This window comes from Bacillus rossius, chromosome 14 (genome assembly GCF_032445375.1).
Source record: "Bacillus rossius redtenbacheri isolate Brsri chromosome 14, Brsri_v3, whole genome shotgun sequence".
NCBI classification, from domain to species: domain Eukaryota; kingdom Metazoa; phylum Arthropoda; class Insecta; order Phasmatodea; family Bacillidae; genus Bacillus; species Bacillus rossius.
Window position 1 is genome coordinate 30,023,283 of NC_086341.1, and position 135,571 is coordinate 30,158,853.

The window sequence follows — 135,571 nt, forward strand, 5'->3', positions numbered from 1 at the left end:
CGGCACTGTACAGCATTCCTTCCCCTCCTTTCCCCTCACTCTCCAACTTCCCCTTCCTACCCCTTCTCTCCAACTTCCCCTTCCTACCCCTTCTCTTGCTCTCCTCCCCGCCGCCTCACCAGCGCTCTCTGTCGGAGTGTTCACCGGGCCTATATATAGTCTGGCCCCTAGCGTATTCCTTGCAGTCGTTCGGTCTCTGGACTCAAAGGTTGTCACTGCGGCGGTGGCTCTGCGTTCCGGTATGTACTCGGCTGTGAAACTTAACGTCTGTATTTAGGTATTCTTCTTGCTTGCGCGTTGTAGCCGCGCCTTCATTTTTTCTTGCTGCCCTGTTAAATGTAATCACCACCATTGTTTGGACCTTTCAGGTCATTTGATTTGGGTTTGTTTTGTTCACGCCGAGTACTGCCCGTAACATGTTGTAACAACTCTGCGGCTGTATATGGGCATGCCACGATGGCATTGGACACTTCTTGTCAAGCCGCATTATAAGTTCTCTCTTGATTTTGCCTTCAGTTTTTTCGCCTAGCGGCCCATATTACTTGTTCTGCTATTTTACAGCGCTTTGCCACCATGTCCGCTTTACTCTTGCTTACCTTGTTGTATTTGTGTGAATGATTGTATTTATTTCACGTTCCGCGGGAGCGCATAAGGATTTGCCCCAATGAGAATTATAAACTGTTTTATAAACTGTAATTTTTTATGTCATGTTCCATTTTCGCTCTAGAGGCATTTTATACTGAATAAAATTGTAATGGTATTTTCTACAGCTTTATATTTTTGCTTTGCACCAGCTTCCCACTGTCGTTGGGTTTTAATGTAAAAAAACCCCCTTGCTTTTGTCTATGTTAGTTGTAGTTGACTGGACTTGTCTCCAATCGGCTTCACACTAAAAAAAGTCCAGTTTCGTCTGCATTGAAGATATTGCGGGGTTCGTACTCACTGACAAGAGATGGTATCTTCTCTTTTCAGTGTTCCACAGTGTCAGGATCAACATTTATACTCTCCCCACATACAGTGTTGTAAACGATGTGTCATTTTTTTAAAACGATCGATCCAGCCGTTTGAAGCAGTGAAATTCTGGATACCTAGGCGGAAAGCTACATGCAATGCTTTTTCTCACAGTAGTTTACCATCCGCAGGAAGACCTGCCGCATGTACGTTGATAAACCATTATTTCATCAAATCGTCGAGTTCTTCAAATGACGATATTTTGATGGCCATAATTTTTTTTTGGTATTGGCCCAGTTCTTTGTGCAACGTCTTCTCATTTTCGCGATCGCGTTAATCGTCGACACCGGCATCCCAAGTTTATTTGCCAACGACACACGCGTACTGACATGGGCAGCCAACTCTTTTAAGATGTCCATCTTTTGCTCAGTTGTAAGCAGTTTTCGTTTCCTGCTACTAGACTCCATTGCTGTTAAAGCATTTTTAACAAACAACTTTATGCAACAGAACAATTTTCCATAAAATTTTAACTTTAGATTGGTAGAATACAAAACAATCCAATTGTAAGAAAACAATAACAAATGGGTATATGTATTCAGTTCAAAGATTAATGAATGCACAAAGTATGAGATCCGTGCCTTGGTAAAGAGCATGCACCGTTTTCATAATCATTGCTAGTTTGTGCCACTAGTTTCACTTCGGTGCTGGCCATAGATGCTACTAGTGAAGTGCACAGTCTTCCTGATACTATCCATATCTATGGCGCGATAAAGTTATTTTCTTACGTTTGTAAAGGTAAACAATAGACATTTTTCAAAATAAAAGCATTAAAACATAGTTTGTAAGGAGGAATAAAAAAAAACATTTGTGAATTTTGGGACTTTTCAGCTTCGTAAAAATGTTGAAACATGAAATTAATGATTTTATTAGTCTATGTTCTGGGAAAGTAAACCATTGTAAATATAGTACTTTCGGCACTACCAAAATTAATCGGCGTATGGCACGGGAAAATGTATGAAACGGGAACGTATCATCGAGGTTCTACTGTTTTAAGTGAATCAGTCAAATTAATGCACCTTGTAAACTAATTTTTTAAATTATTTTACTGTTTTTAAATAAGAGCACATTTATTAAACAGATTATAAAAATAAATATGCCCAGTATTACACACATGTACCCGTGACCTATAGTAAGGAACCATTCCAGCATTATTAAACAAAAATTCATTGTGGATTTCATGAAGATGTTGATAGATGCCAACATACCACTAGAAAAGGGAGATGATGACTTTAAAAATTTGTCTAACTCCAAACTGCAACATAAAACTTATTTCTTTATAATTAGAGGTGCTGCAGATATTCCAACTGCTATGGTATTGCGAGATGTATATCTACTCAGAATTTGTGAGACCAGTTCTTATATGGTGAACAAAGCAGTGGAAAACCAGAAAGTTGCACTTATAATTAATGAAATGTTTTTTTCCTTCATTATTTTAATTTGTGTTATTGTTACTGACAGTGACCAAAAGTTGTATGTGGGTAGTGTAAACGAACTCTACTACATTTAGATTCAATGAAAACTGTTATGTTTTCTCAAATCACACACACATGACTTCACAATTCAGAATTTCTTGCAAATTTTCATTTTCAAAAGGAAAAGATTTACATCCTACATTTGAGAACTATTGTTAATAATCCAGACTTTATTGAAGCTATATAAACTATATATAAATTTAAGTACAACTAAATAAAATGTTGAGTTCACGATAGTCATTGAAGTAATAAATAAAATATTCTAGAACAGCTTTCATACAAAATATTTATTCCAAAAAACTGCAAATTTATTGGTTTAGCAATAAATTACTTAAAACAATCCAGCTGCCAGAGCAGATAATTTGTTTGCCCTGTGCACGAATTTCATAGGACTACAAAACATTTCTTTGTTGCACTGCACTCAGGTGAATAAGTCATCAAGCCACTTGCGCGAGCCACTTCTCGACGCTTTCAATGTCGGCGTCATCTTCGCTGCTCGACTTGCGGGCGTACGACTCGGCGAACTCTATCTTCAATGACAGGTGGGCAAACTCAAAGTCTTTACCTTCCTTGCCCAAGAAAGAGTTGTTGCTCGCGGAGTCGTCCGTGCTCTCCAACTGGCTTGTCTTGGTCATGCGCACCATGTTCCTGGAAATGAGTTGATAATCTGCGAGGGTTCAAGTAACTAATTGGTGAAAACCACACACATTAGTGAACATTCAGCCAAGAACAAGAGAAATATGTCCGTAGATATAACCGTATTTACCCGAATATAATGCGATGATTTTTATCAAAATATCTAAAACTGAAAGTGGGGATCGCAGTATAACAACCGCAAACCTACATCTTTGCCGCTCGAAGAATGTTTTGAAATGACGCGGCGCGGCGAGACAACTGTGTCAAGGTCAGAGCCGGCGCCAGCAATGCGGGAAAAACGTGAAGTATGTGTTTTAAGGGATGATAGTCGCACATTTTATAATCAAACCGTGCATCAAAACAGAAAAATGGAACTCAGGACGAAAGACGGAATTAATGCATAATTATCTTCGTAGTAAATACTAACGAAAAATAGGTAGTTTACTCAGTACTTGATAGAGCGCGCGCGGTGCATTCAATCATCGTCGATTTATCGATAGCCCACTACGTGCGCACACTCTATACGGGAATCAACGTAACCAAACGTGAATGATTCTAAGATTCAACGACATAATTCAACACGTTTGAAAATATCTTTAAAAAAATTTCCACATTAAATCAGTAAGTGGTAGTATTCAAACTAATAATAAATTTCAACTTGTAAAATACATAAAACGTTTGATATGGGAAAATAACTTTATCGACATACTGGAGAAAAATAGCGCATATCTTAATGAGAAAAATGGCAGGACCAAAACCTTTTCCCGTGTTTGCGATATGATCTGTGGTGACTGTTAATTGTCGCAATTTGGGGTTATGTTACAAGGGGAAAAAATGTAAATAGCGGAATTGATTATTACATATTTTACCTGACGTTTATATTAACTAGCATCGGATGCCCATATTTCATCAAGTAAGTTCTTTGTATTTGTTTTATGCCTTTTTAATCGAATAATCTCAGTGTTTTTGGTTCATTTGTACTAGAAAACAATTTGAATGAAAAAATTTTTTTTAATAATTTTTTAATAATTTTTTTCCCCATAGATTTGGATTCGATATTCGACAAATCCTTAAAGGATTTGACTAAGTCTTCGGATTTGGCCAAAAATAGGATTCGACCCATCCCTAATTATGACAAATTTATGGTTTTTTGTTTGTTCTAGATTTTATTTTTATGAATGCTAAACATGTGCCACTGATACTGAGTATCAATTAAAAAAATTACTCAAAATGTGGCACGTATCACATTTTACGTATCAAACCATGAAATCATGTTAATTGAACCATTAAACCGACAACTCTCCATTAGCAATATTAAAAAAATTAATTGCGGGGTTAAATCACTTCTTTCTGATGCTGACACAAGTTCAATTTGAACTCAACATTTTGTCACTGTCTTACTACTATGTTACTATTATCATAAATAAACAATCTTGGTATCTTTATGGGATGACTTAAGTCATATCGGTACAGTATCAGACACTGGAAGCTTTTAACTGCTTAGCTAAGAATTATGTTTTCCCCCCAACTTTTTTTGAAATTTCTTTACTTTTCCAGTATAATTTAAAAAAAAATCTAGAAATTAAATTTTAAAAATACATACATTTTTACAATTATTAATAGTTATTGAGTTTTAAATTCTAAAAGAATAAACTACGGTGAATTTCAGTGAAATTTATATTTAGCCAGCTTTTGGTGTTGTTTCTGTTTTAATGCTCTTCACCATTTAATCTTGCTTCTATGGAAGATAGAATAACTGCAGCAACAAAAAAGTTACCATAATAAGATCTGTGATACATAGTCAATTTTTTCAACAAAAGCAGTTGACAATCTTCTAGCAAGGAATGTGGAAAAAAATTACACACAGATAAATAAAAATCATAGAAGGACCAATGTAATCTGATGAAAGATGAAAACAGAAAATGTTATTAAAATTTATTAGGAAGAAAAATAAATAAATGATAAATGATAACTAGAACCGATGATTGCCAAGACACCCAGGTAGCCATCATCAACGTGACTGCAAGGGTCATGGAATCGAGTCCTCCAACTATTAGTTCCAATTAGCAGGAGTTAAGAATGCACAGGTAAGTGTGAATGTACGCCACTAAGTCGCTAGTTACACGACTGTGCCATTGCACAGTTGTTGTGTGGTACATACTCAACTTGCTTTTTTTTTTTTTTTTTGTTGGCAAACTGGACATTACGTATGGCTTATTTTTGTAACTTCCTTAGGTTCATATTCAGGGCTAGATTTTAAGGAACATTTTAACCTGCCCAACGGACAGGTGTAATCGAAAATTTGCCTGTCCGCCATCCAATTTGCCTGTCCGCTGTTTTACCCAAATAAAAAAAATTTCAAAGTCGCTGAAAAAGTGAGAAAAAAGGATTTTTGCTATATTTTGCACCTATTTTTATCACACACTTAACATCCTTATTTAATCATCATTTTCAGACGAGTCACTACACGAATTACTTGGCTGATTCTGTCTTGAACATCTTCGATAAGGAGGCTGAAAAGGTCTATGTTTTCTCTGAACATTATGATACCAGAGATTTATTGCTGGTGCTGGATCAAACTCACTTTCAGAAGGTGACTGTATTTGAACACTCATGAGGGCAGACAGTGTATCATCATTTAGACAGTTTCGCCAGTCTGTCTTTATAGACTTCATGAGCAAGAACCCTCGCTCACAATCTGCAGTGTGAGCTGGCAGGGATAGCACAAGATCAATGAGAGAGAGTACATTTTCATACTCAGTGTGGTATTTGAGATTGATATCACTCCAATTTGCTTTATTACTGGATTATACAGCTGGTAAACTGTGGTCTTTAGACTTGTCCATTCCAACTCAATCATTTCACACTTACTCCATTATTCACAAGGGAGGGAGAAAAAAAGTGTATCAACCTAATGATGCAATTGTCACCAAACTCTGGCTGAATGCTTGTAGGCCACATTTTAAAACTACACAAATTTGTAGCAGTCAGTAATTCACAGAGTCCAGTTTTCTTATCTCCAAGGCGAGATTCTAAATTTTCAACAATTGCATTTATAACAGCTGTTTTCTTGGGTGTCTGCAAAGGAGCTCCTTTCAACTGCTTAGCTTCATCTTCAATTAATTTGTTGCATGCACGGAGATGAAAGCCATCTTTGTCACAGAGCTTCTGCAACATGGTGATAGTATCACACAGTGACTTTTGTGTTTCTGCTACAGTCAAACAAGGATGTTGCAAAAGTTGTGAAAAGTAACTCAAAATGGAGGTTACATCGCAAAAGAAGTGAATATAGTGAAAAAATTCCAAATCGTTCAGTGCATCTTCAATAAATTTGCATGAACAAGCAGTTGATGCATTACACGTAGATTCCTGGCGTAAATTTTCTGCAGTGAGGATAAGTGCAGGAACAATCTTGAGCACATTTGTCAAGGCTCGTTTGGTGTGAGAAACCCAACGAGTGCCTCCAACTCTGGTAGGTACGCAGAACTTGATTCTCAGAGTTTCACAATATTTTTTCAAGATCGCTCGGTGCACTGGACTGTGGTGGAAGAATGCATATAATTTCTTCAAGAAATTTTCCACTTTGAGATTCAATGGTGTTTCAGAAAGTGAAGCCTTCAATGCGAGTTCAAGACGGTGTGCTAGACAATGTATAGCAACCAAATTGGGCTGAATTGATTGCTTCAATTTGGTACTAACTCCATTATGCAATCCTCGCATCACTGCTGCACTATCACTTGCAAAGCCTACCAAATGCAGCTTTAAATCTGAAATGGTGAACCCACAATACTAATTTAAAACACACAATATGCAGTCATATATCAGGGCTGCATTAGGCCTTTCTACAAGTTTAACACCTACAAACTTACAATGTATTACCCCTTTAACAGCAAACCTTACATAAACAATGACCTGTTCTTGTACAGCACTATCTGTAGACTCATCAATATCACACATTACTGAAATATATGGTGCACTTCTTAAGTTATTTTCCAATTCCTGGCGTTCTATTTCTGCAACGGAACCCAGAAATTCTTTGCACTTCTTGACAGTGCGGTAAGTATTACCAACATCCAGGCCTTTCTTTGTGTCAAGTATACACTGCCAAACAAAGTCTGTGAAAGGTAACTCATGTTTAGCCACGGCATGAGACGTACGAAACAGTATTTCCAGTTTAGTGAAAACATCCTTTTGAATACTTTGTAAGGTCATATCTGCTTTGGATTTTCCAGGTTTTGTCAGTATTGCATCTTCCATATCTTGAGACTTGTGGGCACTGCTTGTAGCATGCGACGTTAGGTTTTCCTTGCGAAAACTTGAGCAGCCCGTAACAAAAACTGATCCAGATGATTTTGAATGCGTTTCGCAGACTTTGCAAAACATTTGTTTTGTTTGTGTCGTAACGCAGCCAAATAAACTCGGAACACCAAGACGTTAAAAAGGTACGGGACCGGGCGATTTTGTCATATTTAACATTATATTCTGACTTGTCCTCATCCGTTTTTCTTTTCTTTTCTGGTAGTTTTGAAGCACCAGTAATGAATTTCCACATTGTGTAACGCAGTTAATTATATACTGAAACAATCGCCGTGACAAGATAAACTGTAAAAGATTACCGTGTCCTCTGTAAATAAGTAATGTTATTTTTGGATGCAACAGTTGACAGGCAAATTTTCAAGCAGTCGCAGTCACTGCGGCCATTGTCAGCTGCATCTGGAGTACGCAGTGAAATGTTAACCACGCGAAAACGCTTTTCTGTTAACAAACTATGTTAAAGTAGAGAAAGGAATTAGTAAAGTCGCGATTTATAAAGACAATAAATTTAAAAAAATTATATTTTGAAAGTATACAACGGTAAATTACGTAATTGTTGGCTGCACTGCAACGAAATTAATATTAAAACATGGCAACAAAAACAAACATCATCGGTGTGAGACGTTTTGCATCTCTAGCATACGAATACGACTCTGTTACGTGAATTATGACGTGAACGTAAGATTTTAAGAATTATGATTCAGAAGATTTCAGCACGGTTTGTACATAACCTACTTTTTTTCCCCGCGGTATACAATAGCCAGAGTTGTCCGTCACAAAAGAGCAGCCATTATTGTTTATTTATAGATATTGTCAAAGACGTTTTATTTGCGGTCGCGGTCGCATAAATGTTATTAATCACCTCTGCTGCATTAGTGCGTGCGAATAACCTCCGAGTCACCTGTCCACCGGACAGTTGCCTTTTTTATTTTGCCTGCCCGGACGAGATTTTGCCTGTCCCGGGCAGGCAGACAGGCGCTAAAATCGAGCCCTGTTCATATTTATATTTAAGGTAAGGTGCATTAATTTTTTTGTTTATATTGTTATGTAATAACTTCGTAATGTGAATCTTTTGTGTGTGTTCTAAATAAGACAATTATGTTTAATATATAAAACTGTTGTGAAAAGCCTCGACTGAACTATAATAAAAAACTATAAACAAAATTTTGAAACAAATGCATAAAAACTTCAAATAATAAATAATGAATAATAAGGTATTATGCAATCTTGGTTTAGGAAGAGAGTCTAAAAGTGCAAAGGATTTGTTACCAGTTTTTAACATCTTGTGATGATATCTCTGATCATCTTGGTTGTTGTGAGGTGACTTACACCTTCTTCTTTTTTGGTCAGCCATAATGTGAAAACATAATTTTGACTTTAGTTTTTTAATTCGCTGGATTTATGCAATATTAAGTATAGGGGAAAGTCCTCTAGCCCCGGACAGTTAACATTTTTCGTTTATAGTAATTCAATTAACAGGTGTTTAAATGAAGTATTATATGCCAGATATCTTCGAACAAATATTTAATAATATTACTCATTCAATAAACAAAAACTCTAATGCAATTAGTGAAAACACTGAGTTAAAATTATTGAGTTATTTTCTTATTTCTCGAGATTGGCGGGTAGTATTGGACAGTTAAAAAACTTGTCAAAAATTTGTGTACATAATTTAAGTACTTTATATATACAGGATCATAATACATAGAATGTGTTTCGAAATCTCGGGGACACATATAAATATTATGCTAGAGCTTTTTAAGCAGTATAAAGTTATAAAAACTTAGCTGTTTTAATGTAAAAACATTTTCAAAACTGCACGACGTCATTCAAATTTAGAATAAGAGTGTATAAATAGAAGAAAATGGTGTAATAAGTCAATAAAATATTTCTTGATTTCACAGAATATCCAGCATAAAAATATACCCCTAAAAGAAAATTAGACAATGTTCTTAAGTTTATCACATCTGTCACATTTATAAAATAATGGTGCTCCTTCAACACTTGCACAGTTTTCATGGGCCCATTCTTTACACACACAGCATTGGATCCAATCTTCTTCAAAAATTTCCCCACATAATATGCAGATGGTTTCCTGTACACTTGAATGTGATGATGTTGTAAAGGCATCGAATTTGAATGATTTCTTGTACTTCAGACGCTTTCTTGTTTCCTTCTCAACTGTCTCATCGTGCTTAGCCTGCAGGGCTTCTTTAAATGGAGTTGATGTAAGAATTTCACTTCGCTGCATCTTCCTTTTCCTACTTTGAATCCTGTGTTTGCTGGCATCTGGGAGAGGTGAGAGTTTTTCTAAAATAGTCAAAGGATTGACTAATCCACTTGAACCTGGAGTTGGTTCCACGTTGGATGGTGCTGAACTGGACTGTGTGGCATACATTCCATTTTATTTGCTGGTCGACGGATTTTTCACTTCTGTCATTTTGGAAGGTAGGAAATCCAAATCTGAAAATACACCCGAGTTGAATGGATGGATGCCTGTACACGAGAATCCTTTCAGAGCGATCCCCAGACGATAGACCTTGGTGTAGGCAGAACTTGCCAACTCTGCAATGTCGTACTTTCTCATCCATGCGGAACATGCTTCTGCGTACACCCCTTTAAAAGGTTTCATGAATGACCTGTCAAGAGGTTGCAGCCTATGAGTGGTGTGGGGAGGTGTTGATAGCATGTGGATATGCTGCGATATAGCATACACAATGACGTCCAGTTCCTTATGACTGCAGTGGCAGTCGAGGACGAGAAGTGTGGGACTTTGCTCCGTTGGATGTGCGTGCTTAGCAAAGTGTTTTAACCATGCTAAAAAATGTTCTGCATTCATCTAGCCATTTGGCTGAGCGACTCCGAAGCTCTCACCAAGAACACCAATCATAAGCCTTTGTTCATTTTTTGTCGAGGAAAGGTAAACATAGGTGGAATGAAGTGCCCTGTAGCACTCGTGCAGAACACTAATGTTACGTTTCTACCTCTCTCCCCAGAAGTTAGTTTCCCAACTTGTCTTTTTCCTTTCACTGATCTCACTTTGCTGTTTTCATGGTCAGAATATGTTCCCGTCTCATCCGCATTATAAATACGGGAAGGCGGGAAAGAATATTTATCGAACAATTGACCCAGTTTGTCATAAAATATAGTAACTTGAGGCTTATTAAAACCCACTGCTTGCATTATGCTGGTAGATTCTGCAGTTCTCAATGACAATTCTGAATGCCTCTTCATGAAATTGTAGTAGAAGTTTTTCCTTGCAAGTTTTTTCTCTCTATTGAACTTATGGGGCAGATTCAAAGCAGCAGCCAAATCATACGCTAGCTTCAGGAACTCTTTTCTGGTGGTAAGCATATCATCTAACTGTTTGATGTGAGAGATTAATTGTTCCTCGTAACTATCTGAAAATGTCTTCTCAAACCGGCCTAAGTTTGGTGAGATCTGAATTTCCCCTCCAATTTTAATTCACATTAATCTGTCCTGTAAAGTGCTCTTTGGAACACTAAAAGTTATTGCAGCTTCTTGTACACTTAAACTATTAGCCAACACATTGTTTACAGCCAGCTTCATATCATCTTCGGAACACTTGCCTCTTCTTTTCGCATCATTTTTGTCTTTCGACATGCTTGAAATTTATATAATCTGCAAACAGAAAACCTATTTCATGTCTGAACAAATTAAAGGCCCGTGTAAAATTAGTAGTGGTTTCTCTTACTAGCTACAGTAAAAATAAATGCTATAATTTCAAATTATTAGTAACGTCTTCAACACGCATGTTAAATTATAATACATTCATAATTAGATTGTACCACTCTTTTAAGTAACAATTATAAACTCAATAACAAAAATATGTAACGAAAACTACTTTTAAAAACAATCAGAGACACTCTCGTAACCAACATTTGTAAATCATGCAAATTGTTGCTAATGCATACGAAACACAAATCATTATTGAAAAAATAATCAGGAATTTAAAAAGGAGCCTTAAACCAGTTACATATGTGTCTGAAAACAGAACACTTATATTTATGTGTCTTAATACAGAAAATAGAGTACCTATGTATGTGTCCAGTACTACAGGACAAAGGGCCTGTTGGTTGTCCGATACTAGAGGACATTAAGTGTCCGGTGCTACCGGATCCGCATGCGACCAAATTAATTCTCGCCATTAGATAAACACTGTTAGATTTCCACTAAAAATCAATGAATATGTTAGTAAGACTATAATAATTACCTGAAAACAGTTTAAACACAATCCATTCAACTAATTCCGGGTGGTTTCACTTTCGAATCTTAACTTGGGTAGAAACATAAACAATGATTTTCACAAAAATGCTCACAGTGTGGTCACAGCTCGAGGAACTAACACACTCTGCCGGAACATTTGTGTACTGGAAGGAACCTTTAAGATGCACCCTGCATTATGCTGATACCTAGCGGGATTTTCGTGAACTCTCATGTGTCCGATGCTAGAGGCCGTCCTGTTCTAGAGGACTTTTCCCTATCAGTATCGCCAACTGGGTAATTTTTTTGCTTTATGTACCTGGGAAAAAATTGGGTTATTTATTTTTGGCCGATGTATTATTTTTTTATATACCTATATCCTTTTCTTTCAGTGGTCTTAGTGTTGGTAAGAGACATCCCCGCCATGTGTCCTTAAAATGCATTTTTTGAACGGGAGTCTTTCATCTGCTCGAACGGCTTCGGGATGCCACCAATAAGTATTTCCAGGAAAGTTCTTCAATAATTTTTTTTCTTTGCATGCAACATGTGGTGCATGAATTTACCTCTTTGGAACTCCAACTGGCCATGTCATCAATGAAATTCAAATGAAAACAATAAACGTAAAATGTAATCAAGCTTAAGATATAAATGAACCAACAAAACTTTAAATAGTAACTTATGTGACTACTGTGTAACAACCACCACAGCAATGTAAATTTTTTATTTTAAGCAATTTAATTGTCTATTTTAATTTGTTTTGTGGGGCTCCCAAAAAAGTATATGAATTATGTTAAAGTTATAGTGCAACAAATAATATTCAATGTGAATACTCTTTTATGTGCGATATCTTGTTCAAAAAAATAAACAAAAGGTTGACCTCCGAATTTTTGTGTAAATTTGACCTAAAGTTTCTTTTTAAGTATTTCACCTATTTTATTAAGTGTTTTTATTTTATTTTTTGCACCTTTTGTATAGGCAATGTGGCGAGCCAGTTGGTGCATTTCCCATTCACTGATAGTTTCTCTGCACTTCAAGTTTGGGGTGCCATAGAGCCTAAGGTTCATGGAGCTTTCAATGTTAGACTGTTCCTTCCTGGCAAACCTAACATAGACTACGAGGGGATCCCGGCGAGATGTCCACACAAATAATGAGCAACAAGGCAGCGATGCCCACATCATGTCACCACACCCTGAGCTACAACCCGTAGAGGTGGACGAGAGACGGGAGAGTCAGAGAGGCATGGTGTCTATTCTTGGGAGCTCGGTACATGATCGCCAAAGTTTGTAAGGACTTTGAATAGAAGGCGAGTACGATATTCCGCATTTTGTTGCAGCTTTTGGTGGTAGTTTTAGGAACACGTTTAGCCATTTTTAATTTCAACTAAGATATTGAACAAAAGTGGAAATTTTTTAAGACAAGAAATTTTGAAAACATGGCTAAACAAAAGATAACTATTATTTAGAATTGTTTGATTTTTCAATTCACAGCTAGATGTATACCTATCATAGCAAGTGTCATATTTTCAATTAAGTGTCTATGAAACCTGTGCAAATAGTAATAATTTTAACTCTATTCATATTAACTTTAATTTAAAGCCTGTAATGAGGGGATAATGCCATACAGAATAAGACATTGATGTTTCTTTATTTTTGTGAAAAGTGTTAGTTTTTCTTGTAATAAAATTATAATATGGATCTTAAGTATCTGTCATTGGCCCGCCTGCATTTCCCATATCCCGTTGTGTTTACATAAATAACACAACTGCGGAAATACCATAGGGTAAAAAATCTGTGGAAGTAGACAAACACTAGAATACTTGAAGCTGATTGACAAATAATACAAATAAGAGTCAATTATGGAGATATGAAGAATGATGATGCATAGGGACCCCAGAAAATGGTAAATAAAACTGGCTCATTTCGGTTTAAAAAAATGACAAAAGCGGTGCAAAAAATCGGTGTAAAAATAAGCAATCGGTAGAGACCCCAAAAAATTGTGAAAAATTATGCCATTGGCGGTGTAAAAAAACCTCATTGCGGTGCATATAAATGAGGAAAGCAGTGTTTACGAATATGTTATATTGTACATAAAAATACAATTATAAATAGCTGTTAAATTTTGTAAGTGAAAATCTTCTTTACATAAACAGGAAAAATGTAAAAATTTTGTTAAATGATTCATTCAATTAAACATTGTTATACTTTTTAATTACAATACTTCACAATGATACCTAGGTACTACTCATCTCAAGAAAATACTTATTTTCACATGGTACTTTGGTAGTTTTAAAACCTGTTTTGTAAGTCAGTATTTTTTATACAGTATCAAAGTGATGTCTCATTTTGAAAAATAATAATAATAATAATAATTTGTTGTAAACTAAAGAACACTGGCTTTACAAAGTCCAAACACGTCTTAACAAAGTAAAAACATTCGAGATATTCCATTAAAAATCCTAAGTTACAATACACAGTATTTCAATATCCAAATTCAATTATAGTGTCTCACTGTACATACTAGAAATTCTCCTCTGCAGGCAAGTTTGGTTGGTACACAAATGTGTAACACAACAGTTACCATAGTATCTTTCATAGGCACTACAAAATAGCAGACTCTGCCTTACATCCCACTTTGTCTGTCGTTTCATCACACAAGAATACAATCGGTTTGTCTTCTACAGCATGCCTTACTGTTTCCTTATTTGCCTGGCCAATTTTTGGGACATAAGTTTCTCTAAGAGTGTTGGCTGATGGCAAATCCCCTGCACCTAAAATGTATACATAACTTACAATATACTTATAAATAGGTAGCATTTATCAGGTTATCGCTGAAAATATTAATGGGCTGATTTACTCAAAACAATTCTTAGCCAAACCTAACCTAACCTTTTCAAGATTACTGCTGGATTACAGAGTCAAAATATCAATCAATCAGTGAAAAATATCTTGTGGTGTGCTCACCATTTCACAATGCAATCTATCCTATTTGTGTGTTTGTTAATCTGAGGTACTTGCATATTTATTTGAAGTAAAGGTTAAGATGGGCCTAAAGGTAAGTTAATCGATAATATTGTAGGCCTACATATGCTTATGAACTTTTATTAGAGGGGGAAACATTTCTAAATAAATAAGGCTAACCTTCAACATGGGTGTTAAACCATTCCCTCATAGCTGGATGATCAGCTTTTTCCAAAGGAATGTTAACTTACAGCATCATATTAACAAAATCAGAAACAAATTCTTGTTTTCTGCACTTTCAAGCTTGTTTGCTTTATTCACGCTGTCACCTACTGAGATTTGTTTAGAAACGGTAGAATTTGCTTGACAAAATAATTGTCTTTTTTGTTTTGTTTTGTGTGTGTCATTTGCCACAACATGCTTTTTGCACGTATCTTTGTGTGTCCAATCAACCCGCACGTTGCAGAACTTGCACATCATAATTTTGTCCCGCTGATCAAATATATAAAATCCATCCAATTTCATTTCTCTTTCAAACATTGTCGAAGTTTTCAGCATCTTAGCCATAAATTCAATTGTATCACAAAACTTACAAAATGTGGACGGTATTTGTAAACACTCATAGATATGTGCACGTAAAAATGACTGTGATTTTAGCTTCATGCGATTAAATTAGGTTAAAAAAATAGACACCAGTGTGCCTTGCGGCAGAAACGACCATTATTCAAAACACGAAAACTGTGGAGTCAATTTTGTTATGTTGGTAGTGCGCACATATCAATTGTTGAAATTTTTACATTTTTTATATTTTGTTTTCATTTGCGATGGCAATATTTACTGCTTGTAAACAAGTAATAAAAATACGTGGATTTCAGTAACGTTTCAAAACGAAGTTAATATCACGGTACTAGTCTTTCAGTATATGTTTATTTCACGCATATGTTTATGATGGCGTAAATAAATAGAACTTGCGACATAAGGACATTATTTTGTGCGGAAAAGCGTGAATTTCGCGCGAAAATTCGTAAATTTCGCGACTATGTTGAAATCAAAGGAAAGTCGCACAATTCGTTAAAAGTATCAAATTTTCGCTTTAATTCGTGAATTTCGCTCTTCACCATTTTTCGGGGTCTCTAATTGATGCAGTATTAAAAAAAAAAAAGCCAGGACTAAAGGTTTAGAGAATGAAGTGGTCTGAAGAAAATGAGAAGAATTTTAATATTCATTTAAAGTTCTCATCGTCTGGTTAAAGCAAGCATACTGCACAGATTGCAAGAAAGCAAAAGCTATGTTTGATTTGAGGCTTTCATTTACCATTTTTCTGGTCTCTCGGATAATGTGTCTTTACAGGACACCATTTTCAATGCTTTGTGAGATGTCACTTATCAGCCAAATTATAAATGATACAAGAAGAAAAATAAAACTTGAGGTTCCCACAATCATGCTTCAGTTAACGTGTTTTATTGCATAATAGTCGCACATTTTATACTAAAATCAAGTTTAAAAAGTAGGGGTGCGACATAAATGCGGGAAAAAAAAATTGTTAGGTAAAGTTATTAATAAAAACAAAACCCATTCATTGAAAGTATGTTTGTTTAAAAAGTAGAGTATACAAAAGCAGGCCAAACAATTAAATTAATAAGTCATGCAACAAAAACCTTTCTTTTCAACTTTAAATAAAAAAACAAAATCTGTGACCCGAATGAAAGCCTGAACTAACTGTAAGGAGGTTAGGCACTGACCTACCCTAACATTGATTCTTTAGCGTGGGGTTTTGAGAAGATAAAACATATTTATTCTTGGGTTATGTTTCGTATGTTTCGTGTTGAAATATTTGTCTCTGCATTCCTTAAATATTTTTCTATAACTCTTTTGTTTCTGTTGGTGATTTCTGGCAGAGATGATTTATAAATTTATGTTTAAGCCGGGTGTTGGGAAGAAGGAGTAAGGAAGGGCCATCCAGCTGGCGCCAAGAGGTGTTTGAAAGTGTTGTGGTGTGACCTAGTTAGCTGTGATTGGCCAAGTGACGTTTCACTTTATTTGAGAGAAAATCGCTGTAGGCTGCCGCCATATTGTGCCGGAACTATTTCTTTATAGGTTGCCAGAAGTTATTGTAAGCTGTTAAATAATGGTAAAGTAAATGAATTTGTGGTTTAAAATCTTGTATGTATCTTTTTTTGTTAAACTTATGTTACTTTGAAGTGTATATTTGGTTGAAGTAAGTGCAAATATTTACCGCGGAAGGATACGTAACTTTGTCTTTGGAGGGAGGGAGAGGCTTGTAACGGTGAATTGGAAGGAGCTGTGAAAAGGTGGTGAAAATAAAGTTTTTCTTTTGTAGTTGGGCGTTATTAAATTTATTACTGGAGAGTGACCCACTACATAACGCATAACTATCGTCGTAGTACACACCACGAAAGAGTGTCTAATATAGTTAACTCGGCACCCGACAGAGAGCGCGCGTTGCATGCAATCAGCAAGATATCAATATCGATATTTGACTACGTTTGCGCGCTCTATACAGGAAGCAACATAACCAAACATGAATGATGCCAATTAGCGCTGGCTACATTTTTATAAGCGGTACACCATGACGACACAAACAACACATCAGGCAACTTCGTATTTCCTATAATTAAATAAGTAAGTGGTAATGTCCGAATAAATGTTAGATTTCTACTTTAAAATACATTGTTTTATACGGAAAAAATACCTACACAAAGAGCTCAGAATCTAATAGCGGGACAAAAAAAAACATCATGTGACGTTTATGAGAGAGGATTCTTGATTAAAATTTTGACATCCTAAAATATAGGTGCGACGATTATGCAATAAAACAGGGTAATTTCCCAGATTTTTATACACATTATACTCAAAACATACAGAAAATGCATAGTTGAATATAAACTGTTTTCCTGCATAGTAAACAGTTTGCATTGTTATTGATTCCATCAACATTACCAACGCAACCCAACCTGTCTGAAAAAGATATAGTAGTTTAATTATTGAACTTTGGAACGCTACATTACTGATTGTGCTTCAAAATAATAAAGAGTTGTTTGTATATATTACATTTAATCAGTGATATTAAAAATTGGACCTAGATTATTAATGGCACAGAAATCAAGAATTAAAATTATGGATCGGCACGTCAATTCTTTGGTGCTTGGATTTCACAGATTCTACCTGGAATTGGAACCGTCAATTCACAAGCTGTAAGGAATCGTATCATATTTAGAATGGTAGGTCGTAAGAACTGTCAATAATTAAGATGTAAACTAGATTCAAATAAATGAAGTGATTCTTGCCACAATTGCCATATTTTCTAGCCAGTAAGCTGACAATGTTTGCGCAACTAGCCAGCACTAATATACAAAAGACGTGGTAGATAATTTAAAGGTTATTATATCACAACCGCAAAAACCAAAATGCAACAACAAAGCATGAAATTAATCAGCAAATTACAGCTATGTAATCTTTTAATATATTAAATTTGATGAATGTAAATGATTTAGTATGGAGTTATTACCAAAATGTATATTAGATGTATTGGAATTTTTTTATAATGCAACTGTTATTAGTAACTAAGTTTTACATTATGACATTTGAACATTTTTAACAAACGATGTATATTTGCTGATACACCAATCCCTCACTAAGCACATCTTCAGATTGCGCGAATTCATTTAGCAGATGTTAATTTAACTGCCCCAGTCTTGGATAGCACGTCTGTACAATTCATTTAGCGCAAAATCTCCGCAGCATAAAGAAAAAAGAAAAAAAATTGGGCACATGACGCCACAAAGTCTGTTTCAACTTCTGTAAACAACAGATGTGCTGTGGCATGCAGTTAGCCATACAAGGAGGGAAGAGATGCGTACGTAGGTCTGACTACACTATCAGCTGTTGTACAAATATCAGCTATGGCAAGTTGCAGCTATGGAGTGCAGAGGACCAAATGTTTTTACATCCGCACGTATGCTGCCGTACCGTACTGTCACCTGGCAACAGACCGGGCCGTGAACTCGGTCTAGCCAGCAGCAGGGAATTCACACAAACAAAAGCAACGTCTGCCGATACATCTGCCGGTAAATGTACGTGCGTAATCACCTGCAGTTGGAATCATGGCTTCCAAGTGAGAGCATCGTGTTCAAGTATTTGAGACAAAAGTATAAGTATTATGGTGTGCATATTATCATGAAGGCCACACTTATGATGGTCACACTTTAGTTTTAAGCAAGTCAACTGTGCGCACAATCGTACGAAATAAGGACTCTTATCAAACATCTGATGCTGTTGGTTGTACTAGCTGGAACATAATTGACATTAGTTACTGGAACAGAAATGAACAGATGATTCACATGGAAAAGATTGATAAATGAATGTTGCAATGAAAAAAATAATCATTGGCTTGACAGGATTGGTGTGAACCAGGTAGTGACCCGCGAATATACACTTTAATTTTTGAAAAATTAATATGTAATTATCCAGACAGTAATATCGGTTTCACTGTCAGTAAAGGATGGTTTGGAAAGGTACGTGACGTGAGTTGAAGGTCACGCCCGGGCGGGCAAGTCAGCCAGCCGACTGATCATAAAGTATATAACCATGTATCTCCCGTTACGCGGTGTTGTATTTGTCATACAAAGTTTGATGGGAGGCATATAAAAATAAATGGAGCGAGATATTTATCGTTGAGTGTTCTACGCATTTCAAATCTAACATAATTAGAGTTAATTTCTTGTTATAATTTTGATACTTTTACATAAAATTTTTTTTCTTAATAGAAGTTAGTTTATAATTGGTTTTATATGTATATAAAGTCATTAAATTAAATGCCTAAGATTTATTGTTTGTGCATAACATGTTGCAGCCCGTGTGTGAACAAATCTTTGTACAAATTATGTTCATGTTGATGTGGTTCACTTGCCATGACCCTGATAGCTTGCAGTATTAAATCTACTGTAAATTTGAATTACAATGAACAGAAAATATATCCTGATCAGTTAGTGTTTTAATGTTAAGTAATCATTCACAGACAAAAACCAGTGAAACATAATAAACAGGACTTTTAAAGGAGCATGGCAGGAGAGAGGAATTGCACAAGAACACAAAATCATGGAGTCATAAAATTGGGAATTAGAATTGTAACTGAACCTGGAATCGAAGGAAATTGTGGAAATCAGAAACAAAGAAATGTGGAAACGACCTATCCCTAACTAAAATACATTAAGATATTTCATTTTATTATTGAAATTTTGCTGATGCTAGCGATAGTGTATTTTCCATAAGTTTTCTAGTTTTTAAAGACACTTTACCTGATTTCAGTATTTCTGTAGATGAAGAGAATCTGGAAACCAGGAAAAAAAATACATTGAATTGAAAAAGTAACGAACAGCAATACCTACATTTCTTTTTCTAGCAGACTCTTTACAACTCCACTGCCTTTGGCCATTGTTACATCTTGCTTATTGCACAAGATTAAAACTGAGGGACGTGCCGACGAAATCGCAGGATCAGCCAGAATTATGTACAAGAACCTGAAACAGACAGATTAAAAAAAAAAAAAATCAATTAACCGAAACATACAGATGTCAAAATAATCAATCAATGTACATGTATGTAGAACTGAATACTTATCAAAATTATAAGTTTTTATTAGGATTTATATGACATTCACAATCAAGCATATTAAACAATATTGGTCCCGCAATGTCACAGCCATTTGTAGTCAAGTTTATTTCCACTATCTGCCATTATGTTAATAAGAGTACCTACATTGAGTAAAATAACGTACTAAAACAATTTCTGTAGTTTGGTGCACCAAGAATAAGATAACAATTTTTATTTTACCCTTCTGAAGCCAAGAATTATTTGACTCACCAGTTGCTAAAATTAAACGAGTATAGTTACTGATTTGAATAATTTTCTAATTTTTATGTTCAATTCACTGTATTTTCCCTGGACAATCACAATTAAAAAAGGAAATGTTAAGAAAAATGAATAGAGTTGACTATAACTTGTCTAAAACAAGGAATTAAGTAATAAAGTTACTAATAAGTTTCTTAGTACATAAAATTTTGAAATCTCAATACAATGCTACAAGTTATCAATTACTCAACTATTCTCAGTTTTGAGCATACAAGAGGTATCCTCCATAGTTTACTGCTAAAACTGATTTCATTCTTCAAAATCATACTTAATATATAAATTTTGGTTTCAGATCATTAACTACTGCATATTGATATTATTTAAAATCCTTCTAGAGCACGATACATAATAAGTCCATATGTATGTATAGACAATGGCAAATACATGATTTTTTTTTGAGGGAGAAAGGAAAATCCAAAACAAGTATAAAAATTTTAAAATTTCTACACTTTTATTTAAAAAACTTTACATTACTAATCACTATTGACACTAACATACTGACATATGGGTCCACAGAAGTAAGAGTAGGCGACATAGACTTCTCACATACTAACATACTTACAGTCTTCACTGATATTTTGCAAATATTTTTAGAACTTAGGGGAAGGAGGGGGAGGGGATATATCTTTCCTCACTGTGTATACGTGTAAAGTAAATAAATAACAACCTACAAAATAATTGTGTGCTGAAATTTTGGATAGGCCCAAACATATCATGAATAATTAAATTTTTTATTTAAATTTTTCACACAAAAATGAAGCCAAAATCAACCATGTCATAACTTAAAAACATAGTAGCACATAAACTTCATTGGAAGGAACTAGTCAGAAAAATATTTCAACACAGTTGGATAAAGTTGGAAATGACGAGACAGTTGCAACAAGAACAGTAAATACCGGTAAGACAAAAAAAAAAACTGACAACACAGCAACAAACGGCATGGTCTGGTTTTAGCTTGTTTTCTGTGTGTTTACATATTCACCTTTTTTGCTCATTATTGAGGTTTCTTATGACATACATTGTCATTAGGAAAGACATCAAAAAAAAACATTCCCAATTGCAAGAAATATTCAAACACGTGTGGCGAACCTTAGACAGATTAAAAGTTTTAAAGACTGTTTGGAAAATAGCACATGGCTAAATTATATTTACAGTGACAGCATAAAACTACAATTAAGATACAGTGAAAAACAATGGACAAAATAGCATCATTAAAATATGCACCAGGAATATGTGTAAATATAGAGATCAATGAATAAATATGTGTATGTTATTATTAACACATAGTATGTATTATTAAACTCATTATGTATATACAAACATTGCTTGAAAAAAATTGCATTATTCAGAGGTTTTCAAACTTTTTTCCATACCTAGATGACTTAATGTTTCTCTTTTCCAAGAACACAATTACCATAAATATTACCATGACATTTGGCAAGGTAATGATGGTGAGGAATGATCTACAGTGAAAATGTCTTTATGTATTAAACTATCAATCCAACAAATGTATGGTAACACGTAACAATACAAGTTGTTTCTATATGGCTGTATCATTCTGGTTCTGAGTACAGGTTAATACTGGGTGATAGAAAGAATAGGTTCCTAGGCCCGTCTAGATAATGGAGCTAGTAAGAAATCAAAGTTCTAGAGAAGACTAAACAGATATGAGTTGGCTGCAGAGTGCATGGGTTGGATGGACATGCTAATGCTACCTAGAGGACAAATGAGTCAATGTAAGATTGTAATCAAGTGTGTTTAATGAAGTTATAAATGCTAATTAGGTACAGAGAAACATCAAAATTCCAGACCTGCATCGGAAAGGCTCAAGTTCTTATCGTGGTCCAAATATCCAAATTTTGGTTTTTCTTGATTTTCTCTAAATCACTTAAGGTAGATCCTGGGAGGGTTCCTGATACTAGAATATGGCCAATTTCTTCCCTGATTTCCCTTGTATAGTGCATATCCATCTTCAAGGCCCTCGTCAACAATACACTTAAGTAAAAGCAGAAAAAATATTGTGGACAGATGCAAGGTAATTCAAAATCATTTTAATAAGAAAGTTAGAAAACTGAAATTCTGTATTCACAGAAGGACAATATATGAATTATGCCATTGTTTCAAATTGATAGAGTGATATTATCAAATCCATACAAAAATAGTCTAAATTTATTTATTTATAAATGAAATAACTTTCTTAAATTTTTAGTTTTAGGGAGAGTTAAAAACGTCATCACTCAACGGTAAAATATCATTAGCCAACTAAGGCCTGTTCTACAGCTGCAAGGAGACGGATCTTCCGGAACATTTCACTCGTGTGTCTGCTGCTTCCACAATGCATGGCAACATAACAAATGGTAACCAATGATAATTGGTTGCATAAATAATAGGCTTTGATATTATAAAGCAGGTAAAATTTACATATATAATAAAAACAAACCACAAAGTAATAACATAACACTTGATATTCTTGTCCTTGAAACAATTTTTAATTTATTTTGAAAAACAATAAACATGGCTATCATTGCAGCCAAGTACTCTGCTTCTATTGGTCACACAGAGCAACGTAAACAGAAGAGCTCAGCATTGCCGAGCTAATCCGTACGAGCCCGTCACCATGCGAGTGCCATTGTAGAAACTCTGTTTCGTGAGATTTGTATCTGTTCCCGCGTCATTGCAGACTGGGCCTAAACAGTTTGGAATGATACACCTACATCAGAGGAACCAACGTCTCGACCTATGACTGTAACTCACTCTGCCACGTCTCGCACTTCCTTCTGGATGGTGACCGAGTCCACGACAAATACTAGCGCCTTGGCCATGCTCTTGTACTGGTCGAAGAACTTCCCTCGCAAACGCTCGTGGCCCGGGATGTCAACCACTTTCACCAATCGCTGCAGGGCAGAGTAAACCGTGACACGACATTCAAGTTACATGGCATTTGAGACTAGCCATTTATAATACAACTTGATAAAAATCTGCAACACTTTTCTCTCTATCAAAGATAAATTATATTATAAATAAGAGTTAATAACTAAATATACCGGGATTAAATAGTGATGACCAGCACTCTTTTGGATTGTGGCCATAATGAAGCTAATTTTTTTTACATAGCTTGTTCTTTATATTTTTCTAAGAATGTTTGTACATGAACAAAATCATACACTAAGTAGTTGTTGGCAAATGCAATGAATGAAATTTGTTACAGGAAAAATTATATATAAAGCTTTCAAATTGTAGTTGTGCTACTTTAGCTATTTCAAGTTTCATTAAATATACAAACAGGAAATACTATTCATTTGCTCACTTATTTGACACCAATGGACAAATGATAATTACTTTATTCAAGTAACATAGGAGATAGTTAGTACTATCCTACTGCCTGCAGGGCAGTACATAATTAAACTGTAACAAAACAAGTGTTTTCAAATACCAATCTCACTCTGTTTCCAAATAACTCCTTAAAGGACTCTTAAGCTTATAAGGAACTCCAAAGAATAACAGATGCAGCCTTTCATCAAATGACAAGGCAGGCAACTGCTATTTACGCCTCCTGTATATTTTGTAACCTTTCCCTAAGCAGCGCGTACTGAACTCAAAACAATTTACTGACCTCAAGGAGTATCAATTTTGGTTAAGATATTTTGTGATAGCAAAAATATTTTTTAATGTAGTAGGTTGGTAGGCTATTACAATAATTTTTATGGTAAAAAACAACTGGAGTATTTTTTAAGTAACTTTTATAATCTTTAAGTTTTGAAAGCAGTTTTAAGTTTGGTTTAATTATATTTATTAAGTAATATTTAATGTTGTTAAAAGCTATGTAAAAACTGGGCAGCCACAAAGAGCAAGTAGTGCAGTGAGGTTAATATTTGGCATAATGGCATTAAGTGCGTATATGAATGTGTTCTTCGAGGAACTGCTGCTACACTTCGGTGATGATTGTGTGCCAAGAAATTTGGTGTGGCTGCAAGAGCAAATGTTTGAAGTGCGTTTGTGTAGAAACCACAATTTAGCTAACTAGAATGCATTAAAATTGCAATTTGCCCTATGAGTGAGTGAGAACATTTTTTTAAAATGCACTGCTCAAGAAGAATTTCTCTGTTAAAACACCAGGTTTTGTTAGCACAAAAATAATTTTAATATCTTTCCATGGCTAGTTTCTCGCTGAATGAAGACTTTGAAATTAAATGAAACTTTCAGTTAAGGTTGCTTCAGGAAATGACACATTAGGGAACATTACTATTAGGAAACAGCACGAGTGTCAGACATTTCCTCTGCGTGTATAACATACAGCAAGTGTGATTACTTTAAATCACTAGTTTAGACATACACCATTGCTAGTGATGGCGTATATCCCAAATAACCATTTAACCCTTTCCTGCCTAGAAATGTAAAAAAATTGAATTTTGTAATTTTTATTTCATTTTTATATTTAAGTAGGCATAAAAGGAGGCCATAATTTTTTCCAATTTTTTTTATTTATATTTAATATATTTTTTAATGATGGGACTTTTAAGTCCTGACAGGCATTTATCATATGTCCAGCTCAACAAACAAAAAAAAGGGCGCTCCAGACTGGTGCAGTGCTGCCGTTTTAGTGCTGCAACCTCTTGGCTGTCAATCGAACTTCTTCGACAACTGGCAGAGCGGAGCTATACAGGGACCCAGAGGTCCCGACAGGCAGCATGTGGTTTCAAACATGCACACACTATTTCTATGGGGCTTCAAACATTGTGGGACTCACAAGTACCGCCAGGCAGGAAAGGGTTAAATCAATCTTTCTCATTGCAAGAATAATTAAAAGAAAGTAGTCAAGACCTGGCATTTTCAATTTATTGAGTAACACCACAGCCTTTGCTGCCGATTACTATGATGGTCTAAAGACAATAAATGAACGCTCATACAGTGTTAGTAAAATCATGGTGCACTTTCGATCGACCGGTCACAGGAAAGCATTTCTATCTACATTTTTCGTTGCTTTCCTGTAACCGGTCAAAAGTGCACCATGACTTTACAGACACATTCTATTTTTATGAGGTGGGACACAAACCATTAGAAAAGTTACAGTTGTAGACATAGGTACATGAAATTCCATTCAGTACTGGTTTATAATTGCATCAATACAAGAATTTTTCAAACATTATTTGTTATTTACATTTTGATAAAAGTGTTGAGGAGAATTATAGAGGTGGATTGATATGAACCTATCAAAAATAAAGGATTTTCAATGGATGAGAGAGGTTGCTCATAAAAGTAAAATGTTAGGCTATGAACTAAAATAAATTAAGAGATTATTTTTGAACAGGTAAATGTATGCTAAATTATAGCACATTATGAAATTAAAATACTTGGAAATACAGTTGAACTAACTATTGTAGATATTGAAACATCAGTTTTAGCTGTTAGTGTTTTTTATTAGGTATCATTCTCATTACTAAAACTCCAAGGAGACCGGCAGTAAAATTGGCACTAAGCTATTGGATAGTGTCTAAGGCAAGACTTTCATAAAAATAAAACTTTATACAACACGGCCATTCCATGCCAAAAGGACCAAATTGTGTACAACTAAAACATAACATAAAATGTTTTTATAAGACTATAACTACCCAACATATCCTTAATTAACCAGAAATGTATACATTTTTCTGATTATTTTTAATTTTTCATACATAACTTTTCATTTTAAAATGGGTACCTAATAATTACCATGTATTATGATATAAACAAGTCAAGTTAGCACTCCTTTAACATTGGCTATAGATGTTTTTCTTTAACACCTGTGTTTTGGAGGGAAAAGACCAGTTCATTTGGCTTCCATCTGTATAGTTTTTGTGGTTTAAAGTCATTTTTCAGAGGATTCAGCTAGTGTTTTTTGAAGACCTATTTGATGGTGTCCCGTCCGTAACAAAAAGTAAGAAAGTTTATTATACACATAAAATATTAATCAAGTCATTGTTTATCATACACGACTAGATACTACAACTAGATGTTATCAGAAACTCAATGTTGATTATTAATTTTCTGGACTAATAAATCACTTTGTAAAGATTTGTCCTGTCCGTAACATTTTTAAGATTTATTATAATATATAATAATTTTGTTGTTTTTTTGTAAATTATTGCGAATTTACCTAAACATGTGCAAATAACCAACATTCACATGAGAATTTCTATAATAATATTAACAAATTTAGAAGCATGTAATGTGCAAAAATCTTTACTTTGAGAGTTGAAGCCAAGGAACAGAATTCCATATCACCGTAAAGTGTACACTGATTCTGAGACAGATGAAGAGTGTGTTGTGCAGAAGCTTACCAAGAACAATGTTCAAGGAGGGCAGTCCCTACTCATTGAGCAAGTAGGGCAGAGTAAACATAAATATGTAGTGGTGAGCCAGGGAGGAGTAGATGATGGCAGCATTGAGATTTTCTACATGGAGCAGGTTGTACGCGATGGATGCCAGGACATTCTTTTTAAAACTGATACGAGGAAGAAATATGTTGTGAACTTTTCAGAAGTGATAGGTTTATTTCCAGAACCTGAGTTAAAACAGCTTGGAGATAGGATTTTTTACAAATTTGAAAAGATAATTCCTGCGATTATGTAGAATCTGCTTTTCTGAACTTAAAAAATATTTACGATACTGAAATGACTGATAATGTTAGAATTTTTGCTGTTGTGTTCATTAAGGAGTAACTTTTAAACCAAATTGTTATGTTCAGTAAGGTGGTATTGTAAATTATATTTTGTCCCAGGTCATGTCCCGTCCGTAACATGTGACTCATATTTTAACTGTTGCTTAAAACTTAATATTTTAAGTCAGTATATAGTATACTTTTAACATCTCGTTATCTAGGTACTAAATACATGGTGGCCACTCACAGTCACCAAAAACATTCCCTGATTTTTCCCTGATTTCCCTGATTAAAAATTCAAAATTTCCCTGATATTTACAATTACAAAAAAAAAAATACTTTTGATGAAATATAATATTATAGAAAGAGATTACTCACATTTTAGCACCCTGCTGTATTTTCTTCATTATATACATACGGAAGTTCGTTAAATAACATAATACATTTTAAATGTCACTTTACATTTTAGCATCCCTTTCAATGACCTGCAGTCTGTTTTGTTCTATGGCTCTTCACAAATAACAAATAAAAATTAATTAATTACACACTAGCATATCTTGTTACAAATTGCAGCAATTTCAAATGCACACTACAGTTTTCATTTATGATAATGATAAATGATAATGATGATAATGATAAAGCAAACAAGCAAATTGTCAATAAACCAAAATGTTTTCTCCGCAATACATGTATCACAGGAGCATCCTGTTGGAGAAATAAATTTACTTGGTTGAAAACAGGAAGTGAACTGCTAAGAAAATAACAGTAAAGTTTCGTAAGTGGATCCTGCATTAGAGATTTTACATTTTCATACTGTGAAGTTGAAGACTTTTCAGGATCACTACAAAAAAATAATAGCTTTAGTGCCTCCCATTGTTCCAGCACTCTGTCATCTGAATCTAGGAGAGAGAGCCAACGTGTGCTAACATATTTCAAGATTTTGTGTGACTTTGCCTCACATACCTCTTGATACACTTTCAGATGATTCTGGCATTTTGAACTTTTTTCCAAGTAATAGAAAATATTAACCAAAAATGTCTCAATGCTAATTGTTAGCTGTGCACTGGCTTTTTTAGCAGCTAGATAAATGAGGTGACATGAGCAGCCTTGCACAACAATAGTGGGATGTTTTTCTTTAACAAATGCCACCACATCTTTGTTTGTGCCAATCATAGTATTGGCATTGTCACATGCAAACGCTACACAATTTTTCCAAGAAATTCCAAAACGTTCAAATACCTTATCCAGCACAGAGAAAATACCATATCATGTGTTGTCTGTACTCTCAACAAGTGATAACAGTACAGTGCAAATTTTACCTTGTGTTTGATTTAAAAATGAAACAACTAATTGATAAATCTTCACTTCATTACAATCAGTACTCCCATCGATAGCTAAAGCAAATGGTCCACTTACTAAAGATTCAACAATTTCACTTTTAGTTTCACCAGCCATATACTCCACTAAGGCAGATGTTTTTGTTCTCGCAGAGCTGTATTTCTGTGCAATTTTTCAGTCCGGAAACATAAATCTATACAAATTACCGGAATGATCGGCTACTGCTATCGGTAAATTGTGTTCTACCAGAAAACTTGTAAACAATAACTCTGCGTTTGTTACTTTCGTTTCTTCAGATGTAGCGAAAAACGACGATATAGATTTATTGCTCGTCACGGCTTTAAAATGTTCTGCATGTTTCTTTGATTCAATATGCCGTCTACAGTCATCCCTTCCACCATGTGCAATCGAAAAGTCACACGTGCATACATTACAAAACGCGTGGCGTTCCGAAACATTTTAAAATGACAAGCATGGCCATTCTTTTGAATAGTTTGGTCAAAAGTTCTGAAGAATAACGTTCTCTTTTTTTGCCCCAGATACACATTGTTCTGTCACACGCTTCATTTCTACAACCGGTACTGAAGAACACAACACTATCGAACAACATAAAAAGGTTTCACGTCTGTAGACACGACAAAAACACATTGATGAAAAAAAATGGCTTTCAAGAAAGTAAATAAAACAACACAGGTTAGCCAAAGTACCGTACAAAAATTATCGTGATAAAAGTAGCTAACAAACGATAAGTCCGAGAATATGTACTAGTTGTATCGTACAAAGGACGTAATACCATACAATTTATATTACAAAACACAAGAATTAATCTACTTATTTCGACAGTACATGCGCACATTTATTAGTTCCGTTATCTGCGCAATCACGTGATGTATTCGAACTACGTTCACGAAACACGCACATCAGAAACGGAATTTTTTTTCCGTTACCATGCAGCACAAAGCCTCGTTTCCGTAATAATCCAGCGATGTTCCGTAATTCCGTGTTGAATCCGTAATAATTACGGAAAATCCGTAATGGTTGGCAGCTCTGCGGAAATATACATGACACAAAAAATTCCCGGTTTTAAAAAAAATTCCCTGACATTTCCCTGATAGTTCCCGATCAACGTGATTTCCCTGATAAATCCCGGTTTTCCCGGTTTTCCCGGTGAGTGGCCACCCTGAAATAGTAAATTAATTGGATAAAAAACACTTAATGATTTTCAAAAAATATTAAGTATTCCTAGTTGATTCAGAGGCCAAAAATAACTTTAAAATAGACAATTAATAGCATCATATATGCTGATATTATTAAATGTAATTATGTTCTGTTCATCAAGAAAATTATTTAAGCCAAATACTAAATTAAGAGTGTTATTGTCATTCAGACTTTTGTCCCATCTGTAACGTCCCGTGCGTAACGTGTCACTTTCTCAAAAACATTTTATTGATGGTTATTAAAACTAAGTTCTGATTTCAGGAGGTTATGCATGTTTGAACTAACTACTATACCATGTATTGTAATAACTGGATGTAAATCACTTCATAATTCACAGAAAATATTAAGTGAAAAACTCACCCTTTCCGTTCTGTCCAAACTGTGTCCCGTCCGTAACAATACCAAAAAGATGTATAATTCAAGGATCAAAATTAATAATTATCTCGTACATAAACAATTGGAAGTTGTATAATACGTATTAAGGGTGACTAACTGCAGATATTGATAAAATAGTTAAATAATATATTTGAGACAGTGTACAACATTATTTTTAAGGTCTAACTGTCCCGTCCGCAACAATGGAATGACCCAACACAGAGTTGGTAAACCAATTTTGGAACTTTTACAGACCTTAAAATAAAATTTTCTAATATCGAGTTGTAAAGCTAATACCTTTGCAGAGATATGGACAGTCTATAACTATTTAGTAGGTATATTTAATGTGGGACAAATAACTGAAGTAAGGATCTTCAAATAACAAAATGCTGCTGGAAATTAAAGTTCCATGATTTCTAGCACCGTAACCATTTATTTAGGGACTTTTTAGAGACTTTTGTGACCTGTAGACACCCTGAGTCAACAAGAAGTTGATAAGTAACCTTCAATTATAGTAGCTACATACATTGTTCCAAGTAGCTTCACCAGAGTTCTCTCTCACGGAGGTGTACGTGGCAACGAATTTATCGTGAAGCAACCGTGCAAACAACAAAGTCTTCCCACTGTCGCACAAGCCAAGCAGAAGTACTCCATTCCTGGTCGGCCTATGTTTCTTCCACAGCCAGAGAATGACTAAAACACACCATGAACATTAGTCACACACTACACTCTGGCACTGTATGGTTATACCTATCCATATATTAAAAAAAATTAAAGTTATAAAAATTTTATACCTAAGACATTTAAACAAAATATACTACAGAGCATGTAACCAAAATTTTAATATTATAATGTCTTTAAATTAATTAAGAACCATGCCAAGTCAGAAGTGTATTTGTGTAAGTGGGGAAGGATGAAAAGTGCAATGCTAGCTGGTGCAAGGTGCAAGGCTACTGGTGTGCAGTCTTCTCTTCATGCATATGGCTTCTACGAAATTTGAGTGGCAACCATAATATTACATGGTGTAAAAATTAAGATAAATGTGTAATGAAAGTCCCTTGAGTGGTATCAAGACTTTGTACTGGAACTTTTATGTACAAACATAACTCTGAAAACTGGTGTTTTATACATTTTCTCTCTCCGAAAAATACAGTTTGATAAAAAAGATACAGAAACAGAACTACTCCTCCACTCAGTATATTCTTAAATGCTTTTCGTTAACAGACACCAGCAGTTTTAGAATCACGTAGTTTTTTCTGAAGCTTTGCACATTGTATGTGTGCCCTTAAAGTTGTCTACTTTTGACATCACATAACCAGGCGTATAAACGGAACTGTCATTGCATGTATCAAACTTAATAATTCCTTTTATAAGACAGGTTACATGCTATTGCACGTAACAAGTCGGCGCTTTGCGCCTCCATACTGCTAAAACAAATCCCTGTTAAGGGTTGACGCTTAGGTTTCAATTCACAACAGGGAAACACACAATTTTTTTTAAAAGTTATTCTTTGAGTTACATTATGATACAATATCAAAATATAATATATACACGTTCGTATATATGAAAACCAAAGGATCGGCAACACAATTTAAGCACAACATGGCGATGGCCGCTTCACTACATAGGGTATATAATGTAACCTACAAATGGTCAATTTCTCAGAAACAATTAGGAATTATGAAACTCTGTTTACAGGGTAAATAAAGGAACGTCCTAAGTGTTTGAAAAATGTATTTTACAAATTTAATTTATTAACGGAAAAACTGTGAAACAAGAATTTTACCGGTAAATGTATTGAAATACTAATAATTAATAAAAATAACTTAATTTAGTACGGAAGTACTAGCAGTGGTGATTCAACTATGGAAGCTTAAGTTAATAGTAAAACACACAATTTTTACAAATATTTTTAGTAATTCTGAAGGCTCACAAATTCTTCTTAAAATTTGTATAAAAAAATATTTGATTATACTCTAATTGTTCCTTAGTGCATATTCAATTTAAATATATCAACTTTTATAAATCATATTTTCAAAATCACACATATTTTGGTTATGGTATAAGTTTGTATCACAACCACATTTAACTGCTTACTTAATTTTAAGGTAAATATGTAGTGTACGGATTATCGTCAAAATTTTTTTTTAAAAATCTGAAGGGCCATTCCATGCACACGGGTGTGACATTTGAATGATATTTTTCAAGCAAAAACAATATTTGTATGTATTATATATAACTAAATGTGTTCCAGGCATATATGAAAAAACACTGCATTTTCATTTGTTAAAAAAAATTTATACAATTTTTTTTACAAGCATCTGTATTTATGTTATGGGTGTGACATATTTTGGACACCACAGTACAAAATTACATGTTTATGTTGAATTCTCTGTGAAATCTGAAAGGACTTTTGCCAAATGTAACCATATGTGGCCAATAAAAGGAACGTAGATAATTATTCCTGTGCCAATTTGTATGAAGATGTTCCTTTCTTTTTACAATAAATTATATTGTGTCGTTATGGGTGTGACATGATATGTTACGGGTGTGACATCATCTGTTACGGGTGTGAGACTGTACATCAACATGGCTGTCACTTTTGTAGACGGATTTGAATTACACTAAATCACTTATGTCATACCAACTTCTTATATTAAGCATTGTACATAATACTATGTAAAAAATTTACAACAATTTTTAATGCAAAACACTTCTAGCCTATTTTAGTATGGTGTAAAATGTGTACAAGAAAAAGTCAAACTCTAACTTTATACAGGATTTTAAGAAACTACATTATCTCACACTAGTATAGGCTAAGTCTTAAACAATTTTTTTAAATTTCACTCTAGATTTGCATCTTTACAAACATGTTACGGTTCAATGACGTCAATATCCTTTTGAAATTCATAGTAACTTACACTCTGTTACCGACTACCTTCATTACTGGTTCTGGAAGATACTTCAAAATTTGTTTGATAAAAACAAAACACTTGTCTTTTTCATTAATTTTGAATATTCTTTTATTGTCTTTATCATGAAGTTTTAAAAACAGTACCTCAACTTCCTCACCATCAGGCTTACTTTGGCACATCCCTACAAATTTGTATGTTCTCTTCTTTCCCTTATATTCTACTAAAACACATTGTCCTGGTTTGAGATGATTTGTTGAAACTGAAAGGATGGGTTCATCGTCACTGAAATCACTTGATTCCGTTTCTGTTATGTCATTGTACGATACTTTTTCCTTCGTCGTGCTGCATTTCTCTAACGTGGAGAAAGATGTGCGGCTCACTAAGAGACAGAACTTGTTGTTCAATGGTTTAAAACAATGTTTTGACTGAAGTCCAGGTACAGCCTGTGCATTGTTCCACCGGTCCATTAGCATCCTTTTGAATTTGTGAATTTCTTCCATGTTTACAAAAATGCATTTTATTCCTGAAATGATTTCCGAAGCACAATCGAAAAACTCTTTCGCATTAATAAACCATCCTACAGCGGGACTTCACCTCATTCCACACTTTATATTAGACCATTCTTCCTACACCATCCACTGCCCCTTTGCCATGAGGAGTGGCAAAAAAAATGCCACTCCCCAATGAGCCCAAAATCATCTAAGAAGAAACATTAATTAAATAAATTGTATCTTTTTTCTTTTTCAACTCCTTCCTGTGCTTACTCTGGCGTTCAGAATCCTTCAAACGTTTTAATTTCAATTGTCTTTTGTTATTAGGCCTACACAAGATATCCATATTTTTCTTTCGTCTTATCTCGCTCTTGTTCTTTACTTAGGTGCTCCTTCCATTTATCTGGATTAGCTTTCAATCTCTCTCTCCACTTACATACATGTTCTTCGTTGTCCTGTACCTTCATCTGTAAAAAGTAATAATAAATATACATGCAAACTTAAAATTCACAGTTACTATACATTACTAATAAAACAAAACTAATTGTTACCTGTAGTCCTGACACATTCCAAAATGATTTACTCTTAAAAGCATGCTTTAATACGTTAAATGAAAATAAAATTTTATATTTGTGTTACGGGTGTGACACTTTTTAATATTAATCTTTACTTAGTTAATAAAAATATAGCCAGTTAAGGGATGGTCACATTAAACATTGTCATATATAACCTTTTATTCACATAATGAAAACATGTTCAGTTCTTTATTTAACCAAGCATTTCAACTTTTATCAATTTTTTGTTACGGGTGTGACAGATATGTATACAGTTACTAAATAACCAAATTCATGACAGATTAACTTACCTACAAAATGGATATGTTGATGTTTCTTTACTGCAAAGTTAGCACTGTAAAAACTACCTAGTGAATGTTACAAACAACCTTTTTGGAGGGAAGATTTAAGCATGCCAACTTAACATATCTCTACAAAAATTTTCTCTGTGTACATGGTTTCCTTTAGGCCTAACGTTTTAATATAATAACCTAAAAACAAACAATTGTTACTTCTGTACCAAAAATGTTAAATACAATACTTAAGTATCCTAAACAAAAAAAAAAGTGCTATACAATAATTTTTAATTTTTTGAAGATTTGTCCAGTTTCGCATGGAATGGCCCTGAAATAACTTTCATTATATGCTCTTTTACGTCCTATTTTCATTACAGCCTGTGGAGATAAGAAATTCCAAATACTTTAGGAGATATCAAATTTTTTAATTTTCATATTTAGGCGATATTTGCTAATAAAAAATTTAAAATTCCGAAAATACTTTTTTCTGTGCTCTTTAACTTCCTCTTTTCATTACGCGGAGATAAGGATTACCAAATACTTTAGGAGATATTGAATTTTTTCATTTTCATCCTGTGCACTCATGCGGCATTAAACATTGTTGCTTGTTTACGAGTATGATTTTTTTTTCCCCGAGACGTAGGTGAACGACTACATCATTTTCTACTAATGGCAAAGGAATTGTACCCGTCTCTAACTTAGGTGAGTTTTTAACGTTTCAAATTTTAATGTTTTATTTGTTGCGCAAGTAATAAGTAAAAAGAAAATAATGAGTTCCTATTGTTTATCCTTTGTCCTGGTTTGTTAGGTCAGGTCAGCTATATTATAAATACTTTAAAACTAAACAACCATTAAAATTAATTTTATTATTATTAATGTCCGTTCAGTTTCAAAGTATTTATAATGTAGCTGACCTGACCTAATCTACCTTTGTCCCGTTTTGTTAGGTCAGGTCAGTTACATTATAAATACTTAAAACTATACAACAATATTAAAATTAGTTGATATAATTTTTATTTTCCATTTATTTTGAAGTATTTATAATGTAACTAACCTTACCTAATTGAAAATTTCTGTTATTTAAGCATTCACGCACACACGGCAAAATATAAAATGTCTTCGGTCGAATGATTACATAGGTCTTGTATTGCAAAATAAGAACGGCGATATCTCCGAAAGTAATTGGAATTTCTTATCTCCGCAGGCTGTAATGAAAAGAGGATGTAAAAGAGCATATAATGAAAGTTATTTCAGATTTTTAAAAAATTTTTTGACGATAATCCGTACACAACATATTTACCAATTTTAATATTTTATGTTAAAATACAATTGGATATATTAAATAGAAGAATTGCTCCTAATAAGTTACAGCTTTGGACCACAAACACAATTAATTATTAATTTTATTTTAAAATGCATCTGGACTTGCAATTAGATTAAATAGCATGAAATTATGAGAATTGTTTAAGTAACTTAAGAAAAACTCTATAACAGCATGAATGGTTGGTTCGGTTATGTTAGACACATTCAAAATTTTAATTCATGTGAACGGTTGGTTAAGCTAAATTATCTATTTACTTTTAACTGATGTGAACTGTTGGTTAACTACATTATAAAACTATAAAATAGTAAGGCTCGTAAGTAAAGTTGAATTTGCAACATTAAATATTGGTAATTTTTGACTATTCACAAAATCTATAAATTATTATAAGATGTAAATAAGTATTAACAAAACATATGGTTATATTCAGTAAATTAATATGGTCCACATTTCTACCCTAATATTATGAACATATTTAAGATTCGTTATACTTACGCACTGTTAGAAATACTACAGAAAAAGAAACAGCAACACCAACATAAATATTCCATTTCTCGTCCTTCGAATCATCATTAATTGGCGTTTCTCTAACCTTATCCATTTTAAAATTTTAAACAAGTAAAGATTCAGTCATAGATACATGTAGTTTTAGGCACGTTCATTATTGTTTTCACGTATTTACATTATTTGTCTTGGAAAGTTATACAGCCATAAGAATACAAGATTCAGCAAATTATTTAGAACATAAACAATCATGGCCCGATCAAATTTTAATAATTTTAGAATATGTAAAATAATGAACGCTACAGTTAATGTATTAATCCAATAACATTTGTCAAATTAAATTTAGATTTTGTAATATTCGATTAAAATTACGGGAAAATATTCTATGTCATATTATGTAAACGATTGTTTGCTTTTCATGATAATTTCATAATATATATTTTAGTTATTGGCACCACAAGGCATAAAAAAATATTTGTCTGATTAGATTTTTGTTGGTACTAAGCAACAAGCTCCTGCCTAAAATTTCCAAAAGCAAATATCACTGTTTAAAAATATCTCTTGGAATTCCGTCAAGTGTGGGGTCCCTGCTTCCATTTCTTCATATGCACGGCACACATGTATAGCCACTGACAAATGTGTTACATCTTCGGGTTCATCAAGCAGGGGGGGGGGGGATATTAGTTGCTTAATTTTCCAAAGAAACGTTTATATTTAGTCAATTCTACAAGAACACTAGTTAGAAAAACTGTTTAAGTGGTATAAATAGGCACTATTTTTTTTACAGTTGCCAGGATATACTGCTGAGTAGCTGTTTTGCTTCAATTATTTCTTTCTCTCCATCTGCTGTCTTGGCTTCTCTGGGGTTCGAACTTCTTTACATTGGAAGAAGATGGTTATTCAGCAGGGACGAAAGTTTCTTTCGATTTTCGCGGTCATATGATTGTTTTTCAACAGTGTGAACTTCGTCATCTACTTCAAATCAAGCCAGAATTTTTCTGAAATGTTCCAAAAGTATGTTCTTTGTTTTTTTCTTATATATATTACCATCACCTGCAGTCTCGAGCACGAAACCTGATGGAGCCTAGTGGGGACTGGTTGCTTGAGGGTTCCTGGAGGGCACCAGGCTAGCTCATCGTTGTGGGTCGTGGGTGCTTCACCCCTTCGTGTCCCACTGACGTCGAACCAAGGGTCTCCCCTGCTCATAAAGACCGTTATGCTGTGCCAACCCCCGATCCACCTCTGCCCTGTGCAGTGTAATAAGTGATAGTGTGTAATTGTGAATTAAAAACATTACTGGGAAACAAGAAAGTATCTATAAGAAATATGTGTCTCTGTAATTATTTCACGTAATATTTTATAGTGTTATATGTTTTTCAGAAATATGTCAAATATTTAAACAACTTTGTTCACTGGGCGACGAAGCCAAGACCAACACCCAGAATCACTCTGAGCGCTGCACGTGTCGTGGAGTGGGGGGAAGGACGGGCGGAGAGGGGCGACGCGCGGCAGGGGAGGCAGTTGGCATCTGGCGACCAGACGAGGCAGACGTGCGCGGAGTCCAGGGACGGCGAGGTGCGACTGTAAGACCAAATGCGAGAAGTGGGGAGTCTAGGACTACGTTCGACACACCACGAAAAGTAATTGTACATATTTCTAATTATAAATAATGGTTTTTGTGACTAGACATAGCATATCGCAGCGGACGTGTCATTACCGTAGCGGGATGGACTTCATATCTCAGTCGCCGACATTTTAACATAATTTCTTCTCCGTCATCATCGCGATGGGGACAGAGTTAGTTTTTCACACGAACATACCACGAGACCACGGGGGAAACTCGCACTAGGCGCCTGCCCACAGAAACACGCACAGCCGAGCTTCACTCCGCAGAGGGACGAGTGTTGTGCCTCAGGTAGCCCCATGTACAGGGACTGTGTAAGGGAGTAATTAAATAGCTGTATCCAAATCGGCAAACAATTATTGTAGTGCAGATAGTAATATTTTCCCCCCGCCACAAGGCCTGAACCCCGACCCTAGTGCCGAACCCGAACCAGTATCACAGGAGGGTGATATCTGCGACTACGACAAGTGGTGCCCACCTTGTGTGGCCAGTTCATAATAAATTCATGCTGAACATTTTGTCGACGTTAGGGCCGTTCCCGTGGTTCGGAGTCACTGCCCAGCTGCTCCGGCAGTGAAGGTTCGTGCCACGTGGCAAGGGAACTAGCCTAACTCAGGTGAAATAAAAGAGTTTATGATGTTACATTGTGTTTACTGCACATGTCACACAGGGGCTATCACGGCTCCCATTTGTGACAGTCCATCAGGGTGAGACCCAGCTTCATACACTTTGAGCGCAACAAGATACTAGCAGTGACCTGACTGGTGGTGACATGACAGTGATGCGACTGACAGTGGTGTGAATGACAGTGGCATGACTGGGGCACGACTGGCAGTGATGTGAATGACGAATGACGGTGAGTGACTGATGGTGACGTGACCAACGAAGATGCGAATGATGGGGATGTGACAACAGTGACACGACTGACAGTGTCCATTCGACTCTCACTCACAACTTCGCGACCGCACTATCTCATCCCACTCAGGCGACTACTCGACCAATGCTCCGCGACGTCTCAGCGGCTTCCCCCCTTGCCGCGCGCACATGAATCCCCCCTCTTCCCTTCGTGTGCGAGTGCGTGAAGCCCACATGGACACAGGCGGGGAGACGCGACTCAGTCACCTGGGAAATACATCTACAGGTACACAACACAAATAGATATTTACACACTCACATAATAATATAAACAAAACCCTTATGAAAAGATACATCACTGTTATGGAGGTGCCTCTGCAGGGCGTTCCCCTCTCAGCTAAGGCCGTTTGTTACACTTGTGCGCACGGGCGCCGGCGCACACGCAATCCTGAAGCAGAAATGAGCAATAATGGCCTCAGCGAGCCGGAGGAGCACTTGGGACGACGTCAAATGCCCCCCCCCTCCCTGATGCCATTTTGCCCGCTGATGCTATGATCACTCGCACTTCACCATTAACACTCGGGCCCTCGGGCATTCATATTGGCGTCCCATGGGCGGAAGTAGGAGTAACCTGCTGGGTGGGTACCCATGGCCAATAGTCTAGCAGGTAGGAGGGAGGCATGCGGTGACAAGTAGAACAGCGGACTATTTCCGGAACCTGGAAATTCGGGGCGTTGTCTGGGTAAATTGGTGGGGATCTGTCCCCTTCCTTCACCTCATCAAGGAGTTCAATGATGACCCCTTCCTCGGGGCCACAGGGCCCTTCAGGTGGATAACCTATGTGGTGGTGGCACCCATCCTCGTTTAACCCTTACATTACTTCCTCGGGGAATACAATTTTAGGGATGGTGTCAATGGTTGGTAACCCAGGGTCCTCTCCATCAGGGATTGGGGTAAGGGATGTGTTAACGATGGAGTTTTGGGCATCCCTGGTGGAGGTGGGTTGCAGAGTATCAATCTGCTACTTTGTAACTGATAAACACCTGTTTCAAGTACTGCAAACGAGTACACTATTCAAGTATCAAATACTTTAGTATCAGTTTAGAATTCACCTGGAACAACACCATGGCCAATGTGCGCAGAACCCGATCGCAGATGATGGTCGCTTGGGCGGATCTTGTGAAAGGGAAGGGTGCGGCACGACGAATAAGGGATAAAGAAGGGAAAGAATGTAGGGGTGGGGGGAGCCTAAGATGTACATCAAGTTCTGTCCCTGCCCGAACACGCCCGAATATTCACCTTCGGCCAACCTCGGGTTTATTTATATATATTTATATTTCTATGTTTATTTTAATGTAGCTATACTAACCTAACTAACCGTCCATAGTGTTCTAAAGTGTTTTAATGCAGCTAACCTAACGGACCACTTAATATTTGAATTCATTTTTCCTGCGCAAAAATAAAACAAATCCCGAGGTTGGCCGAAGGTGAATATTCGGGCGGGTTTTCGGGCAGGGACAGAGCTTGATGTACAAATTAGGCTTCTCATAAAAGTACGCTCAGTGCGCAGTGCGTGCTCCTTGCAAAGATTGAAGACTCCGATTACAAAAGGTGTGGAAAGAGAACACCGATACCTTTTTTCGACTACGAAAAATGAAGAATGAGAAAACTGATACCTTTTTACGACTATGAAGAATGTAGAATGAGGAAAATGATACCTTTTTACGAAGAACGTGGAAAGAGAAAACTGATACCATTTTACACTGGTGATGACCGGAACGGAGGATGTGTAACCTGTAACGAGAATGATGATACCTTGTTGCTTCCTTGGACCACTACTACTTAGCTTGATGTCGTACCGACCATGGCCTTTAAGCCCGTGCTCCGCACCGCCAGTACCGTATCCCGTTTTCGGAGCGCGCCCCTTGCCCAGCCGGATTGAGTCAGGCGAGCGCCTCGGGCGTGAACCCAATAGACAACAAACCTCATTACCAGTCACCGCGGCCACTGGCCTTAATTAAAATGCCCGTGACTATGATCAAGTCAGAATAGGAGAAATCCCTCTAAAACAATTCACAGTGGGACAATATGTTAGCAAATTTACAGTCGCCAACTTGATGTCACAATTTAAATAATTAAATACATTAAAACCATTGTTAAGCCATAAGCACCCAATTACCAGGTGCTACATTTTAATTGGGCACCTGGAACATGTTTTAACTGGTCATAGAGTAAATTCAATTAATATAAGTTTTTTGACGCCGACTCACAAAGAAGAGAAAGTTTCTCTTCCTTGCGAGGCGGCCATGTACGGGAGTCTCCAACCACTCCGCGCCGGGAACAGACGTGTGTCCGTGGGCAGCATCCAAGTTTTCTTTCTTTGATTATTTTATTCTACACTAAATCTTTAAATTTAAAACCTCTTATTAATTCATCGCTGCCCACGTCGACTGGGCGCATATTTTACGGAACCGGGCCTATCCCGACCGTCTTCATCGTGATACCGCGACGTATCGTATCACAAAACGTACGGTACTGGCCGACTCCAGCGAAAGTGTTTATACTTAAGGACGCCGTGCATATGCCTGCCGGCTGCACACACGTAAGTGTTTCGCCGAATTTAGGAGCCCGCTCATAGAGCCCCCCTGCACCCGTTAACTTTCGGCGCTGGCCGTCTCCAGCGAGCATCGACCCGTCTCCAGCGAGCATCGACCCACGTCCCGCGAGACTGCCGAGGTAACCATTGTCACGTAGTGTTGTGTTTAGTATTGGTGAGAATTTTTGTAGCGGGACTGAACCGCGGAGCGGACTTGTAGAGTGTACCGTGTACCCACATGGACCCCCGGTGAAACTCACAAATTAAATGTATTCTCGCCAACTCGTATATCATTTTCCGTAATTCCCCGCCCTCCACACGGCAGAGCAGCCTTCACAATCTAGCGTAGAACCATTCAGGTTACATTCAAGCCGTGTACCTGGCGGGGCGCGCGGGGGCAGAGTACCCATGACCCCACACCAACGGCCTAGCAGCCCGCTAGCCTGGCGCCCCTCCGGACAACAAGAGCATCGCGACATCCGTAGCTCCCGTCAGGTACCCCCCGGGCCTTTCACAGAGGTCGGGTGACGGCAAGCTGATACAGAAGTATAAGCTACTTGTAACCAGTACATTACTGTATCAGTAACTGGTTGGAACAGATACCGAAAATTGCTGTAACAACCCACCTTTAACCCCTGGAGTCCAGCTTGTCAGCAAGCTCATCCAGGTGGTCCATGGTGAAACCATTGGGTTCGTACCCATATGCTTGTTGGATGGGCGTAGCTTCTCAGGAAAATAATGGAGCTTTGGGATTTAAAGAAACCTCGCAACCCACTGGGTTGGTTTTGCCAGTGACCATTTCGTCGTCGAAGTTTGTCGGCACCGGAGGTGAGTCCGATCTCCTTCCTTTCCTAATGCAGTGGTTTCTTCCAGGGTCGTTGTCTAAGGGCATCAGGTCAGAATTGGCACAACGGCCTCCCCGCGGGGTCTCTGGTTGGTCACTGGGGCTGTCCTGGTCTGTAAAACCATCCGCGACTCCTGCGGTTGACGGCTGCTGCGGCTTTGGGACAGTGGCTAGCCGCAAGGCATCACGGTGTATTTTGGCCGTTCGGCCATTCGGCTGCCGCACCAGGTAAGTGGTCGTCCCCAAGCGAGCCACCACCTCCCTGGGCTCGGACCACTTGGGCGCGAGGCCTGCGCAAAACCCACGGCCCCTGGCCGACAGATGCTGGAGCCTTATGTGCACAAACTGGCCTGAAATGATCTGCAGGGTTGGATTTAAGGACTGCGGCGTTCGATGATCCAGAACCTAGGCCTGATGCCTGCGTGCCCCAGCCCGTAGGTCCTCTACCGGGAAAGGTTCTTCTGTGTGAATGATGCCCAGTTCGGCTGGCAATGCCAATTTTGACCGTGGAGCAGCTCAGCTGGAGAATATCCTGTGACCTCGTTCGTGCGCCGGCCGAGGCAGTACAAGAGGGTGGGGAGGTGAATGTCCCACTTAAGGTGGTCCTCATCAAGGCGGATACGGAGCTGGGTCTTAATGTCTTGGTTGCGGCGTTCAGTGGGTTTTGATCTGGGATGATAGGTAGGGGTGGTGTGATGATGGACCCCCCACCACCCACATGCCTTCCACCAGCTGTGACCCGTAAATTGGACTCCATTATCTGTGAGCAGCACTCGCGGATACCCATACCGTGGGAACAACTCTCGGTCCATTAGGGCGATGATTATTCCCAACTTGACATTGGCGACAGAAAATGCCTCGGTCCATCGCGTGAACATATCAGTGACTACAACAATGAACTGCTTTCCCCGGGAGGTGCGTGGGTAGGGCCCATAATGTCAAGGGCCACCTCGTGGAATGGGTGGTCAGGGCGTCGGGGAATCTGCTGCTCCACGCCATCAGGTCGATGCACATTACACTGTTGGCAGCGTTGGCACTCACGCACGAACCGCTTGACGTCGGCCATGACCTCCGGCTATTGGAACGTCCTGCGGATTTCTAGCAGGGTCTGTTCAGCCCCAGGGTGCCCCGCCAGCTCATACCTGTGAAAGAACAGTAGGATGGATGACCGTGCAGCAGGGGGTGCATGAATGCTCCAGCAGCTTCCTCTGCGACCACCACAGGTCTGAAGCATGCCATCGAGACTACACTTATGGGGAAATGCTTGGTTGCAACACTCGGCCAGTCGGAATCGCATTTTTGGGTCGTCCTGCTGGGCGTGACGCATGTGAGCCACCAGCTCTGCCATGGTGGCGAATGGGGTGGCGGGCTCCGGTGTGCTGGGCCCAGGCAGCATGTACAGTAGGGCCTCTTCGTGGGCCGGGTCCTAATAGTGGGAAATCGAAACCAGGTTGTCCCACCCCTGGTCATGGTAGACTATGGTTCTGGGGTCTGGGTTCTGGGAAAGCTCATCAGCGAGCTCATTTTCCCGGCCTGGAACATGTTCCACCGTGAAGTGGAAGCTCTGGAGGAGAAGGGCCCACCGGGTGAACTTGGGCTTGCCCTCCTGCACGGAATCCAGCCATTTGTGGAACTGGCTGTCTGTGCAGAGAATGAAGGGGCGCCCATCGAGGTAGTGTCGGTATCTTTTTAGTGCCCACACCACAGCGAGGCACTCTTGCTCATTGACATGGTATCGTCTTTCCGCTGGGCCAAACTTGGCACTCGCGTACTCGACGATACGTCTCTCGCCTTGGCCGTCCAGCTGTACAGCACCACCCCCATGCCTTACTGGCTGGCATCGGTCTGCACGAACAGTGGTTCATCCGGCACCAGCCGCACCAGGGTGTGGCAGTTGCGGAGCTGTTGTTTTACTTGGCCCAGGGCCTTGTCGGCGGCCTGGGTCCACCGGAATTTGTGCTTTGGTGAAAGCAGGTCAGTCATGGGTGCGGTTATCGAGGCGAAATGGGGAACAGATGACCTCAACCAATTCAACAGCCCCATGAGTTTCTGGAGTTGCTTCCATGTCTTGGGTGCCTGCTTGCCCTTAATAATGAACAGCTGTTTGGGTAGCAGGCGGCAACCCTCCGCGTCCACAATATGGCCCAGAAACTCGATATCCTCCGCCCCAATGTGGCACTTCCTCGGGGAGCACGTCAGCCCGTGCCTGGCGAGCTGCTCAAACACCAAGGCCAGATGGTGTGTGTGTTCCTCCCACGAACATGACCAGATGATCACATCGTCCAGGTAGGCTTGGGCAAACTTGCCGATGTAGCCATCCAGGGCACGGACCATCATGGTCTGGAAGGTCGCAGGAGCATCCATCAGGCCGAACAGCATCGCGCAGAACTGGAAGAGCCTGCCGTCTGGGGCAGTAAAGGCTGTTTTGGGGTGGTCGGCGGGGCATACTGGCACTTGCCAGTACCCCGACTTGAGGTCAAGCTTTGAAAATATGGTGGCATTTCCCAAGCTAGCGAGGGCATCCGTGATGTTGATTAATGGTGGTGGTGCCGGAAAGGTTAGGTGATTTATTGCTTTGAAATTTATGCAAAATCTCAGTGTTCTATCTCTCTTGGTGGCCATTACGATACAACTATTATAAGGTGAATTACTAGGTTCTATGATGCTACTCGCCAGCATCTCCTCGATTTGCGACTGTATGGCATCCTGTTCACTGGGTCCGAACCCGAACGCTTTCTGGAACCGAGGGGTATGGGGCACCTGGGGTATGCAATGCTCTGTAATTGTAGTTCTTCATAACTGGTCCGCAGCTGCAAACACTTGCGAATGAGCCCTTATCACCTCGTTGATGTCGACGTGGTGCTCGCCTGGAACTCCGTGGTACAGCTCATCCAAACCTACAACTGTGCTAGGTGGGGATGGAATAAGCCGGTGGATACCGTAGACAGTCCAGCGGCAGCGGGTACCAAGGTGCAAGCACCCGGCATGGACTTCGATTGTAGCATCGACCTGTGCCAGCCAGGGGGCTCCCAGGATCAGCTTCTCTCATAGCTCATGCAGCACTATGGTGTCCCTTTGGCTAACATGGTCCCTTATGTGGATTTATATCCTGGGCGCGCCCAGACATGGGCGCGCAAGCTCCCCTGGTAGCCAGCAGGACTGTCCCTGCCTCAGCCATCACGTCAGCACCAGCGATGAGGTGGGCGGCAATATAGCTGTGGCTGACATCTGTGTCCACCAGCGCCTCCAGTTACCAGTCATCCACCCGGACTGGTATGCACAGTAGACTGCCTTCCTTGGGACCCATGCGCCCGAGCCAAAGACTGGGGCACGGCCCATCGGGCCGGCGCGAACCACCCCCGCCGACGTTAGGTAGGTGCGGCGGTAGCTCACTAGCTTCTGCATCTGCTGGTGGGGACGCCGACGACATGGGGCGAGAGGCAGAGCTCGAAGAAGACTCAGGGCATGGCCCGTTGGGCCAGAGCGGACCGCCCCCACAGACTTCAAGTGGGTGGGGCGGTAGATCACTGGCGCTCGCAGCTGCTGGCAGGGACGCCGACGACGTGGGGCGAGCGGCAGAGCTCGCCGAAGAGTCGGGACATGGCCCGTCGGGCTGGCGTGGACCGCCCCCGCCGACGTCAGGTGGGCAGGGCGGAAGATCACTGGCGCCCGCAACTGCTGTGGGGGATGCCGTCGATGTGGGGCGAGCGGAAGAGCTCACCAAAGAGTCGGGGCATTGCCCGTCGGGCCGGCGTGGACCGCCCCCGCCAATGTCAGGTGCTCGGGACGGTAGCTCACTGGCACCCGCAGCTACTGGCGGGGATGTGGGGCAAGCAGTAGAGCTTTTCGAAGACTCGGGGCATGGCCCGTCGGGCAGGCATGGACTGCCATGCCGATGTCAGGTGGGCGGGGCAGTAGCTTACTGGCTGCCGCAGCTGCTGACGGGGACGCTGACGACATGGGGCGAGCAGCAGAGCTCGCCGGAGACTTGGTGCACGGCCCGTTGGGCCAGCGTGGACCGCTCCCGCCGACGTTAGGTAGGCGGTGCAGCATGGCTGGTTGGAGTTTCGAAGAGCGGGGCCGAGCTGTTTCATCGCCCTCACCTAGTCGTTTCCTGATGATGTTGTTTCACCTCCATTTCCCCTTTCTCCGGTGGCCCGGGCGGCCTTGATGAGGCATTCGCAGTGACAGTGGTACATTTCTGTTGGACAGTACCTGCAGCTGGGTAGCCGCTCATCGCTGGCTGTCGGGCCTCCGCGCCACTCCCCTCGGTGGGCATGCCGCCAGGTCAGCCGCGACTGACGCTGTGGCTCTAGGTTGCGTCCCCGCGACCCCGGCGACTGGGAGGATCTGTCCTGCAGTGCTGGCGGGCCAGTGTACCGCACCACCGCTCCAGCATCTTCTGATGACAGCACCACCGGGGTGGGGTTGGGCCTTCACTGCATCGTGGTCTCCGTTGCACTCTGTATGGCCTGGATGTCTCTCTGTTTCCCTCGCCACAGCTAGGAAATCGTCCACGCTTCTCCCCCCGGCGTTACGCATTAAAGGTCGTAATTCTGGTGACAGTAGCTCCACAATCATTGGCAGTATCTCGGCGATGGAGCCGCTTTTTTTTTCAGAGGTCAGTGGAGGCGTAGATTTTGATAAATAAAGCCTTCCACGCTTTCCCCGGCCCGCTGTGTTTGACAGTACAGCTGATACCGACAGATGGCACGGAAACGCGCGTCATCAAAACGGGATTCGAACCGTGTAACAAATACAGTACATTACATCCGGTATTCGCCTGCCATCGCCCACCAGGCTTGGGCACTGTCCCGGAGCTGTCCACTAACTCTGTCCGTGAACTCGTCCTCAGGCACCGCGTGTCTTGATAGTCTGTCCCAGCATGCTTGCAGAAATGCATGCGGATCATCATGTGCTCGCCCCGTGAATACAGGCAGTGACACCGCCACGCTTGCATTTCGCTGTACCGGTTCCGGTTGTGCCTCCTTATAGCACAGCACACCATTGTTACAGGCTGCGCATAGAAATAGTCCGTCCCTGAAATTACCGAATTCGCGTGCAGTCGTGCAAATCTGGTGTCTGACAGTGCCACACACATAACACCGCGCCGTCTCGCCTGGTCGCCCGGGACAGCCTACCATCGCGCACGTCACGTACTCACTTATCACGGCCCGCTCTGTATCATGGTGATATATTTCCTTTTTTTACAGTCTTTTCCTTAGGGGTACATCAGCACCATAGCGTAGTGCCCTCCCCTCGCAAGCTGCCCGCCCCATGTGGCTTATGACACACCTGGCAGACCCCGTCCATATTCACGCGCACAGGTGTGTAATATTCCGCATCCTGCGCGGCTGACCGGCCCGAGCGGCGGACCGGGACGTCTTGTGGCGGGGAACAGACAGGCAGGGGGGCCTGCCTCCCCCCCTACACGGCCAGAGGTCCCGTTTCCGCACGCTCTTCTTCCCTGTAAGTTGACCCGGCGGCACAGTGATCTGGAATGGTCCGACTCTGCTGTACTCGTCGTTGCTCGGCTGGACTCGGCTTCCGCTCGACCTGAAGGGCCCAATTCGCCTGCGCTCAACCGGCGCGATCCTTTGAAGGGGAAAAGGGGGAAGAGCGAACTCACTCGCACGGCTAAATGAAACCCAATACCTGTGTGACGCTCTCTTATTGCTTGACGGCGCAATCTCAAACCATTTTAGTGCGTTGGCCTCCGCTCCCGCGCCGCTCTTGTCCCCGCTCGACTCCCTGCAGCATCCTCGCGGCTCCCGAAAGTTTTGAAAATCAGCACTTTTCATGTCTGTTTCTATGTAATAGCTCATGGTGAGCCACACTAGCTGGGCGCCATTTTGTCGATGTTAGCGCCATTCCCGTGGTTCGGAGTCGCTGCCCAACTGCTCCGGCAGAGAAGGTTCATGCCACTTGGCAAGGTAACTAGCCTAACTCGGGTGAAATAAAATAGTTTATGACGTTACATTTTGTTTACTGCACACATCACACACTGTACATGGGCTGTCACGGCACCCATCTGTGACAGTCCATCAGGGCGAGGCCCGGCTCCACACACTTTGAGCGCGACACGATACTAGCAGTGATCTGACTGGCAGTGACACGACAGTGATGCGACTGACAGTGGCATGAATGACGGTGGTATGACTGGCAGTGACTTGAATGACGTTGACACGAAAGACTGTGATGTAACTGCCGATGCGATCGACAGTGACGTGACTGAGGTGATGTGACTGAGGTGACGTGACTGATGGTGACGTGACTGATGGTGACGTAACTGATGGTGACATGACTGACGGTGATGTTACTGATGGTGATGTGATTGACAACGCGAATGATGGTGATATGACCGACGAAGTTGCGAATGACGGGGACATGAGAACAGTGACATGATTGACAGTGTCCGTTTGACACTCACTCACAACTTCGCGACCGCACTATCTCATCCCACTCAGGCAACAACTCGACCCACGCTCCGCGATGTCTCAGCAGCCTCCTCTCTTTCCGCGCGCACATGAATTCCCCCTCTTCCCTTCGTGTGCGAGTGCGTGGAGCCCACATGGACACAGGCGGGGAGACGTGAATCAGTCACCCGGGAAACACATCTACAGGTACTTAACACAAATAGATATTTATGCTCTCACATAATTACATAAACAAAACCCTTATTAAAAGACACATGACTGTTATGGTGGTGCCTCTACAGGCCGTTCCCCTCTCGGCCAAGGCCGTATGTTATACTTTTGTGCACGGGCGCCAGCGCACATGCAAGCCTGGAGCAGCAATGGGCAATTTTTATGAAACATTTATTAAATTTCTGAGCGTGCTGGGCAAAGATGCGGCGCGGCAGGGCCGAGCGTGGGAGACACAGCTGTGAGCGGAATCTGCCGCGACAGGGCGGCACGACATGATAGTAGCGGATCTAGTTTCGATGTGTCCCACGGCGCTGGCGCATAACAGAAGCTGGGCGGCTACACCGGAAAGATAGCGACGGGAAGATAGAGAATGTCGACAGAACTGATAATGTCGGAAAAGTGCGTGTGGTGTGACCTATCGCGTCCGGACGATAACACCACGAGCAAGGAGACAGAGGGTTCGTGTGTGTGTGTAGACACAGGAGGCAAAGCCGAGTACAGAAACATGTGATGAGAGCAGTAAACATGAACTATTGTAGGAACGAAGTGAGGTTAGCAGGAAAATGGACGCACAAACAATGACCAGTGCGGGTGTGAAGGAAGATGAGGGGGAAGTCACGGACTGTGCAGTAGGGGTAGCGGTGATGTCGGCCGGATGTAACGAGTTTCCAGTGGTGTTGCAAGTAGCGGAAATGTCGACCTCGCTGCCAGAGTTCGTTGGTCAAATACACGAAAATCCACGAGCCTTTATTCAGACGTGCCGGGATAAACTGAGGGATGTTCCGCGGAACACCTGGGTAACTATAGTGAGCGGACAACTGCGAGGGCAGGCCTTACTGTGGTGGACCGAAACTGGCGATTACCTAGCAGACTGGGACGAATTCAAACGGACATTCGAGCACCATTTCGACGGACATCTCACGTGGGCACATTGCCAACAGGCACTACAGTGCAAAGTGCAAGGCCGGGATGAAAGTGTTCGAAGCTTTCATACACAAGAAAGCATGATTCCATTGCCAACTGGATCCGAATGTACCCTTGAAACAAATCATCCCCGTCATCGGTGAATTAGTGCTACCAGAACTGAGACCGTTTTTGAGGGGAGTGGCAGATCGGGATTTTATAGACTTTGTGGAAATAGCCCAGGAAGTGGAGCAAGATCTTTGTAAATTTAGATGTGCGCACGAGTTGCAGGAGCAGGGCAGAGGGACACAGATACAGGAACAGTTGCAGACCGAGGTGGCATTGGCAGTGGTGCCAAATGTATCTGCGCCGACACCAACCAACCTGCGGCTACAAATAAGACCAGCACCGACCATCCCGAGGAGACAGGAGTCGAGGCACCCGGACAGAGGGTGAGACGGCGGGCTACCACCACGTTGCCTATACTGCCGCAATGTGGAGTATCACTGGCACGTCGAATGTTCGACCAAGTCCAGGTTTTGGGAGAAAATGGTAAGGGAAGGACGCCAGCCAGGAAACGGACAGTAGGGGACAGTGGCTAAGTCAGACACTGCCCCCTAGAGACCGGACCTTCTGACGTAAGCAGAACATCATCACTGGAAGAGGACGTCGTGGCAAAACTACCACACAGCACTGCCGCAGGAGCAAGGACGAGCAAGGCAAAACTCACACCGTGGGAATCACAGCCGACTCGGAGCCATGACGTACATCGGACGCGGACACCGGCGCTGCCACCTACCCGGGGCATGAGGTGAGCCCGTGGCAACTTTGAATCCGAGAGGACCACCAGCTACAACCCACATCCATGTCGTGGTGGCTGCCCCAGCAGTCACACAACCAGGTGCTGCGGGAGGTGCAGCCGCCGATGTGGAACCAGACACCAAAATTGTCCGGCTGGGACAGCTGGGGGACAGCAAGGCGCAGCTGCTGCGGGTCCCTGTCTGCCTGGATGGGTGGCCCATCCACGCCCTGGTGGACACGGTGGCGAGCCACACATTTGTCGCTGCCCACTTGGTGCCATAAGCCCGGCTGCTGCTCGGGGAGGAGTCATCCAGCTGGCCTCGGAGTAAGTAAATGCGCTAACATCTGGGCGCATACAGGTAACCATCGCCATACAAGACAAGCTCAGCAAGACCACCGGATTGGCGATTCCAGGCTTGCGAGGACCTGATCCTGGGGCTACCCTGGCTGATCCAAGAGGACGCAGAATTGACATCGGCGATGGTAAGCTGCACATGGGCTGTCAAAGGCGACCTACTCTGTACGGCGTCGGACCACCACGACCGCCCCCCGACGCTCCCATCCATAGGACTGGCAGGGATTCGCAATGAGGTGCCACCCGAGTACGCTCCCCTGTTTGAGGAGGTGTTGGAGCAGCAGCCGTAGGTGTTTGCGAAGGCGGACCTTGTGCGGCGCACGTTGTATGCCGATCACCATATCCCGTCTCGTTCACATGCCCCTATTTTTTTGAAACCATATAAGTTAGGTTCAGGTGAGCGGCAGATCATACAGGAACAAATTAAAGACATGTTATGTAATAGCATCATAGAACCTAGTGAGTTACTGTACAAAGCACCATAGTTATGGCAAAGAGAAAAAAAACACACTAAGATTTTGCATGAACTTTAAACCTATTAACTCTGTGACTGTTCCTGCCCCGCCGCCACTGTACAACATAGCTGATGCCCTGGCTGGCTTGGGAAGGCAAAATTTTCGCGTCACTTGACTTAAAGTCCGGGTACTGACAGGTGCCAGTCCGCCTGGAGGACAACCCCAAGACGGCGTTCACCGCTTCCGACGGCCGCAGGTTTCAGTTCTGCATCATGCCGTTCGGGATAATGGACACTCCTGCGACTTTTCAGGCCATGATGGTCCGCGTCCTGGACGGGTTTGTAGGCGATTTCGTCACAGCCTACCTAGACGATGTGATTATCTGGTCTGACATGTGGGAGGAGCACGTGCAACATTTGTCCCTGGTCTTGGAGCGGCTGGCCAGACATGGATTAACCTGCAATCCACGTAAGTGCCATGTCGGAGTGTCAGAGCTGCAGTTTCTGGAGCACCTTGTCAGTGCGGACGGGTGCCGGCTGCTACCCGAGCACCTGGACTTGATAGCGGCCAAGCCCGTACCCAGGACACACAAACAATTGCAGAACATCATGGGGCTGCTGAATTGGCTTAGGTTATTCATCCCAGACTTCGCCAAAGTGACAGCACCAATGACTGACCTACTATCGCCTAAGACAAAGTAACAGTGGATGGAGGCAGCAGACCACACACTGACCACAGTCAAGGGTTTGTTCTGTGACTGTTGTACCTTGGCGAGAATGGTCCCGGATGAGCCCCTGTACCTGCAGACTGATGCGATCCAAGTGGGTATGGGGGCCATGCTGTATCAATTCGGGCCCGACAACGAGCGGCACATGATTGAGTACGCCAGCGCGAAGTTCGGCCCGGCTGCGCAGAAGTACGATGTCAATGAGCAGGAATGCTTGGCCGTGGTGTGGGTGGTTAGCCGCTATCGGCACCATCTGGAAGGGTGTAAATTCACTCGGTGCACCGGCAACCAGTGTCTGAAGTGGCTCAATACTATGCAGGGGCGAAAGTCCAAGTTTGTTGGTTAGGCCATAACACTGCAGAATTACGACTTCCAGGTGGAGGATGTCCCGGGAAAAGCTAAACAGTTGGCCGACGAGCTCTCCCGACACTCGGACATGACAGTGGAATACGAGGACATAGGCAGTTGGGACGACCTTGTACCACCAAGTGCAGGGAATATGCCTCCTGGACGTCAAAACGTCCTCAGTACTGTACACTACTGCCCAGCCTGTGCTGAAGGCAAACCGAGGGCTGGTGGAAACCCTACATGACCTGGTGCAGGTCGTAAACCGGACCCAGGTGGGGGACGCAGACACCCTGACAATGAGGGATTCATGTGAGAGAGAGTTCTCGCCGTTCCAGCACTGTGTGGATGGAGTCGTGCAGACCCGGAGTCCAGGGGCCATGGGGACCTAGTGTACATACATGCCAAAGAGGGCACGAGCTGCTGTGCTTAAGTTTTCCACGATCACAGCTTAGCAGTACACCTGGGGCTGACCAGATGATAGAGGGTGTGCACAGGATGTTCCACTGGCGGGGTGTGACGCGCTACATCCAGGAATATATCCACTAGTGTCAGACGTGTCAATAACGCAAAGCATGGAAGTCAGACGGGGAGGACCAACAGCGACCCCGCCGACCACAGCAGCCGTTCCAGACAGTAGTACTTGACATCATGGGACCATATTCCCGGTGAGTCAAGGGGAAACTGTTCCTGGTTGTCGTGACCAATCTGTTCACGTGCTGGGTAGAGGCGTACCTGGTGAGATCGGGTACACTGGTGGGGCTGTTGAAGGGGGAGGTGTTCCCCCGGTTTGGCTATCCTGCTGTGCTGTTGAGTGACAACGGGGTACAGTTCAGAGGTGCCCGTTGGCGGGCGGTATGCAGGACGTGGGGGGTCGAGCACCACACGACTCCCACCAATCACCCCTGCGCCAACCCAACCGAGAGATGGAACCAGGAGGTCAAGGCTCAACTCCATCTCCGGTTGGGTAATTATCACATGAAGTGGGATGTGCACATACCAAACCTGCTATACAGCCTGAGACGTTGGACCATCGCCGCCACTTGGTACTCGCCCGCGGAGATGGTCCAGGGCCATAACCTGGCCCTGCCGGGCGAGTGCGGGGTGGCCGCCGTGGGGATGGAGGGGAAGCTGGGGGAGTGTCTCAGAACAAAGCTTCAGTTATGCGGGAACAGGCACGTCAGCGTCAGGAGGCGATCGTCCAGAAGACGATGCCAGTGACAGGACGTTCTCCCCCACCACTGGAACCCGGCAACATGGTGCATGTGCGGCAGCACCACCTGTCATCCAAGGCAAAGAATTTCAACGCCCGGCTTGCTCCGAATTGGTCCGAGCCAAGGCAGGTCATCTGCAAGTTCGGACTCACTACGTACCTGGTACGGATGCCGAGCGGACGACCTGTGAAGATACGTAGGGACGACCTTAGGCGGGCAGGAGGGGACCAGCCAGAATCCGGGACGACAGGGCCACGGGATGGGTCACATGAGAGTAAGGGGCAGGTGCAGTCCGGGACCGGGAGGAGACGCCACGTAGGGGTGAGTGGGAGAGTGGTGGCAGGAGACGACGCGAGGTGCAGAGGGCCGCGGACGTCGAGTCACACGAGAGCCAGGTGTGAGCTTTCGCCATGCAGACAGGGGACATGAGCCCCGGAAAGGAACAGGAAAGGGGCCCGCAGGCTAGTGGGGAAGGTGTAGCGTGTAAAAAGGGGCGGGGCCAAAGTCAGGCCCCATCGAATCACGGGAAAATGGAGCAGGTGTCGTTTCCGAAAGATCAGGAGGGGGAAAGCAGGGGCTGGAAGAGGAATACGACATAGAGAGGTCGGTGGAATTGACGAGTGAGAGAGATAGGGAGATGGAGGTACTGGAATCGGTAGTTAGGTTCATGATAGCGTGGCCGTCATGCCACGAGCTGGCTGGGGAAGAGCGAGAGGGAATAGTCATGGAGCCATAATCAGACAACGAAGACATTGAGTCTTTAGGGGACTGGTATAGTCCTGTCTGGCCTGTGGACATTAGCCTGACTACCTCTAGTTTTACGGTTTCGGTTACTGAACAGGACTCAGAGGATGAGGAGTTAGACGAGAGTGGGTTGGTCCAGGGGAGAAGAAACCCGCCACGTCGACAACCGGCGCCCGTACAGACATGTTGTCCGGTGAGTCTGGATAGAGGGGGTCACGACCGCACAGAGGTACCATTGGGAAACTTGATAGACACATTGTGCGATGCAGCGGACGAATGTGTCCAGGGGCTTACGCCATCAGGGGAAAGGCTGGAACATGCACTACAGGGGAATGAGACCGGGAGGCCTTCCCGGGTACGGAGGGCACTGGCCTACCTAAAGGACTACGAGTACCACACCTTACAGGCTCAGACAACCACCTGTGGGGAGGCGGTACACATAAGCGTAATAAACCTGCTGCCCTGGTTCGCACAGACGAATGACACTGACAGAACACCCCTAGGGCGGCCAGCTGGCATGCAGCCCATACTCTAGTCCTAGTGGGACCTATAGTAAATATGTTCATTGTAGAAGGGAATTGGCGCACATAGCGGTCTCGTTTAGGGGGTGGGGTCATTTTATGTCAACCCAAGTATCTCCCCTTCTCATAAAGACAGTTATGCTGCGCCAACCCCCGATCCAACCCTGCCCCGTGCAGTGTTATAAGTGATAGTGCGCGTAATTGTGAATTAAAAACATTACTGGGAAACAAGAAAGTATCTATAAGAAATATGTATTTGTGTAATGTTTTTCACGTAATATTTTATAGTGTTAATACTTATATGTTTTTTCAGAAATATGTCAGATATTTAAATAACTTTGTTCACCGGGCGAAGAAGCTAAGACCAACACCCGGAATTTCTCTGAGCGCTTGGCATGTCGCGGATTGGGGGGTAGGACGGGCGAAGAGGGGCGAGGCAGTTGGCATCTGGCGACCAGACGAGGCAGATGTGCGCGGAGGCCAGGGACGGAGAGGTGCGACTGGTGAGACCAAACGCGAGAAGTAAGGAGTCTAGGACTACGATCGACACACCACGAAACATAATTTTAAATATTTCTAATTATAGATATGGGGTTTTGTGACTAGACATTGCACATCGCAGCGGATGTGTCATTACCGTAGCCAGACTTACTTCATATCTCAGTCACTGACATTTTAACATAATTTCTTCACCGTCATCATCGCGAGGGGGACAGAGTTAGTTTTTTCGCACGAACGTACCACGAGACCACGGGAGCAGCTCGCACTAGGCGCCTGCCCACAGAAACACGCTTAGCCGAGCTTCACTCCACAGAGGGACGGGTGTTGTGCCTCAGGTAGCCCCATGTACAGGGACTGTGTAAGGGACTAATTAAATAGCTGTATCCAAACTGGCAAACTTATATTGTAGTGCGGATAGTAGTATTTCCCCCCCGTCAAAAGGCCTGAACCCCGACCCTAGTGCAGAACCCGAACCAGTATCACAGGGGGGGTGATATCTGCAACTACGACACCACTAGGGTCGTCGGTGGTGGTACGGACTAGAAATATATGTTAATGGGCGGTCTTCTTTATGTTGGCAGAAATCACTAATCACTGGTTCACTGGAGTTACTGTTCAGTACTTGCCCGTTCACTACTCGTACGCTCACTCCGTCCCATCTGTGGCTGCGTGTAGGGCTAACGACGGTGTGGCCGGAGCTCCCGTGAAGTGCGGGCTGACGCGGTGAAGGGCAGAGGAGAACTGATTCCCAGGCCTTCTTTACATCTCCGTGCGTGGGGTGGGCTAGGGGTGCGTTCTGCTAGCAGGGTTCAGTATTTTATGGCCTTCGGCGAGACGACGACAATATAAAATCAGTATTCGTGCTTTGGTTGCCACTAAGTTCTTTTACAATCAGCTCTTGTTCTTCAAAACTAAGTTCCTTGCTAATTATCAAGCTGGTTTAAAACCTATTTACATGTGTACAAGGTTCAGATAATCTCCGGCGTTGTCAGTGCCGTAATATTGGCGGTAATTTCAACAACCCTTGCGACTCCGTGCGATTTCCGCCACAACTAGTACTGCTTTTGAGCAGTTTCTATCTGACGGTGGCGACATCTTGCGAAGTATGCACGAACTAAGTCTTGCTATTGATTCTTGGTGCCATCTAGTAACAAAAAAATTAATTTAATTTGGGGTGAATGGAAACATTTATTATTCCACAGCGAATTGGTTTGTATTTTGCAATACGGTTTATTTAATCAAAACTAGATTTGAAATAATAAACCTTGAGACAAATTGATTGCTTGATAAATTTGGCCAAGAATGGTGATTCTCCTGACAGCGTTTTGCCTAACGGCGAGTTGCCTAACGGCGTTTTGCCTAATGGCGTTTTGCCTAACAGTGAATTGCCTAACGGCGGTTTGCCTATCGGCGGTTTGCCTAACGGCGATTTGCCTAACCGCGATATGCCTAACGGCATTTTGCCTAACGGCGAATTGCCTAACGGCGTTTTGCCTAACGGCGAATTGCCTAATGGCGTTTTGCCTAAAAGAGGAAAAAGCGTTTTTCCCAACGGCGAATTGCCTAATGGAGTTTTGCCTAACGGCGAATTGCCTAATGGCGTTTTGCCTAACGGCATTTTGCCTAACGGCGTTTTGCCTAAACGGCATTTTGCCTAAAATTAGGCAATACACCTTTAGGCAAAATGACACATGCCCAATACCAAGGTAGAGTCTGGGGGCTAAAATGATTTCCTTTGGACTCAGGGTTAGAGTTTGTAGGCACTTTTCTCTCTCTCCATTACACTCATATTGTCTTATACTTAAGTGAAATATATTCATGTGGTTGTAACCTTCCCGAGCCGAGTTCATAGATACTACCAATTTGTGTTCATTTAGTGCCTAAAGTAACATGGCATCGTCATTGTAGCAATGTACCAGGCTAAAATGCTAGACATGTGAATTCACCTCCCCCTGTAATTCCCACAGCTGGGCTCTTGGGTCGTCATACTTGCTTGGGGTCAGCACACAGAGTCCCAGAACTGACAACTACATGGGCCACTGCACAACACTGTCTTCTTGTGGGTCGCTTGAGTTGCTCTTGGTGTTGAGGTCATAGCTTCTCCCATAGGACCACCATTGGAGTCTTTGGAATGATTCACTTTCTGCCTCCATGGTCGAAGGTGATGAGGTTTCTGGCAAGCTTATGTGCATTGAGGCTGGTAGGGATTTCGGTGCCAGTTGTATCTCTAGTTCTGCAATGGAAAACCTTGACTCTGTCGTAATCTGTCGCACATGCGAGTCAACCTTAACCTTCGGTGTTTTCCAATTATCTTGCTGCTTGAGTTGGTGTAGGTGAGTGAGGTTCGGGTAAAATTTTCTGTTGTTCCTGGCTCTCCTCGGTTTCTTGGATGGGGTAGTCAGAATTGAATCTTTTCGGAGGATTCGAGTTGACTTCTTCTTTGGTAGTCCTGCTGAAATTTCAGGAGAGTTTGGTCTGAAGTGAATTGTTTTCCTTTTGACGTGAAGAACTTTGTGAGTAAATCTTTGCCCATTATATCTTCTTGAGCTCTACTGCAACTTTTCAGTGAATTTGTAACCCTTAGTCTATGATGCTGCATTGCAATATTACTTTTTCTTGTAATTCAAGAGTGTTCCCTGCAGGACACGGACTGTTTGGGGTTGGGACTTCATAGGGGTGCCTGTAGCAAGATTTACATTCTTACTTACAAAGCTGGCAGTGGTGACTGAGTCGATAAGTGCATGATGGTGTAGCACCTGGACTTGTGAGAGTTACTGGAGTGGGTTGTGCTTTGATCACATAATACCAAGGTAGTTGTACTTTCCAGTAGAGTCTGGGGGCTATAATGATTTCCTCTGGACTCAGGGTTAGAGTTTGTAGGCACTTGTCTCGGTCTCACATGTCAAGTCGGTGTTTTAATTTAATTGTCAACTATTCATGCTTATTTATTCTTGTTTCTTATTTGTATTGTAACATACATTTTCACAACAGATATTTACTAAATGTTATTACTGAGCTTTAAAAGGTCATGCTAATGCTTTTAGATTATATTTAGTACATATATTTTGAGAAAAAATTGAGAAGATAAAATAATGACATGGAACTAGAATAGTTAATGTACAGAAGAAGGTCTTAAATAATATTAAGGACAAGAACCAACTCGAAATGTGAGACAGAGCTTTAAAACCTCATTAATATGGTGGCAAGCAATAAATAGATTACGTTTTTTTTTCCATAAGAAAATCAATTTTTATGGGTGGTATTAATACACTATAGCCTCATTCTATTTGCAGAAATGGTTTACTCTAGGGTTATTAATTTTTCTTTACATAGGAAAGAAATAGTTTCTGTAAGGGGAACTTGTGAGAACTGTCATCTCCTCGCAGAGATGGCTGGAGACTCCAGTCTGACTTCAGGCAGTTCACCCCATCATGCTACGAAATTTCTAATCTTTTGGAAGCCTTTTTCATTTACCATTGTAACACATTCATCGGTTGATCAATAAACAGAAACTATTGAAATTTATAATTTTAATGAGGTATAAAAATAATTATTGTAAATTATCAACATTTTATTTTTATTATATGAAACTTTGGTGCCTCTCAGATTCCTTAGAGGCCATTATGGTGCATTACCATTAAACCCACGAGTGCGGGCCTAGAATGCATGTAGTGTACAAGACAGTGGATGCCTAACTGCGCATATATCTTAAAATAATTAGTATAATTAGTGTAAGAGTAAGTTATGTAAGCTTTTGTACTCTTTGTTATTGTTTTATAGTTTTATATTTGCGGACACTTTTATTTTGTATTATATGTACATGATGCCACTTTTTAGATTTATTTATATTTGGTACATGCATGCAGGCTGTTGCAGTTGGCAGCCTGTCTTGGGAGTAACTTTAATGGATTGACAGAGATGGATGTGTATGATATCAGCCCTTGCTTCGCATGCACCAAGCTGCATCTAAGGTGTGCAGGGTTTCCATTATCCATCCAATAACACTGCTCGCTATCATTCAATGCACAATTATTCATTCCGATCTGAACCTATATCTGACTCCATGGAACCGATTCCATCGTATCTTCTCCTACAGGCTGAATAAAACACCAGTGAAACCTGCCAGATGGTAAAAGAGCTGGTTTTCAGAAGATCCTGCTACTCATAAAAGATGAACCCCTGCTTCTGCCAATTGCAAGATGTCGCCGATTGTAGATTGTTACTGTATATTTTTACTCGCAGTGTAAACAAAGCATGCCACTTGCCTTACACAATGTCATAGGCAACGAATTCTCAGCAGAGCAGTCAGAAAGCTTCCTAGCGACACACATACAACGAGAGCCGCAGAGAAACAGGTAATGTTCCGATGCTGCACTCCTTTGTACTACACCCAATTTAAATTATACTACTCAATGATACAAGATTAAAGTGCTTCTTGAAAGTTAAAAGACACAGTTCAAAATGTGAAAAATTGAGTCATTTTTGCCAGTAGAGAAAGTCATCTGATGGCTATAAAGAACCACATACCACGGTATTTCAAAATATTGCCGATTATGATAAAACTTCCACATTATACATTGATTTTTCAGTAAAAGAAGCATTGTCGTGGAAAATGGCAATATTAGCAAAGCAAAGAACATCGTCCAATATCGCATTATTTGTTGTAACACACATAAGGAAAATGGAAATATTAAAAGGTGAATTCTATCAGAATTCAGAATCATTTAAATAGTTCAGGTATTATTTCCCCTAAAGATAGGAAGGAAATCTTAACAGCCACAGAGATAAAACAACATATAAATTGCAAGTTTTGTACTCGACATCTAGTAATTTAAAGCTCGCCAGTGTATTATTGTGGATAATGCAACCAAAATCGAATTTAGCTTCCTGAAACACTATCTGCAAATGAGATGAATAAGACTTTCTTAGATTTTTATCATGTAAATATTTCATACGAAGTGTATTGGTCAATATTAAAATGGAATTAATAAATGAAGTTTGGCTTTTCATGCAGTGACACCTGTACAGAGTGATTCCTTATTTCAGAAAAATAATTGAGCAACCAGCAGCAAGAGCACTTCGTTTTGATGTCAGATGGCTACCCTGGCCAAATCAAAAATGGCCACATGGTCACTGCTTGAAAATTGTTATGAAAGTAAGTTATATATTTACCATGAGAGAGAGGCAGAGAGAGAGAGAGAGAGAGAGAGAGAGAGAGACAGAGACAGAGACAGAGAGAGAGAGAGCACTCATATTAATCGAACGATCAAGAATTTGCTTCGTTTGAGATGAAGAAGAGGAAATACAGAGCAGGAGGTGCAAAGTAATTAGGACAGCATAAACAGGTTGGCAAGACATACCGAGCCTTTTAATGCAGTTTATATTTCAAATGCAATCTTTTACAACTTGCATAGTGAATTTAGTCATTCACCATGAAAGAAGCCGTCTTCAAATGAAGCTCAAAGGTGCCCATATGTGGCAAGTCTCAGAAGAGTATTCACATATAAAAAAAAGTAAGGAACACCTTCTGGTCCTTGGGATACAATGTGACAGTTCGTGTATAAACAAAATGAATAGCAGTTGTGATGTGGTTGCGAGAGAACACATGGAAAAGTACCCAGTCTACACATCACTATTGCCACTGAAATCAAGTTGCAAAATATTAAGGTGTAATATCTCAATCTTCTCTCGTAAATAAATCGGAAGCGGATGATGGCATGGGCCCCTATGCTAACAGTAGTGGCTAAGAGCACTAAACATTAGTTATGATTGATAATTGACTGTACATACACAAACCTTATGTGCGAAGTTTATTATTGGAAAAGCTAAATAATTGAAGGTAACAATAACACTTACTTTTCTTTACTGAAATGAATACTATAATATACTTGATGAAGTGGACTATTGTCTAGTGGCTAATCATATGTATTTTAAGACATTTCATAATTTGACTGATGATTATTTAATTTTTCTCTTAAAACCCCCATTGTCCACTTATGACTGATATTAAACTTATGTTTATCCACAATAGTTTAATATTAAATGTCATTATTCTTTTGCATACATTATGTAAAGAAAGCACGATTAATGTATTGACTCAGCAATATCAATAGGATCCATATCACATTAATCTATACTTCTTTTTAAAAATAAATTATGTTTTTGGACTATTTTTTTGAAAGCCTTTCAATTCTCCAGCTTTCGACACCGATGCAAAATGTACTGCTTCAATGCCTTATAGTACACAAACAGATGACCAACATGACACTAGTATCTCGTTGCTTCGTCCTGCATCATACCCATACCACGACACCCCAATGGCTTTTCTGCGATTTGTTCGAACTGTATTTTATGTTATATAATTACGTAACACATCCAGTATCACAAAACTTTGTCTAATTGTAAATTTGTGGATGTTTATTATTATGTTTACATTGTTATCTTGTTATCTTGTCATCCACGGCACATTGCACCACTATACCATGGTCACTGATCTTTTGTAAACAATTTAGGTTTGTTTATATTGTGCAGCATATGCACTATGACACAACCATGATGCATTTGTGAATTTATTTGTACCTATTTTTAAATTGTGATATCTTAATCTGCTCCATATTGCATCAGTGTTTCGAATCCTCAGTTTCTTTGAACAGTAGTTCTTCGACAACACCATCACAACTGCAATTCACTGAACTAAAACAAGACATGTCACATTGCCACACACACCTGAAATATTTTATATATGTCCGAGACTCTCACCTATGATACAAAAAAATTCCTCAAATAAGTTAACTGTTTTCGGAGATGTGGTAAGGGTGATACAGCTGTCAAGTTGTGAAGCAAAGGCCCAGACAAATGACCATGGGGAATGTGGCTTCAGTCACCCGCTGATGCATGTTTCAGTAAGTTACAATCTATGCTTAATGAGTCATGTCATTAGCTACTAAAAATATATATTTTCTGCAGGGTGCAAGGGTAGAGATTCGTGATGTTTGGTGCGCAACTACCAGGGATCACAGTGTTGGCGTGGGCTGCATGCACACATGTGCTTATCGGCCAGTTACGAGAGCATTGACTTAGTTGTGATGAAGTACCATTGTTTGTGTCATTACATGTGTATGGATCACTTACCTCTGAAAACCATGCTGTTAGTGTAATTACCACATCGCCAATGGAACAACCTAAAATTCAAATGTTCATGTTAAAGTTTATTGACAAACTCAAATCCAAGCATACAATCATAGGAAATGTAATTATGGCTAAAACTAAGGCCTGCTTCTCGTGATGTCATAAGATTAATTCACAATACTCCGAAGTTGGTAGAATTTCTTCCTTTCAAACTGAAACTGTGAATAGGCACTGCACGCTGGCCTTCAAAAAATAATTACATAAAAATCTCAATGAGTAAAAGCATGGAAAGAATTATCACTACTCTGGGAAACTAAAGGATACAATTGGACAGTGGAGCTATTTTTGGAATATTATAGGTAAATGAAGAAAACAGTTCAGAGGTATTTTAAATAAAAATTATTGTTTAAATTTCTAGATTTATAATTTTTTTTTTTTTGGAAAATAGAGAATTACTTATATTCTTGTCTAGTGCAAACTGACATTCGTTGCCAATTCCTGATGAACCTTTGTTTATGCTGAACTTTCTTCAGCGCAGGGCCTAAATTTCGTGCATATTACTTTATTTTCATTACAAGTTAATTACAATCTCATGGTAAATGTTGAGAGATAAAAATTATTTCCCCATGACGTTTTCTGCATTAATTGAGGAAAGTATTATGTATACTGCTTGAAATCAATAAGTAAAAAAAAACCAACACGAATGTTTTCGGATATGTATTGTGTCTTGTTACCGGTCTGAAACGGTAAAAACTTGTTTCTGGGACGATGTTTTTAAAATATTTCGTATTTAGTCACTCTTGTTCTAGTGCACTATCACGGACAATACGCTCATCTTCCGATGAACACGTCACACGAGTTGTCTTGCTTCGCACGTGAAACGAAGACAGTCGGTTCGTCGCTTCATTCGAGGATGACCGGCTGGTTCGTCGCTTCACTCGAGGATGACCGGGTGGTTGTGGTGGTAAGGTCGCTACTCGTAGCCTCCGTGGGCCTCGGTGTCCTCCGGGTCCTCGGACGCCTCGCGGGCTGCTGCGCGCTTCTGGGCGTAGTACTGCTCGTAGTAGCGGTGGTCTACCAGCCCCGCCAGCTTGTCTTGCTCCTCCTCCTGGTCGGCCCCGGCCAGCGCGTGAAGGTCCTCCTCGGAGTCCTCGCTGTCCAGCTCGGCTTCAGGGGCCTGCTCCACCTCGGCGGCCGGCTCCACCCTCTCTTCCTTGGCGCCCTGGGAGGAAGAACACTCTTTGAAGCCGGCAAGGTACAGCTGCACTCACAAAGGCGTGGGGGCATGCTCCACCTCGGCGGCCGGCTCCACCCTCTCTTCCTTGGCGCCCTGGGAGGAAGAACACTCTTTGAAGCCGGCAAGGTACAGCTGCACTCACAAAGGCGTGGGGGCATGGTCCACCTCGGCGGCCGGCTCCACCCTCTCTTCCTTGGCGCCCTGGGAGGAAGAACACTCTTTGAAGCCGGCAAGGTACAGCTGCACTCACAAAGGCGTGGGGGCATGCTCCACCTCGGCGGCCGGCTCCACCCTCTCTTCCTTGGCGCCCTGGGAGGAAGAACACTCTTTGAAGCCGGCAAGGTACAGCTGCACTCACAAAGGCGTGGGGGCATGCTCCACCTCGGCGGCCGGCTCCACCCTCTCTTCCTTGGCGCCCTGGGAGGAAGAACACTCTTTGAAGCCGGCAAGGTACAGCTGCACTCACAAAGGCGTGGGGGCATGCTCCACCTCGGCGGCCGGCTCCACCCTCTCTTCCTTGGCGCCCTGGGAGGAAGAACACTCTTTGAAGCCGGCAAGGTACAGCTGCACTCACAAAGGCGTGGGGGCATGCTCCACCTCGGCGGCCGGCTCCACCCTCTCTTCCTTGGCGCCCTGGGAGGAAGAACACTCTTTGAAGCCAGCAAGGTACAGCTGCACTCACAAAGGCGTGGGGGCATGGTCCACCTCGGCGGCCGGCTCCACCCTCTCTTCCTTGGCGCCCTGAGAGGAAGAACACTCTTTGAAGCCAGCAAGGTACAGCTGCACTCACAAAGGCGTGGGGGCATGCTCCACCTCGGCGGCCGGCTCCACCCTCTCTTCCTTGGCGCCCTGGGAGGAAGAACACTCTTTGAAGCCGGCAAGGTACAGCTGCACTCACAAAGGCGTGGGGGCATGCTCCACCTCGGCGGCCGGCTCCACCCTCTCTTCCTTGGCGCCCTGGGAGGAAGAACACTCTTTGAAGCCAGCAAGGTACAGCTGCACTCACAAAGGCGTGGGGGCATGGTCCACCTCGGCGGCCGGCTCCACCCTCTCTTCCTTGGCGCCCTGGGAGGAAGAACACTCTTTGAAGCCGGCAAGGTACAGCTGCACTCACAAAGGCGTGGGGGCATGCTCCACCTCGGCGGCCGGCTCCACCCTCTCTTCCTTGGCGCCCTGGGAGGAAGAACACTCTTTGAAGCCGGCAAGGTACAGCTGCACTCACAAAGGCGTGGGGGCATGCTCCACCTCGGCGGCCGGCTCCACCCTCTCTTCCTTGGCGCCCTGGGAGGAAGAACACTCTTTGAAGCCGGCAAGGTACAGCTGCACTCACAAAGGCGTGGGGGCATGCTCCACCTCGGCGGCCGGCTCCACCCTCTCTTCCTGGGCGCCCTGGGAGGAAGAACACTCTTTGAAGCCGACAAGGTACAGCTGCACGTAGGAGCAGGGAAGAAGAGAAATTCATAAAAACCAGCTGAAATAAAGAATATATGGCTCAGTTTATGGCCACTCAACATAAAAAAGTGGGGGTTGTCTGTAAAGTCGGTTTACGGACGATAATGTTTAAGTGACAACGTCATAAGAAAACATTGATGAAAAATTGCATACTTTTTTTAATTTTCAAATATTATTTACAGTTTTTATACAAATTTAATTTAAATAATTTGTTTGGATATAATCACGAACAACTGGTTGAAAAGCCGGCCTTAACCTGTTTGATATTATAGAAGATTTTCTTTCACCGTGGTTGGCCGGTTCTTGCACGCTCGGCTCAGGCGGAACGTGAAAATTTTTCGTGCGTCCAGCCGGGTGTTCATCGATTTATAAAACGTTATCATGTCAAAAACCAGCTAAAATAACGACTATATGGCTCAATTTATGTCCACTCAATATAAATATTCATAGTGTAAGTAGCCTTATCTTTGAACATGTATTAGGACACAATCATGATGATCCACCGTTCATAAGTGTCACGATTGATTTAAAAATTTTAACTTTTGAAAAAGCAACTTTAAGGTCATCAGATAGCCAAAAAAAAAAAAAAAAAAAAAAAAAAGTGTATCAAAGCATCAGCTTTTGAAAGCTGTTCTGGGAGAGGAGCATTTCATGATACTCCCCTCAGACCCCAAAAAACCAAAATTTTATTTTTGTTATCGCTCTGTTGGGTTTATTCTTCCAATCATGATTCAGATAAACCATGGTTCCCACAGTTAGTACTGTCGTACTAGATCTATTACTTTTATAGGTTTTTACTCTAAAAACACGTTAGTCAAAGCTGTTATGGACCTCCATTTACATCAGCAGCAACTGAAAGATAATTTTCAGCAGTTACATAACAAACTAAAATAATAAAGAAACAAACTAGAAACTCCTTTTGTTAAATGGACTATCAGAAATATATTATTGGAAACATTTATTTGCTATAAATTTTACGGTTTCAGAAGAAAACATAATTAGATAACAAAAAAAAAGGTATTTCATTTCTGTTATTTCCTTGTAAGTAAGGGTGACGTGGAAGTGTAAATATAATAAATAACTAACCGTTAATAAGTAATTCTTTTAAAAATACTAAACATTACATAGTAAATCACAAAATCTCTGAAATTTAAGAATTACAATTCTTACATTCGTTGTATTAAAGACAACAAGGGGAGATCTAAAATTCATTGTATTTACAACAATTAAGTAAAGTTATTTAATTTAATATTTGTTGTTAATAAAGTGAGTAGTATAGAAAAGGGGCTCCGGCGCCAGGGTTCAGGGTGAGGATTGAAGATTGTCGGTCAGCCATATTGGATTGTGATGTCACGGCGGCGATCTTGGATGAGCGTAACGGGACACAGCGTAACGGGACAAGTAGTACCGTGACCATGACCTTGACCCCGGCGGCCTTCTTGGATCCGCCATCTTTAAATCGATCACCCCACTCATTATGATGAAATTTTCGTCCCTGTCGCCATATTGATTTTTTTCTGTTCCACTGGAGGCCGCCATCTTGGATGAGCGAAACGGGACACAGCGTTACGGGACACATCGTAATGGGACACCGCGCAATGGGACAAGTAGATAACGGCGGCCATTTTGGATCCGCCATTTTTCATGACGTCATTTTGTTTTCTCGAACATTCCGGCATTGTTTTTTCCGCCATATTGGATGATGACGTCACCATTGCAATTTCCGTTACGGTCGCCATCTTTAACTTTTTTATTTATTATCCGATTTTAATGAAAAAAAATTTAAAATTTATAAAAAAATTCACTTAATAAAATTTTAATAAAAACATTAAAAAATTGTACTTTAACGTCACAGAGTTCGGAGTCCTCGGTTCGAACCCGGTGGGGGCAAAAAAATAAAAATGATGACCGATCCTTCCCCCGCGGTGGCTGCTGGCACACTGATTCCCACCACTTTCTTTCAAAGCATATATATCGTCAGCTGGTATGACGTCATGTCCGCCATCTTGTATTCGTCCGCTGGAGATCACCATCTTGTTTTCGTCCGCTAGAGTGTGCTGATAACATGTAAGTATAATTATCTGGTCACCACAACTTTGACCTTGACCTTGAACTTTGACCTTGAAATTTGACCTTTGCCTTGAAATTTGACCTTTACCTTGCCCTTGAAATTTGACCTTGACCTTGAAATATGACCTTGTCCTTGAACTTTTACCTTGAAATGTGACCTTCACCTTGAAATTTGACCTTGACCTTGAACTTTTACCTTGACCTTGAACTTTGACCTTGACCATGAAATTTGATCTTGACCTTGAACTTTGACCTTGACCTTTAAATTTGACCTTGACCTTGGATTTTGACTTTGACCTTGAAATTTGTCTTTGTCCTTGAAATTTGACTTTGTCCTTGTCGACCATCATGTATCCGACATTTTATGATCAGTAAATGCTGCCAGGAGCTACCACCTGCTGGAGTATGCCATCTTGTGTGTGTACTTGTATTATAGAGTACATTTACATCTGGATAATTTTATTCTGACCTGCTACATTGCAGTAATCATTTATTACGGAGGTGCCCCCGCCATCTTGAAATTCGGCCGCTATCTTGAAATCATGTAATAATGTAGCTAGAAAAGCGGGAAAAAATTCAAAATTCATTAAATAAATCACTCATTAACTTACATATCGATTCGATCCGCTCCAGTCCTTGGTTCGATCCTCGATCGATGCAATAATGTTTAATTTAATGAAAAAATAATAATTCCAATAATCCATGTTCAACATTCTTAAAGAGACTTTAAATCCTCTACTACCATCATCCTATCAGACATCAAGACCACCATATTGGAAATTCGTAATTGTAATGCTAGAGATTCGGGAAAAAGTTAAAAATTCATTAGATAAATTTGTAATCTATATACTGATTGATTAGATCGACTAAGGTCCTTGGTTTGATCCCTGGCCGATACAAAACAACTTTAATTTTAAAAAAGTACCAGAAAAGTGTAAGGTTCGAGAAATAAAAGACCACAAAGTCTTTTACAAACATAATATTTATTACACAATTTCTATCCTACTACAGAATCACTTGCGAAAGCCAGCAATCTTATAAACATTTAGCCCTGCATAGACGTGCAACAACTACTTCTTAGCTCCAACAGCTCCAAATGCTTCAAATGCTCCAAATGGCTCCAACAGCTCCAAATGGCTCCAAATGCTCCAAACGGCCTCAAAATGGCTCCAACAGCTCCAACAGCTCCAAATGCTCCAACTGCCTTTTCTTTGAACAGCTACAATGATATTGGGCTACAATGCTACGAGTCTAAGAGACTACGAGGCTACAAGGCTAAGAGTCTAAAAGGATCTAGCTGGTTCCGAGTTATACATGGCTGCGAGACTGCATGACTAAAAGACCGCATGGCTACGAAACTACATGTCTATGAAGCTACAAGGAAACAAGTCTACTCGGCTCCAACACGCAATGTTCGCAATGTACGCGCAATACATGCAATTTACACGCAATAAATGTAATGATTACACAGTACACACAGGAAACGGAACGTACACACAGTACACACACAGGAAACGGAACGTACACACAGTACACACAGGAAACGGAACGTACACACAGTACACACAGGAAACGGAACGTACACACAGTACACACAGGAAACGGAACGTACACACAGTACACACAGGAAACGGAACGTACACACAGTACACACAGGAAACCGAACGTACACACAGTACACACAGGAAACGGAACGTACACACACATACAGTAGCGGAAATACACAGGCTTAGCTGGAAATCAGAATACAAGAAAAAAAACCTTAAATTTTTACTTTCAAAATTTAATTACTTCTCAACATTACACAAATACAAGTAAAAGAAGCCATTATTGTATGTAGCCAGCTTTCCTCAGTTATTTGAGTATGAAGGATATTTCTTTGATGCACAAATAGTTTCCTGCACAAAGCGAGCCATGTAGAAGTCTTAGCCGGTCAACCAATATTTTTTAGATCTTTCCATGATGTGTAATCAATATCTTCTACCACCATCTTACTTGCTTGTTTATTATAAATACTTTTAATATCACAATCATCCCAGTGATCATAATAATCATTATCAGATTTATTTATTATAACACAACGTTTCCATCGTTTCGGTCTCAGGACATCGCCACATTCTTCGATCTTGTCAGCTCTAGGTGCTTCATCACAGTCTATGCCTTTGTCAACAGCCTCAGAGTCACTGTAACAATCACTGTAGAAGACATCCTCTTCACCCAGATTACCGTATGAATTCGCTATCGATGATGTCGAAGTGTCTTCATCGTCTTCATGCTTCCTTTTTAGGAGTCCATCATCATTTTTACAAAGAATGGAGTATCTACTGAATATAGGCTTGAATGTATTCTCACTTTTCACGGTGTTGATACTTCCATTAGTTTCAGTCTTCCCGAAGCCATTAGCATCCTTCAATTTATGTTCTTCCTCACGATCGGGTGAGCTAATACCATCCCGCTCAGGACAAGGAAAATTATGGTCGTAATGCAGATCACTCTTCTTCAGTCTAGTGGATCCATCGGTGTCCTCTATGCCGTAAGTAGTCTTGACTTTACATGTTCTACCATGTCTTTTTAAGCTGTCAATTCATGTTAACAACCTGCTACAACGATTGCAGCTTAATATGTTGCGTAGTGGGTTTCTAGCACAATCATTCTTCTCATGACGTCTAGCATTCCTTCTCATGACGAAATCCTTGCCACAGTATCTACAGCGGCTTCCTTCCGATTCAGCTGCAGATGACAAACCATGATCTATGGTAGCTTCTGTGACTAATGTTAGATACAAACTGTCAGTTTTCTTCAATTGTACCATTTCTTAAATAGAATTTTTTAAATATTTCATCAGCGAGAGTTAAGTTATCTAATGCAAAGCAAATTGATGCAAGTAGTTCTGGCTGTTATCAACAGATGTCGCCACGTGTTGCTTGTAGGTAAATAATATCTATTTCATTAATGAGGGATGCGAAATGCTCACTATCGATCGCAAAGGAAGGTTGGCTTCGCTAGACTCCAAGGAGAAGGAAGTTAGTCCTTCCTGTTAGTGCTTCTTAGATTTCTCAGAGATTATTATTCGACTGAGTAATGATTTTTTTTTTAAATTTTCACCTGATAAAAATTTTACAAGTGATGATTAAGTAGCAGAAGTTCACTAATTAAATGTAACTCTGAATAACATGACATGACTCATTAAGTAAAAAATCCTTCATGCAGAGACCGATTTCTCACAAATAATCAGGAACACTCGGAGAAAACCATCATATGTTTAGCCCAGAAATAATCAGGAGCACTCGGAGAAAACCATCATATGTCTAGCCAGAAATAATCAGGAGCACTCGGAGAAAACCATATGTCTAGCCAGAAATAATCAGGAGCACTCGGAGAAAACCATCATATGTCCAGCCAGAAATAATCAGGAGCACACGGAGAAAACCATCAAAATATTAACAAGAATAATCGGGAGCAAACGGAGAAAACCATCATAATATTGACAAGGATAATCAGAAGCATTTGGAGAAAACCATCAAATTTTATAAAGAATAATCGGGAGCACACGGAGAAAACCATCATAATATTGACAAGGTTATTCAGAAGCATTTGGAGAAAACCATAAAATTTTGACAAGGATAATCAGAAGCACACGGAGAAAATCCCCATATTGCGTGTAAATTGCATGTATTGCGCGTGCATTGCGTGTTGGAGCCGATTAGACTTGTATCCTTGTAGCTTCATAGACATGTAGTTTCGTAGCCATGCGGTCTTTTAGTCATGCAGTCTCGCAGCCTTTTTTAACTCGGAACCAGCTTGATCCTTTTAGACTCGTAGCCTTGTAGCCTCGTAGTCTCTTAGACTCGTAGCATTGTAGCCCAATATCATTGTAGCTGTTCAAAGAAAAGGCAGTTGGAGCATTTGGAGCTGTTGGAGCTGTTGGAGCCATTTTGAGGCCGTTTGGAGCATTTGGAGCCATTTGGAGCTGTTGGAGCCATTTGGAGCATTTGGAGCATTTGGAGCTGTTGGAGCTAAGAAGTAGTTGTTGCACGTCTATGCAGGGCTAAATGTTTATAAGATTGCTGGCTTTCGCAAGTGATTCTGTAGTAGGATAGAAATTGTGTAATAAATATTATGTTTGTAAAAGACTTTGTGGTCTTTTATTTCTCGAACCTTACACTTTTCTGGTACTTTTTTAAAATTAAAGTTGTTTTGTATCGGCCAGGGATCAAACCAAGGACCTTAGTCGATCTAATCAATCAGTATATAGATTACAAATTTATCTAATGAATTTTTAACTTTTTCCCGAATCTCTAGCATTACAATTACGAATTTCCAATATGGTGGTCTTGATGTCTGATAGGATGATGGTAGTAGAGGATTTAAAGTCTCTTTAAGAATGTTTAACATGGTTTATTGGAATTATTGTTATTTTTTTCATTAAATTAAACATTATTTCATCGATCAAGGATCGAACCAAGGACTGGAGCGGATCGTATCGATGTGTAAGTTAATGAGTGATTTATTTAATGAATTTTGGATTTTTTCCCGCTTTTCTAGCTACATTATTACATGATTTAAAGATGGCGGCCGAATTTCAAAATGGTGGGGGCACCTCTGTAATAAATTATTACTGCACTGTAGCAGGTTAGAATAAAATTATCCAAATGGAAATGTACTCTATAATACAAGTACACACACAAGATGGCGTACTCCAGCAGGTGGTAGCTCCTGGTAGCATGTACTGAACATAAAATGTCGGATACATGATGTTCGACAAGGATATAGTCAAATTTCAAGGACAAAGACAAATTTCAAGGTCAAGGTCAAAATTCAAGGTCAAGGTCAAATTTAAAGGTCAAGGTCAACGTTCAAGGTCAAGGTCAAATTTCATGGTCAAGGTCAAAATTAGAGGTCAAGGTCAAATTGCAAGGTCAAAGTTCAAGTATAAGACATATTTCAAGGTCAAGGTGAAAGTTCAAGGTCAAGGTCAAATTTCAAGGTCAAGGTCAAATTTCAAGGTGAATGTCAAATTTCAAGGTCAAGGTCAAATTTAAAGGTCATGGTCAAAGTTCAAGGTCAAAGTCAAATTTCAAGGTCAAGGTCAAAGTTCAAGGTCAACGTCAAAGGTGTGGTGACCAGATAATTATACCCACATGGTATCAGCACACTTAGCAGACGAAAACAAGATGGTGATCTCCAGCGGACGAAGACAATATGGCGGACATGACATATTACCAGCTGACGATATATATGCTTTGAAAAAAAGTGGTGGGAATCAGTATGCCAGCAGCTACCACGGGGGAAGGATCGGTCGTCATTTTTATTTTTTTGACCACACCGGGTTCGAACCGAGGACTCCGAACTCCGTGTCGTAAAAGTACAATTTTTTAATGTTTTTCATTAAAATTTTATTAAGTGAATTTTTTTATAAATTTTAAATTTTTTTCCAATGAAATCGGATAATAAATAAAAAAGTTAAAGATGGCGACCGTAACGGAAATTGCAATGGTGACATCATCCAATATGGCGGAAAACACAACGCCGGAATGTTCGAGAAAACAAAATGACGTCATCCAAAATGGCGGATCCAACATGGCCGCTGTGATCTACTTGTCCCGTTGCGCTGTGTCCCGTTACGATGTGTCCTGTAACGCTGTGTTTTTTTACGCTAATCCAAGATGGCGGCCTTCAGTGGAACAGAAAAAAATCTATATGGCGACAGGGACGAAAATTTCATCATAATGAGTGGGGCTCTCGATTTAAAGATGGCGGATCCAAGATGGCCGCCAATGTCAATGTCATGGTCACGGCACTACTTGTCCCGTTACGCTGTGTCCTGTTACGCTCATCCAAGATGGCCGCCGTGACGTCACAATCCAATATGGCTGACCGACAATCTTCAATCCTCACCCTGAACCCAGGCGCCGGAGCCCCTTTTCTATACTACTAAAGTGGCTTTACATTTTGAGTTCATTTATAAGAATGTACTAATATCGTCAAACTGTCTAAATAGTGTAAAATAATAGAAAATAACAATCTAGTACATTTTGTTTAGATATAGTATATATTTTTGCATGGTGGGAACTCTGAGGTAAGCTGACAGATGACCCGGGGGTGTACGGAGCCCTTTAAGGAGGATTAAGCCCCGCCATCTTGGGTTCTTCCATTTTGTTTTCTTTATAATTTTCAACTATTTATCCAAAATTTTGGATTGTCAAGGCATAAATCATATCTCCCAGACCTTCTATATATTGTTACAAACGAATATTTACTAATGGGCACTAGTATGTAAGCCCCACGAGGATATGTTATCATAATTACACCAGTTCAACTAGTAGCAGAAGCATGTAAAGCCAAAGGAAAAGAAATAACATTTAAGATTAATGGGGTATCAAAATATTTAAAATTTGCATAATGACGGTGACTACAAATGTACAAGTAGCAAAGTAGTAAAGCCAAAGAAAAATATAGCATGGAAGGCTTATATGATATCAAAATATATCAAATTACAAGATCCCCCCTCCCAAGTGTGGAGGACTCGTCTCTCGGGGGCAGGTGGCTGGAAGGAGAAGTGCCTCACCATGGCCTCCCGTATGGTGGGAGAGACCAGCTCGTTGCCGATGGCTAGGGCTAATCCCCGCAAGTGGGGAGGACTCGTCTCGCGGGGGCAGAGGGGCGGAAGGAGAAGTGCCTCACCATGGCCTCCCGTATGGTGGGGGAGACCAGCTCGTTGCCGATGGCTAGGGCTAATCCCCGCAAGTGGGGAGGACTCGTCTCGCGGGGGCAGAGGGGCGGAAGGAGAAGTGCCTCACCATGGCCTCCCGTATGGTGGGGGAGACCAGCTCGTTGCCGATGGCTAGGGCTAATCCCCGCAAGTGGGGAGGACTCGTCTCGTGGGGGCAGAGGGGCGGAAGGAGAAGTGCCTCACCATGGCCTCCCGTATGGTGGGGGAGACCAGCTCGTTGCCGATGGCTAGGGCTAATCCCCGCAAGTGGGGAGGACTCGTCTCGCGGGGGCAGAGGGGCGGAAGGAGAAGTGCCTCACCATGGCCTCCCGTATGGTGGGGGAGACCAGCTCGTTGCCGATGGCTAGGGCTAATCCCCGCAAGTGGGGAGGACTCGTCTCGCGGGGGCAGAGGGGCGGAAGGAGAAGTGCCTCACCATGGCCTCCCGTATGGTGGGGGAGACCAGCTCGTTGCCGAACTGGTGGAGGAAGTCGAGCGCCACACCGTTGGTCCAGCCGAAGCCGATCTGGTTCTCGTACTCGCCCCCGCGGCCCGGCATGCCCATGACGCGCGCGTCGTACTTCTCGTACATGGCCTTGCTCTCCTCGTACGCCATGTAGTTGGTGGTGATCCAGTTCTGCGCCAGCGTCAGGGCCAGCTTCTGCGCCTCGTCGTGGTTGGTCTTGTGCAGGCCGGAGATCACCATGTCCTGGCCGGGGCGCACTCATCTTCAGACAGTTTCACTCACTGTAGTAGGTGTCATGCAACTTGCCTCAAACTGTGCTTCTCAAGGTTACGCATAAACTAGGCCATTAATACGTTAACAAAAAAAATAGCGAATATTTCACTAACCTCAATAACGAGCAAAGTAATGCGTTCTCATGTTGCAAACACGCTTATAATACGAAACTCAGCCAGGAAATTTAGCGTAGAATTCTTAAAAATAATACCGAGCGAGACAAATTTAAAAATAGTTTTTTAACAACTTTTTTTGATGCTAATCACAAGTAGTTTCTGCACACATAGCTAGAATTCTTTGCCGGAGCAACGACGTCGATTATTGAATGATTTGATCAGCAGACCGAAATTCCAAACTATATATTAAAACGGCTTCAATAAAAGCGATAGTGACCTTAAAAATAATACTAATTCCCGGCTTTGGGCCTGATTAAAGTCAAGGATTAAAATAAACTGTTAAACTGGTTAAAATTCATTAAACAGTTAATTATATTAGAGTTCCCGTTGGCTTTGTGAACTTTGTTTCGCTCCATCCACCACAGATGGCAGCTTCGTGGTTACACATTTCCGTTCCATGCGACTTACGTTCAATTCACGAAGTTATGCGTACCAAATATCGTATACCGAGTGCTAAGATGTTTACTCATCAAAAATATGTTAAATTAAAGACAAGCCTCATGACACAGACTATTTCAATCAAATAAACTACACAAACCATGAAAATTAGGACATACAACGGTCATGTAGAGTATATTTCTTTTCTCTACCCCTCCGTTACTGGCTATCCACATAATGTTTATTTGTTTTATTACAATAATGGAATATTTACTGCTTTACATTTATGGATAAATGAAACAGAAAAAAATACTGAAATATCAGTTAAAATTAAAACTTTTCAAAGATCTGGAACTAACAGAAAAAAAACCAATGTTGTATTTTTTTTTTAAAAAGATTCATTTGCAAACCAGTTTCCAATAAATAGTTTTTAATACTACAAGAAATAAATTTTAGCTTTGTGTAACACATGGGTCTAGAGATATGCTGAGTATTTCTTACGAAAATTGGCCCATAATTTTATATATTATTAGATGTTTCATTTAAGTATAATTGTTTGAAACCACGGGAAAGACAAAAAAGTTCAATAATTGGACATTACATTGTTTTATTTTGCTTATCAATGCGCTCAGTTAAAACTGGAAGGCTATTTAGGAAGGGTCTACAAAAAGCTGTAACTATCGGAGGTACAGGGACAATAAATACAAACCACAAATGCCCGGGTAAGAATCCGAATCCAATATTAGTGCGAACACTATTATTTTGCGATAGCTGTTTTCATGTAAATGTACAAACTCACAAATATCTGTAAGTTTTCATGAATATGTTTCATTTACAAAAAAAAAAAATCTACAATGTAGTTTCGTGTTGTGTGCTTGCGCTATAGCGCGTCTGGCGGACATTATATACCCGGGCACTGAGGCACGTCACCAAGGAGACAACTGCACGCCAGAGACGTGGGACTGTCGCCCTTACCGACCCCACGCTCTTCACAGATCATGGACCGCAGTCACGTATGTCTGGTCTGCCCGACCGTGTTATTCTCGCTGACTGTTGTTTCGCATTATAATTTAAATCACTTACAGTGCTCAGAAAATTATGGGGTTTGCACTGTTCAACACAGACATGGATTTATAAAACTAACCAGGAACAATATAAATTAACCCTTTTTTGGTTTGTTTTTTTACACCATTGATCCCCTTAATCTCGGTCATCATCTGGCTGCCATGGATGGAGCTTCTGAGAATCAATAAGGGTTCCGTGGAGAAAACTTTGGGAAACGCTTGTACAAAGTCATACACGAAACAGTTTTTACAAAACCAATAGAGCAAAATAAATTACTAACGAAGTTAGTCTACACGTACAAAACATATTATAGTTTAATTCTTTATCACTAAACAGTAGTTTAATAACATAAGAATTGTACATGGGAAATTTACCATACAGATACGCTACATTTACAATGCATTTAATTTTACCCTAAACTAATGTAGGAGAGAGGCCCTAGGTTAATGGTAAATTTCATATTAAAATATAGTGGAGTATGAGTAAAGAAAAAAACTGTTTTATTTTAAATATGTAATTTAAAATTAAATTTCACGTTCTTATACAACCATGATTTAATTTTTCACTGTCATCACAATTATTTCACATACAAAGAACAGAAAAAAAGAATTTTTCCCCGAAATATTTTCTTTGAGTGGTGGCTTCTTAATTTTGAAACGTATAAAGATACACTTTCATCAAAATTATAGCAACAATTTGTGGTTCAAAGAAAAAAAAATAATTCATTTTTTTTCCTGCATCAACGTTCTTACTCTTTATAGCACCTATCATTAAATTGACATGCTCTGAGTAGGAGGTGTAAAAATATGGCCCACTTAGGTCTTTCTCATCTAGCTGGAGAATGTGCACTGGACGTTTCTAATTCGCCCTATTTGGACGTATGGAAATGCTCGTTCTAAAAAATAATAATTAGGATTTTTCCACCACGAAGAGCGAGGGTGGACACGGAAAATATGTTTGTGAAGGGTTGCTCTGGTGAGCCAGCCGGGGGGGTGGTGATGGGGGGGGGGGGGGGCGTGGGGGGTAATCTGAAGCCCAAGGGTTTTGTTGCTCGGGGGGTAAACACTCGTATTTTCAGGTATATCTACTGTCGTTTATTAAACGTCTTCCTTGCATATTTGTAGAACAAAGTGTTCAGCTTATTGTATATAGAAACTACGGTATGCTCACAGATATATATTACATTAATGTTATTAATTTACTGTTCAAAAACTATTATTGTTTTGGAAATTTTTGTAATTACTATTTTTAGAAGATTTTGTTTCCTTTACGTTTTCATACGTCACATTTCCCTAGGTACAACAGGCCTAAGCGAAAATACCTTTCTAATAAATCGAAAAGTTTTCCTTAAAATAAAATCCTGGTGTTATTATTCCGTTCATTAGCCATGTTTCACGGTTACGATTGACACAAAAAGGGAGAAGCTATGCAATGGCGAAGGGCAAAATGTTATGTTTTGAGCTGAAAAAAGTTTTCATTGAAATTACAGTTACAGAAAATGGATATTTTACAAAAAGAAACTATATTATGAACATAAGAATTCCCGTCCATCGCTTTGTATTTTTCTGCAGCGTAATATTGGAATAACATAAGTGCAACTGGCGAAACGCGATAGATGCAACTCGAGCTAAAATTAATTTTTTGCTAACTACATCGTAACATTTTTTGGTAACTAGGACAGACATATTCATGTAAAATTATCGATCTTTTTAAACTTGTACATTAACACGAAAAAAACTGTACCACTACAAAATAGTGTTCGCAGTAATACTGGATTTGGATTCTTACCCGAGCATTCCGCTTTGTGTTTCGCAGTAACTACATTTACTTGTAAACAGTTCCTTGAATAGCTTTCCAATATTAACTGAGCATATGAATAAGCACGGTAAAAGAAAATAAAGTCCAATTATGAATATTCGATTATCTTTTCCATGGTTCAAAAAATATGCTTGAATGAAACATCAATTAAAATAAAATAAAAATCCTTTTGGAAACTTTGATAAACATCTGGACCATTTTAATAACTTTGTATATACAATATTCAAAAATGATCGACAAAACATTTACTCAAATTTTATGAAGAGAAAATGTTTCGAATGTTTTCAACTCAATGCATCCACCTTAAAATGTCTACTAAAGTAGTTATGAATTTTTTTTCGACCTCCAAACACGTTTTCAATTGCTTGTACTAATTCGTGGTTGTATAAAGTTTGCTCTGTACCAAGTTTTAAAATAATATTAAGATGGTTTAAAATTAATTCGATGATTTGACAGAAAAAAAGTTTGAAAATTGTTTTAACCCTTGTTTTTATGGTAATAGTTTGTTTCATAAAAAAATGTTTATGCCAAAGGTAATATTAATATTTTTGCAATGAATTATAACAGATTTATTATAACTACAAACAATTAATGATTTTTTTGTATTTATGTATATGTTACGGAATATTTTTTTTAATTATAACCCCTGGTTTTTTCAACTCCTTTCAGTAATGGGTCGTCGTATCATTATTTTTTTTCAGACCAAAATTTTAGATAATTTTTAGAAGATATAAATTTTATAGCTTACATAATGGGAGTTATCGATTTTTTGATCTTCAACCACTGTTTATTTCATTCTTAGCAGCAATGGGTGGTTGGTTGAATCAAAAAATTTTTTCTGAAAAAAAGTTTTAGATAATTTTTAAAAGGTTTACTAACAATTCGAATGGATTCATTAGTGTGCCTACTAAAGGAGTTATAAATTTTTTTGTCCTTCAAACCCCTGTTATTTTCCACCCATTGAAGTAATGGGTCATCGTATGAAAAATTACTTGTAACAAAAGTTTTAGATAATATTTTAAGGTATCACAATAAATAAGAACGGACTAAATAGCGTACATGACTCGAAAATTATGATTTCTTTATTTCTATACTTTTTTTTGTTCAACTCCTTGCAGGAATGGTTTGTCTTATCAAAAATGTTTTTAGAAAAAAATTTTTGGATAAAAAATTATAATATTTAGAAACAACTGGGACGGATTAAATGGTGTTCCTACTAAGACAGAGATGAATTTATTTTGCTCTCTAACCCATGTTTTTTCCAACCCTGGCATAATGGTTGGATTTATGAAAAAAAAATTTCGGACGAAACTTTTCAGTATTACTCCTACGAGTTATATTATACGTTCAAACAGATGTGAAAATTTTCATATTAATGGGAGTTATAGCGATTTTTCTGTTTTTAAAAAAATCTTCCCATTGTCTAACCCACTGCTCAGATTTTGCCCACTAACCAATTAGACTGAGATTTTTCTTTTCTATATTTTATGTATCAGTTTGGAAGGGATTTGTGCAAAATTATGGCATTTATTGTGTCCATAGAAATGTGATGTGATTAGATATATATATATATAAATAAATTTTTGAGTTGACAAACACAGCATGGTAAAGGCTACAATATTTAGTAGTCTTTCTTTGATATCTATCTAATAATGTGCCAATTTTCGTAAGAAATACTCAGTGTAATCTCGAAAAAATTATTTCATATAAGTATGTAAAATAACTATAGCCATGTGTTGTACCAGCTTACAATATATCATTTGTAGTTATTTGTTATAATATATGTTCAAACATATGTGAAAATTTTCATATTATGGGAGTTATAGCGATTTTTCTGTTTTTCAAAAATCTTCCCATTTTATAACCCTCTGCTCAGATTTTGCCCACTAACCAATTAGACTGAGATTTTTCTTTTCTAAATTTTATGTATCAGTTTGGAAGTGATTTGTGCAAAATTACGGCATTTATTGTGTCCATAGAAATGTAATGTGATTAGATATATATAAATAAACTTTTGAGTTGACCATGGTTTTGGGGTCTATGGACCATGGAACGAAAAACTATATAAAAATGTTTAGTACTTCACACCGTCGTAACGGCTACAATAGGTAGGTAGTATTTCTTTGAAATCTACTTAAAAAACATAGACACCATCTTGCAAGATTTAATTAGTTTTAACGACGAATTTTGAGTATTTTTAGGCACGGTCTTACACGCCATGTTAATTTAATTGTTTTTTTCGTTATTGCTTATAACCCTCTGCTCAGATTTTGCCCACTAACCAACTATTGTAAAACCTTAAATTATAATCTACAACTTTCGTCTGAAATAATTTTTTATACTACCAACCATTACTGCAAGGGGTAGAGTAAAGAAGGGTTGGAGGACAAAAAAAAATCATATATCCCTTCGTAGGCACAACATCGAATTCGTTCGGATATTTTGTAAATCTTATAAGTAGGTGTATTTGGTTCATATGGGGACAGGGGAGGGGGGAGGGGGATTCGGGGATTCGAGGCGGCCATCTTGGATGACGTCACTTCCAGCGGCCATCTTGGATTACTTCACTTCCGGCGGCCATCTTAGATTGCGTCACTTCCGGCGGCCATCTTAGATTGCGTCCCTTCCTGCGACCATCTTGGATTACGTCACTTCCGGCGACCATCTTGGATTACATCAAGTCCGGTGGCCATTTTGTTTTCTACAACATTCCTCTATTTTGAGTTTCGTCCGCCATCTTGAAAATCTTTATTTATTATCCGATTTTAATGAAAAAAAATTTAAATTTTAAAAAATTAAATAATCAAAATTTTAAAATAAAATTAAAAAAATATTATTTAATAAAATTTTAATTAAAAACCTACGTATCGAACACCCCACTCCTCTAAATTACAAGTACATCATCTAGCACCCCCACCCCTCTGTTACAATGGCATCGTCATCGAACACCCCACTCATTCATATTACAATTTTTCATTACATCCACCATCTTGGAAAATCATAATTATTAACTTAGAAAATCAGGGAAAAAAATATATACCATCGTTGTCTGCTGGAGGGACCATCTTATTTAGTGGAGACTGCCATCTTGATTTCATCTGATGGATGTCGTCATCGGCTGTAGGTTTATAAAGTATGTTAGTGTATGCAAGGTCGAGTTACAATTCTCTACCAACATTGTTATGAACCTTATAGACCAAAATCCACAGAATCCACAAAATCCACAAAATCCACAGTCATTTTGTTGTTGTAACCGACAGTTTTTTCTTAAAGTCTTATCACTTATAGGTTTTAACTAAAATATATGTTATCAATACTATCGTTGTGGATGCGTTAGTTAAAGTAATGATAATTTAAAAAAAAACATTTATTACTCCATCTTAGCTGGCCAAAAAATTTTCAGAGTCCTAACTCACAAGTAATAATCTCTTCTCATGTTTGCGTACACGTGTTTTAAAGCTGCATGGAAGCAGATATTTTTAATGTCTGCGTTCAATTTCACTTTTATAAACAAGTTCATGTTTGCGTACATGTGTTTAAAAGCTGCATGGAAGCAGATATTTTTAATGTCTGCGTTCAATTTCACTTTTATAAACAAGTTCATGTTTGCGTACTCGTGTTTTAAAGCTGCACGGAAGCAGATATTTGTAATGTCTGCGTTCAATTTCACTTTTATAAACAAGTTCATGTTTGCGTACTCGTGTTTTAAAAGCTGCATGGAAGCAGATATTTTAATGTTTGTGTATAATTACATTTCACCATTCTGTAAGACATTTATAAGTATCAGTACCTCGTGGGATATAGGTTCTATATTAAAAATAATAAACAATATGTAGGTAAAATTGTATTTATTAAATTAAGAACATATTTTACACAACAAAAATGGAGCAAAAACAAAAACTACACATAAAAAAACTGAAACTTTACAACAAAAATGGAAACTATAAATCAAAAACATAAACTGTACAGCAAAAACAGAAAAACTATACAACAAATGGAAACAACTACCAAACTGCCAAACTATTTAAATCAAAAACTATTTACAGAAAAAAAAATTATTCGCCACCTCCAACATATCCGTGGGGTACTGTGTGGATACCATCTTCGCAGATCAGCCGTTTGTCGTCCTCCCACGTTATGGCCAGCTTATTGCTGTACTCAGTATAGAGTATGTGCTGATGGGAGCGAATTGCTCTAACGCCTGCCCTCATTGTGCGGTGGTCTTGCAGGGCTTCCAGGTAGTCATCGAATGTTATGTGGTTTTTGACCACACATCGCTGGATGCCCTTGGCCTTTTTCTCGCTCTTACCACCACACCTGTAGGCGTAGAGTTTGGCCCGTAGGCTTACAAACTCCTCCATCACTTCTCCCCCACATTCATCTTTGAATTTACCGACAACTTTCTTGTTGATGGGGGAGAAGCATGGGTGGTCGGAAGGGTAGCAGCTGGTGTCGAATTTAGCCATCAGTGTAGGGTCGGCTTTGAGGTCTGAGTAAAAGTCTGTTGTCTGGATCTCATACACAAAACTGTCTGTATCCATATACATCAGGTGAATATTGTCATGGTAACGGGGTTTCATGGTATTGTAGTGGAAGTCGTACATGAGAGTCTTTGAAAGATCTAGTACGGCCAGTCCGGCATAGATCGGCTTGTCGAAAATGATGGTCTCGTGATTAAGGTGGACTAGAGACAAATTCGGTTCGTACATTGTACGGTCCTTGAAGGACGGACGACACACCAACTTCTTGAACCTCTTCTCAGAGCACACCAACTCCATTTTGAGCCTCCGCCTTTTATTTTCCATCAGTTTACCAAATGTCGAGTTCACAGCGAGCTTAAAGAACTCCTTCTCGAACTCGTTGGCTGCTGCTTTCCGCTTGTTGGTATTCAGCCGAATATAGGGCTCCAACCATGCCGACTGCTCAAACTGCAGGACTCGATGTATCTTAGTCACTCTCAGCCCATGAGATACCGCTTGCTGGAGGTTTTTGTAGTGGACAATGTAGTGCTCTTTATTTTCAAGTGTTGTCATCAACTTTGATTGATTTGAGCCGGGCGGACACTGATTTATGGGGAGAAATGGCAGGTCTTTATGACTTTCATGGAGCTCGGGAGGGTACTCCACATCACACTCAATAATGTAGCCTGTAGGAGAATCATCTGGGACAAACACGACATCAATTGATGTGTCTGCCCATTGGAAATGCCGAATTGGAAGCGGCAGAGACATCGCCCACCCGTACAAATTATTTGCATCAATGTACTCCAGGAATGTGGATGGCTTGGATGCATCATATGTCTCAGGTATGTAGGAGTTATTGGCTACGCAATGACGTTTAATGCTTTGCGCTACTCCCCCCCTAATACCAGCCTCCACAAACATGTACATATCATAATCGGTAAGAAGCTCTAGCTGTACGCCTGTGGTTCGAAGCATCGCATCGAAAGCGAACCCTGGACAAGAAACATAGTGAGACGGATCTAGGCTGTATGTCTCCAAACATATGGAACGGAAATTCTCGAATACATCCGCCAAAATCAGGACATCTGTCTTTAGATACAAGTCAGCGTACTCCCCCAAAGTAGCACACTGAAACTTGTCCCAGACTTTCACTGCATGAGCGTACTCCATCTCTGAAATCATGGAATCAGTCAGACTATTGTAGAAATCATCAATGGATGGAAGACGAGTATCATCTAGTCGAGCAAAAGAATCCACAAAATCATACGGGAAGACACCCTTGCGGGTAACCAACTCCAACTCATCAGGCGCGAAAAACTCAGTAGTACTTATAAACTTGTCTGCAGGCAAGAACTCAGCGAGCGAAGCAAGACCCCGACTCATAAAACGGAACGTATCGACAAACTGAATGCTGAACTTATCATGTAACTTCTTGGAAAAAGTTATCAGCTTCTCCTCTGAATTCGGAATGATGAAGATGTCTTTACTATCATACCCCAACTTCCTGATAATGAAGTTCTGATCGTATGCCAGGTTGTGGAAGAACACAATCAACTTTTTCGGTCTGCGCCTGAGAAGGTTGCAGTCATTACATGCAGGCCCAATAAATTCGCCGGTGAAGTGATTGTGGTCACGAACATTCTTTACAGTTCCTCCGAACTTTCCTCCACAGTAGCAACAACACCTTGCTTGCAGAAAAGCAGTGTTTTGTGCATGTGTGAGCGGAGTCATAGGAACAGACGTAGAAAATATTTTCTGTACGTCATGTCCAATCTCCACAATGCGGGATATGAACTTATCCTCTGCGTCACAACCGCGATACAATTCAGGCTCTGATGGAAGTGCTGAAGTGAGGTGTGCAGGAATGATGGTATTATCAGCTTTCACGTAAATACAGTAGCTGTATGCTTTATGCTTTTGGTACTGCAGCGTGTATGACTCATCAGTATTCGGGTGACATGTATGGATTTTCTCTAGAATAGCTTCAAAGTCGCAATATACCACGATGGGCATCTTATCACTGTGATGGAAGTTTTTGAACTTCAGAACAGGTGGCTGGCCGTTTTGATCGGGCGATGGCATCTCCATCCTAACAGCAGCATGCTGTTTGCAGAGCTCACGGTGTTTTTCCAAACACTGAAGACCAGTGAGCCCGCTAACCCTACCCCGATCATCGTAATGCTTGAAGCATCTTTTACAAACATGAATAGCATCATGATGTGTAGTGATTTGGGACCGAACCAGAGCAGAAAAATTAGTGATGTAGGTGAAATGGGATGAATCGTCATTGACCAAGAGCAGAAGATCGAAATGATGTTCTTTTTCTTCAGGAGCGACTCGTGCAGGAACAACATTCAGATTCTCGTCGATACTGTAGATGTTGATGGAGACTCCGGGGTTCTGTTTTTCAAACAGTGGTATTTGCTTGATTGGAGTAGGGAAGTCAGTGTTGTTGAAGTTGAACATCCCCTCCAAGTCATGGTAGCGCTGGTTGACACGTTCAGGATGCTCACCTTCCACGTACTTCACAAGAATCGACCACTTAAAGCACATGTGGTCTTCGAGGTTTTGCGGATTTATCACTGCGTATTTGTCTTTGATGGAAGTAGGTAATTCGATGTAGGAGCTGGCACGGAGTGGATCAAGCTTGTTGATTCTCAACTGTAGTCGCTTAACGGCCGACAAAGTCCATCCGGACCCCTTACCCATGTAGTCTTCCTCCTCCTTGCAGATCTTAGAGATGGACTCGGTAACTGCCTCCTCCACCTCATGAACTGCGTAGAGGGGGACATTCATGGTTTTGAAGGCCCTCTTGTCTTCACAGGCATCTACGGGTTTTTTGTAGGCGCACTCGAGCACGATATTGAATTTGAGAGCTCCGTTCTCTTCAATCTCCTCCACAAGTTGGTTGATTATTTTGTTCTTGATGGAGTCCAGGTACGTACAAATATCCTTGGCAGAACTTGACGTATTTTCTGCCACGTACGTCTTCAAGTTACCCTTGAAACCCACTTCGGAGGTGATGAAGCCGTGGGTATTGGCCAAACCAGTCCCGGTCACCACCTTTGTTCGGCTGGTCGAAGGCTTGGGCGTAACTGCAGGCTTAACTGCTACCATCCTCTGCTTCTTTGTTGGAGGCGGAGCAGGCCCCTTGCATACCTTGATGTGGGCTTTTAACTTATCAGCCCTGGCGAACTCCTTAGCACAGTTGTCGCAGGTATGTGATATGCGGTTTGGGTTAAGACCGCAAGCCGACTTCTCATGGCGTCTTGCAAAATCAGCACGGGCGAAGGCCTTGTAGCAGAAGCTACACCGCATGCCTGATGTCGTAGCGACAGCTCCAGCACATGATGCAAGGTGCTGCTGCATCTTATCGCTGCGTGCGACCATCTTTCCACATAGGTGGCACTGTTGGTGGTCACGATGCTGGTTCTCAGCACACTGACGCTCGTGCCGGTAGCGGTTGTGGCCTGCCGTGAATGTAGCAGAGCAGAAACGGCATTTCTGAACGGTAGACGCCATCATCACGACACTCGGTAGACTGGTCTCAACGTACGGAACACACAACGGTAGCTCGACGCACGGAGAACTATAACAAAAGAATTAAGAATACAATGTAGCTAGATGTTAACACGAAAAAGTTGCAAACATAACCTCAAAACTCTATCCCTCAAGCTTATTAACCTAAACTGATAGCAATGTAACTAAATAAAAAAGTTACAAACATAACCTTAAAGCTCTAGCACTCAAGCTTACTAACCTAAACTACTAGTAATGTTACTAAATAAAAAAAGTTGCAAACATAACCTCAAAGCTATTCCTTCATGTACAATCCTAAAAATGGTAGAATATTTAAAGTACCTACTCATAAAAGTTAAAGCTGAAAAAGTATTCAATGTTAACTCAAAATGATTGATTACATAACCTCAAAACTACACTAATGCACAACTCAAAAATGCTAGAATATTTAAAGTACTGTTAAAAGTTTAAGCTAAACAATTCCTGGTTACCCATACATAAGTGTACAGAGAAAAAACTAGCTATCAGATAACCTACGAAAAAGCTGAGAAACATAAAAATATTAACGAAACATGTAGCATACCTCAGAAAACGATGAAGTGGAGCTGCAGAAGATGATGTATCGGTGGCGGTAGGAATCGTGGTAGCAGCGAAACTCACACACGAACTAGCTCACTCAAACTCCAAGAACACAATGAAGCTCCGACAGTTAATCCTGGCCTTTTATAGCCTCGGACCTGCCTGTTCTTGGAAAAACATTAGGAACAGAGTATTTCTGTTGTATCCGCCAATAGGAATGTAGTACATGGAAGTACCATTGTCTTCGGAAAAACCCAGCATGACTCATGTGCATGTCGTAGCAGGTCTGTGAGTGGTGGTGGTAGAAATGTAACCTGACAGCCAAACATGGGAAACCACACTCGGGTAAAACCACGAATGACCTAGGTGATTAGAGATTAGGGCGCGAGGCACTGCCTGCATCGTGACTCATCACTCAGGAATGTCATCTCACAGTGTCCAGGGGACCCAAACAATAGACTTGACCGTGCATGTCACAACTGGTACATTAGTCCGCGACTTTGTGGCGCCATGAGGCGCTCATGAATGTCTGAGCCTGCCACCAACAGCTCGTCAAAGTGTCATCACGAAGCACTCGAGCTGCAGTCATGACGCGCATGCTACAACAGGCCCGTTAGTCACCGACTTCGTGGCGCCAATCTGACACTCGGGTAGACAGGTAGCTAAATGGTAATACTAGTAATGCAAGGAAATAAAAAAAATCGGGTATGTTTAATACATTTATTAAAAGTAAGAACACATTACAAAACTAAAACATTAACAATTTATTCTACATTTATTATGACCAACATTCGTTTATAAATTTTTAGCATTTCATTGCGAACAATCAGTTGAACATCCACAGAATGACACATTTTGCTGATGTTCCAGGAACAAACCCTTTTCACAAACATTTAAGGAGACTTACCTTAAGCTTTCTTTTCATTGGTCAAATAAAACATCTCCCTCTCTTCCCCTTTTACAATGATGCTGCTTCACCATTACGCTAAAATTCTGCAAGACCAAAAAAAAAATATACTTCCCTTAAACCTTACGGTAGAAATTTCATCCTAGGATGCTGTTACTGCATCTAGAAATTAAAAATTATATTATCTCATACAGGTTTTATTTACATGTTAGGCTTAACCATCCTACCACACACACACACACACACACATGCGTGCGCATGCGTGCACTGAGATGAAATACATACTTGCCCAAATAATGTACTTTTATTTACAAAGGCAACATATTAAAACACATAATATTTAAATTTTGTGTAGATTGGATGGTACCAGAAACCATACTACAAAACGAGCGGACAACACTTGATTCTTTACTATGATTGGGCTGACGGATTGCCTCTGGAATGCCCTTGTTACCTTCAACGACTCAGAATTAATACTTTTATCCATCAAAAAACAGCAACAGTTTAACTAAGCAAACATACACCCCACACCCCTCAAAAAATTGTTATTACACAAGGCATTATTTACATGGTAGGAGACCGCACATACGAAGTGCGAAGCTTCAGGTTAGAAATATTGATTAAAATAACTACTAAAGATGCTAATTTGTTTATGAAAAAATTGCACATGAAATACAGACACTTGCTTATTTACACACACATACATACATACATACATACATACATACATACATACATACACCCTGCATGGCTTCAGAAGTAAGTACGATATTTTGAAAACCACTCAAGACTTACATCTGTTTATGAAAAGGAGCTAAATATTAAAAAAAATTCAAAGTTAATTTTAGAGATGAAATATCATGTGCAAGTCCTTGCATGCGAGAAGATTTTATTACGCAATTATCTTCATTTTCCCCAAACCATAGGTCTGATGTCTGGATACCACACAAATCCCACACCTAACATATGCAATACGAGATGACTGCACGCCAGTCCAAGCCCCTGCGCTTAGAGACGAATCTGCACTAGAAGCGTTAGCAAGCATTGCAATTATCTAGCTTCACTAATGCAGATTCACCTCTGACTAGGTAGACCTCCTGAAACAGTAAACATAGGACGGTGAAACACATTAAAATAATGCATTTCAAAATAATTGAATAATATAAAACACTGCATATTTCACGAAAATCACCACGCAATTGACAGCCCTTTCAGTCACAATTCTGCGAATGCTATCACAGAATGCTAGATTTAGAAAGAAAGGATCATTCATTCCTTCATTATGGAACAAAGTAATACATCACATGAAGAGAAACAAAAAAGGCACACACTTCGTTCTTAGACTCGTGCCGCCTCCTTGACAGAGAGAAAAGATTGTACACATAAAATAGTATATATTTCATTTCCAGCGATGAAGCTGTACTAATATCACCTTGACAAGCTTAGATGATCTAGGGAGAGATAAAGTAAATATATTAACAAAAAAAGTCGATAAAATTCATTTACAAACAAAATACTTAACATTCCTTCGATTACATATTTTTCTCAATTTAATAAATGAGAGAACACAAACATTTGCTTAAATCACTATTTATCAATTTTAAACTCTCTTGTACATCAGGAAAAAATATATTGTATCATTCATTATTAGCTGTAATGTAAAAAATGCAAAACAGTTTCTTTGTGGGATGTGGAATGCTCACTCACGATCGAAAAAAAGAGGGGCTTCGCTGTAACTCAAGGGGAGGGGGGGGGGGGGAAACCATCTTGAAAGTTGAAGTTTCTCATATATTTGGATGTATAGTAATCAAGTAAGTAATAACATTTGGTGGTATAATATCCGTCTGATTAAAGTTTATTTGCTAACATGAATTCACAAATTAAACGAATCTCTGAGTACATTTGCTTATCTTTTTTAAAAAAAAATGCACAGATTGATTGTTTTATCATGAATAACCAGGAGCACACTAAAAAAACAAACGAAATTCTCGCCAATAATAACCAACAGCACACAAACAATAAAAAAAAACCATGTGTCAGTAATAACATGCAGCATGCGAAGAAAATCACCAAAATATTGTCAAGAATAACCATCAGTACATGTAGAATACCAATAAAGTCTTGACATGAAAAAGGCTGAAGTGCACGGAGAAAATCATCAAATTCTCGTCAGGTAAAAAAAGCAGAAGCACATGAAAAAAAAACCAACAATATTATAACACAGTAATGTTGAAGCACACCAAGAAATCTATCGAAATTTAATGTGAAAAAATAGGAGCACTCAGAGAAAACTATCAGGGAGAAGATTAAAAACTCATAAATTATCAATTTTTTTAAAAAAGTTCAATTTAAATCCTGCTAGAACTCTCATGTTGCTTAAGCAAAGAGTTCTAGCACAAGTCAACTTGTGAACTCTTTGCTTAAGCAACATGAGAGTTCACAATTCGGCTTGTGAACTCTTTGCTTAAGCAACATGAGAGTTCTAGCAGGATTTAAATAGAACTTTTTTAAAAAAATTGATAATTTATGAGTTTTTAATCTTCTCCCTGATAGTTTTCTCTGAGTGCTCCTATTTTTTCACATGAAATTTCGATAGATTTCTACGTGTGCTTCAACATTACTGTGTTATAATATTGTTGGTTTTTTTTCATGTGCTTCTGCTTTTTTTACCTGACGAGCATTTGATGATTTTCTCCGTGCATTTCAGCCTTTTTCATGTTAAGACTTTATTGGTATTCTACATGTACTGATGGTTATTCTTGACAATATTTTGGTGATTTTCTCCGCATGCTGCATGTTATTACTGACACATGGTTTTTTTTTATTGTTTGTGTGCTGTTGGTTATTATTGGCGAGAATTTCGTTTGTTTTTTTAGTGTGCTCCTGGTTATTCATGATAAAACAATCAATCTGTGCATTTTTTTTTAAAAAAGATAAGCAAATGTACTCAGAGATTCGTTTAATTTGTGAATTCATGTTAGCAAATAAACTTTAATCAGACGGATATTATACCACCAAATGTTATTACTTACTTGATTACTATACATCCAAATATATGAGAAACTTCAACTTTCAAGATGGTGAGTGAGCATTCCACATCCCACAAAGAAACTGTTTTGCATTTTATACATTACAACTAATAATGAATGATACAATATATTTTTTCCTGATGTACAAGAGAGTTTAAAATTGATAAATAGTGATTTAAGCAAATGTTTGTGTTCTCTCATTTATTAAATTGAGAAAAATATGTAATCGAAGGAATGTTAAGTATTTTGTTTGTAAATGAATTTTATCGACTTTTTTTGTTAATATATTTACTTTATCTCTCCCTAGATCATCTAAGCTTGTCAAGGTGATATTAGTACAGCTTCATCGCTGGAAATGAAATATATACTATTTTATGTGTACAATCTTTTCTCTCTGTCAAGGAGGCGGCACGAGTCTAAGAACGAAGTGTGTGCCTTTTTTGTTTCTCTTCATGTGATGTATTACTTTGTTCCATAATGAAGGAATGAATGATCCCTTCTTTCTAAATCTAGCATTCTGTGATAGCATTCGCAGAATTGTGACTGAAAGGGCTGTCAATTGCGTGGTGATTTTCGTGAAATATGCAGTGTTTTATATTATTCAATTATTTTGAAATGCATTATTTTAGTGTGTTTCACCGTCCTATGTTTACTGTTTCAGGAGGTCTACCTAGTCAGAGGTGAATCTGCATTAGTGAAGCTAGATAATTGCAATGCTTGCTAACGCTTCTAGTGCAGATTCGTCTCTAAGCGCAGGGGCTTGGACTGGCGTGCAGTCATCTCGTATTGCATATGTTAGGTGTGGGATTTGTGTGGTATCCAGACATCAGACCTATGGTTTGGGGAAAATGAAGATAATTGCGTAATAAAATCTTCTCGCATGCAAGGACTTGCACATGATATTTCATCTCTAAAATTAACTTTGAATTTTTTTTAATATTTAGCTCCTTTTCATAAACAGATGTAAGTCTTGAGTGGTTTTCAAAATATCGTACTTACTTCTGAAGCCATGCAGGGTGTATGTATGTATGTATGTATGTATGTATGTATGTATGTATGTATGTATGTATGTGTGTGTAAATAAGCAAGTGTCTGTATTTCATGTGCAATTTTTTCATAAACAAATTAGCATCTTTAGTAGTTATTTTAATCAATATTTCTAACCTGAAGCTTCGCACTTCGTATGTGCGGTCTCCTACCATGTAAATAATGCCTTGTGTAATAACAATTTTTTGAGGGGTGTGGGGTGTATGTTTGCTTAGTTAAACTGTTGCTGTTTTTTGATGGATAAAAGTATTAATTCTGAGTCGTTGAAGGTAACAAGGGCATTCCAGAGGCAATCCGTCAGCCCAATCATAGTAAAGAATCAAGTGTTGTCCGCTCGTTTTGTAGTATGGTTTCTGGTACCATCCAATCTACACAAAATTTAAATATTATGTGTTTTAATATGTTGCCTTTGTAAATAAAAGTACATTATTTGGGCAAGTATGTATTTCATCTCAGTGCACGCATGCGCACGCATGTGTGTGTGTGTGTGTGTGTGTGGTAGGATGGTTAAGCCTAACATGTAAATAAAACCTGTATGAGATAATATAATTTTTAATTTCTAGATGCAGTAACAGCATCCTAGGATGAAATTTCTACCGTAAGGTTTAAGGGAAGTATATTTTTTTTTTGGTCTTGCAGAATTTTAGCGTAATGGTGAAGCAGCATCATTGTAAAAGGGGAAGAGAGGGAGATGTTTTATTTGACCAATGAAAAGAAAGCTTAAGGTAAGTCTCCTTAAATGTTTGTGAAAAGGGTTTGTTCCTGGAACATCAGCAAAATGTGTCATTCTGTGGATGTTCAACTGATTGTTCGCAATGAAATGCTAAAAATTTATAAACGAATGTTGGTCATAATAAATGTAGAATAAATTGTTAATGTTTTAGTTTTGTAATGTGTTCTTACTTTTAATAAATGTATTAAACATACCCGATTTTTTTTATTTCCTTGCATTACTAGTATTACCATTTAGCTACCTGTCTACCCGAGTGTCAGATTGGCGCCACGAAGTCGGTGACTAACGGGCCTGTTGTAGCATGCGCGTCATGACTGCAGCTCGAGTGCTTCGTGATGACACTTTGACGAGCTGTTGGTGGCAGGCTCAGACATTCATGAGCGCCTCATGGCGCCACAAAGTCGCGGACTAATGTACCAGTTGTGACATGCACGGTCAAGTCTATTGTTTGGGTCCCCTGGACACTGTGAGATGACATTCCTGAGTGATGAGTCACGATGCAGGCAGTGCCTCGCGCCCTAATCTCTAATCACCTAGGTCATTCGTGGTTTTACCCGAGTGTGGTTTCCCATGTTTGGCTGTCAGGTTACATTTCTACCACCACCACTCACAGACCTGCTACGACATGCACATGAGTCATGCTGGGTTTTTCCGAAGACAATGGTACTTCCATGTACTACATTCCTATTGGCGGATACAACAGAAATACTCTGTTCCTAATGTTTTTCCAAGAACAGGCAGGTCCGAGGCTATAAAAGGCCAGGATTAACTGTCGGAGCTTCATTGTGTTCTTGGAGTTTGAGTGAGCTAGTTCGTGTGTGAGTTTCGCTGCTACCACGATTCCTACCGCCACCGATACATCATCTTCTGCAGCTCCACTTCATCGTTTTCTGAGGTATGCTACATGTTTCGTTAATATTTTTATGTTTCTCAGCTTTTTCGTAGGTTATCTGATAGCTAGTTTTTTCTCTGTACACTTATGTATGGGTAACCAGGAATTGTTTAGCTTAAACTTTTAACAGTACTTTAAATATTCTAGCATTTTTGAGTTGTGCATTAGTGTAGTTTTGAGGTTATGTAATCAATCATTTTGAGTTAACATTGAATACTTTTTCAGCTTTAACTTTTATGAGTAGGTACTTTAAATATTCTACCATTTTTAGGATTGTACATGAAGGAATAGCTTTGAGGTTATGTTTGCAACTTTTTTTATTTAGTAACATTACTAGTAGTTTAGGTTAGTAAGCTTGAGTGCTAGAGCTTTAAGGTTATGTTTGTAACTTTTTTATTTAGTTACATTGCTATCAGTTTAGGTTAATAAGCTTGAGGGATAGAGTTTTGAGGTTATGTTTGCAACTTTTTCGTGTTAACATCTAGCTACATTGTATTCTTAATTCTTTTGTTATAGTTCTCCGTGCGTCGAGCTACCGTTGTGTGTTCCGTACGTTGAGACCAGTCTACCGAGTGTCGTGATGATGGCGTCTACCGTTCAGAAATGCCGTTTCTGCTCTGCTACATTCACGGCAGGCCACAACCGCTACCGGCACGAGCGTCAGTGTGCTGAGAACCAGCATCGTGACCACCAACAGTGCCACCTATGTGGAAAGATGGTCGCACGCAGCGATAAGATGCAGCAGCACCTTGCATCATGTGCTGGAGCTGTCGCTACGACATCAGGCATGCGGTGTAGCTTCTGCTACAAGGCCTTCGCCCGTGCTGATTTTGCAAGACGCCATGAGAAGTCGGCTTGCGGTCTTAACCCAAACCGCATATCACATACCTGCGACAACTGTGCTAAGGAGTTCGCCAGGGCTGATAAGTTAAAAGCCCACATCAAGGTATGCAAGGGGCCTGCTCCGCCTCCAACAAAGAAGCAGAGGATGGTAGCAGTTAAGCCTGCAGTTACGCCCAAGCCTTCGACCAGCCGAACAAAGGTGGTGACCGGGACTGGTTTGGCCAATACCCACGGCTTCATCACCTCCGAAGTGGGTTTCAAGGGTAACTTGAAGACGTACGTGGCAGAAAATACGTCAAGTTCTGCCAAGGATATTTGTACGTACCTGGACTCCATCAAGAACAAAATAATCAACCAACTTGTGGAGGAGATTGAAGAGAACGGAGCTCTCAAATTCAATATCGTGCTCGAGTGCGCCTACAAAAAACCCGTAGATGCCTGTGAAGACAAGAGGGCCTTCAAAACCATGAATGTCCCCCTCTACGCAGTTCATGAGGTGGAGGAGGCAGTTACCGAGTCCATCTCTAAGATCTGCAAGGAGGAGGAAGACTACATGGGTAAGGGGTCCGGATGGACTTTGTCGGCCGTTAAGCGACTACAGTTGAGAATCAACAAGCTTGATCCACTCCGTGCCAGCTCCTACATCGAATTACCTACTTCCATCAAAGACAAATACGCAGTGATAAATCCGCAAAACCTCGAAGACCACATGTGCTTTAAGTGGTCGATTCTTGTGAAGTACGTGGAAGGTGAGCATCCTGAACGTGTCAACCAGCGCTACCATGACTTGGAGGGGATGTTCAACTTCAACAACACTGACTTCCCTACTCCAATCAAGCAAATACCACTGTTTGAAAAACAGAACCCCGGAGTCTCCATCAACATCTACAGTATCGACGAGAATCTGAATGTTGTTCCTGCACGAGTCGCTCCTGAAGAAAAAGAACATCATTTCGATCTTCTGCTCTTGGTCAATGACGATTCATCCCATTTCACCTACATCACTAATTTTTCTGCTCTGGTTCGGTCCCAAATCACTACACATCATGATGCTATTCATGTTTGTAAAAGATGCTTCAAGCATTACGATGATCGGGGTAGGGTTAGCGGGCTCACTGGTCTTCAGTGTTTGGAAAAACACCGTGAGCTCTGCAAACAGCATGCTGCTGTTAGGATGGAGATGCCATCGCCCGATCAAAACGGCCAGCCACCTGTTCTGAAGTTCAAAAACTTCCATCACAGTGATAAGATGCCCATCGTGGTATATTGCGACTTTGAAGCTATTCTAGAGAAAATCCATACATGTCACCCGAATACTGATGAGTCATACACGCTGCAGTACCAAAAGCATAAAGCATACAGCTACTGTATTTACGTGAAAGCTGATAATACCATCATTCCTGCACACCTCACTTCAGCACTTCCATCAGAGCCTGAATTGTATCGCGGTTGTGACGCAGAGGATAAGTTCATATCCCGCATTGTGGAGATTGGACATGACGTACAGAAAATATTTTCTACGTCTGTTCCTATGACTCCGCTCACACATGCACAAAACACTGCTTTTCTGCAAGCAAGGTGTTGTTGCTACTGTGGAGGAAAGTTCGGAGGAACTGTAAAGAATGTTCGTGACCACAATCACTTCACCGGCGAATTTATTGGGCCTGCATGTAATGACTGCAACCTTCTCAGGCGCAGACCGAAAAAGTTGATTGTGTTCTTCCACAACCTGGCATACGATCAGAACTTCATTATCAGGAAGTTGGGGTATGATAGTAAAGACATCTTCATCATTCCGAATTCAGAGGAGAAGCTGATAACTTTATCCAAGAAGTTACATGATAAGTTCAGCATTCAGTTTGTCGATACGTTCCGTTTTATGAGTCGGGGTCTTGCTTCGCTCGCTGAGTTCTTGCCTGCAGACAAGTTTATAAGTACTACTGAGTTTTTCGCGCCTGATGAGTTGGAGTTGGTTACCCGCAAGGGTGTCTTCCCGTATGATTTTGTGGATTCTTTTGCTCGACTAGATGATACTCGTCTTCCATCCATTGATGATTTCTACAATAGTCTGACTGATTCCATGATTTCAGAGATGGAGTACGCTCATGCAGTGAAAGTCTGGGACAAGTTTCAGTGTGCTACTTTGGGGGAGTACGCTGACTTGTATCTAAAGACAGATGTCCTGATTTTGGCGGATGTATTCGAGAATTTCCGTTCCATATGTTTGGAGACATACAGCCTAGATTCGTCTCACTATGTTTCTTGTCCAGGGTTCGCTTTCGATGCGATGCTTCGAACCACAGGCGTACAGCTAGAGCTTCTTACCGATTATGATATGTACATGTTTGTGGAGACTGGTATTAGGGGGGGAGTAGCGCAAAGCATTAAACGTCATTGCGTAGCCAATAACTCCTACATACCTGAGACATATGATGCATCCAAGCCATCCACATTCCTGGAGTACATTGATGCAAATAATTTGTACGGGTGGGCGATGTCTCTGCCGCTTCCAATTCGGCATTTCCAATGGGCAGACACATCAATTGATGTCGTGTCTGTCCCAGATGATTCTCCTACAGGCTACATTATTGAGTGTGATGTGGAGTACCCTCCCGAGCTCCATGAAAGTCATAAAGACCTGCCATTTCTCCCCATAAATCAGTGTCCGCCCGGCTCAAATCAATCAAAGTTGATGACAACACTTGAAAATAAAGAGCACTACATTGTCCACTACAAAAACCTCCAGCAAGCGGTATCTCATGGGCTGAGAGTGACTAAGATACATCGAGTCCTGCAGTTTGAGCAGTCGGCATGGTTGGAGCCCTATATTCGGCTGAATACCAACAAGCGGAAAGCAGCAGCCAACGAGTTCGAGAAGGAGTTCTTTAAGCTCGCTGTGAACTCGACATTTGGTAAACTGATGGAAAATAAAAGGCGGAGGCTCAAAATGGAGTTGGTGTGCTCTGAGAAGAGGTTCAAGAAGTTGGTGTGTCGTCCGTCCTTCAAGGACCGTACAATGTACGAACCGAATTTGTCTCTAGTCCACCTTAATCACGAGACCATCATTTTCGACAAGCCGATCTATGCCGGACTGGCCGTACTAGATCTTTCAAAGACTCTCATGTACGACTTCCACTACAATACCATGAAACCCCGTTACCATGACAATATTCACCTGATGTATATGGATACAGACAGTTTTGTGTATGAGATCCAGACAACAGACTTTTACTCAGACCTCAAAGCCGACCCTACACTGATGGCTAAATTCGACACCAGCTGCTACCCTTCCGACCACCCATGCTTCTCCCCCATCAACAAGAAAGTTGTCGGTAAATTCAAAGATGAATGTGGGGGAGAAGTGATGGAGGAGTTTGTAAGCCTACGGGCCAAACTCTACGCCTACAGGTGTGGTGGTAAGAGCGAGAAAAAGGCCAAGGGCATCCAGCGATGTGTGGTCAAAAACCACATAACATTCGATGACTACCTGGAAGCCCTGCAAGACCACCGCACAATGAGGGCAGGCGTTAGAGCAATTCGCTCCCATCAGCACATACTCTATACTGAGTACAGCAATAAGCTGGCCATAACGTGGGAGGACGACAAACGGCTGATCTGCGAAGATGGTATCCACACAGTACCCCACGGATATGTTGGAGGTGGCGAATAATTTTTTTTTCTGTAAATAGTTTTTGATTTAAATAGTTTGGCAGTTTGGTAGTTGTTTCCATTTGTTGTATAGTTTTTCTGTTTTTGCTGTACAGTTTATGTTTTTGATTTATAGTTTCCATTTTTGTTGTAAAGTTTCAGTTTTTTTATGTGTAGTTTTTGTTTTTGCTCCATTTTTGTTGTGTAAAATATGTTCTTAATTTAATAAATACAATTTTACCTACATATTGTTTATTATTTTTAATATAGAACCTATATCCCACGAGGTACTGATACTTATAAATGTCTTACAGAATGGTGAAATGTAATTATACACAAACATTAAAATATCTGCTTCCATGCAGCTTTTAAAACACGAGTACGCAAACATGAACTTGTTTATAAAAGTGAAATTGAACGCAGACATTACAAATATCTGCTTCCGTGCAGCTTTAAAACACGAGTACGCAAACATGAACTTGTTTATAAAAGTGAAATTGAACGCAGACATTAAAAATATCTGCTTCCATGCAGCTTTTAAACACATGTACGCAAACATGAACTTGTTTATAAAAGTGAAATTGAACGCAGACATTAAAAATATCTGCTTCCATGCAGCTTTAAAACACGTGTACGCAAACATGAGAAGAGATTATTACTTGTGAGTTAGGACTCTGAAAATTTTTTGGCCAGCTAAGATGGAGTAATAAATGTTTTTTTTTAAATTATCATTACTTTAACTAACGCATCCACAACGATAGTATTGATAACATATATTTTAGTTAAAACCTATAAGTGATAAGACTTTAAGAAAAAACTGTCGGTTACAACAACAAAATGACTGTGGATTTTGTGGATTTTGTGGATTCTGTGGATTTTGGTCTATAAGGTTCATAACAATGTTGGTAGAGAATTGTAACTCGACCTTACATACACTAACATACTTTATAAACCTACAGCCGATGACGACATCCATCAGATGAAATCAAGATGGCAGTCTCCACTAAATAAGATGGTCCCTCCAGCAGACAACGATGGTATATATTTTTTTCCCTGATTTTCTAAGTTAATAATTATGATTTTCCAAGATGGTGGATGTAATGAAAAATTGTAATATGAATGAGTGGGGTGTTCGATGACGATGCCATTGTAACAGAGGGGTGGGGGTGCTAGATGATGTACTTGTAATTTAGAGGAGTGGGGTGTTCGATACGTAGGTTTTTAATTAAAATTTTATTAAATAATATTTTTTTAATTTTATTTTAAAATTTTGATTATTTAATTTTTTAAAATTTAAATTTTTTTTCATTAAAATCGGATAATAAATAAAGATTTTCAAGATGGCGGACGAAACTCAAAATAGAGGAATGTTGTAGAAAACAAAATGGCCACCGGACTTGATGTAATCCAAGATGGTCGCCGGAAGTGACGTAATCCAAGATGGTCGCAGGAAGGGACGCAATCTAAGATGGCCGCCGGAAGTGACGCAATCTAAGATGGCCGCCGGAAGTGAAGTAATCCAAGATGGCCGCTGGAAGTGACGTCATCCAAGATGGCCGCCTCGAATCCCCGAATCCCCCTCCCCCCTCCCCTGTCCCCATATGAACCAAATACACCTACTCTTATAGTTTTTATCTAAAACATTTACCTGAAACTATTTGAAATAGACAGACCATTGCTGAAAGGAATTGAAAAAATGAGAGGTAGAATTTAAAAAATCATAACTCTCTTATTAGGTACACTATCAAATCTGTTCAAATTGTTTGTAAATATTAATATTTTTACCTAAAACTTTTTTTCAAACTATTTATGATAACACAAACTATTTATGATAACACAAACCATTACTGCAAGAGGTGGAAATGACAAGGCTCGAAAGACAAAATGTCATAAATTTTTAAAAATAAATATAGAATCGAATTCATTATAATTGATTGTAAAACGCCTAAAATTTATCTTAAATCTTTTACTGAACCATTTTTTGATGAATCGAACTATTACCGTAAAACAGAGGTTGAAATAAAAAAAAATGAAAACTTTCTTATTATCAAATTCATCAGAATTTATTAATAACCATCTTAATGTGACCTTAAAACTTTGCCCAAAAAAAGTTACGACCACGTATTAGTGCAAGGGATGAAGAATAATGCTTAAAGATCGAAACCTACCTTAGTAGAAATAATACGAAATTAGTTAGGACATTCCATGCTGGATGCATTAAGTTAAAAACATTAAGAATATTTTTGCTGCATGAAATATGAGAAAATGTTAAATCCATCTTTTTTTTTAATACTAGCGAACCTTAAAGGATATTATATAGGCTACATTAAGTTCTTAAAATGTTCCAGGAGTTTATTGAATTTTCCAAAACATTTCCAGAATAAATAGGTAGGTACTTCGAAATCTACCTACGCCTGTAGGCTGTGCCGAAAAGGATTGTTTTACTGACCAGAAAGTTACACGAACGATTCATAGACTTTGGATACGTTCGGGGTCAGATTGAGGGTCAGTGAAGAGTAGGATTCTTTTCCTAATCCATCTCTTAGTTTATTCATATTTTAGAGAATCCGCTAAACTCCAAGTCAAATGTTTTCTTTGCCTCCGTCGCATTGTTTTGAAACCAGTACGGCGGAGAGTGGTTTGTGTCGGTCGACTGAAAATGCGTGCTTGCCAGTACACTCACCGCAGATTTTTTTAAATTACTTATTCGGGGCCCGCTCGCGGCGGACACACTACTATAGTCTGTGCCACGTAACTTGTCTCAGTTCCGAAAACCTTCAATAGAAGTACCAACGATCTGCTGTTCTGAATATTTTGTTTCTTGCTAACCTCACCTAATCTAAAAGTACTGGGTTGGAAAAGGTTTAGGTTAGGGAACACTAAATGCGCATCTCAGGCCGAAGCTTATGCGCTTTATCATGATGGGCATTCAACCATGTGCTTAAATTGAGGGATGGCCAGACGTGGCAGCAATTGATATCGTGACTAACTCCCCTATCTTAACTTTAGAGTATAACTAGATACGTTGAGCCCAGGAAAAACCCTGGGTTCAGCCATACGGGTTGTAATATGGCATGAATTAAGCAAGCAGGTAAAGAACACAGGACAAAAGAGGGTGTTACAGGAGAAGAGTTGCTCTGGGCAGAAAAGTTACTACCATGCGTTGTTTGGGTGCTTGGACACGATGGCTCGCATGAGATTTGAATTCGCATCTGCTTTTGGTGTACTTTAGTCACCCATCCGTCTGACAGTCACCTTCTGAAACATTTAATTAAATGAGACAATTTTTTGGTATTTAAGAGGCCACTCCAGTGTTTCAGGGGCACTACGCAACCCGCGTTAACCTCATAAGATTCAATGCTATTTTCAATTTGCTTATAACTTGTTAACTAATATAGATTTCAAAATGATGCTTGCTTGATATGTAAGACAACGTTGCTCTTATCAAAGCCCCTTTCTTCAAAAACGTGCATAAATTATGGTTCAAACCTAGACAATACACTTATGCATATTAGTAAAGATTAGTATAAAACCATAATTTATGCACGTTTTTGAAGAAAGGGGCTTTGATAAGAGCATCGTTATCTTACATATCAAGCAAGCATCATTTCGAAATCTATATTAGTTAATAAGTTATAAGCAAAATGAAAATATCATTGAATCTTATGAGGTTAACGCGGGTTTCGTAGTGCCCCTGAAACACTGGAGTGGCCTCTTAAGTAGAATTAAAAAAATTTAATTGGACCACACTTCAGAAAGAATAGAACATCAGGTCACCTGTCGCCAGCAAAAAATGCAGTTAGCGAAATCATCAAGTCTGTCATCGAGGTTGTTCTGTAGACATATTTTCTAAACTATGCTTCGTGTCACTGCCAGTTTTCGTGAACAAACATCACGCGTTGCTTTGCAAGTGAGATTTGGGGAAATGGAAGTATCCCTGGTGCTACTTCTGAGAGCTTTCAAATTTGAGATAAGTTACATGGCATGGCACATGCTATAAAATGTTATCACCAGAGTTCTCACCGCGCGAGGGCAGCACAAAGATTAAAATTTCAACCCCCGTTATGGAAGAGAACCGAATGATTCACTACAATTTCTGCTTTGTACGGTTTCTCGAAATCGCTCATGGTAAACTCTGGGACGGTTAATTAACTTAAGGGGGTGCCTCCCATTTCATATCAAGATTTTATATTTACAATAATTACTGATAAACTTGTAGACTTTTTCAATTGTTTAACTTTCACGAAATGAAAAATACTTACAGCGCATACTTTATGCATAATTAGCTGCCAAAGTTACATTTTTAACGTTTTTGAGTTGTACAAATAAAGATAACTTAATTTATTAAAAAAATGAAACTTTTAGAAGTTATACTTCCTTAGGAGCGTAATGAAAAAAATGATGAGAGTGAAATTTTAAGATGCGCGTGCATCACTGTAACACAAAATTAACAGGTTGAAGCTGCCCGCTAAACCGTTCATTAAGTCTCGAAAAAAATCTACCAACAAAATAGAAGTAGAACCTCTATTAGTCGCGCAAGTTGGCACGCTCGTCGCCTCTGATCACTGTTTTCATATTTATATTATTTATTAACATGTTTCTAGTTTCTACATTCACAACACGTGTTTTAGTTTTACAAGTGCGAATTATATATGTGTTAATAAATTATATTCAGTAGTGATTTAAATTGAATATTTTGATTAATATTATTTACTATTCATAAATATTAGTAAAAAAATTGTGCCTTTATACTTTTTCAAGTGCTCCAATATAATTGAGGTTAAATATCCGTGTGTATTATTTATTGGTATGAATGAAAATATTATTTAATATAAATAATACTAAATATTATTAAATTATTAATGTAAAATATTTATAATTGGTTATTTGATATTTACAAAATAAAGAAATTAATTTAATAAAACATTTAATAAAAAATTTGTGATAAAAATTAAAATAAAACATCAAATAAAACTATTAATTTTTAATATTTATTATTAAATTAAGAAAATAATAATTATTTTATAATGGATAAACTTAAATAAAATTTTTGAATTTATTATTAAATTTATTCATTTTCTTTTAAAGTATTAAATAATCAATAATAAATATTTAAAATTAGGAACCTTATAATATTTAGTACAAATTATGTCATATATATTTTTATTATTCTATAAATTTTAATTATTTAACTTTTCAAATTTAAACTGAACTTTATTCACTGTGTTGACTCTTTTTCCAGCCCTTTTATAATTTTATTGTAATTAATAATTTGCAAGCAATTAAAAACAATTTTTGACGTGACAACGTCTAATAAATCGATGAACGCCGGCTGTACAAACGAAAAAGTGTCCCACTACGGATGTCCCACTACGGATGTGTCCTGTTTGCTCATTGTACGCATGCGTGGCATCTCTCTTCCACTCGATTGGAATAACCATCGATTTGACTTTTCAATCATATTTTCGTCGTTTGAATTATTAATATTATGTAATTTAACGATCGTCCACCGATTTTCAGCACAATCGGTAGGTTTATTTAAATGTAATGTTGAAAATTCAAATACGTATTGAACCAACAATGGTGTTTTACAGTTACACATAATAATTCAAATTACACCCAGGATCTTTTGCACAACGTTTTAAAAAATATTGTAACACATTATAAATAAGTTTTGTGTATTTGGGATGCGTATTTGTTATTAAATCGTGTTATAAAAACGAAATGATATTATTCTCCATTTATGAAATTTTTTTTTATAAATATATAAGTATATAACATCTGAAACTACATTTTTTTTAAGTATGGCCTCGTGGGCTTGCGGTTAGCGTAGAATATAATATTTTTAATGCCTAACTGGTTTGGTTGCAAAAACCTATTACGACTCAGTCTCAGGCCGAATATGATATTTCCTTTTCTTCTGGATCAATCATTATTTCATCAATGTTTTGTTATGACGTTGTCACTTTAAACTATCGTCCGTAAACCGACTTTACAGACAACGATTTTTTTTTAATGATGCCAAAGAAGTATAACTTCTCACGCGTGTGCATAAGTACACGCACCCATTTTTTTTTTTTAATGTTTAACAGCAATGCCACTCGCTACTTCAAGAAATGGTTTGAATTTCTTTCAGAAAATATTAATTAATTTTATCTGGGATTTCAAAATTCTCAAATTTGTTACTATTTTGACAGCCAAGAAACATGAAATGAGTTTTCGTGATATAAATGCAAACCATATCATGAAGTAGCCAGTGGCATTGCAGTTAAACCTAAAAAGTTTCAGTTCTGCAATACATTAAATTCTCCTTATTTGTATAACCAAAAAACGTTAAAAATGTGACTTTGGCAGCTAATTATGCAAAAAGGATGCGCTGTATAAATTTTTCATTTTGTAAAAGTTAAACAATTGAAAAAGTCTAAAAGTTGACCAGTGATTAATATAAATATAAAATCATGACCTGAAATAGAAGACACGCCCTTAAGGGGTAATGGCAGATTCATTCCCCACCGTCCCGTATTCAGTGTCCCACAAACTTACAATATTATTACGCAGTTAAATACATGCACATCTTACGGTACGTAATTCCTGATGGTCCGTCACCACAGCGAACTCAAGCGAAAAACCTACAATTTTTTTGCCATAATGTTGGAAACGCATCTGCAGTACGTACATACATAAGTGGTAGTCGGGAGTAGGAACCTCTTGAAAGTGATCGGCGGGCTCCGTGTTTATCGTGTTTATTCAGCAGGATTCGACAGTCGTTGACAGAAAATTTAGTTTTGCCCGGAACTCGTGTTGAAATGTTTACATTATATTAAGACGGAGTCGGACTCGTATGCAATTCTGAGCTCTACCGTATACGTTGCAACGTGCGACAAATACAAGCTGCGGTGTTAGCAACGTTTGTTTATGTTCTAATTACGTTAAAAATGTTTTCACATAAATTAATGCATATTGTTCTATTATTACTTTGTGGTTTATTTTTGTTATGTATGTAAATTACACCTAATTTATTGATCACGAAGTATAAATAATTTGTTTAAATAAATTAATATTTCGTTACCTGGAAATACATTCCCTTTGGTTGCCATTTGTTACGTTTCCGTACATTGCGGAAGCGGCAGACGCGATAGTGAAACTTTCCGGGAGTTCCGCCCCCGTTTCCTTGCCATTGTAGAAAAGGCCTAAGGGCGGTATTCCTGGAAAACTAAAAACTAAAAATTATTTTCAAATAAAAAATTATGTGTACATTTGGCTAGATAATTTAACTGATGAAGTGATGGCTTTAGTATTTAAGTAAGTTTTATATATTGTTATAACTTTGTACCTGTACTTTACTTAAAAAACTAATTTTAATTGAATTATATTTTCATTTATTCATGTAAAAATGTTATAATTAATACATTTTTCGTTTATACATTATATTGCATTTTAATAAATTTCTCTTTTTAACTTTCATCTTTATAAAACTAATGTAAGGTTTCTTAGGTTTAATTTTATATATTTATTAATCAGTTATTATAAATTTACAAATGTTTACAATCGTCAAAATACCGCATGTAATTTGAAGTGACTAGATGCACTCACATACAAGCTTGCTTTCGTGAGTGCTAAATTTCCTGGTTAATTAAGTGAATATTGTTAACAAAGTGTAAAAAAAAGGGAAAATAATAATTATTATTAACAATTATTATTATAAGACGTTCGCGAAAGGTAGCGAATAAGCGTTGCTGTGTTAGGATACAACCGTTACCTCACTCGCGAGCCTCATTCCAGAACATGTCTTAAACCGAAACCCAGTAACGAAACCAACCGGAAACCATTTTAATAAACGGTGCCCTGCGCGAGGATAGAAACTGATTTCAACGCATTCTAGCGGACGTTTCGCAGCCGTCGATACAATAGAGAGAGCAGCACTATCGTACGAATTAAATTGTGTTATTTTCAAGGATTATTTAAGTTGCGATTATTTCTTGTTATAACCATCAAAGTGTACAAAATGTATTCCAGTACAGATTCGATACCATAACATTTAATTTAGCACAGCAGCACGCTTGGTACGCTCTCCGATGTTCACGGGTAAAGTCTGTGTCTTGTAATACCCGCCTAAGTGTTACAGAAGTACCTGCAGAGGAGCCCACGTGTTGGGGTAGTCCCACTGCTGGCCAGTCAGCTCCTGGCTGGTGGGGATCCCGCCCGGGTAGCGCAGGATGTTCACGTCCTCCAGGTACTCGAGCACCCGCTCGACGTAGTGGCTGGCGTCGCGGCGGTCGAACGACTGCGTCCACAGCGGCGCCAGGTTCGACGGGTAGAAGTAGTTGCGTCGCTGGCGGCTGACGAAGTCGTAGTCGAGCCACGCACCCACGTTCTCCCGCCACAGCACCTTCTTGATGGCGCGCTGCAGGTCGCGCGACAGCCGCGTGTAGTAGCGCGCCCGATCCTGGCGGCAGACACCCCCTCATTATACATGGCGCGCTGCAGGTCGCGCGACAGCCGCGTGTTGTAGCGCGCCCGGTCCTGGCGGCAGACACCCTCTCATTATACATGGCACGCTGCAGGTCGCGCGACAGCCGCGTGTAGTAGCGCACCCGGTCCTGGCGGCAAACACTCCCTCATTATACATGCCGCGCTGCAGGTCGCGCAACAGCCGCGTGTAGTAGCGCGCCCGGTCCTGGCGGCAGACACCCCCTCATTATACATGGCGCGCTGCAGGTCGCGCGACAGCCGCGTGTAGTAGCGCGCCCGGTCCTGGCGGCAGACACCCTCTCATTATACATGGCACGCTGCAGGTCGCGCGACAGCCGCGTGTAGTAGCGCACCCGGTCCTGGCGGCAGACACCCCCTCATTATACATGCCGCGCTGCAGGTCGCGCAACAGCCGCGTGTAGTAGCGCGCCCGGTCCTAGCGGCAGACACCCCCTCATTATACATGGCGCGCTGCAGGTCGCGCGACAGCCGCGTGTAGTAGCGCGCCCGGTCCTGGCGGCAGACACCCACTCATTATACATGGCGCGCTGCAGGTCGCGCGACAGCCGCGTGTAGTAGCGCACCCGGTCCTGGCGGCAGACACCCCCTCATTATACATGGCGCGCTGCAGGTCGCGCGACAGCCGCGTGTAGTAGCGCGCCCGGTCCTGGCGGCAGACACCCCCTCATTATACATGGCACGCTGCAGGTCGCGCGACAGCCGCGTGTAGTCGCGCCCGGTCCTGGCGGCAGACACCCCCTCATTATACATGGCGCGCTGCAGGTCGCGCGACAGCCGCGTGTAGTCGCACCCGGTCCTGGCGGCAGACACCCCCTCATTATACATGGCACGCTGCAGGTCGCGAGACAGCCGCGTGTTGTAGCGCGCCCGGTCCTAGCGGCAGACACCCCCTCATTATACATGGCGCGCTGCAGGTCGCGCGACAGCCGCGTGTAGTAGCGCACCCGGTCCTGGCGGCAGACACCCCCTCATTATACATGGCGCGCTGCAGGTCGCGCGACAGCCGCGTGTAGTAACGCGCCCGGTCCTGGCGGCAGACACCCCCTCATTATACATGGCACGCTGCAGGTCGCGCGACAGACGATTGTAGTAGCGCGCCCGGTTCTGGCGGCAAACAAACTCTCATTATACACATTTGTACACATCTATGTACCAATCAATCGGTGTATCGCTCTCTTGATGATTTAAAGTTTTCATGTATCTATATTGATATATTGTTCTATGGCCGTGTCCAGTAGTTTCAATATTTTTCAATTTTTACTTAAAATAGATAACCTATTATGGTGGTAAACAGTAAAAATTCCGTGTTTGTTTGAAAAAGGCTTTGTCTCCAGTATATTTCCTAAGGGTCTCTGGAGAAACACAGGATCAAGTTGCAGCTAGTTTCAAGTTAACAATAGAGTGTCGACATTATCAGGGAAGTCTACCGGGAAAAATAGTTTCGGCTACGCTATCAAAGCACAACACATATTTACGTCACTCTATGTTTAATAAAGGTAAAATTTACAATAATTGTATACCAGCTGTAAACTGATAACGCAACTGAAATGTTGTACCTAACCGAACCATTAAACTGCCATTAACTAGGAGTGTCGCAATGTCATTTTACACAGTGATTATAAAGAAGAAAAGATATAATTTTTTTCTTTAAAATTTTTTATCGCCTTTGTTTTGATGCGCTCCTATGTTCAATATTTACCAATACATATTTTGTTAAAGATGCCCCTTAGATTGGGTGTTCAAATCGGTATTTATGCCTGGGGAGTAATTATATTGTATGCCTAGAATCGATGTGGGATTATACAACGCGTCCAATAATTTAACTCCAAGCCTAGAACAATTGATATGCCCGTAAATTACGACTCTGAATCAAAAAATCAAAATTCAGTACGTGTTGTTGTTTTATGATATATGCATTTAAAAAGTGTGATTAATTGTGCTATAAACATTTTTTTCTTTACCTTGAGTTGTGGAGTAGTATAGGAATGGGGCTTCTGGGACATGGCTTCTGGCTGTGGTGCCTGTGGTGCCGACCGCCATCTTGGATTGTGACGTCACGGCGGCCATCTTGGATGACCATGACCTTGACCTTGACCTTTGACCTTGACCTTTAATTTGATCCTCAAAAATCGCCAAAATCCGCCAAAATTGGGCAAAATTTGCCCAAAATTCCTCAAAATTCGCCAAAATTTCCATTTATGTGGAAAAAAATTCCGCCAAAAAATCTCAAATAATTCCACAGTTCAAAAATTAGGATTTCGAAAATCCTCAAAAGTCGCTTTGCCCTAGAAAAAACGAAAACTCCTAAAAGCGGCTTAAAACTCCTAAGAGCTAGCTGCTTATAAGCCGCCGACCTTGAAAATAAGGATGTCATGGCAGCCATATTGGATGATGACGTCACCGTTGCAAATTTTGTTACGGCCGCCATCTTTAACTTTTTTATTTATTATCCGATTTTAATGAAAAAAAATTTAAAAATTATAAAAAAAAATCCATTTAATAAAATTTTAATAAAAGATTTATAAAAATTATATTTTTACGACACGGAGTTCGGAGTCCTCGGTTCGAACCCGGTGAGGGCAAAAAAATTAAAAATGGCGACCGATCCTTCCCCCCGTGGTGTGTGCTAGCAGACTGACTCCCACCACTTTTTTTCAAAGCATATAGATCGTCATCTAGTATGACGTCATGTCCGCCATCTTGTCTTTGATGCTGGAAGCCATCATCAATGTATCGTCGGCGAGAGTGCGCTCACGCCATGTTAGTTTAGTTCTTATCCGATAGAGTGCAGTAATCATTTATTACTGTGACACCCGCCATCTTGAAATTTGGCCGCCATCTTGAAAATCCGTAATTATTTAGCTAGAAATTCGGGAAAAGTTCCAAAATTCATTAAATAAATCACTCATTAATTTACATATTGATTCGATCGATTCACGTCCTCGGTTCGATACCTGATCGATGCAATAATGTTTAATTTTATGAAAAAATAATAATTTCAATAAACCATGTTAAACTTTCGTAAAGAGACTTTAAATCCTCTACTACCATCATCCTATCAGACGTCAAGACTACCATATTGGAAATTCGTAATTTTAATGCTAGAGATTCGGGAAAAAGTTCAAAATTCATTAAATAAATTTGTAATCAATATACTGATTGATTGGATCGACTAAGGTCCATGGTTCGATCCCTTGTCGATACAAAACAACATTAATATTTTTAAAAAGTACCACTAAAGTGTAAGGTTTGAGAAAATAAAAAACACCGCAAGTTCTTTTAAAAAAACTTTTATTTCATACATACTACACTACTACAAGTACAAAAAAACACTGACAAATTACTAAAGTTTTGTGGATTTCTCGATTCAAACAGTCTTCTTATTGTACGGACTAAGCCTTTTACATGACTTTAAATGTCTATACGATCCGTTCATCACCACAGCCAGAGACGGACTGAAGTTCATATCACTTATATAGTCTCATTAGCCGGTACAACACATGAGTCGAAACAATAACCATGTTCATTATACGTCTCGGAGCATTTTTTATAATGACGATGTAAGCTATCGAGACGTGAAATTAGTTTATTACATTTTATACACTGAAATTGTATTCTTTGAACATTATTAGAACAACCGCTCCTTTCATGTCTGCGCGCATTTGAAGTTCTAGTAAATGATGCGTCACAATATTTGCACTGATACGATGCACGCTCTTCATGAATTGAAGTCTGGAATACAGATGGTGAAACTTCAGCTGATGGTGGAACAGCACATATCGAAGTCTCCTCCAGCGTTGTCAGAGGCGTTGCCAACGGGATCTGCTCCAACATCGTCGGCGCCGACGTCATGGTTCTCGTAGTCGATGGTACATCCTCCATCGAGTACGACGTTAAAGTCGGTAAAGATGCCATCGAAGTCTCAAGAACAGGCAATTACGCGACTTATACACCAGAAGAAACAAACTAGGTGATCCGTACACCGTCAACGGCAGTAACAAACTAAGCGTCCTGGTGTATAGGACTCGTTTATATACATTAACCGGTTTGAATAATACGCTAGTCAAATCAAGAACAATTTACTAAAATACTAGAGTCAAAACAACATTAAAAAAATAGAAGCACCATCAACAAAAAAGGAAGCACATTTGGAAGCACCTTCAAAAAAGGAAAAACAATAGGAAGCACCGACTACGAAAAAACAGCACATTTGGAAGCACCGACAACGAAAAGGCAGCACATTTGGAAGCACCGTCATCGAAAAGGCAGCACATTTGGAAGCACCGACTACCAAAAGGCAGCACATTTGTAAGCACCGACTACGAACAGACAGCACATTTGACAGCACCGACAACGAAAAGGCAGCACATTTGGAAGCACCGACTACGAAAAGGCAGCACATTTGACAGCACCGACAACGAAAAGGCAGCACATTTGGAAGCACCAACTACGAAAAGGCAGCACATTTGGAAGCACCGACAACGAAAAGGCAGCACATTTGGAAGCACCGACTACGAAAAGGCAGTACATTTGGAAGCACCGACTACGAAAAGGCAGCACATTTGACAGCACCGACAACGAAAAGGCAGCACATTTGGAAGCACCAACTACGAAAAGGCAGCACATTTGGAAGCACCGACAACGAAAAGGCAGCACATTTGGAAGCACCGACTACGAAAAGGCAGCACATTTGGCAGCACCGACAACGAAAAGTCAGCACATTTGGAAGCACCGACTACGAAAAGGCAGCACATTTGGAAGCACCGACTACGAAAAGGCAGCACATTTGGCAGCACCGACAACGAAAAGGCAGCACATTTGGAAGCACCGACTACGAAAAGGCAGCACATTCTTAAGCACCGACTACGAAAAGGCAGCACATTTGGAAGCACCGACAACGAAAAGGCAGCACATTTGGAAGCACCGAAAACGAAAAGGCAGCACATTTGGTAGCACCGACAACGAAAAGGCAGCACATTTGGAAGCACCGAAAACGAAAAGGCAGCTCATTTTGGATGCACTATCATAAAGGCAGCACATTTTGGAAGCACCATCGAATAAGGAAGCACATTTGGAAGCTCCAACAACAAAAAAAAAAAGGGCAAAAAGGATGCAAAATTTACGAGATCTAAGTCTTAGTTAGAAATCATAATACAAGAAATAGAAACATTAAATTCTTATAATTTAAATTATTTCTTTTATTTCTTTACATTATACAAATGCAAGTAAAACAAGCCATTATTGTATGTAGCCAGCTTCCCTCAGTTCCTTGAGTATGAAGGATATTTCTTTGATGCACGAATAGTATCCTGCACAAAGCGAACCATGTAGAAGTCTTAACCGGTCAACCAATATGTTTGGATCTTTCCATGATGTGTAATCATTCTCTTCTACCACCATCTTCCTTGCACCTTTATAATAAATATTATGATCTCTGGTGTCTTCCGTTTTACCACCAACCTCAGGGTAACTTTCATGTTTGAGACGGTGATCATCACAAGCTTGATCAGATTTATTTAATATATCACGTCGTTTCCAACGTTTCGGTCTCAGGACACCGCCACATTCTTCGATCTTGGCAGCTTTAGGTGCTTTATCATAGGCTATGTCTTTGTCTGCAGCCTCAGAGTCACTGTAACAATCACCGTAGAAGTAATCGTCTTCACCCAATTTACCATAATAATTCGATGTTGATGATGTTGAAGTGTCTTCATCGTCTTCATGCTTCCTTTTTAGGAGTCCATCATTTTTACAAAGTAGGAAAGAACTACTTGAATTCGGCTGGAATATATTCTCACTTTTCACGTTAAGGATTCTTCCATTGTCTTCATTCTTCCGTAAATCATCATCCTCCTTCAATTTTAGTTCTTTGTCGAGATCGGAAGAGCCAAGAAAATTATTGTCGTAATGCAGATCACTCTTCCTTAGGCTAGTAGATTCATCGTTGTCCTCTAGCTTGTACGCAGGCTTGGCGCTACAAGTTCTGCCATGTCTTTTTAGGCTCTCTCTCCGCGTAAACGACTTGCTACATCGAACACAACTTATCATATTGCGCAGTGGATTTTTAACACAGTCATTCTTCTCGTGTTGTCTTTTATTCTTTCTCAAGATAAACTCTTTACTGCAAAACTTACACCTATGTTCTTTCGATACAGCGTCAGATCCCAAATCGGAATTCATATTAGTTACTGAGACTAATGTCAGATGCAAACTAAGAGTTTTAAATTAGATATATTACTTAAATATAATTTTTTTATTATTTCATCAGCGATAATTAATATATCTCATGCAAAAGTACTTTATGCATGTAGTTCTGCTTTTCAACAACAGATGTCGACACATGTTGCTTGCAGGTAAATAATATTTAGTTCTTTTATGCGGGATGCCTGATGCTCACTAACGATCGCAAAAGAAGGATGGCTTCGATAGACTCCAAGGAAAAGGAAGTTCGTCTTGCATGTTGGTGCTCCACAGATGTCTCATGGCGTAATATTAATTTGACTGAGTAACGATATTTGTCAATTCCACCTGATAAAAAAAAATTGCAAGTTTTGATTTAGTAGCAGAAATTATCGAATTAAATGTAACTCCAATTAAAATGACATGTCTCATTAGACAAAAAAAAATCCATGCAGAGAGCGGTTCCTCAGAATAGTCAGAAACACTTGAAGAAACCACAGGAATGATTGCAAGAACACGGGAGAAACCATCAAAATATTGACATTAATAATCAGGAGCACACGGAGAAAACCATCATAATATTGGCAAGAATAATCAGGAGCACACGGAGAAAACCATCATAATATTGACCAGATTAATCAGAAGTACTCGGAGAAAACCACCACATGTTTTCCTTGATATCATAAAATTACAGGAAAAAATATTTAAAAATAAAAATAAATTTAAAAAAAAAATAAAAAAATGCATAAACAGTTTCTGATAGCTTGTAAACTTATCATTGTTGAGCAAAGATAGAGTTCTTGTACAAGCCAGAAATTTATGCATTTTTTTATTTTTTTTTTAAATTTATTTTTATTTTTAAATATTTTTTCCTGTAATTTTATGATATCAAGGAAAACATGTGGTGGTTTTCTCCGAGTACTTCTGATTAATCTGGTCAATATTATGATGGTTTTCTCCGTGTGCTCCTGATTATTCTTGCCAATATTATGATGGTTTTCTCCGTGTGCTCCTGATTATTAATGTCAATATTTTGATGGTTTTTCCCGTGTTCTTGCAATCATTCCTGTGGTTTCTTCAAGTGTTTCTGACTATTCTGAGGAACCGCTCTCTGCATGGATTTTTTTTTGTCTAATGAGACATGTCATTTTAATTGGAGTTACATTTAATTCGATAATTTCTGCTACTAAATCAAAACTTGCAATTTTTTTTTATCAGGTGGAATTGACAAATATCGTTACTCAGTCAAATTAATATTACGCCATGAGACATCTGTGGAGCACCAACATGCAAGACGAACTTCCTTTTCCTTGGAGTCTATCGAAGCCATCCTTCTTTTGCGATCGTTAGTGAGCATCAGGCATCCCGCATAAAAGAACTAAATATTATTTACCTGCAAGCAACATGTGTCGACATCTGTTGTTGAAAAGCAGAACTACATGCATAAAGTACTTTTGCATGAGATATATTAATTATCGCTGATGAAATAATAAAAAAATTATATTTAAGTAATATATCTAATTTAAAACTCTTAGTTTGCATCTGACATTAGTCTCAGTAACTAATATGAATTCCGATTTGGGATCTGACGCTGTATCGAAAGAACATAGGTGTAAGTTTTGCAGTAAAGAGTTTATCTTGAGAAAGAATAAAAGACAACACGAGAAGAATGACTGTGTTAAAAATCCACTGCGCAATATGATAAGTTGTGTTCGATGTAGCAAGTCGTTTACGCGGAGAGAGAGCCTAAAAAGACATGGCAGAACTTGTAGCGCCAAGCCTGCGTACAAGCTAGAGGACAACGATGAATCTACTAGCCTAAGGAAGAGTGATCTGCATTACGACAATAATTTTCTTGGCTCTTCCGATCTCGACAAAGAACTAAAATTGAAGGAGGATGATGATTTACGGAAGAATGAAGACAATGGAAGAATCCTTAACGTGAAAAGTGAGAATATATTCCAGCCGAATTCAAGTAGTTCTTTCCTACTTTGTAAAAATGATGGACTCCTAAAAAGGAAGCATGAAGACGATGAAGACACTTCAACATCATCAACATCGAATTATTATGGTAAATTGGGTGAAGACGATTCCTTCTACGGTGATTGTTACAGTGACTCTGAGGCTGCAGACAAAGACATAGCCTATGATGAAGCACCTAAAGCTGCCAAGATCGAAGAATGTGGCGGTGTCCTGAGACCGAAACGTTGGAAACGACGTGATATATTAAATAAATCTGATCAAGCTTGTGATGATCACCGTCTCAAACATGAAAGTTACCCTGAGGTTGGTGGTAAAACGGAAGACACCAGAGATCATAATATTTATTATAAAGGTGCAAGGAAGATGGTGGTAGAAGAGAATGATTACACATCATGGAAAGATCCAAACATATTGGTTGACCGGTTAAGACTTCTACATGGTTCGCTTTGTGCAGGAAACTATTCGTGCATCAAAGAAATATCCTTCATACTCAAGGAACTGAGGGAAGCTGGCTACATACAATAATGGCTTGTTTTACTTGCATTTGTATAATGTAAAGAAATAAAAGAAATAATTTAAATTATAAGAATTTAATGTTTCTATTTCTTGTATTATGATTTCTAACTAAGACTTAGATCTCGTAAATTTTGCATCCTTTTTGCCCCTTTTTTTTTTGTTGATGGAGCTTCCAAATGTGCTTCCTTATTCGATGGTGCTTCCAAAATGTGCTGCCTTTATGATAGTGCATCCAAAATGAGCTGCCTTTTCGTTTTCGGTGCTTCCAAATGTGCTGCCTTTTCGTTGTCGGTGCTACCAAATGTGCTGCCTTTTCGTTTTCGGTGCTTCCAAATGTGCTGCCTTTTCGTTGTCGGTGCTTCCAAATGTGCTGCCTTTTCGTAGTCGGTGCTTAAGAATGTGCTGCCTTTTCGTAGTCGGTGCTTCCAAATGTGCTGCCTTTTCGTTGTCGGTGCTGCCAAATGTGCTGCCTTTTCGTAGTCGGTGCTTCCAAATGTGCTGCCTTTTCGTAGTCGGTGCTTCCAAATGTGCTGCCTTTTCGTTGTCGGTGCTGCCAAATGTGCTGCCTTTTCGTAGTCGGTGCTTCCAAATGTGCTGCCTTTTCGTTGTCGGTGCTTCCAAATGTGCTGCCTTTTCGTAGTTGGTGCTTCCAAATGTGCTGCCTTTTCGTTGTCGGTGCTGTCAAATGTGCTGCCTTTTCGTAGTCGGTGCTTCCAAATGTACTGCCTTTTCGTAGTCGGTGCTTCCAAATGTGCTGCCTTTTCGTTGTCGGTGCTTCCAAATGTGCTGCCTTTTCGTAGTTGGTGCTTCCAAATGTGCTGCCTTTTCGTTGTCGGTGCTGTCAAATGTGCTGCCTTTTCGTAGTCGGTGCTTCCAAATGTGCTGCCTTTTCGTTGTCGGTGCTGTCAAATGTGCTGTCTGTTCGTAGTCGGTGCTTACAAATGTGCTGCCTTTTGGTAGTCGGTGCTTCCAAATGTGCTGCCTTTTCGATGACGGTGCTTCCAAATGTGCTGCCTTTTCGTTGTCGGTGCTTCCAAATGTGCTGTTTTTTCGTAGTCGGTGCTTCCTATTGTTTTTCCTTTTTTGAAGGTGCTTCCACATATGTTTCCTTTTTTGTTGATGGTGCTTCTATTTTTTTAATGTTGTTTTGACTCTAGTATTTTAGTAAATTGTTCTTGATTTGACTAGCGTATTATTCAAACCGGTTAATGTATATAAACGAGTCCTATACACCAGGACGCTTAGTTTGTTACTGCCGTTGACGGTGTACGGATCACCTAGTTTGTTTCTTCTGGTGTATAAGTCGCGTAATTGCCTGTTCTTGAGACTTCGATGGCATCTTTACCGACTTTAACGTCGTACTCGATGGAGGATGTACCATCGACTACGAGAACCATGACGTCGGCGCCGACGATGTTGGAGCAGATCCCGTTGGCAACGCCTCTGACAACGCTGGAGGAGACTTCGATATGTGCTGTTTCACCATCAGCTGAAGTTTCACCATCTGTATTCCAGACTTCAATTCATGAAGAGCGTGCATCGTATCAGTGCAAATATTGTGACGCATCATTTACTAGAACTTCAAATGCGCGCAGACATGAAAGGAGCGGTTGTTCTAATAATGTTCAAAGAATACAATTTCAGTGTATAAAATGTAATAAACTAATTTCACGTCTCGATAGCTTACATCGTCATTATAAAAAATGCTCCGAGACGTATAATGAACATGGTTATTGTTTCGACTCATGTGTTGTACCGGCTAATGAGACTATATAAGTGATATGAACTTCAGTCCGTCTCTGGCTGTGGTGATGAACGGATCGTATAGACATTTAAAGTCATGTAAAAGGCTTAGTCCGTACAATAAGAAGACTGTTTGAATCGAGAAATCCACAAAACTTTAGTAATTTGTCAGTGTTTTTTTTGTACTTGTAGTAGTGTAGTATGTATGAAATAAAAGTTTTTTTAAAAGAACTTGCGGTGTTTTTTATTTTCTCAAACCTTACACTTTAGTGGTACTTTTTTAAAATATTAATGTTGTTTTGTATCGACAAGGGATCGAACCATGGACCTTAGTCGATCCAATCAATCAGTATATTGATTACAAATTTATTTAATGAATTTTGAACTTTTTCCCGAATCTCTAGCATTAAAATTACGAATTTCCAATATGGTAGTCTTGACGTCTGATAGGATGATGGTAGTAGAGGATTTAAAGTCTCTTTACGAAAGTTTAACATGGTTTATTGAAATTATTATTTTTTCATAAAATTAAACATTATTGCATCGATCAGGTATCGAACCGAGGACGTGAATCGATCGAATCAATATGTAAATTAATGAGTGATTTATTTAATGAATTTTGGAACTTTTCCCGAATTTCTAGCTAAATAATTACGGATTTTCAAGATGGCGGCCAAATTTCAAGATGGCGGGTGTCACAGTAATAAATGATTACTGCACTCTATCGGATAAGAACTAAACTAACATGGCGTGAGCGCACTCTCGCCGACGATACATTGATGATGGCTTCCAGCATCAAAGACAAGATGGCGGACATGACGTCATACTAGATGACGATCTATATGCTTTGAAAAAAAGTGGTGGGAGTCAGTCTGCTAGCACACACCACGGGGGGAAGGATCGGTCGCCATTTTTAATTTTTTTGCCCTCACCGGGTTCGAACCGAGGACTCCGAACTCCGTGTCGTAAAAATATAATTTTTATAAATCTTTTATTAAAATTTTATTAAATGGATTTTTTTTTATAATTTTTAAATTTTTTTTCATTAAAATCGGATAATAAATAAAAAAGTTAAAGATGGCGGCCGTAACAAAATTTGCAACGGTGACGTCATCATCCAATATGGCTGCCATGACATCCTTATTTTCAAGGTCGGCGGCTTATAAGCAGCTAGCTCTTAGGAGTTTTAAGCCGCTTTTAGGAGTTTTCGTTTTTTCTAGGGCAAAGCGACTTTTGAGGATTTTCGAAATCCTAATTTTTGAACTGTGGAATTATTTGAGATTTTTTGGCGGAATTTTTTTCCACATAAATGGAAATTTTGGCGAATTTTGAGGAATTTTGGGCAAATTTTGCCCAATTTTGGCGGATTTTGGCGATTTTTGAGGATCAAATTAAAGGTCAAGGTCAAAGGTCAAGGTCAAGGTCATGGTCATCCAAGATGGCCGCCGTGACGTCACAATCCAAGATGGCGGTCGGCACCACAGGCACCACAGCCAGAAGCCATGTCCCAGAAGCCCCATTCCTATACTACTTTGTGGGAATAAAAAAATGAAAAAAAAATTACAGTCCGATATTGATTTTTTATGATATCGGCATTGAAATATATGTACCTCGGAGGCATAATACTCTTATGTTACATAAACTACAGCACTTTAAAGATTTTTAAAAAGCACCTCACTTATTTATATGAAAAATGTGAATCTTTGACATATCGTAGAGGTTAGGGTTTGTATGCCACTAAAAAGAACTTTAAACGGTGGTGAAATGTTTGGTTAGAAGTGAATTGTGCCGAAACGTGTACGTAGTGTGTTATGCCGCTGAGGTCCCTACCTGGCGGTTCATGCGCTTGCAGAACTTGGCCAAGGTGCGCGCGTTCCACTCGACGATGCAGTTGAGGTCGACGGGCACGATGTTGCGCACCTTGGTGTCGGCCAGCGTGGGCCGGTAGTCCGCCGAGGCGTTGTACACGAACCACCGGCTGGTGAAGTCCCAGCCCGACTCGGCCGCGGCCTTCAGCTCGCGGAAGAACTCCTCCCGCTTCTCGGGCGTGTCGAAGGCCGCCGCATCCACCACGTCCTCCTTGTACGACTCGGGCCTCGGGCCCTCTGAGCTCTCGTAGAACCGGAACATGGTGTACTCCTTCCCGTACTTGCGGAACGTCACCGACCGCTGCTTGCGCCAGAAGTCGAACTCCTTCTCCAGCGTGGGGAAGATCTCCTGCACGAACGCAAAGTCCTTGGTGAAGTCGTGGTAGATGCCGACCATCGGGATCAGCATGGGCGGCTGCGAGCGCTTCTTGTAGTAGATCCTGTTGCCGTTCGGTATGAGCCCCCAGTTCTCCACCAGGTGGACGTAGTTCTTGATCATGCCTCTGACGGTCACGTACATCTCGGAGATGAGCAGCCCTTTGCAGATCCAGAAGGTGTCCCAGTAGTATATCTCCCTGAACCTGCCCCCTGGGACGACGAACGGCTCAGGCAAGTACATGATGGAGTACAGCTCCGGGTTAAACTTCACGTCGTCCTTGATCTTCCTGGCCAGGAACGCCCACATCATGTGGATGTTCTTGGCGTATGCCTTCAGCTTCGCGTCCCGGATGCCATCGAGGAACCCGGGGTCGTCCTTGATGTCTGGGAGCGTCCACGCCTCGAACTCGCTCGCCACGTCGTCGAAGTTCTCCCTGAGGAACAGCGAGAGGCTGGTGCGACTCACCTCGTTGTCCGACAGCCGCAGCAGGATGTCGAAGTTCTTCAGCACGACCTGCTTGGGGAACTTCAACTTCATGTCCACGAACGTCTTCGAGTCTGGGTACAAGCTGCTCATTTGCACCTCGTGCAGGATTCTCCCGTGGCAGAATATCTCGTGGTTGCAGACTAATCCGGACGCGGAATCGACGACGATAACTACACACAAAAATGGTATCCTTAAATCATACATAACTATTCTCTTCCTAGCTGTATTGTGTGATGTGTTTAGGTTAGAACTCACGGAATATTTTCAACATCGATTCCATAGAGTATCCCAGTCATAAGACACAAACTCGTTGGCAAGGTTTAAACCATGGTGGTAATATTAAGAGAGTTTGTGTGTGCAATCTTTGCCATGTTAATAGCTCGAGTCAACTAGATAACGAACTTTTCCCTTTCCCCACATACACTTTTTACCCCCTGGGTGGCAAAATATTTTCGTTAGTAATGAATTTTAATGGTTAATTCCTGGCCGATGTGTTAACATATAAGTTGAACAATACTCACTAAATAATGCTCGTCTTAGATTTTTCTGTGTGAGTACCTTTTCGAGATATTAAACTTTTAGCATTAGTTTTTGTTCCTACATGGTTGAAACATGAATATTACAAAAATAAACGAAAGAAAATAACATTGAAAATATTTTACATTATTTAACACATAAAATAATTATTATAATAAAAATTTGACATTGTTAGCCATCTTGATAAAGTTATAATTTATTAAATATATATCTTCATTAAAAACGAAAATTTTAAAACAACTCGTGGCAAAATTAAATTATTAATAAGCGACACACAGTTATCCACTCGGTGAACCAATGCATTGTAGAAAAAGTTAGTTCTGTAAAAATATCACCAATGAATCTGAGTTTTCACTGGAGTAGCAGGCATGGACTCGTTTCATTCTGCTCAACGGTGATACAGTAAAGTCTCCAAGAAATTGAGTTTAAACCATGGGGTGCTCACATGTGCATGATTACATGATGACCATCGGGGTGACTATGAACACATATATTGCGATATAAGAGATATAAGAAGAAGCGGCGTGATTACGAACACAACATTTTTCGTTAAACTCCCGCTATTGAAGCCGTTGTGACGGTATGTATCGTAATCTTTAAGTATGAACACAAATTTCGGATGGTATTTATTGCACCGGCGCTACGTAAATTACCACGTGTGTATCAGTTGGTGGTGTGAAACGAATAAGAGGTTAGCGATATAATTGAACTATAATGAATATAAAATGATATGTAATTTTATGGGCACGATTATCTTTTAACATAGCTGGATGATTTAGGAGCCAAAGATATGTACAATGAAGTTAAACTTAAAGAATATTTGAGGTTAGGAACTGTTTTCCGCAGTACTTTTAACAATGGTTTTATGTTTGCTATGGAAAAAAAAAAACAATTATACAAACGTTGACGACACAAATTTATTTTACTCCATATAAAAATGAAATTATTAGCTATTGAACAATTTACAGATAGTTTTAAATGCTTGCAACAAAAATTCAAATTAAAAACAAATTTTGTATATCATTGAAACAAAACAGTAATATTTTATTGGTAAAATAGTTCATTTACGACACATTAAATATTCAGTGTTTTATTGCCTTTTGAGTTCACTGAATTTTAGTTTCACATGTCCTACGGATAATAACGAAACACTAACAGTATTTTGGTTCGTAAACATAGTATGCGGTACGTAATTCGGTGGGGCGTGGAAAATACCGCATTTCCCTGTGAGTTTTCGTAATCAACCCACCACGTTGGTTAGACGTCCAAAACATTGGTTGAAGTGTAGTGTTTCTATTGTGTAAACGGTCTTAAAAGACTGCATTTTTTTGGAAATGACTTGCCTAACAGTGGAGATTATGATTTGTACTTACAAAAATCATCAAACGTCACCGAGGAACATTTATGCAATGTTTTGGGCGTCAAAATATTGTGATTCATCACAGCATGCCCGTCTCCTGACAATTCCTACCTTCATGGCTTCAACTGACGTGAATCACAAGTTGTTTTAAAAAAAGTTATTTTTAAAGTAGACATTTTTAATGTATACAATTTTATGAAGTCTGGATGATGCAATATTTAAATGTATAATTTTTCTAAATGAAATCAAACAATAAAGAATTCTCAATTTTTGACGTGACAACGTCTAATAAATCTATGAACACCGGCTGTACGCACGAAAAAGTGTCCCGTAACGCAATTTGTCCCACTACGGATGTCCCACTATGGATGTGTCCTGTCGCTCATTGTATGCATGCGTGGCATCTCTCTTCCACTCGATTGGAACAAACATCGATTTGACTTTTCAATCATGTTTTCGTCGTTTGAATTATTAATATATTTTGTAATTTAACGATCGTCCACTGATTTTCAGCACAATCGGTAAGGTTATTTAAAAGTAATGTTGAATATTCAAATACGTTTTTAACGAACAATGGTGTTTTACAGTTACACATAATAATTCAAATTACACCCGGGATCTATTGCACAATATTTTAAAAAATATTGTCACATATTATAAATAAGTTTTGTGTATTTGAGATGCATATTTGTTATAAAATCGTTTTATAAAAACGAAATAATATTATTCCCTTACGGTGCTGCTATCTACGGTGACGGACGTGAACCGAACAAATCGCGCTATCTATTAGCTACCGTGGCAACCAGGCACTCGTTTTTACATATTTTCCTTTGTTTATCGCGAGGGGCGTTATTTTTATTGAATTATAAATAAAATTTCGTGCCCGGGGCCACAATTGCATATCATTTTGAGCACTGGAAGATATAAATACGTAAAATATTCTCTACGAATTTAATCTATTGTTTTCATTGCTTATTACAACAAATTCGGCAATAAAGGTTAATTATTCTTGCATTTTAAAAATCTGATTACTTATATAATTTCAAGTATTTATTCTTTTATTATTAATAAAAGTAGCATCTGTCGGCGAGTGCAGTAATAATAGGTTATGTTAGATATTTGATTACAGTTTATTTATATGAAAACTTGTTCATAATTATATTTAAACGAAAAGGTAATGTGGTTTTCATTGCTTATTACAACAACAATTTTGGCAATAAAGGTTAATTATTCTTGCATCTTAAAAATCTGATTACTAGTATAATTTCAAGTATTTATTCTTTTATTATTAAAGGAAGTAGCATCTGTCGGAGAGTGCAGTATTAATAGGTTATGTTACAATTGACTAAAAAATTATGGTGATTCTTATAATTGATGATAGATATTTGATTACAATTTATTTATACGAAAACTTGTTCATAATTATATTTAAACTGCAGAGCTTAACACCAGTTGTTAAAATTAATTACAAGTCATCTACACGTGAACTGTTTCGTCGACTGTTTAGAAAGTGAAATGAAAAGTTTATGTGGTATTCATTGCTTCTTACAACAACAATTTCGGCAATAAAGTTTAATTATTCTGGCAATTTAAAAATCTGATTCTAGTATAATTTCAAGGATTATTTTTTTTATTATTAAAATAATAATGATTCAATTTGATTCATAAAAGTATGCAATAATTTCATAAATGTTTTGTTATGAAGTTTTCACGTTAAATTATTGTCCGTAAACCGACTTTACAGACAACCAATTTTTTTTTCTTTCACTTATTTATTTTTTATATTACTCACGTTTTCAGCACATGCATTTTTGCTCAACACATTTTGGATATGTGATACATACATTTCACAGGTGGAATGTCTTTGTCAAAGTTGCATGCCGGTACAGTATAGGCTGAACGTAGTTCGTTGAAAGCGCGTCCCTGGGAACGAACCTGCAGAATTAAAAAGGTGGAGCCCTAGGGCTGGTGTATACTATGAGTTTCTGCCGCTGCGCATAAAAACTCCATAGCATTTTTTTGGAAGAAGATTCTTTGACTGGTTTTATTAGGTTCGCAATGCGGTCTCTCAATATCGCACTGAGTAAATTTATTGAAACCGAACATGTAAACAAGTGAGATTAAAGGAATCACATAGCAGAAACTAACAACCACTCACGCATAGCGCAACACCGGCCTTTCGGAACCAAAGCCACACACCAAATGTTCTAAAAAAAATCAATGTTGTTTTATCTTTAGTAGTATGTAAATGTTCCTCCGGGCACAGGCACCAGGCGGAGGTGCTGAGGTGCCGACCGCCATCTTGGATGACATTGACCTTTGAACTTTGACCTTAAAAATTTGCCCAAAATTCGCCAAAATTTCCAGTTTTTTTTTAATAAAATTAAATACTAAAAAAATTCTCTTTTCGAGGGAAAAATTCCCGATTAGATGGAAAATTTACCGTTTTTAGTCCTTAAAAATACGAGCAGCTAAAAATTTCCATATTGAGGCTTAAGCATCCATGTCTACAGCCTCCAATAAGCGTCTGACGTCATCATGGATTATGACGTCACCGTTGAAATTTAAGTTACAGCCGCCATCTTGAAAATCCGTAATTTTTATGTTAGAAAATCGAGAAGAATTTTAAAATTCATAAAAAATTTAAGTGATAGAATTTAATAAAAAATTAATAAAAAATATTTAAAAACATTTTATAAAAAAACATACACTTGCCATAGACCTCGGAGAACTCGGTTAGAACCCAGCGAGGTCAAAGGTCCTTCCTCCACGGAAGCTATCGGCTCCCACCAATTATGTCAAGGTATATATATCGTCCGCCATCTTAAAATTCCGTCATTTTAATGCTAGAAATTCGGGAAAAATTAAAAATATATAAAAATATTAATTAAATTTTAATAAAAATATTTAAAAAAAACTGTTTCACATATCGTTACCGCCACTATATTTGATTATATAAATGTTCCATGTTTCATTACTCCCACCATCTTGGATGAGAATGATGTCAATGTTATACTTTACATTACGTCTGCCATATTGAATTATAGAATGTTGCACTTTTCGTTACGGCCACCATTTTGATAAACCATAATTTTTATGCTAGAAATGTGGAAAAAATTTCAAATATTAACATAAAAATTTATTAATCAAATTTTATTAAAATAATATATAAAAACTCACTTACACTTTGTAGTTCTTGGTTCGAACCTGGTAAGAGCAAAAAAAATCGTCGACAAATACTTCCTCAATGGTAGCCACCTGCAGACTTACCTCCCACTACTAATACCAAGGCATATATACCACCAGCTAAATTGACGTCACATCCACCATCATGTTTTCGTCTGCTGGAGGCCACCATCTTTTTTTCGTCTGCTAGAGTGTGCTAATGCCATTTTAGTGTAATTCTTACCTGCTAGAGTGCAGTTATTATTTATTATTACTGAGCCACCCCCCATCTGGAAATTTGGGTGCCATCTTGGAATTGTGTAATTACTTAGCTAGAAATTCGGGAAAAATTACTCAATTGACCAAAAAAATTTCAATCAATTGCAGATTGATTCGATTAGTTCCTGTTCTTGGTTCGATACTTGATCGATGCAATTTTTTTTAATTTTAAGTAAAAAATTAAAATTTTAATTAATCATGTAGAAAATTCTGAAAGAGGCTTAAAATACTCTACTACCAGCCTTCAGTAAGTCGTTATGACTACCATCTCGGAAATTTGTCATAATTAACCTAGAAATTTGGGAAAGTTCCAAAATTCATAAAAAAACACTTATTAATTTACATATTGACTCAATACTTGGTACGATTCCTGAACGATATAAAATTAATTTAATATAACATCAATTCAGAATAATAGTGACAGGTTCGAAAAATAAAACACCGCAATTATATTACAAAATAAATTTTATTACACAATTCATATTCTACTACAGGATCACTTGCGAACGTTAGCAATCTTATAAACATTTAGGCCTGCATAGGCGTGAAATGACTAGTTCTTAGCTCAAATCGGTTTGTACTACACAGAGACCAGCCAGAACATTTACTGACATAGTCCTCCTCTTCTTGACAGTTTCTGGATACCGTGTTTATCAGTTTGATTCACATCGTCAGAACTGTAAATTGTTGTAGCCGATAACTTGAATGCAAACTGCGGTTGTACCATTTCCAGGCATACTCTAATGCACATCAATAATTTGCTGTTGCAATGAAACCTTTACTTTCTGCCGCGCAACACGGCCTTCGCATGTCTCCAAGTGATGCTTTAAATTAGTATTTCTTATAAATTGCTTGCGACACTTTTTACAGGCAACCATTTTACGATAAAGGTTCTTAGCACATCCTCTCTTCTCGTGTGGTCGAGCATTGCTGTTGTTTGAGAAAATTTTGTCGTAGTAACAGCACCGATGTTCGTTAGTTGTCGAATCACCAGCCATTGAAGTCTCCATCGATGGCCGAAACGAAGTTCATCGTGGTTTCCTGCGCAGCCAGCTCTGTAGTCATTAAGCTCTCTTCTGCTGGTGGTACCACGACTGTTGAAGTCTCCTCCAGTGTTGACGTCACCGTTACCAACGGGATCTGCGCCATCATTGTCGTAGCTGACGTCAGGGTTCCCGTAGTCGATGGTACAACCTCCATCGAGTTCGACGTTAAAGACGGTAAAGATGCCATCGAGTTCGCAGTCCATCAATAATGTTCGCAGGCTTTCACGGCCATTGTCTGAAGAAGCGTGGCTTCTGGGTTGTAGCCTTGTCACCAATTGGTGAATTATTTTCCAAGGACACGGCAACAACCCAGAAGCCAAGCTACTTCAATCAGCCCATCAGCCAACCAGCAGAGTGTAATTACGTGACTTATGCACCAGATGATACAAACTAGGTGATCCTTACACCGTCGACGACAGTAACAAACTGAAAGTTCCGTCGTCTAAAACCACGCCTATATACACGAAACCGACGGAATAATACGCTAGTCAAAACAAGATAAATTTTCTGTAATACACGAGTGAAATCAACATTAAAAATAGAAGCACATTTGAAAGCAAATTAGTCAAAAAATGGACGCACAGTACACACACTGGACGTGCATTACACACAGGACATGGAATGAACGCACAGTACAAACACCGGACGCGCAGTACACACCTAACACGTAATGAAAACGCAATGTACACACCTACCAAAGCTCCAACAGCTCCAAAGCTCCAATTGCTCCAATTGCTCCAACAGCTCCAAAGATCGAACAGTTCTAAAGCTCCAAAGTTCCAATTGCTCTAATTACTCTAACCGCTCCAAAGCTCAAATTGCTCCAACAGCTTCAAAGCTCCAATTGCCCATCAGCTTCAAGTGCTCTAAAGCTCCATTCGCTCCAACATACAATGTTCACGCAATGTACGCGCAATACACGCAATGTACGCGTAATACACGCAATGAACACACAGTACACAAAGGAAACGGAATGAACACACAGTACAGACAGTAAACGGAACGAAAACGCAATGTTCACTCAAATGACGCGCAATACACGCAATGTATACGCAATGACAACACAACGTTCACGCAGTTCAAGCATTTAATGAAAAGGAAGCACATTTGGACGGAAATTCTACAAAACGGAAGCGCATATAACGAAAAGGAGGTGCATTCTCAAATACATTCAGCTCGGTAGGATGCGATCGTCATTGTTAAGTAAGGATGTAATGTATCCATCAGTCTGTGAATCCAACAGTTTTTAGTTCCAAAAGTCATTAGCTCCAAATGTCATTGGCTTCAACAGTCATTGGATCCAACAGTCATTTGCTCCAACTACCTTCGGCTCCAACAATCAATGACGTCAAAGGTATTTGACTCCATATAGTCTTAGACCTAGCGGTATTTGACTACAAGACTAGGAGGCTACGAAGAGACGAGACTACATGAGACTATATGAGTACTTGACTACGAAGCTACAAGTCTCGCTCCAATTGCTGCATCTGTATTCGGCGGAATTTTCTCTTTGGCTCGAACTGCTCCAGCAGCATTATGTTATAAGATTATAAGACTACTTGGTTACGTAGCTACAAGTCTACAAGGCTCCAAGGCATCATGGCTACGTGACTACGAGCCATGAGGTTACGAGACTACGCGATTACGAGTGTACAAGGTTACGAGACTGCGAGGCTACAGGACTACGAAGCTTCCAGAACACATGGTTACGAGACTGCGATGATACAGGACTACGAAGCTTCCAGAACACATGGTTACGAGACTGCGATGCTACAGGACTACTAAGATTCTAAGAAACAAGGCTACGTGGCTACGAGACTACTTGGCTCTAACTGACTACAATAGCACCATTCATTGTTGATAGTTAATTTATCTCACGTAAAATAACTTGTTTAAAGTAGTGTCGATTCTTGTCAACAGATGTGCACGCGTGTTGCTGTTACACTCCTCACTCATAACAGAGTAAACGCAAGTTATGTTATATTACACTTCACTCTCTCTTGATGACTGGTGTCATTAGTGGATCTTTTAGTTTCAGAAGGCAAAATAATGATTTCGTCTAGATATTAGTAGCTCTGTTTTTATTTTACATTTGATTATTTTCACAGTAAGATTATATATTATAAATCGATTAACACACATATATATATATAACATGGATTTAAAATCACATTATTAAAAGAATGGGCCGGCCCTTATTAGACAATGTCATTGATCATTAACACGATTTAAATAAAATACGCAACAATAAGCAGATTAAGTTCATTTTACAATAAGCACCCTAGGAGTGAGTAAAGTCCTGAATAAAAAATATTTTTGGTGTTGAGATCAGTTCAACATCGTGGCTTAATGTTATTCTGAAGATATAAAAACTGATGAACTGGAAGTTAGACGATATGCTGCTAACGAGGCGTCCAGGTGCCTTAGTCGTCCCCATTGATGGAGGAAGGACTCGAGGGTGGAGTGGTCAGTTCAGCATCTGGTCCTTGGGAACTTGTCCGGTTCTTGGAAACTTTTCCGTTCCTTGGATCCTGTCTGTGAACAGATCCAAAACAAGCATGTTCATGACTGGTTCATAGACAGTTGGCAAAAAAAGGCAGAAAAAACCTAATCACGATGATGGCCGGGGAGTAAAGGGTGTCAAAACTCACCATACAAGGAGATGGCTTCCAGGATCTGCCCGGGTGTGGAGCTAGCGACTCATCCGTTGTCGTGGACGTTTTCATGATAAAAAAAATTAATTAATAAATTATGATGAACAAAACATGACTACTCCTACGAGGTAGACCTACACAGACTGACTAAATGCTAATCACTAAAGTTGTGGGAATCATATCCCTTGTCTAGCTGATTACATCTTAAAAAAGTCCGGAGTCGCGGCGTGCAGTAAATTTGGGGCGGCAGCGACTCGTAATTAAAAGGCGAAATTAAACAAAAGAAAGGGGGGAGGCTTCGGATTCCGGACCGAAAGGTTCCGAAGATTAACGAGGGGCTTGTCGAGAAATACTGACTTCGATATCTCGAAGTGGTGGTACTTGCCGATGTCAACGCGACCTACTGAGGTGTGTCTGAACCAAGTAGAGGTCGACTCACAGGCAACTGGTAAAGCATAGGGCCTATAGAGTGGACTAGGCCAGCGCTCTGGTGGCCTAGGAAGGAACTACAGTTTTTGCGGGAGACGCCAGAGGGCAGGCATTTAGCGGGCGTTCAAACACCCAGGAGAAATAATTCGCAACACTCCCGCTAGGGGGCATAAGCATGTACCTTTTGGGACTGGAGTCGTGGCCTTGGGACAGGCCGACCCTGGCCGGGGTTAGTGGCCAGTCAGTGCTCTGGCCAGTGTTCTTAGGAAAACTTTTGGAGGGGGGGGGGGGGGTTAAAACTGCGGTGACAGTGGGAACGAGGCTCTACTGAGCCCGGAGGCGTGACTGGACGTTGGTGAAAATAACTCGAGATCATGCCCTGGAGTGCTCACGTCAGATGAGGTCTTAGAAACAGCCTGCCACGATAGCTTGCAGGACATAGCAGCTCTTGTCATGGCTCGGAGGCGAATTACAGGCGACGTTCGTGTGCCAAGGCGGGAATTAAATGATACACAGACTGAGTTGCAAAAGACTCGGAAAAGTCGAATATAGAGCTGGGGAAAATTGGAGAGACAGAGCTGACAAAGATTAACTGGAATGTACAGAAGGAGGAACATTTTTAAGTTCTTGCAGCAAGCAAATAAAATGACTGGCGACATTATTGTTCAAAGTTTTAAATTTAGAAAACCAACAAAATATTAAGATGAATAATCAGGAGCACACAGAGAAAACTAACGCACTTTTTCTAAAATCAAGATCACTGAATAACAAAACAACAAAAATATATTTTTTTTTTTTACATAAACACAGACTCCGTCATTTTGTAAAATTCTCCCTTTTCCAGCAAGGATAAAGTTCTACCTCTAGCCAAATTTTTATTTTTGTAAATTTTTATTAATATTGATGTGATTCACAGTTCTTGATTCAAGAAAACATGCGTTAGTTTTCTCTGTGTGCACATGCGTTACTGGTCACTAAATAGATGTGTCTTGTCACCGACTTGGTTTACCTCTCCACCAACTGGACGTGATATCCTTTCCATTCGACTGGTATTGCATGTCTGGCCAACCGGCTCATGTGTATGGTCACCGACTGGTCGTAGCTGGTTAATCGACTTACATGTGGAAATGTGCTGAAAACACATTTAAAGGCAATCAAAGGACTTCATTCGCATGTCAAGAAGACGGTAGATTTCCATAAGTGTTAGTACTTTGTAGAAATTCTGTAATAATAATTTTTGTAATTTTGTGGTTTTTTCTCGAACCTGGCATATTTTGAAAATTTTAATGAAATTATATTTTATTACTTATAGCAAGGATCTTACAAAGTACAGAAATCTATCGAATTAATATTTTAACAAGTGATATATTTTTAAGATTTTTGGATTTTTTTCCCGAAATTTTATTTTAATAATTTCAGATTTTCAATATGGCGGCCAAGATTGTGGGGTGCCCTGGCAATAAAAAATTACTGCGCTCTAGTGGTTAAGAATTTAATTAATATGGTGGCAACATCCTCTAGCAGATGTAAACTATGTCAGCAGCGGCCTCCAACAGACGAAAACAAGTTGACCGCTGTGACATCCTACTAACTTACATAATATCTTACTTGCATTAGTGCTGGGAGGTCAGTCTGCTGGTGGCTTCCATAGAAAGATTTCTTCTACATTTTTAATCAATCACCCTCACCGGGTTTCAAACATCCATGATGATGTTTTAATCAAAATTTCATCAAGTGTTTTCTTTATGAATTTTATAGTTAATCCCGATTTTGTAGCATAAAAAATGGAGATTTTCAAAACGACGGACAGTTTTGAAAATGGTGTAAAGTTCTTTTTATTAGAATTCATTCCTTAATTTTTTATTTTTAAAATTTTTCCCAATTTTATAGCATAAAAAAAGAGTTTCAAGATGGCGGCCATAACGATTAATGTAATGTTCTAGAATCGAAGATGTGTGGTATGACAACCCAAGATGGCGGAGGTTCTTTTTATTAAATAAAATTTTTGATAAATAACAAAAAAATTCCGTTACAATCTGATATTTACTGTACGGTTACATGGTACCGCGTACAGCAACATACGACTATTTATTAATTGTTTATTATCATATATGTATTTCTTTATTATTCATAATACTATGATGTTGTTTAACACTTTTATATAATATATCTGACATTCAAACTACGGAACTGTCATGCTACAGCTTAGCATTCATAAACATTGAACTGACTATACTACCATCAAACCTAACCTGATTTAATATTTAACTCATTGTTGTAACTTCACTTATGTTATTTATTGTATTTTTTTGTCTCACCACAGATATTTTATATTTAATAGTGTTTCCACGTTGTTTGATGTGATTAGTAATCACGTATATCAGATTACCTGTTCCTGGCTGAAGTGTTTACAGCCGCAGGCTATCCTGTATAATAGCATACCGCCGTGGGCGGAAGTGCGTCCGTGAATTATGATAGAAGAAAAAAGTAAGAAAAGGCGTCTCGTCGTCTGGGCCTATCCCGACGCCGGCCTTTATATAAATTGATATAATTAACATAATCTTGTATGATAATATAAATTCTGTGATTCTAAACTAATTTGTGGTGTGGTGACTAATACCATGAGTATTTACAACGGGATCCGGCGGCAAATAGATAAATTATCTGCACATTAGTTAGAGGCTTATAGCTAAAAGTTGCAATTTTTTTTTGCTGGATAGCGTCACTAGCACGGAATTTTACAAGTTAATACTATTGAACACTATAATTATATTCAAATCAACTGCATATATTTCGGACAATTTTGAACATTATTTATTTGTAATTAGTTTGAACTTTATTACAGATTTGAATGATTATATCAGAATGATTTATAGTGAATATTCTACTCAGTGGTCTGAAAGCAGAACTTATGCTAACCCTGAGCTCTAGCCGAGGTGACAATATTATTTATTGAAGGAATTTCATAATAATTATTTAGTGTTTGTACATTTTACTGAAACTGATCGACGTTAAATTACGGAAATTTGAATACATTAACTATTAAACTGTTTCTCGTATAAGAACCTTTGACAAATGATAATTTCATCGTAACGAACTTTAGTATAAATCTGTGCCTACGTATCTCCTGCATTTTTAACCAGTCAACCTAACCAGGAAAACCACAATTAACCTGTCAATTCAGAATTTTTCTCCCTAATAATCTGTACCATTTATCACTATCCATAACAACCCAATTAAATTCCCACTGTGTGACAATAGAAGTGTTAATATTGTTGTGTAATTGTTTGTTTAGAATTAATATGGTTCAGTGTATTTGTTATAGTTGTTTGCATGTCTTTCTTCATTAAACTGTGTGTTGTTTACATTGTCATACCCGTTCACTTTACACAATTACAGTTTTTACTTTTGTTATTTTAATTTAATTTTTTTCCATAGTTAATTCACTACGTCCAACATATATAACGGACACTCACATAACATAGCAAAGGCGCCCAATAAATTATAATAACTTTTAATTAGCTATGTTATGCCCATTGAATAATTGAAATTATACGAGAAATAGATACATAGAGTCGACAAGTCAGAGGGGTGTTACCACCATCCATATACAAACACAATACATAATAAATATATAGAGTGATAATATATACATAGAGTGGCCCACAACGTGGTGGCTCGAAGAGGAATTTCACTGTAATAATTGAAATATTCGGAAGAAAATGTCTGCTGGAAAAGGATACGAGCTTCGTAACCGAACTGCCACTGAGTCTGCTGCCATGGAGGAAGGTAGGGAGATGGAGGATTCAGGAGCTCCTCCATTAGAAAATGACCCTACAGCTGTCCAAGAGCAGGATGATCACAGATATGCTGCCAGCTACAGTAGCAGTATTAATGTACCAAGGGAACAGCTAGAATTTGCTGTTACTCACATTCCTGCCAAGTCACCCAACGACTCAGATGAGGAACAATCTGAGGAGGAGGAATTCCAGGGAGCCGGGACAGCTGAAACCAGCGTGCCAACAGCTGGGACAGCGGCAACCACAGTTCCTGCAGTGAACCCCATAACTACACAGCCTTCTGGAGTAACAGACATGTCACAGTTGCTGCAACAGCTGAGATTAATAATACAAATTGAAGGACAGCAAATAGCCAGCCAACAGCAAGAATTGCAATCTAACCTGATTAGCCAACAGCGAGACTTGCAATCTAACCTGATTAGCCAACAGCAGGACTTGCAGGCTAACCTAACCAGCCAAATAAACAGCCAGAATGTAGAGATGCGTCAACACATTGACAGCAAGATAGATCTGCTCAACTCCAGGTTGCAAGAGGGACTGACTGAATTGGAAGAGAGGATAGAGACCAGATTGCAGGACCAGTCTCAATCAATGACTCAACTGTCAGAGCAAGTTCAGACTCAGGCATCCAGAGTTGACAATTTGGAAACTCATACTACCACCTTGGTGAAGGCAGTAGATAGGGCCAGATTGGAGCAGCAAGAACATGCCCAGGTACTGAGTGAGAGGTTGGAGGAAGTGGAGACTACAACAGCTCTACAAAGATCAAGATGGGACAGCGTGGAAGCAGAGTTCAGAGCTGTGGCAGGGAAGAATACACCTAGTGGTGATGCAGCCATGCAGCTACAGGCCACCCAGCAGATAGGTGGGCTGCCTAGCCAGGTGACTTCTGTCACATCACTCACCACTGCCATGCCTGCCTCTACGACAGCAACACTACCTGCACCCAGCCACCATCCACAACAACGTTCATGCCCACCTGCACACTTGGACCAGGTCCCACTTATGCACCAACCCGCCAAACACTGGTCGGAGTCTATTCCCATATTCTCTGGCAAGTCTCAAGAAAATCCAATCCGCTTCCTGAAGAAGTTTGAGGATTATGCCAAAACTTTTGCCTTGACAGACTTAGAAAAATTAAAGTGTCTGAATTTTGCCCTCAAGAGCACGACATTCTATTGGTGGGAGCTCCAAAGCACTCAGACTATGTCATTTGACCATTTCAAGGACCAGTTCAAGAGCCAGTACTGGAGCTTGAAAATACAAGGCAACCTGCGTGCTCAGCTACATGCTGACCGTTTTGACAGTAAGAGAGGTGGTTCACTGGAGGCACACATAGCCACCATGTATGAACGCACCAGGTATTTGGACATCGTCATGTCAGACGAAGAGTTCATTGCCACCATGCTAACACAGTTGCCTGTAGCCTACCAAATGCAAATGTCTGGTCATGCCTACAAAGATGTCACAGAGTTTCATGATCACATGTTGGCAGTGGACAAGTTACAACGCTTCCAGAAGGGTCAAGCCAGCAAGGAGGAGTCTGAGAAGCCATCTCAGACTGCTTACCAAAAGCAAGGACCAGTTAACACATACTGGCAAGGCGAAAACAAAGATAACAACCAAGCAAATGTTCATCTCATTAATTGTGAGAAGAGTACTCGATAATCTGAGTCAGAGCCGAGTAACAACAACAGCTTCAAGTATGGGTACAAGAAGGGTAGGAAATCACACCAAAACAAGCCCTATCCGAAGAAGAAGTGGTGGAGCCAGCGACGCAGGATTAACAGTGAAGGCGAAGAAGAGGATCAGCGGCAACAGAACAGGAAGGCGATGGAATGGCCTCCCAGGAAGTCAAGCTATAGGTATAGAGCTACCGAATCAGATGGAGAAGCTGATTACCGCCCTGCAATTCAGAAGCGCAGCTACACATCAACAGCTTACTACCAGCATGACTACCGAATGACACACACCAGAGTCCCGACTGAACAGGAAGATGGCTGCAGAACCAGAAGAAGTACCGGCCCACCTGCCAGTCATCAATTTTCATTTCCTTATCCACCGCCATCACATCATTCACCAAGCCAGCAGAGCATGGGATATTTCCAGCGCAACACACCCATCAACCCCATTGCTGCTGAGTTCCGGACTGCTGTGGCCAATGCAGTCCATGGCCCATCGAACAGCTGGACAACTCAGAATGGAAACCACCCTGCTACATCATCAAGGAGTCACAACCAACGGGACAGCCCGTTATACTAGAGTGGGTCCAGGTTAAATCGCCCCGAACCACGACCTCTAATTCAGAGTAAAGCCCTAAGTCTGGATCGGTCGGTGGCGATTAACCCACTCTATTTACCTGAAAGAGATATTGATACGGATGTGACGGAATGGCCAACCGGTCAAGAGGTTGAGCACCTCATCAGTAAGCGACTACAAGCAGAAGCTTTAGCCAGGAGGACGCGCAAGAGTTCATCTAGAGTAAAGCAGATCCATGTTGGAGACCGAGTGCTTCTAAGAACAGTTCCGGTGAGCAAGAAATGGGAACGAGTGACGAAGAAGCTGTTTCTGCTCTTCGAAGGCCCATATGTGGTAATCAAGATCATACGTGGAAATTGCTACGAGCTGCAAGACCCTGTTACAAACCAAGTTGTGGGAAGGTATAATCTAACACATTTAAGGGCCTACAACCAGCCTAGTAATCTGTAAATATGTGTTTGGTCAGAGCTCATTAGAACTCATTATGTGTTACTACAGTGGAAGATAGCCTGAATGTACAGTTGTTGTATAGAATACATTGGATGGTCCTATGTAAATAGAGAACAGGACATCCTATACTGCAAATGTGTGATGTTTCACATGTTATGCCAGCAATGGTAGTGCCAGCCATGA

General features: G+C 40.0%; 2 protein-coding genes across 4 annotated transcripts; both read right to left on the reverse strand.

The window, feature by feature from the left end:
* Positions 1-2,750: 2,750 nt before the first annotated feature.
* On the reverse strand, positions 2,751-36,361 carry LOC134538756 (signal recognition particle receptor subunit beta). 3 transcript variants are annotated; one of them, XM_063380234.1, is made up of 5 exons: positions 36,186-36,361; positions 30,640-30,806; positions 23,300-23,439; positions 20,023-20,154; positions 2,751-3,131 (listed from the first exon to the last, which is right to left on the reverse strand). In XM_063380234.1, the coding sequence occupies exons 1-5, from the start codon at positions 36,289-36,291 to the stop codon at positions 2,921-2,923; spliced, it is 756 nt and encodes a 251-aa protein (XP_063236304.1). In that variant the 5' UTR covers positions 36,292-36,361; the 3' UTR covers positions 2,751-2,920. The 3 variants fall into 3 exon arrangements, with proteins under 3 accessions (XP_063236304.1, XP_063236305.1, XP_063236306.1); XM_063380235.1 differs by having other exon boundaries at positions 2,751-3,150; positions 36,186-36,340; XM_063380236.1 differs by lacking the exons at positions 30,640-30,806; positions 36,186-36,361 and adding an exon at positions 28,599-29,780.
* Positions 36,362-62,513: 26,152 nt separating this feature from the next.
* Positions 62,514-119,705, reverse strand: LOC134538758 (trehalase-like). The gene is made up of 4 exons (XM_063380237.1): positions 118,507-119,705; positions 105,893-106,207; positions 74,362-74,634; positions 62,514-63,676 (listed from the first exon to the last, which is right to left on the reverse strand). Exons 1-4 carry the CDS (start codon positions 119,611-119,613, stop codon positions 63,428-63,430), a joined length of 1,944 nt encoding a protein of 647 aa, XP_063236307.1. The 5' UTR covers positions 119,614-119,705; the 3' UTR covers positions 62,514-63,427.
* Positions 119,706-135,571: the final 15,866 nt, after the last annotated feature.

Excerpts from the sequence above, each read along its gene's own strand:
- LOC134538756 (XM_063380234.1), bottom strand. The coding sequence starts at position 36,291 with ATGGATAAGGTTAGAGAAACGCCAATTAATGATGATTCGAAGGACGAG. Across the intron at positions 23,440-30,639 it reads GTGAAGCTACTTGGAACAAT|CGATTGGTGAAAGTGGTTGA; the intron begins GTATGTAGCTAC and ends TCTGCCCTGCAG. Across the intron at positions 3,132-20,022 it reads AGTCTGCTAGAAAAAGAAAT|GAACATGGTGCGCATGACCA; the intron begins GTAGGTATTGCT and ends ACTCATTTCCAG.
- LOC134538758 (XM_063380237.1), bottom strand. The coding sequence starts at position 119,613 with ATGTATGATTTAAGGATACCATTTTTGTGTGTAGTTATCGTCGTCGAT. Across the intron at positions 74,635-105,892 it reads ACACGTGGGCTCCTCTGCAG|GACATGGTGATCTCCGGCCT; the intron begins GTACTTCTGTAA and ends CGCCCCGGCCAG. Across the intron at positions 63,677-74,361 it reads CCACCATACGGGAGGCCATG|GGCGCCAAGGAAGAGAGGGT; the intron begins GTGAGGCACTTC and ends TCTTCCTCCCAG.